General features: G+C 42.1%; 1 long non-coding RNA gene across 1 annotated transcript; it reads left to right on the top strand.

Annotated features, from left to right (window-relative positions):
* The first annotated feature begins 48,185 nt into the window (after positions 1-48,185).
* On the top strand, positions 48,186-50,075 carry LOC126295122 (uncharacterized). The gene is made up of 3 exons (XR_007552387.1): positions 48,186-48,657; positions 48,793-49,303; positions 49,434-50,075. It is a non-coding gene; the product is annotated as an uncharacterized LOC126295122 (long non-coding RNA).
* The last annotated feature ends 94,104 nt before the right edge of the window (positions 50,076-144,179 follow it).

Raw genomic sequence — 144,179 nt, 5'->3', positions numbered from 1 at the left:
GTGTCAGGAAGTCGTTTCTGAAAGTATTTGTATGGAGTGTAGCAATGTATGGAAGTAAAACATGGACGATAAATTGTTTGGACAGGAGGAGAATAGAAAATTTCGAAATGTGGTGCTACAGAAGAATGATGAAGATTAGATGAGTAGATCACATAACTAATGAGGAGGTATTGAATAGAATTGGGGAGAAGAGGAGTTTGTGGCACAACTTGACTAGAAGAAGGGATCGGTTGGTAGGACATGTCCTGAGGCATCAAGGGATCACCAATTTAGTATTGGAGGGCAGCGTGAAGGGTAAAAACCGTAGAGGGAGACCAAGAGATGAATACACTAAGCAGATTCAGAAGGATGTAGGTTGCAGTAGGTACTGGGAGATGAAGAAACTTGCACAGGATAGAGTAGCATGGAGAGCTGCATCAAACCAGTCTCAGAACTGAAGACCACAACAACAACAATAGATGGCTTCGTGAATGTGACTGGTCACTGACATTTCCAGATTCAAAAAGCCAACAAAAAGCCAAAACAAGGAGATTTGCCTAGTTCGCGGAGAGCTGTTATACAATTCTGAAGTTGGGGAGGCGAAGAGCATCCTGAGAAGTGGAATAAATTCTAGCTAAGGAAACGGCCCGACACCAATCGCAGCAGGTGTAGAACTTTCAGCAGCCAAACTCGGAGACGTCAAAAAGCTTTTAGAACTCCACGTTGCTGAAGTCTGGGTGACCAACGACAAACTCAGATTCTACACCGAGGTGTCAGACGACCAGGAAGGCATTTCTAGAGTCGTTCCCGCCACTGCCAACCCTCAGATCGAGGAATAAGCAGGAAGCGATTTTGAGTTGACGTCGATGCCACTTAAAAGCAGTTTTGTCGATGCCACTTAAAAGCAGTTTTAAACCAATTACATTTTCTAGATTTTTTGTCACTGTTTTAACTGAGATGCAACTTCCCGCCAATTTTATCATTTTCTAAACTTCTGTTGATGTTTTACTATGATGCAATTGGGAACTTATTTCGTTTTCTACGATATCTTGAGGTTTAGAAAGCACGGTGGCGTATGTTTTTTTATAACATTCGTTTCTATTCTCTTTTTTACAGTATGTAAGTCAGTTTTCTCTGATAATATAATGTCGCCTTCTTATTTTTATATGCCAATTTTGTAGAATTTTTCAGACTTCTCTTTGTAATAAAACGTATTTTGTTTATATTCACAATAATTAAATTCCATCCTTCTGTCATTCCCAGTATATCACCGAATAGTGTGTTTTGCACCGAATGTTTGTTTTGTAATTGGATCGATATGTTTGTAAAACCTGCTAACTGCATAAATGTGGAGCAAAAACCGCTAAGTCAATATTTCACTTAAGATTTTAATGCATTAAACTCAGTCGCAGATGGTCGAAAAAAGAAGTAATGAGGAGATTTACAAAAATATAGAGAAAATATCTGAAGTAGTGGCCAACCGAAGATTAACCTTTTTTGGACATCTCTACCGAAAGGATGCAAGTAGACTAACAAAACAAATACTCTTATATTTCTGGAAGAAGAAATCGACAATAGCATGGATTACAGAAGTAACAAAAGATCTTGAAAGAAACAACATCAACGCATCAGAAATAGCAGAAAGAAACCGTGTTAATAACAAAATACTAAATTTGGAAGGCTTTCAAAGCAAAAGAAATAAAAAAATCTGGAACAACATGGACAGAAGGAAGGAAGAGACTTCATGGGGAGAAAATGAGGGAATACAGGAAAAATAGGAAACAACAACAAAGGAAGAAGAGGAACTGAAGTTGTTAACGTGAACCTACTTGATCAATACGATTGTAAAAAAAATGAAGTCTATAACTTTAATAATTTGGATGGGACAGCTTTTTCGCGATTATTTCAGTTTCGCTTATCGTGCAGTTAGCGGCTTTTGAATCTGGGCTACCCGTATGTGGAAAATCTCGTATTCCTACAGCAGTGAGGGCCGGCAACAAAGGCGATGACAGCAGGGAGCACTGGCAGTAAAGAAGAGAACTTTCTCAGCGAGGACTGGCAGAAAAGGACGATTGGCAGCAACGATTGACAGTAAAACCGAGGACGGGCAGTCGAGATAAGGACTGGCGACGAAGATGATTGTCAGTGAAGGCTGGCAGCGTGGGTGTACGCAGCTTTTGGCAAATAAAAACTTCCTTAAGTTGGGTCCCAAGCGCTTGTTTCGCCCTACATTATATACGCAGACACACGAAACATTACGTATAAGTAGTGTGAGAGGATACAACTGCAGGAGACCCTACTTTATAGGTAGCCAATTAATTAAACATAAATATAAAGATGAATTGATTTTCGAGGATCTTAAACATTTAATGTCGTCCCCAGTGAAAGAATCGCCCATACTACACTACTGGCCATTAAAATTGCTACACCAAGAAGAAATGTGGATGATAAACGGGTATTCATTGAACAAATGTATTATGCTAGAATTGACATGTGATAACATTTTCACGCAATTCGGGTGCGCATAGGTCCTGAGAAATCAGTACCCAGAACAACCACCTCTGGCCGTAATAACGACCTTGATACGCCTGGGCATTGAGTCAAACAGAGCTCGGATGGCGTGTACATGTACAGCTGCCCATGCAGCTTCAATACGATACCAAAGTTCATCGAGAGTAGTGACTGGCGTATTGTGACGAGCCAATTGCTGGGTCACCATTGACCAGGCGTTTTCAGTTGGTGAGAGATCTGGAGAATGGGCTGGCCAGAGCAGCGGTCGAACGTTTTCTGTATCCAGAAATGCCCATACAGGACCTGCAACATGCGATCGTGCATTATCCTGCTGAAATGTAGGGTTTCGCAGGGATCGAACGAAGGGTGGAGCCACAGGTCGTAACACATCTGAAATGTAACGTCCACTGTTCAAAGTGCCGTCAATGCGAACAAGAGGTGACCGAGTCGTGAAACCAGTGGCACCCCGTACCATCACGCCGGGTGCTACGCCAGTAAGGCCGGCCGGAGTGGCCGAGCGGCTCTAGGCGCTGCAGTCTGGAGCCGCGCGACCGCTACGACCGCAGGTTCGAATCCTGCCTCGGGCGTGGATGTGTGTGATGTCCTTAGGTTAGTTAGTTTTAAGTAGTTCTAAGTTCTAGGGGACTGACGACCTCAGATATTAAGTCCCATAGTGCTCAGAGCCATTTGAACCACTCAAACGGCAGTATGGCGAAGACGAATACACGCTTCCAATGTGCGTTCACCGCGATGTCGGCAAACACGGATGCGACCATCATAATACTGTAAACAGAACCTGGATTCATAAAAAAAAATGACATTTTGCCATTCGTGCTCCCAGTTTCGTCGTTGAGTACACCATCGCAGGCGCTCCTGACTGCGATACAGCATCAAGGGTAACCGCAGCCACTGTCTGCGAGCTGATAGTCCGTGCTGCTGCAAACGTCGTCGAACTGTTCGTGCAGATGGTTGTTGCCTTGCAAACGTCCCCATCTGTTGACTGAGGGATCGAGACGTGGCTGCACGATCCGCTACAGCCGTGCGGATAAGATGCCTGTCATCTCGACTGCTAGTGATACGAGGCCGTTGGGATCCAGCACGGCGTTCCGTATTACCCTCCTGAACCCACCGACTCCATATTCTGCTAACAGTCATTGGATCTCGACCAACGCGAGCAGCAATGTCGCGATACGATAAACCGCAATCGCGATAGGCTACAATCCGACCTTTATCAAAGTCGGAAACAGGATGGTATGCATTTCTCCTCCTCACACGAGGCATCACAACAGCGTTTCACCAGGCAACGCCGGTCAACTGATGTTTGTGTATGAGAAATCGGTTGGAAACTTTGGTCATGTCAGCACGTTGTAGGTGTCGCCACTGGCTCCAATCTTGTGTGAATGCTCTGAAAAGCTAGTCATTTGCATATCGCAGCATCTTATTCCTGTCGGATAAATTTCGCGTCTGTAGCACGCCATCTTCGTGGTGTAGCATTTTTAATGGCCAGTTGTGTTTTACAAGTTTCCCTCTGTACTGAGGATACAAAGCTTATTTAACCTGTCACGGATGATTGTCGATTTCCATTATTTACTCATCAGAGTGTAGTGAATGATCTTTCAATCGTAATCGCGGTATAAGGCATTGCCAGTAAGATTTCTAGGGCTTCTTTCACCTTTGGATGAAAAGGTTCTGCTTGTTGGATTAATTCTATCTCTAGAGTTTCAGAGTTCTCCTGCTTGTTTGTCCGAAAAAAGCGCCACAGTTCGGTTTCTTGTGTGATCTTTTCTAACTCATAATATTTGGATACTTACTCCATACATTTTTTTAAAATTTTGGAGGTGTAATTTTTATTATCTGAACAACATATAACAATGAAATCGCAAACACTGGTGATTGCTTTAATGACGATGATAACGAACCTAAATATGGCACCCATAATGAGCGGCGAAAATACTCACTTAACGAACCAGCTGGAAGATTTGTTCTGTAGTGTTTGGCGGCTTGCTGCTTCTGGAAGACGCAGCTCCATGTACAAAGCCTTAGCAATTTCATTACTTAATTCTTCACTTCCTTCTTGGGAAGAACACCTGTGTTCTGTAATTGCAGTTGTTAAGATTTGGATGTGCTCTGCAGTCTTAATTATGTCCAGGGCTTTAGACTGCAACGTCTTTGAGACCAGTTGCAGCAGGGAACTTACCATGAAGTCAATATGAATGTCATTTGTAGTCGACCACTGTTAAATTATGATTATTACAGCGCCATCTATTGCTCCATTTTGTAACTATTTATTTTGCTTCTGCCATACCTTTTCTCCCTTCTCCGATAAATTTCCGTCGCAATTTGACGTCATTCTGACCAGTGGTGCTATTGAAACAGCGGTTTGAAAGTTAATTACAATCACCCTGTATTACTGATGAGGCAGCTTCTGAATTTCATGCATCTGAATCCACATCCATCATTTGCCCATCTGCGGATAACAAGTGGAAAGCTGCTTTTCTTGTCCCAGAATTCCCTTTTTGAGAAAACTTTTGCAGTTCTTTCACAAATTCGACAATATGCTTCTTAAACTTCGGAATACTTTTGTATTGATGAGACCACCTTGTTTCACTTTCAGTACATATTTTTGATGCAAAACTGATTCCTGAAACAATTTACCGTATATTTTACTGTTCCAATGCAATTGCAGATCACAGGAACATTATTTAAGTCGTTTGCTACAAGGTTTAATTTGTGCCAGGGTCAGTGAAAAATATAAACCCTTTTTATATGTGTCTCTTAATACATTTTGTTCACCACCATTTTACCCCGCCATCGTAGTATATCCGCCATAGGCCTATCCCAGGCATTTGTGAATGTCAATGTCTGATGCATTGATGAGTCCATAAGTTCAGCAGCTATGGTTTGGGCATCCTTTTTTTTCTAACTCTCAAAACCCATAAATTCTTCCGCAACATTATTTCCCTTTCATTGTAATATCTAGGACCTAGTGATAGTTGCTCCGCCGCGTGGGATTAGCCAGAAAAAAAAAGCGGTCTAAGGCGCTACAGTTGTGGACTGTGCGGCTGGTCCCGGCGGAGGTTCGAGTCCTCACTCGGGCATGGCTGTGTGTGTTTGTCCTTAGGATAATTTAGGTTCAAAATGGCTCTGAACACTATGGGACTTAACATCTGAGGATATCAGTCCCGTCGACCTTAGAACTACTTAAACCTTACTAACCTAAGGATTGCACACACATCCATGCCCGAGGCAGGATTCGAACCTGCGTCCGTAGCGGTCGCGCGGTTCCAAACTGAAGCGCCTAGAACCGCTCGGCCACTTCGGCCGGCGATAATTTAGGTTAAGTAGTGTGTAATCTTAGGGACTGATGACCTTAGCAGTTAAGTCCCATAAGATTTCACACACATTTTTTGATAGTTGCTCCTTTCCTGATATATCAGCTGATTCATCAGCCAAAAAGCTGTAGGCACTTGCGACTTCGACATTATCGACTATTTTTTCTCCGGTCACTACTCCACACGTGTTTTACATCTCATTTATATTTTTGGAGCCGTATATTGAGATATTTTATGCCCATTGTGTAAGTGTTGGCCCAGATTTTACTTTAAGCATGTCTTGAAATATGTCGTCATCTTCTTCTTTTCCTCTCAGTGGCAAATCACGAGTTCTGCAAAAAATAATTGCGTTGACTGCAGTTTGTAATGCATTTCTCTTATCTTCAATACCTTTTGGACGGTGTATTTGCATGGTAACCTGCACATTTGTTCTCGCGTTGCCGCATGACGCCTTGTGCCATTAACTACTTACATGTGCTTTACAGTATCTGTGTATATCTTTACGCTTAGTGAATGGTCGGAGACTGAGAGAACCTCGTGCACCACGTACAAGTTTCGCTGGAAATAAATCGCAGAACAAACAAAATGCACCTTCCAATCTCTTTGAGTAAGCAAGCCAAGCCTTGTGCATTAGTAATCAAGTGTGATTAAATTTGCGTTTCAGATGCGTACCATCAACAGCAAAACCACAATTTTCTGGAGGTACTCAGCATTCCTTTAACATTTCATTTGCTTTTCGGTAGTCATTACAAAAGATCATCCAACCCAGCGTCCGTTATCATTTTCATAGCAATTATCTCCATCTTCCAGAATGTATGTGGATTCAGATATATCCAGTTCTGAAGCTGCGCTATCATTAATACAGGGTGATTATAATTAACTTTCAAACCGCCGTAGCAATAACAGCACTGCTCAGAATGACGTCAAATACCAACGTAACATTATCGGAGAAGGGGGAAAACATGTGGCAGAAGAAAAACAAATAGCTACAAAATGTAGCAATAGATGCCGCTGTAAGCATCATAATTTAATAGTGGTCGACTGCAAATGACAAATGAATCATACAACAATGCCTAAGGTGTACGTTTGGCATCAAACAAACTATAATACTCAGCGTGCATAGGTGCACAGTTGAGATACTGTTAGTTACGTAAACCCATCCACCACGGCAGGGTCATATCACATCAGATGGGAAAAATCAGGTTTTAATTGTGTTGAGGCCAAAAACAGCATAAATCAAAATCAAATCGGATTACTAATTTCCGTGTGACTGGCGCAAAACATGTTCAGTATGCTGTCCACCGTTTTCTTCAACAACTTATTAAATCGGGATACAGCATGTTCCACAACTGATCGAAGTGTTTCCGTGGTCACGTTCAGAATGTGTTGCGCAACGCGTGCCTTCTATGCAGCTGATTTTGCGCTTGGAATACTGAACATGACATCTTTCAGACAGCCCCACAGCCAGAAATCACACGGATTAAGATCAGGTGATTGGGATGGCCACGCTGTAGGGAAATGGCGGATGATGGTTCCAGCAACTCGTGCACATGGGTAATTTTGAATGGACAGCAAAGAATGATGTTTCGCAGGATTTTACGCACCGTGCTCGCGGGTATGTCCGACGTTTGGGCTGTTCTCCGTGCACTACACTTTTGCACACAACCACTCGTCTCCTCCTGCACTGCTGTGGCCACTGCTCGCACTGACGTCAAATCAGTTAACGTGCGCGTCATTTAAGACGGCGGTCGAGTTTATGTTCGTTCTGCGCATCTGACGTCACAAAACACAGTCAACCAATCAACAGAGAACGACGCTGCCAGAGCTCGATTGCAGCGCGACGTGTCTTCAGTTTTACAAACGTTCAGTCATAAATAAAGTAACTGAACAAAATCAATGTCTCGATAGCAGACCTTCTTTTATAGAAAGTTTGGAAAAAGCATTATTTATAGCAATTGCTTCATATTCTATTAATTAATTAAACCAAACAAGCAATAGGCCTCCTAATTCAGGCGATAGCAAGGAAAGGTGTTTGTATCATTCTAACGAACCGCTTTTTCGCAATAAAGAACTTCGACCAAACCTGAGTAATTCATAATCATACCAACAGTGTTTGTCGGTATTTTGTGTGACATTTTACAGTCCTCTAGGTAGCCTTTTGAATGACAAGCTGTGTTAGGGAAATGGTTAAGGCGTGTGGCTTCTTAGCGAAAGGTCATAAGTTCAAAACCTTGATCGGCACTTAATATTTTCTTTATTTAAAAACAATATCAAACTGTCTTACTTCATTAATTTTATTCGTTTGAATGTAATTCTTTGAAATTTCTAGTGCTTCGTCTCTTATTATCATAAAAAGTTTTAGGTTTTTCTAATTTTGTCTTCCAATATTTTTTTCACAGCAATTAAAAACAATGAAAAGGCACACATACAATATTCATGTTATCTGTTTTGTTTGTATATCTTCTGTTCTGCAGTCGCTGTTTTACTATTCAAATTGTGATATATTCTTTTGCGACAATATTAAAAGTATTATTTAGAGCAGAATTTCGGCTCGTACGTTGCAGAGCTACTTCATTGTCTGACGCAATTCTTTGCTTCGCTGCTTTGGCAACATCATCATATTCAATGTTTTCGTCGACTGATCTATGTTTTGGCAAGTATTTGTTGTCCGTTGTAACAAACACAAATTGTTTGCGCATTGCGCCTCACTGACAATATATTTTGGTTGCTGTGTTTTATTACGTCCGCAGTTCAGTTTTGTGTACTTCGCCAACTTTGTTTTAATCAGAACTTTGTAGAAAAATGCGAAGTGACTCTGGTATAAATAAAACTTTTATTACAGTCGCGAAAGACGGTATATTTCTCAATATTACGACACCTATCTGGTACTTAAATTAAATGAGATATTGTTATACAGTAAATTTTATTTGAAATTTAGCTATCTTTTCCACATTTCATTCTCAACATTGTGGCAACTAAAATCGACCATACGGAAAGTATACGCTATGGACTTTTACCTCTGCAAACTCTTCAAAATTTCGTGCAACGGTTAACTACATTTAATGCTGCTCAATAACTGCGTTGAACATCGAAACAAAATTCATTTATGGGGGGGGGGGGGGAGGTATCAGTCAAGAAGATGTGTAAAAATCAGATTTTCGGGCCAAGTAGTTTTTGTGAAATTGAATGATAAGTGTGTCAAAGCAGTCGGAACAGCACGTGTCAGCACAGGCGAGCAGTGCAGTGATGACAAAATTGCGCACAGCACGGGATGCGGGGAGCACGTCTCTGTAGCAGCGAAATGGTTAATGCGGCCGTGGTGGCTTTACTTCATAAACTGCGCAAACGTAAGTTTGCGAACTATACTGTGGCGCTGCTTGACTTGGCGCGTGCGTCGTGTGCAACTGGCAACGCAGCAATCTCCTGCGTCTGGGCGGCCACGTGCGAGCCGCCAAGATAAAAGAATTGAAGTATAGTTTCCTTCCTCTACCAGGCTGCACACCAAAAGAATCCATCTTTTCGGATTTCCGAATCATTTCTCCAGACCCACGGCAGTCATCGCACCAACGTCTTTTTTCAAGCCTTTCAGTGCCCGAAACTTCTGCAGAGCGACGTGTGCAGTCATCATTCTTGTAATACAGCATTACTAGGAGAGCGCGGTCCTGCATCGAGAGAGTCATGGCGAACTTCGCAGACGCGAAAAAAGGAAAAGCCGAGTACCCGGCGTGTTTATACCAACTTCAGTGGGTCCTGCACATGACGTTTTCATTTACATATTCTGACGCATACAGCGCCATCTATTGATCAATTTTCTCACTAATTTTTTTCTTCTGCCATACGTTTTCCTCCTTCTCCGACAATATTCCATTGCAATTTGACGACATTCTGACCAGTAGTGTTACTTCTACTGTGGTTTGAAAGTTTAACTACAGGGTGTTACAGAAGAATATTGCCAAACTTTCAGGAAACATTCCTCACACACAAAGAAAGGAAATATTTTATGTGGACATGTGTCCGGAAACGCTTACTTTCCATGTTAGAGCTCATTTTATTACTTCTCTTCAAATCACATTAATCATGGAATGGAAACACACAGCAACAGAACGTACCAGCGTGACTTCAGACACTTTGTTACAGGAAACGTTAAAAATGCCCTCGGTTAGCGAGGATACGTGCATCCACCCTCCGTCACATGAAATCCCTGATGCAGCCCTGGAGAATGGCGTATTGTATCACAGCCGTCCACAATACGAGCATGAAGAGTCTCTACATTTGGTACCGGGGTTGCGTAGACAAGAGCTTTCAAATGCCCCCATAAATGAAAGTCAAGGGGGTTGAGATCAGGAGAGCGTGGAGACCACAGAATTGGTCTGCCTCTACCAATCCGTCGGTGACCAAATCTGTTGTTGAGAAGAAGCGTACGAACACTTCGACTGAAATGTGCAGGAGCTCCATCGTGCATGAACCACGTGTTGTGTCGTACTTGTAAAGGCACATGTTCTAGCAGCACAGGTAAAGTATCCCGTATGAAATCCTGATAACGTGCTCCACTGAGCGTAGGTGGAAGAACATGGTGCCCAATCGAGACATCACCCACAATGCCTGCGCAAACGTTCACAGAAAATCTGTAGAGAAAGGAGTCGCATGTCAACACAAGCACCGAAGTCAACATTGCCTTCCTGCAATTGGGCCCACTGGCGGTGAATCGAGGAAGTACAGTACATACTGACGAAACTAAAATGAGCTCCAACATGGAAATTAAGCGTTTCTGGACACATGTCCACATAACATCTTTTCTTCATTTGTGTGTGAGGAATGTGTCCTGAAAGTTTGGCTGTACCTTTTTGTAACACCCTTATAATTGTTACCAGAATGCACAGGTTCCGATTTGGACCCTTCCAGTGGATCCTGTAGTGAGTTACACAAGATTTTATTGCCATTATCTCTAGAATGATGAGAATAATAAACCGACGTCAAAAAAGGAGATTATATTTACTCAACATGTATGTAAATATATAATAACTGTTCCATGGTTTTCATAAAAACCAATAAATTGATTAGTTTTATGCACCATGCATATTTCTCAGTACCTTTTAATAGACCAAATAACAACTGAAATCACGTAACGTTTAAGATATATCAAAATCAATATAATCTTTATTCTAGTAATTATTCATAGGTAGAAAAAGACTATCATGAAAAAATACGGATGGCCAAGGACGAAATTTTATCAGATCAAGTATCAAGGCCATCACGTCTACAAACTTATACAGTTTGACTTTAAAAGTTGACATTTGATTTGTGTGGTGCCTACTTTCGTAAAAACGCGAGTTTCAGCTTTCTTAGCAAGACTATAAAGAAATTGCAAAGTTTTCACGAAGGTAAAATCAGTTCTATCTGCAAAAATCGGTATCGTGACCACAACTGTCGTAATATCAGGTACCTACGTAGCCCACACCTCGTTACGAACAATGTTGTTTATTTTTACAAATAAAATGTTAAAAAGAATAATACAAAATACCGGAGGAAGTATGTATCACAACACAACAATATCCAGATTTTTTAATTTAGTTTGATATGGACGTGAAATGGATATTTTTCAACGCCTGTGTTTGCCTCCTTCGAAACAATAACGTGTTGTTGTTGTGGTCTTCAGTCCTGAGACTGGTTTGATGCAGCTCTCCATGCTACTCTATCCTGCGCAAGCTTCTTCATCTCCCAGTACCCACTACAACATACATCCTTCTGTATCTATTTAGTGTATTCATATCTTGGTCTCTCTCTACGATTTTTACCCTCTGCGCTGCCCTCCAATACCAAACTGGTGATCTCTTGATGCCTCAGAACATGTCCTACCAACCGATCCCTTCTTCTAGTCAAGTTGTGCCACAAACTTCTCTTTTTCCTAATCCTATTCCATAACTCCTCAAGAGTTATATGATCTACCCATCTAATATTCAGCATTCTTCTGTAGCACCACATTTCGAAAGGTTCTATTCTTTTCTTGTCGAAACTAGTTATCGTCCATGTTTCACTTCCATACACCCCATACAAACACTTTCAGTAACGACTTCCTGACACTTAAATCTATACTCGATTTTAACAAATTTCTCTTCTTCAGAAACTCTTTCCTTCCCATTGCCAGTCTACATTTTAAATCCTCTCTACTTCGACCATCATCAGTTATTTTGCTCCCCATACAGCAAAAGTCCTTTACTACTGTAAGTGTCTCATTTCCTAATCTGATTCCTTCTGCATCACCCGACTTAATTTGACTACATTCCATTATCCTCGTTTTGCTTTTGTTGATGTTCATCTTATCTCCTCCTTTCAAGACACTATCCATTCCGTTCAACTGCTCTTCCAAGTCCTTTGCTGTCTCTGACAGCATTACAATGTCATCGGCGAACCTTAAAGTTTTTGTTTCTTTTCCATGGATTTTAATACCTACTCCGAACTTTTCTTTTGTTTCCTTCACTGCTTGCTCAATACACAAATTGAATAGCATCGGGGAGAGGCCACAACCTTGTCTCACTCCCTTCCCAACCACCGCTTCCCTTTCATGTCCCTCGACTCTTATAACTGCCATCTGCTTACTGTACATATTCGAAATAGTTTTTCGCTGCCTGTATTTTACACCTGCCACCTTCAGAATTTGAAAGAGAGTATTCCAGTCAATATTGTCAAAAGCTTTCTCTAAGTCTACAAATGGTAGAAAACTAGGTTTGCCTTTCCTTAATCTAGCTTCTAAGATAAGTCGTAGGGTCAGTATTGCCTCACGTGTTCCAATATTTCTACGGAATCCGAACTGATCCTCCTTGAGGTCGGCTTCTACCAGTTTTTACATTCGTCTGTACAGAATTAGCGTTAGTATTTTGCAGCCGTGACTCATTAAACTGATAGTTCGGTAATTTTCGCATCTGTCAGCACCTGCTTTGTTTGTGATTGGAATTATTATATTCTTCTTGAAGTTTGAGGCTATTTCGCCTGTCTCATACATTTTGCTCACCAGATGGTAGAGTTTTGTCAGGAATGGCTCTCTCAAGGCCGTCAGTAGTTCTAATGGAATGTTGTCTACTCCCAGAGCCTTGTTTCGAATCAGGTCTTTCAGTGCTCTATCAAACTCTACACGCAGTATCCTATCTCCCATTTCGCCTTCATCTACATCCTCTTCCATTTCCGTAGTATTGTCCTCAAGTACATCGCCTTTGTATAGACCTTCTATATTCTCCATATAACAATAACATGCAAATAATAATAATGAGCGTATGGCATTGGTGGCCCGGAGAACCCTCGCTGGGCGGTTCGGCCGCCGCTCCACAAGTTCTTTAACGCCAAAACGGCGACTTGCGCGTGAATGAGGATGAAAGATGCACAACACCCAGTCATCTCGAAGCAGAGAAAATCCCTGATCCCGCCGGGAATCGAACCCGAAACCACGTGAGCGGGAAGCGAGAACGCGACCGCAAGACCACGAGGCCGAGGACAACAAGTCAAATGACTAGAAGTCACTCGCAACTTCGAACGCTTTCACTCTCGCAGCCGTGTATACAAGCGGTCGGCCAGATTCGGTAATCTTCGTTAGTCGTCGGCTGGCGAAAGCGGCGCTCCCTTGCTGTGCTATCGTATTGCACGAATGCAAATTGACTGTCTGAGGTCAACAGGGTTGATCTGTTATTCCGCTCAACGGATTAATCTGAGATGTACCCTATACCCTGTGGCTCCTGCAAGATGCAATTTCCACCCCCCCCCCCCCCCCCCCACACTACTACAGAAGTCAGACAGACGCTCCTAACGTTCTAAAGAGAAATGCCTGAAAAACTTTCAACAATAAATATCTTCTGTAGTCATCCGCTGTAAGGAAATGACACAAAAATTCACAAAATTTCTTACGTAACTAGTGGGATACTTGGGTACTGGAGTAGTACTAGTTTGTGTAAGAAAAACATGAAACTAACGAAAATTATTATTTATTTTGCAAAAATTCTGAGAAATCACAATGGCACTTTTAGTTAGGAATTGAACAAGTTATATCCTGGTTCTTTTCGGAATGTGAAGTTACCTCTCAAGGATAGGATTCGCTAATGAAATTTCTATACAAAGTTTGAGATAGTTGTTGACTTGGCAGAATGGCTGAGAGGCGCACCTACGCAACTTGAATAATTATCCTTTAGAATGTCGCTAGGTACGCTCGAGATTGCCGCGTGTGAAATGTGGTGAAGTGTACTGTTGTGGAGGAAATAAGGGGCTCGCAATAGCTGTAGCGCACAATACCATAAGCTGCAATGACTGCTGTCTGCGTCACTCGCTGCCGACAGATACGATAACTCTCGTTCTATCTGGACTGATCTTCGCCAATCAAACTCTCCCTATGCCTTGATGAAGTCTAGGATTCCTATTCGCCCCTAGTCTAACTATTGGAGTGGTAAGCCGGTCAGATAACCAGTCCATTGCGATACCACTCAAATTTCGCTCGCAGGCGTTTTAACTATAACTCTGTCCGTACACACCGCACAATAAGTGTGTCGGCCAACACAGTGAACAACGTCTAATCGCAAGGACTCAATATAGAGTAGCACTTCGATTCACTCTCGATAGAGATGCTCTCCCAGTGAAGTACTGAGGAGAGACTTGTTCCACGCTCCAAGAGCGACAACGGAATGGCGCCTCTCCACCCCAGACGTCAAGGGGTATATCTTTCGGTCTCTTCCATTATTCCGTCAGCTCAAGGCGTCAGAAATATCATCTGCCAATCAGCATTGCTCTTCTAAAACGCGAGAATGACGTTTCGTTTAAGGCGACCAATCCGGAAACCTGTAGCATTGGCGTTTCGCGTTTGCCGTCTCCCTGTGAAAATCTCTGAAACTGCGTGCTATGTGTAAAGAATGTATAGGCTGGCTGCTCCCACACAATGTAGCGGAATTTGCTTTTAAGCCGAACACGGAGTTGTTCCCCCTTTACACTCGGGCCCACGCTGTCCGCCACACAGGCAGTCACCAGCAGACATAGCCTGGGCCGTCCTCTGAAGGGACCGGCATCCCGTTGTGCGGTTTCTCTCCCGAACTAAAAGCTTCTGTGACCGTCGTGTCTGGAATGTATGTGTGTATGCCAGCCTCGAGTATTGCAACCACGGTGAGCTTAGTTATTAATTGCATATCGTTTACATGAATTCATACAACATTGACTTTATCTTATCGAGTTTGGGTTAATGAAGAGTCTCGATGTGTGGAATATGATTGTGAGGGCGGAATATGTAAGCAATGAAGGTCAGGAGACCACGACGTCTTACAACTGTGCGCATAGAGCAGTTTTTAAACGGTTAACGCATAACATGTTGTAAAGTGGTGGTAATGTAACTTTGGCGCAATTTTTAGTGACAACAGTAGCGACAAACGTACAGAAAATCGAGGGCAGAGAGCCAGCTGCAACCCCCGACCCAGATGGGTATACCCACGATGCAGAAAAGGTGATGACTGACAGTGAGAACTAGCAGAAACAGCATTGACTGGTAGGAAAAGTTGCGAATGGCAGCAAGAACTGGCATAAAAGGTGATAACAGACAGTGAGAACTCGCAGAAATGGCGGCTATTGGCAGCACTTAGTGGCAGGAAAGGTGATTGCTGGCAGTGTGAACTGGCAGGAAGGTTGATCACGGGCAAGAAGGACTCGCTCAAATGGCGATGACTGGAAGTGTGGACTGGCGGCAAAGATGAGGACTGGCAGTGTTTACTGGCAGGAAAGACTACGGCAGGCTCCAGGGACTGGCAGAAATTGTGATGACCGGCACCAAAGTTGACGACTGACCACAAATGTGAGGACTGGCAGCAAAGCTGAGGACTGCTGATGAGGACCCACTGGAAAAGTGCTGATTGGCAGTGAAGCCTGCCAGAAATGATAAGGATGTTGGTGGCAATGGCTGGCTAATGAAATGCGAACCCTGTGTTCTGCTCACAGAGAATATATTTCCTGAGGGGAGCAGAGTTTCCAACCTGCAGATGTGTAGCAGCTTCGTGATTCCTTCTCTTTTTTTTCTTTATTGTATTTCAATTCCCCATCGGGGGCTGGCTGGCAGCAGTATAGGCACTGCTTTTCAGCACTGGGTGTATAACAGAAGACATTTAAAACAACATAAAGGAGAAATATGGTGGAACATAGATATAAAAAGGAGGAACATAATGGAAGAGAGCATAGAAAAGGGGGTGACTGTAAAAATGGAGGTAAAAATCTATAGAAGTATTGTGCACAAAAAGCCATTCACAAGGCGAAGTAAAGCCGGAGCATAAAAGTTGCGGTGTACAGCGTAGCACAGAACAATCACTGACAGTAACACTATGTACAAGTCAAGCACATGACCAAAACCACAGCACTTGATGTCACTGTAGAATGGCACCGAACACGACACTGACGTAACACACTGAAGATGAACAAACTGGGAGGATCTGCCAGGAGTAAGGATACAAGAGAGAAGGTATAAAAGGGGGAAGAGGAGGGGGGAGGGGGGATAGGGTAGGCCATGCTGAAGGGGGCTGGGGAAGGAAAGACAGGGGAGGAAAGCAGGCGAGGGGGGAGGGCGGAGACTCGGGGGGGAGGCGGAGGGAGAGAATCTGCTCTGGGGGAAGGAGGGTGGGGAAGGGGGCCCTCAGGGAGAACAAGGCCGGGCTACAGTTGGTAGAATTCATGGCGAAGTTCATCATCCAGGAGGGGTAGGTGCTGGAAATTGCCCAGATGAAGGATATGGAGGGTGAGGAGGTGGAGCAAGGGGGGATACAGCAACAGAGGTGTGGCAACAGGCGGGCAGTGGAGAGGACGGTGGACAACAGGGAATGGGGGGCCCGAGCCTGTGGACAGTGTAAAGGATGCGGATATGTTGGAGTAGAAGGAGAAGGTGGGGGAAGGGGATGAGGGCATACAGGAGCCGTGTGGGGGACGGAAGGCAGATGCGGAAGGCGAGGCGAAGCGCGTGGCATTTGATTCCTTCTCATCTTCTGTCGCTCTGTACTTCCCACATGGGAAAGCATCTCGCAACAGTGAGTTGTGACAATTGTTGCAAATCTGTCTTCTCTATCTCTGCCTGACGCCTGGCAAAGACTTTCTAGATAATACTTCACACATGCAAATCGCCTTTTCTTTGGAAGTTGCGTAAAGAGTCTATTGAGGACGAAACAATGCTGTTGTAATAGTAAGACTGGCTGCTGAGCTGCCGTATGTTGTCAGTGTCAAGCAACTGCTGTTTTTCTGGCCGTCGATAGCAGCCAAAGATGGTAGATGATTTTATTTCCTATTTTGAATTTTATGAAATTGTAGTATTAGTTAATTGACGAAAGGAGAAAATATAAAAATGCAGTAAATGAAGCAGGCAAAAAGGAATACAAACGTCTCAAAAATGAGATCGACAGGAAGTCCAAATGGCTAAGCAGGGATGGCTAGAGGACAAATGTAAGGATGTGGAGGCTTATCTCACTAGGGGTAACATAGATACAGCCTACAGGAAAATTAAAGAGACCTTTGGAGAAAAGAGAGCCACTTGTACGAATATCAAGAGCTCAGATGGAAACCGGGTTCTAAGCAAAGAGGGAAAAGCAGAACGGTGGAAGGAGTATATAGAGGGTCTATACAAGGGCTATGTACTTGAGGAAGAGGATGTAGATGAAGATGAAATGGGAAATATGACACTGTGTGAAGAGTTTGACATAGCACTTAAAGACCCAAGTCGAAACAAGGCCCCCGGAGTAGACAACATTCCATTAGAACTACTGACGGCCTTGGGAGAACCAGTCCTGACAAAACTCTACCAGCTAGTGAGCAAGATGTATGAGACAGGCGAAATTCCCTCGGACTTCAAGAAGAATATAATAATTCCAATCCCAAAGAAAGCTGGTGTTGACAGATGTGAAAATTACCGAACTATCACTTTAATAAGTTACAGCTGCAAAATACCATCACGAATTCTTTACAGACGAATGGAAAAACTTATAGAAGCCGACCTCGGGGCAGATCAGTTTGGATTCCGTAGAAATGTTGGAACACGTGAGGCAATACTGACCTTATGACTTATCTTAGAAGAAAGGTTAAGGAAAGGCAAACCTACGTTTCTAGCATTTGTAGACTTAGAGAAAGTTTTTGACAATATTGACTGGAATACTCTATTTCAAATTCTAAAGGTGGCAGGGGTAAAATACAGGCAGCAAAAGGCTATTTACAATTTGTACAGAAACAAGATGGCAGTTATAAGAGTCGAGGGGCATGAAAGGGAAGCAGTGGTTGGGAAGGGAGTGAGGCAGGGTTGTAGCCTCTCACCGATGTTATTCAATCTGTATATTGACCAAGCAGTGAAGGAAACAAAAGAAAAATTCGGAGTAGGTATTAAAATCCATGGAGAAGAAATAAAAACTTTGAGGTTCGCCGATGACATTGTAATTCTGTCAGAGACAGCAAAGGACTTGGAAGAGCACTTGAATGGAATGGACAGTGTCTTGAAAGGAGGATATAAGATGAACATCAACAAAATCAAAACAAGGATGATGGAATGTAGTCGAATTAAGTTGGGTGATGCAGAGGGAATTAGATTAGGAAATGAGTCACTGAAAGTAGTAAAGGATTTCTGCTATTTGGGGAGCAAAATAACTGATGATGGTCGAAGTAGAGAAGATTTAAAATGTAGACTGGCAATGGGAAAGAAAGCGTTTCTGAAGAAGAGAAATTTGTTAACATCGAGTATAGATTTAAGTGTCAGGAAGTCGTTTCTGAAAGTATTTGTATGGAGTGTAGCAATGTATGGAAGTGAAACATGGACGATAAATAGTTTGGGCAGGAGGAGAATAGAAGCTTTCGAAATGTGGTGCAACAGAACAATGCTGAAGATGAGATGGGTAGATCACATAACTAATGAGGAGGTACTGAATAGAATTGGCGAGAAGAGAAGTGGCACAACTTGACTAGAAGATGGAATCGGTTGTTAGGACAAGTTCTGAGGCATCAAGGGATCACCAATTTAGTATTGGAGGCCAGCGTGGAGGGTAAAAATCGTAGAGGGAGACCAAGAGATGAATACACTAAGCAGATTCAGAAGGATGTAGGTTGCAATAGGTACTGGGAGATGAAGAAGCTTGCACAGGATAGAGTAGCATGGAGAGCTGCATGAAACCAGTCTCAGGACTGAAGACCACAACAACATGTCCATTTTTACAGTCGCCCCCTTTTTAATGCTATTTTCCATTATGTTCTCCCTTTTTTATGTCTCTGTTTCGCCATATTTTCTCCTTTATATTTTTTAAAAGGTTTCCCAGTGATGTACTTATTGCCTCTAGGCTGAAGAGCGGCACCGGTGCTGTTGCCAGCCCGTCCTGACTGAGGAATTGAAATTCAATCAAGAAAATAAATTGTATCATGCAATGTTTATTCATACATGTTAAAATTTCAGAGAGTTTGGATTGTATTATTTCGATCTGAACCGTTTAGAGACGCGGAGAGAAATCGTGCAGATCTGTAATAATGATGGCAACAGATTTCGAGTTATGGTAGCTCATTCACAATAGAATTCGACCCTGGTAGAGGGCATGAGGTTTATTTATCCATTTAAATTATTGTATTCCTTTCCATGCTGAATACGTTTTAAAACTGGATGAATTGATTTGAATTTTCTGAATGTTATTCATTTTAGTGTTTATGCAAAACTGAGCAATAAGAATTCCAAGAGGCAGACAGGAATAAACCGTCTTTATCCCGTCCTCCAACTAGTATAAGATAGGTCAGTATCAAAGACTGCCCAATACACAAACAAACAAACGATGATGTGAAGCCGGCCGCTGTGGCCGAGCGGTTCTACGCGCTTCAGTCTGGAACCGCGCTGCTGCTACGGTCGCAGGTTCGAATCCTGCCTCAGGCATGGATGTGTGTGATGTCCTCAGGTTAGTGAGGTTTAAGTAGTTCTAAGTCTAGGCGACTGATGACCTCAGATGTTAAGTCCCATAGTGTTTAGAGCTATTTGAACCATTTTTGACGATGTAAACTACTTTCTTAAGAGTATTCCCAATACTGAAGTACACGCAGTGTAGTATGCATCCCATTGTATCAATGTAGCGAACAACTGTTTTATTGCATATCCTATCTACAAGAACGTTTAATGCGAAATTCTATAATGTAAAGAATGGAACATTGTTTAAAATATGTTTTAATGCGAGAAATCTTAGTTATGGAGATATTTATGTTTGCGCTATAACGGATATGGTTACCAAAATTCGTACCTTTTATATTGGCATTTGGCAGTATGACAAAAATCTTCATTTATATCTAAAAACTTGAGTTAATTTTTTTGCATATTTTGAATGTTTTACCCATAGCAATGGAAAAAATATACTGTTCAAACTTGGAAAAGCGTACTCTGTGGGGTTAATTTGCATTTTCGTCCACACTTTCCAAGTCACTGTGAAGTTCACGGCAAAGGGTGCTTGGCATGATGCCATGTGTTTAGGTTTTGTGCCAGTATAGAGAGCGAAAAGAATTTTTTAAACGCCTCTATGCACGCTGTAATTACTTTCAACTTCTTTCTGCAATACTTCTCAAAGTGACACTTAGGAAATTGTAGTATTCCTAGATTTACCATTTGAGGCAGGTTCTTGAAACCTTAAGTAGGCTTTCTCCAAAAAGATGCGAACCATACTTTTACAATTATTTATTGTATCATAAATTATTACTTTATAGTTTTGCCATTGACGACTGTTTGCTTCAGGTTACACCAGTCGATTGTTGTTAACTCGTCGGTTGCGTACTCTTCCCTTTATTGTTTCACTTCCTAAGACATTTTTTTCCAACAAAGTGCAGCTCCTTGTTGCCATTATTGTCATCTACAATAAAAGTTCCATACGAGTGTAGCCAACTGAAGCAGAAGTCCGCTACGCAAATGGCATTTTTTTCTACCTTCACGGCGTAGTTGCGAAATTCTAAGATTGTTAGAAATGTAGCGCAATTTAAATTCCTTCCATCAAAGAAGAACCCCCGTAAATTTCTGTTCCAAAGTACAAATCATATACAATAAACTGTCAGGTTAATTTTAAAACTTTAGTAAGTTACAGAATAATACAGATTTATTAATATATCGTGCATGTTGTGTTCGGAATGAAATTTTCACTCTACAGTGGAGTGTGCGCTGATATGATTATTTCTGTCAGATTAAAACTGTGTGCCACACCGAGACTCGAACTCGGGACCTGAAGTTTGGAAGGTAGGAGACGAGATACTGGCAGAATTAAAGACGAGGCATGAGTCGTGCTTGGATAGCTCAGATGGTTCCCTTGGCACGGTAGCTCAGCGTGTCCGGTCAGAGGGCAGTGTGCTCTCTGTAATAAAATAACTGAGTCAAGGAATCAACGATCTACTCGAACGGATGCCTTGTGACGTCCGACCAGACCAAACGCAACGAACTATTCGAAAAAATGGGGAAAAAAAGATGGTAGAGCCCTTTGCTCGTGAAAGGCAAAGGTCCCGAGTTCGAGTCTCAGTCTGGCAAAAAGTTTTGATCTGCCAGGAAGTTTCCTGCTGTGTTCACTTTGTTCTGCACAGTTCATATTCATTTTTTATGAACAGTATGTGTCATTTAATGCTGCCAAAGTAGCAAAAATAATCCTAGTCTTGCTGCACGGGAACGCAGATGTTGAAAGTGCATTCTCCATCACAGATAGACATTAATACTAAAAAACGTAGCCTAATATGCTAAACTGTGAAACACTAACTGACTCGACAATAGTACAACTACATATGCAGAACAAGCACAGTTGTTGCATTTCTTACCCAACTCTGGAGAAACGTATCCCTAAGTTTGGAGACTGTATTTATCAGCTCTGTAACAAAGATGAACAGATGATGGCATCGTCTCATAAAGAATTGTAATGATAAGATTGGCAAACAAATAAAAAAAACTTAAATTCTCTTAGTTGTGTACCTTACACATTCTTTACAATCTTAATATACAAAAAGTAAAAATAATAAACAATCACAGCTAAATGTAATAAAATATTGTGCTGAATACGATAGGTATATACAGTGTATATTTGTGTCCACAAATTGGACCATTCATCAGACTTCTGGTTCAAATTCAAATGGCTCTGAGCACTATGGGACTTAACATCTTAGGTCATCAGTCCCCTAGAACTCAGAACTACTTAAACCTAACTAACCTAAGGACATCACACACATCCATTGCCGAGGCAGGTTTCGAACCTGCGACCGTAGCGGTCGCGCGGTTCCAGACTGAAGCGCCTAGAACCGCTCGGCCACACTGGCCAGCCAGACTTCTGGCTGTCAGTTTTATCGAACATTCTTTCTTCACCAAGGACGAGAAGTCAGACAATTTCGAATGTATTAGTGCGTCAAGCAAGATAAAAATCTCTCCTTGTTATCCCATATATCTATAAATTTGAAAAGTGTATGTATCGGTTTTCTAACAAAGACGAACAGCTACCGCAAAGTGAACAAAACATTGCTATATTTACAGACTTATGTCACATTAAGAAACCTTAAAAAATTTCACACGTAAAACTAACAAATCCCCTTTGTGAATGAATACCTTACACCTTCGCAGGTTCAAATTCTACATAAAGAGGAAAGTACTTGTTGCATCAAACTACAAATATAGCGCGAGGGTGAGTCAAATGAAAACCTTAACTTTGTAATAACAAATCGCTCCGTTATCCTGTAAGTTGGTAAGCCTGCTACAAACAGCGTGCAGAATGGCCTGTAGGTGGCAGCATACTGCAGATGCACACGTATCGTCGCAGTATCACTATAAAGATGGCCGTCCGACTTGCGACTTGCACCAGGGAAGAACAGTACTGTTATTCCGTTTTGCGAAGTGAAGGTGTGAAGCCTATTGAAATTAATCGAAAAATGAAGGTTCAGTAGGGTAATGCATATTTGTCACAGCAGCAAATCTATGAATGGATGAGGAAGTTCGCAGGTGGTGTGACTTCAGTGGAAGATGCTCCTCGTCCAGGTCAGGCACGAGTTGTGACTCCGCAGAAGATTGCAGCAGTTGATGCCATAGTGAAGGAAAACCGCCGAGTGACACTGAATGACACTGCAGCTTGTTTACAGGTTAGTCATGGGTCAGCACACCACACTGTGCACGATGTGCTCCAGTTTCACAAAGTGTCTGCAAAATGGATTCCATGGCAGCTGACCCCTGGAAATGAGAGAACAACTTGTTGATGCTTATGAAGAACTTGTACGAGAAGGTGATGGCTTCCTTGCAAGAATCGTTACTGGGAACCAAAGCTGGGTTCACTTCCACCAACCAGAAACGAAGAGAGCGAGCGCCACTCCTCATCACCAAAACCAAAGACGTTTCAAACAGAATCATCAACAGGGAAGGTTATGCTGATTGTTTTGGGACGTAAAATGCGTCATTTTGGAGCATTACATGCCTAGAGGGACCACCGTCACCAGTCCATCATTCACAGATCTCCTAAAAAATCATCTGCGGCCTGCAGTCAAATCAAAGCAATGTGGATTGCTGTCAGCAGGTGTCCTTTTGCAACATGTCAATGCAAGGCCCCACGCTGCCCGTACAACTGTTACAACAATCACAGACCTGTATTTTGAGTGTCTTCCTCATCCACCATACTCACCAGACCTTGCCCCAAGTGATTTACATAGGTTTGGACCACTGAAAGACTCAATGGGAGAAAAGAAGTTCCGTTCTGATGAAGAGGTATGTCACGCAGTGCACGAGTGGTTGCGCACACTAAGAAAAGAATTTTGCACTTTGTAAGCGCTGGAAGCCTTGCATTGAGAGTGGGGGAGATTACGTTGAAAAGTGATACAGCTTTGTACCACTTCTGTACAATAAAAAATATTTTAAAAAATATTTATGGTTTTCATTTGACTCACCCTCGTATTAACAGCGATCTTGTGAATGATCGATGATTTCAAGTTCATCACAGTCATCCTTAGTGTCGATGATCATCAAATCAAGTACAGAATACACTTTTTTATACTTTTAGTTATTTTTTAACCTATATCTCATCATAAATTTGTGTGGGCTGTATAATAAATAGTATTTGATATTGTAGTGGAATTTGAGTATACTCGCAGCGCAAATAATTTATTGTTGACTGAAAACACTTGCTCATATTGTCATTTTGTGTTGACACACTGAAGTGAAAAGATGGGTAGGTCAGTGGAACGAATGCTAAAGAAGAATGATGCTATACTTCCTCAGTTAATCTCAGCACAAGACAGGTGTCCTCTTAACAGATACATTTTAATCGGTCTACAATTTCGCAGTTACCAAGAGAAATTCAGGAATAGAGGGATTGTTGATAGTGAGAAAAAAGAGGTATAAAAAGTGTGTCTACTGTGAAACAAGAGAGGACATTGAGCAGACTTTCTCTCGTGCATCTTCGCCTAACATCAACTGAACTGAAGTGAGACTAGGAAGAAATTTGTGACGTCTCAGTAAGCAGTAGAACTGCTGGAAGATGGGCGCACTGCCCTTCGACCTAGAAAGAAGCCTTTATCGACGAAAACAATGCGACAACAGCGGGTAAAATGGGCAAGAGCACATGTGACACAGACGCCAGAGAAATGACACAGAGTAATCTTTTCAGATGACTCTAAATTTAATCTGCACATTTCCGATGGCAAAGTTTTCGTGTGTCGCAGAGTAGGTGAAGAATTTTTGGTTTCGTGGATAACACAAACAAACATACAGCAGGGCAGATAGACTGCAGACGCAATTCTAGGAATAGAGTCGGTCGTCTGGACTTCATAAACGGCAGTGGCGTGCAGTGACCATTCAGACAGCCAAAGCAATGAACATTATACATTACCAGAAAAAAACCGCAACATCCAAAAAATAATTAATGTAGAGTACTGAAATACATTTGTCTAGGTAACATATACAATTGGTAACACCAGATACGATAACCAAGATGGATGACTGCAGAAAATGGAAAACTGTAAACACAGAAGAAGGGGAGTGCAGCTACAGGAGGTTAAATAATTAATTAAGAAGGGAGACAGAAAAAGCAAAGGAGAATGGCTGACAGAAAAGTGTCACAAGATAGAGAAATTAGAGAAAGAAGGAAAATATTATTTGAAGGACAAAGAATCAATGGATTTGATATTCAGGGAAAAGAGAAACAACAATGGACTAAAGAAAGTAGATACATGAGACAGTAAAATTGTGAGTGAACTTCAAGAAACAATTAGAATATGGGAAGAATATGTAGGATGGCTATACGTTGCAGACAGCCAGCTAAGTGAAGAAGGCCTTGGGATAGAAGAAGAAGATAAAGTTGTAGATGATAACAAAGGAAATGCAATACTAACTAGTGAGATTAAAGAATCTATGGAGATGAAAAATGGAAAGGCAATGGGAATTGATGAGATTCCTGCGAAACTATTAAATGCATTGGAGAAATGAGGGAAAAGGGAGTTGATTGAATTGTGTAATCAAACACACATGACAGGAAAATGGCAAAAGGACTTTACAGAAAGTATCTTAATACCTATAGAGAAGAAAAAGAACAGCAAAAAGTCTGAGGAACATAAAACAGTGAGCCTGATATCGCATGCAAGCAAGTCTTGCTTAGGACACTCAACAGCAAGCTATATGGGAAGCTGAATTGCGTAATAGGAGATGAACAATTTGGCTTCAGGCAAGGAATGGCAACCAGAGATGCCATTGGGCTAGTGAGAGTGATAGGGGAGAGGTACAGGGGGAAGAAAAGGAAGGTGAATGTTGTGTTCATTGATCTTCAGAAGGCTTTTGACTGTGTCAGATGGGACAAACTGATGGAAATCCTAAGGAAACATGGAGTTGACTGGAGGAATAGACGGCTAATAAGAAATTTATATTTGAACCAGAGAGCAAGAATAAGAATAGGAGTTGTGCTGAGTGAACAAATTGAACTGGAAAGAGGTGTAAGGCAAGGTTGTTGTTTATCACCAACACTGTTCGATATATATCTGGAGGTAATTATTAATGAAAGTTTTGATGGAAGGAGAGGAGTGTATATAGGGGGTCAGAGGGTGGAGTGTATAAGATCTGCAGACGACATGGTTGTGATGGCAGAGAGTGAAAGAGAGATGGAACAAATTTTAGATGATCTAAACACAAAATTAGAGGAATATGGAATGATGATTAACAAGAAGAAAACGAAAAGCATGGTAATTGGAGGAAAGTGGAGAAAAAGCTGCATGAAAATAGGGGGAGAGCTAGTGAACAACTTCAATTACTTGAGAAGTGTAATAATGGATGATACATATTACTCAATAGAAATTAGAAAAAGAAGTGCAATGGTAAAAGAAGGAGTCAAGAGGAAACAGAAGTTACATTGTGGAGCACTAAACAAAGATCTGAGGAAAAGACTTGCCGAATGTTACATCTGGAGCGTTGCACTATGTGGTGCGGAGACCTGGACAGTGAGGAAGGGCGATGAAAGAAGATTGGAGCCACTAGAGATGTGGATATGGAGAAGAATGGAAAAAGTGAAATGGGAAGACTGAGTGAGGAATGAAGAGGTATTAAGAAGAGTTGGAGAAGGAAGAAACATGCTGAAAGTCATCATAAAGAGAAAACGGAAATGGATTGGACATTGTCCTTCCTCAGGTACCATTTATTGAAGGAAGGAATCGAAGGAATGGTGGAGAGGAAAGGAGAAGAGGAAAAAGAAGATATCAAATGCTGGACAATATCAAAGGAGACAAATATTCAGAATTGAAAAGACTGGCTATAGACACACAAAAGTGGAAGAGGCTTAACCCATGACAAGACCTGCCATAAGCCAGAATACTGTACATACATACATACACTACTGGCCATTAAAATTGCTACATCAAGAAGAAACGCAGAAGATAAACGGGTATTCGTTGGACAAATACATTATACTAGAACTGATATGTGATTACATTTTCACACAATTTAGGTGCATAGATCCTGAGAAATCTGTACCCAGAACAACTACCTCTGGCTGTAATAACGGCCTTGATACGCCTGGGCATTGAATCAAACAGAGCTTAGATGGCGTGTACAGGTACAGCTGCACATTCAGCTTCAACACGATACCACAGTTCATTGAGAGTAGGGACTGGCGTATTGTGATGAGCCATATGCTCGGCCACCATTGACCAGACGGTTTCAGTTGGTGAGAGATCTGGAGAATGTGCTGGCCACTGCAGCAGTCGAACATGTGCTGTATCAAGAAAGGCCTGTGCAAGACCTGCAACATGCGGTCGTGCATTATCCTGCTGAAATGTAGGGTTTCACAGGGATAGAATGAAGGGTAGAACCATGGGTCGTAACCACATCTGAAATGTAACGTCCACTGTTCAAAGTGCCGTCAATGTGAGCACACCCGGTGATATGCCAGTATGATGATGACGAATACACCGCGATTTCGCCAAACATGGATGCGACCGTCACCGTACTGTATCTGCATCAACAGTATCAGCGGTAGAAGGCACCACAGTAACACAGTGGATGTAACAAATTGATTACCTTGAGGACAGCTGTAAGCCAGATGCCCTGTAGCGTGCCTTCCTCTGAACCCTAACCAGCACCGGCTGCCACTTCATTGGGTTTATGCAAGAGCTCATTAGAGAGCACGGTGGAGGGCTACTGTGTTTTCTAATGAAAACTAGTTCCACCTCAGTGTCAGTGATGGCTGCTTGTCGGTTAGAAGGAGGCCAATCAAAGGCCCGAAACCGACGACTCTGCGTGCCAAACACACTGGACGTACACGTGAAGTTATGGCCTGGGGTGCAAATTCATACGACAGCACGAGCACCCTCATGATTATCGGACACACGCTGATTAAAAATTTGTTCAGTGTGGGGTGGCAGAGGGGTGAAGTGGACTGCGGTAGTCGTCGTGGGGCTGTTTACTACCGTGGGTGCGGCAGGGACGGAGCCTCTCCGTCGTTTCTAGGTGTCCCGTTAACATACAACATCAGTTCACCAAGTACAATCCCCAAGCTAACAAAAGCTCGTGACCGTTACAGAGTGTATTAAAATCGCCCCCAATTTATTTCCTGATAGTGATGCTACTAGCGCCACCTTATGTGACTGGCTGGTAATGTGAGATGTAGAAACTCGCCTACCAACTTCAGTTTACCTGGCAGAAATCCTTCCTGATGTTGTGATTTTTTCCGTCAGTGTAATTATACAATTATGTTCAGAAACAACAGAACACCTCGAACGACTAGAGATGGGATGTTAACATTCACAGGATATACGCATTAGTATGTTCCTCAGAAATGATTAGCGTGTGAGCCGTGTCGGACCACAGGTTGGAGGTCGACATCGCTATCGCGGTGCGACATCATCTACCGGTAAAATCTGCCTGAGGCTGCCGTTGTCACTACAAACCGAAGGTAATGGTTCACCATGACTCGCGCTGACGTGCGGGATTCGTCGCAGACATTTGCGTGAACTGTACGTCAGATCTGCGCGTCTGAAAGAGGGCGAGTTATTGGCACGAGAGGATGTGATACAAGCGTCTGGTCGTGGGACACGGAGTGTTTCGGCAGTGCAACGGCTGTGTGCTGAGTGGTTCGTGTAAGGCCGCAGAACGCGACCAGATGGGTCGGGTCGCACCACCCAGCTTGCTGCCTGAGAAGATCTACACATCGTCCGAATGGCTTTGTAAGACATATCTGCGTCCTCCTTGTCTCTCGCCCAACAGTGGAAAACATTGCACACTATCAAGATTGACAGTTCGTCGCCTTTTATTACGGCATGGGTTACATGCGCATCATCCACTTCTCCGACTACCTTTGACGAATGTCCAATAATGTGCTAGACGGCAATGGTATATGGACGTGCATCACTGGGAACAGGAATGGCATCAGATAACGTTTTTGGACGAATCCAGGTTCCCTCCTTTTTGAAAATGATGGCGGCATTTCGGTTCGCTGCATACAGCAGGGGTGGCATCCAGCGACTGCATTCGCACGAGACGTACAGCGCCAACTTTAGGCCTCACAGTGTGAGCTGCTACTGTGCTACTGGGTACAGCCCCAAATCACAGTCGGTGTGCGTCCAGGGCACTGTGACCCGTGTGAGCGATGCAAACGACATCCTGCGACCCGAAGCCGCGCCCATTCTGCACGGCACACTAGACAGCATTTTCCAGCAAGACAATGCACGACCACATGTTGCTGCACGAACACACCCCTCTTGCTGTCACTGGAGCTGAGCCTCTTGCTCTGTCCCACCAGATCACCAGACTTGTTGCCGATCGAAAATGTGTGGTGTATGGAGAAACAATCGGTGCAACACTGTGACCCAGTGCCAGCCACCACACATGTACTTTGAAACCAGGTGAATGCAGCATGGATGGCTGTACCACAGGACGTTGTTCGCGCTTCAGAAGCGTCAGTGGCATCACGCGTGGAAAATTTAGCAGAGTCTGTGGCAGACCCTGTGGCTACTTGACAACAGGACACATGTTGCGCTAAGGTGACTGAAATGCGAATCATTCCTGCAGAGAATACTGTTGTACATGTCCTGTCAATATGAACGTCCTGTCTCTATTCGTTCAAGGTGCTCTATTTTTTCTGAACATAAGTGTATTATTAATTATATTGTTATTGTACATATGTTATTATTAGATATTAATTTATTATTAGTTAATTAAAATATGTATATTGTAATACTAACGAAACAATAGTTAATCATGGAACAAGCCAATCTCAGGAACACTCAAAATGATAATATTTTATCATCATCATCATCATCATCATCATCATCATCATCATCATCATCATCATTTAAGACTAGTTATGCCTTTAAGCGTTCAGTCTGGATCACAGTCCCCCTTATAAAATTCCTCCACAATCCCCTATTCAGTGCTAACATTGGTGCCTCTTCTGATGTTAAGCCTATTACTTCAAAATCATTCTTAACCGAATCCGGGTACCTTCTCCTTCGTCTACACTGACGCCCCCTACCCTCTACTGCTGAACCCATGAGTCTCTTGGGTAACCTGGCTTCTCCTATGCGTGTAACATGACCCCTGTTCGCCCTTACTGCTACATCTATAGAGTTCATTCCCAGTTTTTCTTTGATTTCCTCATTGTGGATACCCTCCTGCCATTGTTCCCATCTACTAGTACCTGCAATCATCCTAGCTACTTTCATATCCGTAACCTCAACCTTGTTGATAAGGTAACCTGAATCCACCCAGCCTTCGCTTCCATACAACAAAGTTGGTCGAAAGATTGAATGGTGCACAGATAACTTAGTCTCGGTACTGACTTCCTTCTTGCAGAAGAGAGTAGGTCGTAGCTGAGCGCTCACTGCATTATTTGCTACACCTCTCTTCCAGTTCTTTCACTATGTTGCCATCCTGTGAGGATATGCATCCTAAGTGCTTGAAACCGCCCACCTGTTCTAAATTTGTTCCTCCTATTTGGCACTCAATCCGTTTATATCTCTTTCCCACTGATATTTATTTCGTTTTAGAGATGCTGATCTACATACCACAGTCCTTACTTTTATGATCTAGCTCTGAAATATTACTTTGCAAACTTTCAATCAAATCTGCCATCACAACTAAGTCACCCGCATATGCGAGACTGCTTATTTTGTGTTCACATATCTTAATCTCACCCAGCCAATCTGTTGTTTTCAACATATGATCCATAAATAATATGAACAACAGTGGAGACAGGTTGCAGCCTTGTCTTACCCCTGAAACTGCTCTGAACCATGAACTCAATTTACTGTCAACTCTAACTGCTGCCTCACTATCTATATAAAGACCTTTACTTGCTGCAAAAGTTTGCCTCCTATTCCATAATCTCTTACAACAGACAATAACTTCCGCCTAGGAACTCGGTTATATGCCTTTTCTAGATCTATAAAGCATAGATACAATTCCCTGTTCCACTCGTACCAATTCTCCATTATTTGCCGTAAGCTAAAGATCTGCTCCTGACAACCTCTAAGAGGCCTAAACCCACACTGATATTCATCCAATTTGTCCTCAACTAACACTCGCACTTTCCTTTCAACAATACCTGAGAAGATTTTACCCACAACGCTGATTGAAGAGATGCCTCTGTACTTGTTACAATCTTTTCTGTTTCAATGATTAAAGATTGGTGTGATTTCCGCTTTCGTCCAGTCTGATGGAACCTGTCCCGACTCTGTCGCCATTTCAATTATCCCGTGCAGGCATTTAAGATCTGACATTCCACTGCTTTGATGAGTTCCGACTTCATTTCATCCACCCCAGCCGCTTCACTGCATTGCAATCTATTGACCATTTTCTCCACTTCCTCAAATGTGATCCTATTTCCATCATCATTCACATCCCATTGTACATCGAAATCTGAAACATTACTGATCGTATTTACACCTACACGGAGCAACTCTTCAAAATATTCCCTCCATCTACCCAAGGCATCAACAGGATTCACCAGCAGTTTTCCTGACCTGTCCAAAATACTTGTCATTTCCTTCTTACCTCCCTTTCGAAGACTGCTAATTACACTCCAGAATGGTTTTCCAGCAGCTTGACCCATGGTCTGCAACCTGTTTCCAAAGTCTTCCCAAGATTTCTTCTTGGATGCTGCAATTATCTGTTTGGCTTTGTTTCTTTCTTCAACATAACTTTCTCTGTCTACCTGAGTTCTAGTATGTAGCAATTTTTGATACGCCTTCTTTTTCCTTTTGCAGGCTGCCTTGACTGTGTCATTCCACCAAGCTGTTTGCTTCTTCCTACTTTTACACACTACTGTTCAAAGACACTCTTTAGTTTTTTCTAGTACTGTGTACCTGTACCTTGTGCATTCCTTTTCCAATGTCTGCAATTGACTACATTCAACTAACTAGTAACTTTCTGAGATCATTGTTATGTACTTGTGCCTCATTTCCTTATCCTGTAGTTTCTCCACTCTTATCCTCCTACATATGGACCTGACCTCTTGCACTTTCAGCCTCACAATCCCAATTTCACTGCTGATTAAATAATGATCAGTGTCATCAAAGAATCCCCTGAATACACGTGTGTCCCTCACAGCCTTCCTGAATTCCTGATCTGTTATTATATAGCCAATGACAGATTTGGTTCCCCTGCCTTCCCAAGTACACCGGTGAATGTTCTTATATTTAAAAAAGGAGTTTGTGATTACTAAAGCACATACTGGCACAGAAATCCAAGAGTTGTTTCCCGTTCCTGTTGGCCTCCATATCTTCTCCAAATTTACCAATAAACTTTTCATACCCTCCTGGCGTTAAGATCACCCATGAGCAGAACACTGTCCTTGTCCTTTAATCTAACAACTACATCATTGAGTGCCTCATAAAAACTATCCATCTTATCTTGATCTGTCCCTTCACAATGCGAATATACTGACACAATCCTAATTTTCTGCTAGACGCTATCAAATCTATCCACATCAGTCGTTCGTTTACATACCTTATTGTAACTACGCTGGGTTCTATTTCTTTCCTGATGTAAAGCCCTACACCCCATTGTGCTATTCCTGCTTTGACTCCTGACAGGTAAACCTTGTATTCTCCCACTTCCTCTTCTTTCTCACCCCTTACCTGAATGTCACTAACAGCTAAAACGTCCAACCCCATCTTACTTGCAGCCTCTTCCAGCTCTACGTTCTTCCCAGAGTAGCCCCCATTGATATTATTAGCTCCCCATCTCGTTACCATTCGTTTGCCGAGTCGTATCTTAGGAGTCCCTGGTTTGTCAGTTAGAGGTGGGACTCCGTCACCTCCAAAGGTCCGAGGCATTTTGCTGTGATTGTTGCCAGCATCATATTTAAAGTACCAGGGAAGCAGGCTGCTAGCCTTACTTTCCCCGAGTCCCATTGGGTTTTACCCCTAACGGTTGAGGGACTAACCGGTGGATTTGGTAGCCTTTGCCGTATGAGCACAAAGGTGACCACGACTCAGAATATGTCTGAGATGCCCAGCCTTATTCCAAAGTAACTGGTATCCCGACTGTCGGGACCACTTACTTGGCCAATCATACGTTGCCCGTGGTTCGCGAACTAGGAGATGACAACAGGAACCCACACCATGAACCACAAATATTTTAAATTAAAAAAAATGATACTGAAGATTGGAATCACAACTGGCAATAGTGTAAACTGAAAGAATACATATTGAAACAGTCAGTTTATACCATTTTAAGCAAACTTCTATAGAAAAAAACTAATTTCTCGTTTTAAACTCACACTTCACATTTGGCACTTTGCTAGATCACGTCTGCAAGATCAACCGAATTGGAATTCCATTTTTCTCTTCTCTAAATTTGGTACTTCAAAGCATGTTCTTTCTTTCTGAGTTCTTTTAGCAGTCGAGCTTCGGTTGAAATAATTCCAAGATGAGGCAGTCTATTTTTCTGCAGTAGAATTTCAAGAAAAGCTTTTGATTCTCTTTAGCACTCTTCACTGAAGATGTACTCACGGGAGTTGTATACAGTAATGACACTAACATAGTAAACTTCTGAAAACTCCTGCTTAACACTGAATTAATGCTCAGTAGGTTCTCACGTTTCCTCATGGTTCTATCTCTAAACTCTTCAGTACTGTTCAAAACAGTCAACTCTTTTTTTTTTCAATCGAATGGCGTCGAAGAAGTTTCCATAGGCAGGTAAGAGACGTCGGAAGCTGCGTTCGGCGAACTGGTTAGAATATTGTCCATAGTTTTTATGTGATAATAAGTTTAAAAATTTCAGTTTAGAATAATTTTGTAATCTCAAATCCAAATCAATGTTATCAAACACTGCGCAACAAATGCATTTATAATTGATGTTTTTCCTCTTTGAAATTCCCCTACTGGAGACACCGTTCCTTAGAAAACTTATTCACAGTTGTCACGTACTTCTGTTCACAGCACAAATTAACACTTACTTGGTTCTGCCAGATGTTGTACAACACGTCAGTGACATTTGTCAAATGTGTTCGAGGGAAAAACAAATTTGAAATCTTGTAAAAACGCGAAAAAGCCATTAATTTGTGTTAAAATATCTGAATAAATTTCTCGAGGATGTTATAGCATAGTACGTAAGACATTACAGAGTGTAGTTCTGTTCCTGACCGCAGTATTTGCCAACGTTGACGGATAATTCCAGCACAGGGGACAGACATGTAGATGACGATGTTGCAAAAATGTATACAAAAATTCAACATCTTAAAAAAAAAGAGATACTGTTAAATACTCCGGTATTTGGCTGGTGCTTTCAGGCAAAACAAGGTTTAATACACTACTGGCCATTAAAATTGGTACGCCAAGAAGAAATGCAGATGATAAACAGGTATTCATGGGACAAATATGTTACACTACAACTGACATGTGATTACATTTTCATGCAATTTGGGTGAATAGGTCCTGAGAAATCAGTACCCAGAACAACCATCTCTGGCCGTAATAATGTCCTCGATACGCCTGGTCATTGAGTCAAACAGATCTTGGATGGCGTGTACACGTTCAGCTGCCCATGCAGCTTCAACACGATACCGCAGTTCATCAAGAGTAGTGACTGCCGTACTGTGACGAGCCACTTGCTCGGCCACCATTGACCAGACGCTTTCAATTGGTGAGAGATCTGGAGAATGTGCTGGCCAGGGCAGCAGTCGAACATTTTCTGTATCCAGAAAGGCCCTTGCAGGACCTGCGACATGCGGTCGTGCATTATCCTGCTGAAATGTATGGTTTTGCAGGGATCAAATGAAGAGTAGAGCCGTGGGTCGTAAGACGTCTGAAAAGTAACGTCCACTGTTTAAAGTGCCATCAGTGCGAAGAAGAGGTGACCGAGACGTGCAACCAAAGGCACCCCATACCATCACGCCGGGTGATACGCCAGTATGGCGATGACGAATACACGGTTCGAACGTTCGTTCACCGTGATGTCGCCAAACACGGATGCGACCATCATGATGCTGTAAACAGAACCTGGATTCATCCGAAAAAATGACGTTTTGCCATTCGTGCACCCAGCTTCGTCGTCGAGTACACCATCGCAGGCGTTCCTGTCTATGATGCAGCGTCAAGGGTAACCGCAGCCATGGTCTCAGAAATGATAGTCTGTGCTGCTGCAAACGTTGTCGAACTGTCCGTGCAGATGGTTGTTGTCCTACAAATGTCCCCATCTGTCTACTCAGGGATCGAGGCGTGGCTGCACGATCCGTTACAGCCGCTGTGTGGATAAGATGCCTGTCATCTCGACTGCTAGTGATACGAGGCCGTCGGGATCCAGCACGGCGTTCTGTATTACCCTCCTGAACCCACCAACTCCATGTTCTGCTGACAGTCATTGGATCTCGACCAACGCGAGCAGCAATCTCGAGATACGATAAACCGCAATCGCGATAGGCTGCAAGCCGACCTTTATCAAAGTCGGAAACGTGATGGTACGCATTTCTCCTCCTTACACGAGGCATCACAAGAACGTGTCACCAGGCAACGTCGGTCAACTGCTGTTTGTGTATCGTGAGAAATCGGTTGGAAACTTTCCCCATGTCAGCACGTTGTAGGTGTCGCCACCGGCGCCAACCTTGTGTGAATGCTCTGGAAAGCTAATCATTTGCATATCACAGCAACTTCTTCCTATCGGTTAAATTTCGCGTCTGTAGCACGTCATCCTCGTGGTGTAGCAATTTTAGAGGCCAGTAGTGTACATGGGCACTATAGCGGAAAAATGTGGCTTCAGAATGCGTGACTTTGATTAATACTCCATTTCATTTCAGATTAGTTGAAAGTGTCTCATGTACACAGCTGGATTGATCGATCATATTAAAACTAGTTTTCGACAGCGTACCGTGCCGTCATCATCAGATTACTCACCCAGACTGACAGCGTGGAGTCACAGTTGCAAACGTGGGTGGACCCGACTGTGTCGGGTAGTTGATGCGCTATTCCTGCAGTACTTCCCGTTGATGTCGATGTGCGAATCTTCAAAGAAATGTTCAAATGTGTGTGCAATCTTATGGGACTTAACTGCTAAGGGCGTCAGTCCCTAAGCTTACACACTACTTAACCTAAATCATCCTAAGGACCAACACACACACCCATGCCCGAGGGAGGACTCGAACCTCCGCCGGGACCAGCCGTACAGACCGTGACTGCAGCGCCTGAGACCGGTCGGCTAATCCCTCGCGGCTATGGAGTTTCCTCTGGCGTGTCAGCCTCAGTCTGCTGCCATAGCTCAGCGCAACGTGGGGTTGGCCTGTGGTGTGTTTGGTGGCCCGAGTCACAACGAGCCTGTTGTGAGACAGTTCTCCTCGTACATCTGATGCGCCATCTGCTCCAATCTCTCCCACCTCGGTGGCTGTGCAGCAGTGCAGTCAGGCGCAGGACTGGCTTCTGCACCTTCCAATGCGACTGGCGGCCACATTACCTCACGCCAGTGCTGCATTCTCGTAACACTGCTCTGCTCTGTGTTAGGTACCGAATGATGCCGTAGCGAGGAGGCAGCGAGGGCGACGGTTTGAGTAGAGGGTACAGGCCGCGAAGAATTTGAAACACGAGCAGCTGCTGGCATCAGTTTCTTAGAAGTATACACCTTATGGGTTGCGAAGCAACTCAAATCGCTTGATACGGGCAAGTCTTCAGGTCCAGATTGTATACTGATTAGGTTCCATTCAGATTACACTCATACAATAGCTCCCTACTTAGCAATCGTATACAACCGCTCGCTCACCGATAGATCTGTACCTACAGGTTGCAAAACTGCGCAAGTCTCACCAGTGTTTTAGGAGGGTAGTAGGAGTAATCCATCTAACTACTGACCTATATCATTGACGTCGGTTTGCAGTAGGGTTTTGGAGCATATACTGTATTCAAACATTATGAATCACCTCGAAGGGAACGATCTATTGACACGTAATCAGCACGGTAGTCGGGAGTTCCAGTGCGGCGTCAGTCCCCACACCACCGGGGTCCAGCGTGTCCTCTTTCGGATCCAGGACTTCGTTTTGGAAGCAGTCCCTCTTTTTTTTCTGTAGCTGGGGTGGCAGGCATGGGGTACTGTGCCTTCGATCTCGATCTCCTATACAAACAGAAGATGGTCGGATGACAGGGTGGAGTATGTTTTAGCAAGCGTGTGTTGCTGGAAACCTCTGAGAATGGCGATGTTAAGCACATCTGACTTTCCTCGGGAAGGACAGATCGTCGTCGAATTGTGCGGCCCCACAATGGAGGTGCCATTTTGCTAGGCAGTGTACAGGACGCAACTACTGCTGGCATTTGTGAGACAGAAGTTCCACTTTGTGTGCTTCGCATAGAAATCTCACACGTGAACAGCAGATCATCACTGCCAGCTGTGTGTCGATTTGGGCTACATCGAGCAGGCCGCAGTGGAAGTCACCAGCCAGACTGCACCGCCCCAGGCTCGAGGTGAGTGTCGCGTACGAGTGCTGTCGATTCCCTCGTCCTCGAGCAATTCACGAAACTCCTCTTGTTGGGGGCAGAGACTGTTTTCATTAAAACCGCAGACTGTCAGTCCGTGGATGATCCGTCACGATTTTTGGGCAACGGTGGTAGTCTGTGGAGGTAGTGTGACTGCTGTCACCAGGACACGGGGTTCTACATCTACATGACTACTCTGCAATTCACATTTAAGTGCTTGGCAGAGGGTTCATCGAACCACAATCATACTATCTCTCTACCATTCCACTCCCGAACAGCGCGCGCGAAAAACGAACATCTAAACCTTTCTGTTCGAGCTCTGATTTCTCTTATTTTATTTTGACGATCATTCCTACCTATGTAGGTTGGGCTCAACAAAATATTTTCGCTTTCGGAAGAGAAAGTTGGTGACTGAAATTTCGTAAATAGATCTCGCCGCGACGAAGAACGTCCTTGCTTTAATGACTTCCATCCCAACTCGCGTATCATATCTGCCACACTCTCTCCCCTATTACGTGATAATACAAAACGAGCTGCCCTTTTTTGCACCCTTTCGACGTCCTCCGTCAATCCCACCTGGTAACGATACTACACCGCGCAGCAATATTCTAACAGAGGACGAACGAGTGTAGTGTAAGCTGTCTCTTTAGTGGACTTGTTTCATCTTCTAAGTGTCCTACCAATGAACCTTTGCCTCGCCTTCCCCACAGTATTATCTATGTGGTCTTTCCAACTGAAGTTGTCCGTAATTTTTACACCCAGGTACTTAGTTGAATTGACAGCCTCGAGAATTATACTATTTATCAAGTAATCAAATTCCAACTGATTTCTTTTGGAACTCGTGTGGATCCCCTCACACTTTTCGTTATTTAGCGTCAACTGCCACCTGCCACACCGTACAGCAATCTTTTCTAAATCGCTTTGCAACTGATACTGGTCTTCGGATGACCTTACTAGACGGTAAACTACAGCATCATCTGCGAACAACCTAAGAGAACTGCTCAGATTGTCACCCAGGTCATTTATACAGATCTCGGAACAGCAGAGTTGCTGTAGGACTCCGTTTAGTGATTGCAAAAGTGACTGGAGTTGTGCAGTGACTTCTCTCGGTGCAGGGGCGGTGAACGAGGCGACCTCTTAGGCTGGTACAGCATGCTACACGTTCAGTAGGATGCACGGCGGTAGGGGAGAAAGACGCCCCGTGCACCGTCTGCAAGCTTCCGGTCCCGTTTGTGGAGCGGGTGGTACTCCGGCTCCATCAGCTGAGTGATTGTAGGCCGTCGCTTCCTTCTGCTGATCCCGTCCTGTCGCTGTCGGGGACGGAGGCCGCCACGCCTTCAGTGGCGGCCACGAAACTGGCGCCTCGCTGCATCCTCCTTCACGGTACTGTCCCTCCTCTCAGTTTACTGCTGCACTTCTCGTTCACCTCGCAGCCGCTGCAGCTCGCCACGCGCAGCTCGCTACATTTACACCACAGTGACTCGCCTTCTCTCTCCGGGGTGCATTCCTTGCTCCGACGTGGGAGTGTGCACTTTACAAAGCGTGATCCACTACTGTGCGACGCGGTCTAGGCTCTTGCGCGAGTACAGCATGCTCAGAGTGGCTCACTGGTCGCCTGTGGCTACATGCTGCAACTGCAAGATCTTTCGGTTTTCGATGAATTCGACCAGCGAGACACAGAATAGGGTACACTCCTCTGCGTTCTGGGCGGCTTCAACAAGCTTGTCTATCTGACGCCATACACTAGTGCCTCCAATGCCGAAGACTGGCTAAAATTTACAAAAATCGTTCAAATGGCTCTGACCACTATGGGACCTAACATCTGTGGTCATCAGTCCCCTGGAACTACTTAAACCTAACTAACCTAAGGACATCACACACATCCATGCCCGAGGCAGGATTCGAACTTGCGGCCGTAGCGGTCGCGCGGTTCCAGACTGAAGCGCCTAGAACCGCTTGGCCACACCGGCCGGCGCTAAAATTTACAGACGCGCGAAATTTGGCACAGACTTCAATGCGAGATGCCTTTAATAGGTTCCACAACGCAACATTGTCTCGAAATTTGGTAGAAAATCCGAAGAAATTCTGGTCGTATGTAAAGTACACAAGCGGCAAGACACAGTCAAGACCTTCACTGCGCAGTGCCGATGGTACTGTAACCGACGACTGTGCCGCTAAAGCGGAGCTATTGAACGCAGTTTTCCGAAATTACTTCACCAGGGAAGACGAATGGAATATTCCAGAATTTGAAACACGAACAGCTGCTAGCATGAGTTTTTTTAGAAGTAGATACCTTAGGGGATGCGAAGCAACTCAAATTGCTTGACACGGACAAGTCTTCAGGTCCAGATTGTATACCAATTAGGTTTCTTTTAGATTATGCTGATGCAATAGCTCCCTACTTAGCACTCATATACACCCGCTCGCTCAACGATAGATCTGTACCTACAGATTGGAAAATTGCGCAGGTCGCACCAGTGTTTAAGAAGGGTAGTAGGAGTAATCCATCGAACTACAGACCTATATCATTGACGTCGGTTTGCAGTAGGGTTTTGGAGCATATACCGTATTCAAACATTATGAATCACCACGAAGGGAACGATCTATTGACACGTAATCAGCATGGCTTCAGAAAACATCGCTCTTGTGCAACGCAGTTAGCTCTTTATATCGCACGAAGTAATGGCCGCTATCGACAGGGGATCTCAAGTTGATTCCGTATTTCTAGATTTCCGGAAAACTTTTGACACCGTTCCTCACAAGCGACTTCTAATCAAGCTGCGGGCCTATAGGGTATCGTCTCAGTTGCGTGACTGGATTCGTGATTTCCTGTCAGGAAGGTCGCAGTTCGTAGTAATAGACGGCAAATCGTCGAGTAAAACTGAAGTGATATCGGGTGTTCACTAGGGAAGCGTCCTAGGACCTCTGCTGTTCCTGATCTATATAAATGACCTGGGTGACAATCTGATCAGTTCTCTTAGGCTGTTCGCGGATGATGCTGTAATTTACCGTCTAGTAAGGTCATCCGAAGACCAGTATCAGTTGCAAAGCGATTTAGAAAAGATTGCTGTACGGTGTGGCAGGTGGCAGTTGATGATAAATAACGAAAAGTGTGAGGTGATCCACACGAGTTCCAAAAGAAATCCGTTGGAATTCGATTAAATAGTACAATTCTCAAGGCTGTCAATTCAACTAAGTACCTGGGTGTAAAAATTACGAACAACTTCAGTTGGAATGACCACATAGATAATATTTTGGGGAAGGCGAGCCAAAGGTTGCGTTTCATTGGCAGGACACTTAAAACATGAAACAAGTCCACTAAAGAGACAGCTTACACTATACTCGTTCGTCGTCTGTTAGAATATTGCTGCGCAGTGTAGACACGAAAGGGTGCAGAAAAGGGCAGCTCGTATTATATTATCACGTAATAGGGGAGAGAGTGTGGCAGATACGATACGCGAGTTGGGATGGAAGTCATTAAAGCAAAGACGTTTTTCGTCGCGGCAAGATCTATTTACGAAATTTCAGTCACCAACTTTCTCTTCCGAAAGCGAAAATATTTTGCTGAGCCCAACCTACATAGGTAGGAATGATCGTCAAAATAAAATAAGAGAAATCAGATCTCAAACAGAAAGGTTTAGGTGTTCGTTTTTCCCGCGCGCTGTTCGGGGGTGGAATGGTAGAGAGATAGTATGAATGTGGTTTGATGAACCCTCTGCCAAGCACTTATATGTGAATTGCAGAGTAATCATGTAGATGTCGATGTAGATTTAGATGCATGTAAATGTATTTGATGTGTTTGGGTTCCATTTTCATTAGACGGCGGCAAGTCACCATCCTGAGGAATTTGAGTGGATCTGCATCATTGGTGCAGCAGTGAAGCCCCTTCTTTCCCATCAGATCCATCATGTTGCTCACTCGATCTCTTCAGTCTTCTGCACATTCCCTTCGCCGCATAGAGACTGACGGCCGGGAGGGGTCTTCCACCCCTGTGACGGCTCAGCGTCACTCACACCCGCGTCAGCCAGTTCCAGGATTCTGTCGAATCGGTTTGACATCTGCAGTGGTTGCACCAGCTCGAGCACTTCGGGACAGCCGTGGTGGCCGAGCGGTTCTAGGCACTTCCGTCTAGAAGCGCGCGACCGCTACGGTCCGAGGTTCGAATCCTGCCTCGGCATGGATGTGTGTGATGTCCTTATGTTAGTTAGGTTTAAGTAGTTCTAAGTTCTAGGGGACTGATGACCTCAGCTTTTAAGTCCCATAGTGCTCAGAGCCATTTAAACCATTTTTCAGCACTTCGGCCGTGGCAGTGTTCATACAGCTGGGGACAACAAATCCCTCTAGGTTCTTGTCCAGGTTTGGAGTGGGGGCAGCAACTTTTTTTTTTTTTTGGCCGCAACTGGGTACGAGCAGCGCGAAGTGAAAGGTCAGACTTATCAGAAACAGCTTCGCATTTCTGTGGGGGCTGCAAGGTTACCATCCGTTCTTCGTGTAGGGTGCTCTTATGAGAAATCCGTTGCACAGCCGCAGCTACCTGCGTCGCTATTTCTAGTCTTGTGGCACTCCATGAGCCACAAGTGTTCTGTGCAGCTGCCTGCAGCACAGGCGTTTCTATTTGTATGGCGGCCACCAGCCGCAAGCTCCAGACGGTTAGGGTGATTTTTGTGTCTCCCTGTCGGTGGTACAGAAGCCGTATGGTACACGGCAGCATTGTACATGTCAACAGATTGTGTACGATTTCTCAGGTCGTGTACATGGACAGGTAGTTCTTTCCATGTATGCAATCTTTCTGCAATATAGTGTAAGCGCCCGAAAGCCGTAGGTGGCAGGCAGGTTGTGATCGCCAGCAGATCCCGATATGTCTACATCTACATCTACATCTACATTTATACTCCGCAAGGCACCCAGCGGTGTGTGGCGGAGCGCACTTAACGCGCCACTGACATTACCTCCCTTTCCTGTTCCACTCGCGTATGGTACGCGGGATGAACGACTGCCGGAAAGCCTCCGTGCGCGCTCTAATCTCTCTAATTATACATTCGTGATCTCCTCGGGAGGTGTAAGTAGGGGGAAGCAATATATTCGATACATCCAGAAACGCACCCTCTCGAAACCTGGCGAGCAAGCTACGCCGCGATGCAGAGCGCCTGTCTTGCAGAGTCTGCCACTTGAGTTTGCTAAACATCTCCGTAACGCTATCACGCTTACCAACCCTGTGACGAAACGAACCCCTCTTCTTTGGATCTTCTCTATCTCCTCCGTCAACCTGATCTGGTACGGACCCCACACTGATGAGCAATACTCAATTACAGGTCGAACGAGTGTTTCGTGAGCCACCTCCTTTGTTGATGGACTACATTTTCTAAGGACTCTCTCAATAAATCTCAACCTGGCACCCGCCTTGCCAGCAACTAATTTTATATGATCATTCCACTTCAAATCGTTCCGCACACATAGTCCGAGATATTTTACAGAAGTAACTGCTACCAGTGTTTGTTCCACTGTCATATAACCATATATTAAAGGACAAAGATCTGTCAAACCACTCGCTTCTACAGCTGAGGCTGTGTCCACATAACGACCTTTCATTCCTCCGGTAGCATATCTGGGTCTCCAATAGAAGGTCGGTCCGTCGTATGTGACGGGTAGCATGGCAGCTGAGAGAGTTAGCTCAGTCCCTCACAGCGTGTCTGTCCACTTGCCATATCGCTAGTGACTTGTGGTTATCATATCCTGGACCACTGGCTACGGAATATATACTGGTCGTCTGCTCCCTCAACTCATATCGTGTATCCTCCGACAGTCTCATTGTATACACATTTGCAATGGTGGGGTGGGTAGTGAAAAATTTTTGTATCTCCTTATTTATTTTCCATATTTCAAAACACTAACACGAATTCCTTACAGACAAATGGAAAAATTGGTAGAAGCCGACCTCGTGGAAGATCAGTTTGGGTTCCGTAGAAATGTTGGAACACATGAGGCAATACTGACCCTACGACTTACCTTAGAAAATAGATTAAGGAAAGGCAGACCTAGATTTCTAGCATTTGTAGACTTAGAGAAAGCTTTGGACACTGCTGACTGGAAGACTCTCTTTCAAATTATAAAGGTGGCAGGTGTAAAATACAGGCAGCGAAAGGCTATTTACAATTTGTACAGAAACCAGATGGCAGTTATAAGAGTCAAGGGGTATGAAAGGGAAGCAGTGGTTGGGAAGGGAGTGAGACAGGGTTGTAGCCTCTCCCCAATGTTATTCAATCTGTATATTGAGCAAGCAATAAAGGAAAGAAAAGAAAATTTCAGAGTAGGTAGTAAAATCCGTGGAGAAGAAATATAAACTTTGAGGTTCGCCGATGACATTGTAATTCTGTCAGAGACAGCAAAGGACTTGGAAGAGCAGTTGAATGGAATGGACAGTGTCTTGAAAGGAGGGTATAAGATGAACATCAACGAAAGCAAAACGAGGATAATGGATTGTAGTCGAATTAAGTCGGGTGATGCTGAGGGAATTAGATTAGGAAATGAGACACTTAAAGTAGTAAAGGAGTTTTCCTACTTGGGGAGCAAAATAACTGATGATGGTCGAAGTAGAGAGGATATAAAATGTAGACGGGCAATGTCAAGGAAAGCGTTTGTGAAGAAGAAAAATTTCTTAACATCGAGTATAGATTTAAATGTCAGTAAGTCGTTTCTGAAAGTATTTGTATGGAGTGTAGCCATGTGTGGAAGTGAAACGTGGACGATAAATAGTTTAGAAAAGAACAGAATAGAGGCTTTCGAGACGTGGTGCTACAGAAAATGCTGAAGATTAGATGGGTAGATCACATAACTAATAAGGAGGTAATGAATAGAATTGGGGAGAAGAGGAGCTTGTGGCACAACTTGACTAGAAGAAGGCATCGGTTGGTAGGACACGTTCTGAGACATCGAGGGATCACCAATTTGGTATTGGAGGATAGCATGCAGGGTAAAAATCGTAGAGGGAGACCAAAAGATTAATACACTAAACCGATTCAGAAGGGTGTAAGCTGCAGTAGGTACTGGGAGATGAAGAAACTTGCACAGGATACAGTAGCATGGAGAGCTGCATGAAACCAGTCTCAGGACTGAAGACCACAACAACAACATATTTATTTTGTGAATGGTTTCGAGGCAGTTCATTCATTCATTCCCGGGTACACCTGTCACTTCAATTAAATCACATGTATACCCATCATCAACCACTGTATTTACTTTTTACCTGCATTTTTTACATGTACGGCTAGATTAACTTTGAATCTCTGTATCTGGGAGAGCAAATTTTTCAAGATTTTTCGATTCGGGATTTTAGGAAACGACCATATCGTTAAATATTTAGCTATTTTTTGTGCACAGCCATCTTCAACTGATTTCCTCCATTTGTCTGAGTAGAAGGAATTGTGTAATAGTCATACTTTGATGCTATAGGCTACTGTAGGATAATGACACTAAGTTGATACAAGCGGTCCCTAGCCTACGGGCTATCCGAAACATGTGGCCCTATTTTTTTTATCACCAATATAATCCGAGGTATGAGCAGAATGAAATCCTGTTTTTATGCGTGGCATTTTGGACCATGTTGGTAAGCATACCGATTATAACAAAAGCATTGAATTATGCAAGATGATGCAATAAATAATTCCACTACCGTACCTTCAGGGGTCCGCCAGTTCAGTTTCTTCGCCATCTCTGTAAGATGCATCCATTGGTCAGCAGATATATGACCATTAGTGTTGTCCTTCTCTAGCTGCATTCAACATCCCCTTTTAGTTACATTTGGTACGGGCCGCACACACTTATCAATATGGCAGTATCAGAATTAAAACAAAGTGTATAAAATGCAACCAGTACCCCGTCTTGCAAAAGAACTATATTGTTTCAAACTCTTTCACAAAAAGTGAAGTAGTCTGCACAAAGTCTTTGTGTTACAAAAGTTATTAATTTGATAGGATTATTAAATTTTCATGCCACTACTATACAGTGTGGTCCATTGCACGTAAAGAAATATGAATATATTTGGTTTGTGATAGATGGTGCCGTAATAGTCACAAACATATGGCTCACAATTTTTAACGAGCATTCGGTAACAGGTAGGTTTTTTAAATTAAAATACAGAACGTAGGTACGTTCGAACATTTTATTTCGGTTGTTCCAGATTCATACGTATATCTTCATGAACTTATCATTTCTGAGAATGCATGCTGTTACAACGGGATTACCTGTAAATACCACATTAATGCAATAAATGCTCAAAATGACGTCCGTCAACCTCAAAGAATTTGGCAGTAGGTTTAACGACATTTCTCTCAACAGCAAGTAGTTCATCTTCCGTAATGTTTGCACACGTACTACACGAATATGTAATAAAAAAATGGGGGTTCCTATTTTAAAAAACGCAGTAGATATCCGTTTGCCCTATGGCAGCGCCATCTAGCGGGCCAACCATAGCGCCATCTGATTTCCCCCTTCAAGCTAGACAAGTTTCTTTGTTAGTAGTTTTTTCGATTGGCGCTTATTTCGTGAGATATTTGGCGCGGTCATGATCAATGTACCAGCCTGTATACTGATGAGCTAAACTGCGATTATCCGATACCAGTGATTTCTGTGCATACTAATTTTCAGTATCTGTTATTCTTAAGTCTTATTTGTAGCGGTTAAGAATCGCAGTTAACGAATCCATGTCTTGTATCCCACCGCACTCTACTCTGCGACTCCTGCGATTTATAACCGTATGAAAAAGTTACACTTGTCCACACAGAAAATTGTATCTCAACAAAAGTATCATTCGGAAGTAAAAAGTGAACAACTTTGCTTCCCACTTTTACCGATAGGTAGCGATAACGGAAGTAACGGGCGAAAGAAACAGATTGTAGACGTTAGGCAGTTAGCTCGAGCCTCGGTCAACATACCTCATTCAAAGTCAAACATTAGTCGATTTGTGTCTGCATTATGAAGTTGTTCTTGATTGAAAATGTCAGTTTACAAGCCTAGTTCTCGTCATTTGCGGGAGATGTTACTGTTTTGATTCAATATGAAGAAAACAGCGGTTGAGTGTCGTCGAATGCTCTCCAGTACGTATGGCAAGGACGCTATTAAGGAAAGAACGTGTCGTGAGTGCTTTCAACGCTTCAAGAACGGTGATTTTAACATCGTAGACGGCCGTAGTGGTGGAAGAGAGAATATTTTTGGAGATGCAGACTAGGGGACATAGCTGAATGAAGACTCCCGTCAAACTTGAGAAGAATTGGCGCGATCAGTGGGAGTGACACAGCAAGCCATTTCAAAACGGCTCAAGGCTATGGGCAAGATTCAGAAGGAAGGAACTTGGGTCCCGTGTGAGCTGAAAGCAAGAGACATTGATCGGCGTTTGCGTGTTTGTGAACAGTTGCTCCAGAGGCAAAAACGGAAGGGATTTCTGCATCGCATTGTGACCGGATATGAAAAATAAGTACATTACGATTTCAAGGCTCTTGAGAGAGAATCGTGAAGATTCAAGACAACTCTTAGAGGATTTACAGTTTAATAGGGCCATAATTATGAAAAAAGTGTGCAGGATGAGTGAGTGACATGTGTTTAATTTAGTATTCGATTTTAAAGGAATGATAAATAAATGTTAAATACAGTGAGTAAATAATGAAAATCTCATTTTCCCCATGTTAAGCCGTACTATATCCGTAAATTTTCAGCCAATAAATTCCCCCCCCCCCCCCCCCCCCCTCCGTTTTGAGGCTGTTGATGTGAAAGTGGGAACTATGGATCTTCCAGTTAAATTCGGAATAGTGTAAGCGCACTACTTGAAGGTAACACAGGAAAAGCTTACTTGTGGAGCTGGTTATAGTTGTAGTGTCGGCAAAAAGTTCTTGTGTGTGCAGTTGGCATGTAGAACACCATGTGTAAAATTTTTCGCCAGAGTTTTGAACTGTGTCGGAACAATAGAGAGGGGTTCATATGACTCAATAATATTGTTTTCATTTCATTAAACTAATGCAGATGTCTGGGCTGTGCTGTGTTGATATTCCTAAGTCCTGTAGGCAAGTGGAGTATTAACCACAACTGTCATATTGGAAGCAGAATCAAACAGACCTATAGGTTAATTGTCTCTAAATGAAATTTTCGGAAGAAAAAGGCAATGTTGTTTCTTATTGACTCAATGCATTCAGAGGCACGGCGGCTGTGTTTGACCAACCGTAACTGGTGCCGAATGTGTACGTCGTCATGTAGTATGCACACACGCTATATCGGTCTCGTGAGGCACAAGGTCCTTGTCCCTATAACGAAGTACAAACGTCGGTCCACAGATGGCACTAGGCAAAGAATGTTAAATGCGCAATTCGACTCGATAGCAAATCGTAGCTAATTCCATAGCATGACACCACGTTTACAAATAGCAGTACGAAATTCGGCCAACAGATGGCACACGGTGTTGAATGTGAAATGCTACTTGCGACTGCTAATTATTACTGAAATCGCAGATAAATTCTGTAAAGTTGTTATTATGATATCTGTCTCTTCTCACTCATTGTGATTTCTAACAGACACGCGATCTCCTACCCACTACTGCTACAATAATACCAAGTGAATATGCCAATGGAGTGCGATAATCCAATTGTTGCATTCAATCGGTTGAATATACCGGCTTAGACCTTCAAGCGATCCAAGCCCTCCAAAAATTGACAAGTGTTTACCGCACGCGCCATAGAAGCTTTGTTCAATGTACTATCCGGGAACTATACCACCTTTGGTATCATATTTGCCAACGAGTATGAAACAATCTTATTGCAAATGTTTGAAATTAAAGTTTCGCTTAAACCAACTTCAGTAATGAGCTATAAATTATAAGGTGCTAAATTATGTTTCAAAACAAATTATTTTACAGAAAATTCAAAATTCGACGTAAAATCAACTGCCGCTTTAAGCTCGTCTCCACACATCTGTTGTTTGTGTTTACCAACAGATGGCAGGACAAGTCTTGTCTTCCTATCCTTGCAATGGCATGCCTGTTAGGGAGACACTGAAGCAGAGTAGCGGACAGTTCTCGTGTGTCGCTCGTGAGCAGAAAGTAAAATTTTGGTTAGAAAATTTGGAAGTAGGTTGCTGTGCTGCCCCGGGTTGTAGCAGCACTTCGTCTAAATGGTTCACGTTATTCGGATTTCATGCAGGTAAACATCAAAGAGCAAAATGATTACAGACCTGTAGGTGAGGTGGAGAAAGTATGTGCATTAACTGGTGAGAATAATTACAGCTGAAATACTGTGTGTTTTTTGCACAATATGTATGTTTACGATTTGTTTAAGCTTCGCTTCTAGGATTCACAGTTCCAGTTGAAGAGAGGGCTGCTGGAAGAGCACTGTTAAAACGCAAAGCAATTCCTACGAAATTCAAAGTCCGAAATCGTTCGAAACCAGTCTTTCAAACGTAAATAACCGAAAATAAATTAATGAAAGTAAGATATCAATCAACAACTCTCACTTTTCACGTATCCATGTTTTTGACAGACCACAATTGTTAACTTTTCTTTTTTATTTTAAGTTGTAGAATGTAAGTTAGTAATGATAAACTATTCCCGTCCCTTGTTCAGCCGGGAATGATTTCAGTTTCTGGATGCAAAATTAGTGGCGAGTAGCTTATGCTCTGAATTACCGGTACGCCGAGAAGCCCTGGCTTGCATTTTTACGGCGAGGTGGATTTGTACAGTTTCATATAAAGACCAATTTCGAAGATAGCAAGCGACACACCAGTTCGTTGTGTTATGCAGGCGCTGTTTGTGCAAGTGCAGTTTTGAACTTGAGAATATTGTAAAGAAAGGAGCCTTGGCTTCACAGCAAAGTGAATATAGTGGCTAAAATGCCATTGATAAAATGAAATGTTTGTAACTGTGACAGTTAAGATCAATTGACATGCAGATCTGTTTAAGGCAACATATGCTTGATACTCACAAAATAATTACTGAAAAGGCTGCTTCAACTTTGATCCTTATTGAAACATTAGTGGTTGTGAAATATTTTCAGCCACTGAACTGTTAGAGGAAGAAACGTGAATGCAACAAGATATTATAAATTTGGAGTTGCTGAAAAAGATACTGACAGCAGGTGAGTTGTTATAGTGATGTCACTTTCATCATTAATGAAATAAACCTGTGATAGATTTTACAGTAATGATCATTTCCATGTTACTAAACTGTGCAGTAGGCCTATGTAAAATATTTTTCTCTCTTCTCAGATGATGATGAAAGAGAATGTAACTGCAAAGAACAGCAAGCTTAACACACTTTTACATTCAGACCGGATGAAATACTAAGTGTTTCTGAATCAAGTGAAAGTGTGGTTTTCTCTGCAAGTGAAATATTCTGGTGGTACAAACGGTTATGAATTACTGAGGAGCACCAGTTGCCCACTGCTGGTAGAAAGAACACTGGTGAAGACGACTGAAACAAGATACAGAGTAAAGCTGGGGTTTGAAGATGTGCAGAAAATAGTGTGTATTTTCATTAAGTGAAATCGCAGTTAGGCATTTTGTTGAGGATGACAAAGGTTTAAAAACATATATAGGATTTGTGAGTGAAGAGTTAAGCAGAGATGCAGCTTGCCAGCCATGCTTTGGTTTTTGTGGTGCAAAGTTTAAGGTAACTAGCCCGTGAATCTGCCTCAAAAAATTTATTCATTCTTTTTCATCTTAATTCAATGTTTAGAGCTTTGTTGAAAGATTGTGTAAAGATCTCTGTCCAAGAAACATATATTATGCAAATGTTTCTTCAATTCAAAGCATTGTTAGAAGGTACACTTTGTGAAACTCCTATGATTCCCTGTAATTTGCTGATCTTCACAAAAAACTGTAATAAAGAAAATGTGTGAACTAATGTGATTAGTTGCGTATCATTCTTCAGCAAGGCTCTCGCCTACATACTACAATTTTCATACCATTAAGAACTCACTTTTTTTAGTAAGAGCCACGTAAACTTTATGAAAGTGATTAGTATTTTTCCAGGCATTCACAAGCAAGTTACCTTATGCAGGTTGTGATTTCAGTTTTAACTGGAAACTCTGCAGACCCAAACTATCATCAGAGCATCTTATGGAAGACAGCTGAACATTTGTATAATCAAAATATAACAGTGAAGTGTATTTAAAGCAATATCAGTGTTGTCGTATGTGGAATTCTGGGAATTCTTTGTATTCAGAGTCAGGCGAAGTGTAAAGTTAAGCATTCCTGCTTGTCTACCGAGAACTGTATTATGCTGCAGAACTGCATGGCATGTTAAAGGCCATTAAGAATTGTTTGTTGTTACAAAACATATTATCTGAGACCACCATGAAACAAAATAGGACGAGCCACAACATAGTTCCACTGAATCGTGTAGAATCATAGTGGATCTGTACTGACTCCAAATTTGTCAGCTGCATATATCTGGGCAAAGGAGGAGGCAAAATAATAATAATAATAATAATAATAATGATAATAATAAATAGAAGGCAGTGCCCATGGCTAGAAAATTGTTGACTCATAATGTGGCTTCAGCTTTACAACTTGCTGCATTAACAGAACTTATTTCAAAAGAGGCTGTAACCAGAAATTTTGGGTCGACAGAAGCATCCTATCCCACGCGTCGGCTTTGACCTGTGACGTAAGAGTGTTGTGTGTGAAGTCATGACAAAGCGGAGTTTGGGGGATGTTTAAGGGGGACTTAACAGCTAAGGTCATCAGTCGAAGCGGAGTTTGGTTTGTGAGTGTGGCATGTTGTAGATGTCATCGTGTTGTGGTTTGTTGTGCTCTGCTGGTGTGTTCAGGGTTTTCGTTTGTGGTGTAATGGGCTCAGCTTCCTTTTGCTCATCGTCCAGAATTGTTCAAGTGTCGGCTGTGTTTGTAGTGGAATTCGTTTCAGTGAGTTAATGATTTTGTGTGAAGGTTAATTTAGTGTTGTTCCCTGTACATCGTGTGGTAATTTTAGTAAAATTAATCGGTTGTTGTTTTTGTTCAGAATGGATATGACGGATAAAATTAACAGTGCGCAGGTCAAGGGAAGTGTTCAATCCCTATGTGTGGCTGTGTGTGTTTGTATTGGTATCGGGAGATGTTCCTGAGCTATATAGGCCAAGGGAAGTGTTTGATCCCTATGTGTGGCAGTCTATGTTGAAACTGGTATTGGGAGATTTTTTTTGAGCCATATAGGCCAAGGGAAGTGTTTGATCCTAAGCTGCTGTTGAGCTATATAGGTCAAGGGAAGTGTTAGATTCCAGATGATATTGTGTTTAGTGGTATTCGGGGAGTTTCATGATGTCAGTTTTTTTGTGTGGTTTTGTATGAGGGTGGATGTCTAAATTTGTTTATATTTAGTTTGCCCCCCACCCATAAACACCCCATTCCCCGCACTTGTCCCGTTAGTGTCATTAAGCTTTTTGTGGAAAGTGTGTGTGTTTTTTGATGTATTTTCGTCCTCATAATGTGTATGTGCCAATGACCTATATAAACAACATAGACTGGCTATGGCACCGCCATCTTTGAAGCAACTTGAAAACTGAGCCGCCATGCCTTGAGGCGTCGAGGTGCAGCCTACACGTCGCCTGCTGATACTGAGTGTTGTTACTGTTTACTACGCGTGGTGTAAAAAAAAAAAGCCAATCTGCGCTGACAATCTGATTTCTCCACTGTAAAACATATAGTGATGAAGGCTAAAAGGAATGAAACACACTTCTGACATCGATTAATTGAGAAGTTTATTTCGAAATGTTGCAGTTCATTTCGCTGCAATGCCATATAGATTAGGTCAAAAACAATTTTAAATAGTTCAGTAGGTCCAAAAACGATCAATTGACAGCGCAGGACCTTTCATTGCCCCTTAAACAATATACATTTGTATATATTTGCCGAATATGTTTCCCTCTTTCTTCCATTGGCCTGTTTTTTGCACAAATAGTGTAACCTACAATTAAAATACTATTTTAACAGCATCCTGAGTAGAAAAGAGTAATGTGACTCTTCTCCAAATTCAGCTGGCACCATTAGATGGTCAAAATCGAGTAAATAAATTCGGCCTGTCACTTAACATTCTGAACAATTCCACACACAACTACAGAAGGAAGTTTTTTCCATATTAAGGTTTGACAGTCCCTGAGAACCCTTTCTGCCACTGTTAACAATTTCAATACACCCTTTGGAGCAGTATAAAAACTATTGTCGATGCATTTTATTGCAATGAAACCTGTTTTCCATCAGTTTCCTCCAATTTACGGAGGTACTGCTGCAGTAAATTAAGTTTCACACTTGCTGTTAAACCACTAAGAAAACAATAGCCAACAGGAATTTTCCAACTCCTACTAATCCCAGTGACCGTAAACACTTGTGCCTCTATTGCTATATGGCTGTCGTCACTTTCCTCACATCCTTCCCCTAAGTCAACATAACCCCAGACCTTATTACCATCCCATATTAAGTCTTTTTTAAGAGCCACCTCATCGAACATAAGTGCAGCTGAAATAGGTCCTGAACTACGTTGAACTTCATCTGCTAGTTTTTTTAGCTTTCTTCTGTAGCTCCAGGACTGCCATTTACTGTGGTTGCCCACCTGCAGAGTGTGGAGGATGGGTAAGTTAACAAACTTCCTCAAATAATTATAAGCTTTGGGTGAGTAAAAATTGAGTCTAAGGGCAAACTGTCTTATTTCTTTAGGATATTCAGAAATTGAACATTTCTTTTGCATTGCAAAAAGTGCTTCAGAATATCACTATTTTTGTCACATCCTATAACTTCAGAAGCACAGTCTTGAAGTCTCTTATTTAGGCCTACAGCCACTGTTTTATATGTCACAATTTGTTTCTTCTTACTTGAAACACTTTGCCTTGCATGTTTCGCTTGCTTCCTCAGATTCTTGGTCCTTTTCTGTAGTGCCTCATAATTCTGTTTCAATTTTTTGGGGCTAGGCAAACAATAAGAATTATCTGTATGATCATTCTGATTCACTCTTTCACCTACAAAATTGAAGTATTATCATTAAGCTTTATTTTTCTTTAAACATACATTGATTAATAGCAAAATTCACACACAACCCACATAGAAAATAAATAACAGGAAAACCTTTTTTCACCTGGTTCATTTGACAAGGGAGCTGATTCTTCACTGACAAGCCGTTTCCTAGGTTGTCTCTATACTATAGTTGTTTTCCGCAGATGGTTAGGAAACGTTAAATATTGTCGGTGCTGCGTTTGTCAGAAGTTGACTTTTCTCGTTTGTACTATGTGTATCTATCGTCAAAGTGAAACAAGCATATGTAGCTTTATTGAATTGGCTGCCACTTATCTCGCCTCATATTGGCTACCCACCGACTTAACATATCTTTCTTTTTCAGAGGAAATCTAAAAATAAAGAGACGTGTATACAGTAGCTTATTTGCATTTTGTGGACAGCTTAAAAACAAAAATGATGCACAAGACGCAAAGTACAACACGCATTTAGATACTTGCCTGAAATATGATATTCCACTTATTTTATCACTTCTATTAGCGCAATTGAACGCTGCACATACACTGGGCATGATTTGCGATCGGTTAATAAGACTTTTAAAACAAATTACAACCGGAAAACAGTGATTTTCTAATGCCAGTACTATACACCAAATGTAAATATACTGACATGTAGACGTTTCAGAAAATGGTGCCCGGTGTTGCTTTTGGCTGCTGCTGTGAGCACTGTTACCTCACAGATAGCCACTCTATGTAGTTTATATACCTCCTTGGTATGTACCGACTTAATATGCGCCATATTGGGATCATGGTTTATGGTCTTTTGCGCCATATTTGTGATGTCATGGGACAAAGCAGACGGGCGGGATCGGACGCTTCCGTATTTCCAAATTGTTTTATTAATAATGTCAATAATGTGTTGCAGTAATGGTAAGCAGAAATAGAGTAGAATCTCTTTGGAGAAGCAACAGAGGCAAAACGATGCATCTGAGACTGATGGTGAAATGGCTTAACAGCAGTGTGTTTTCTGCGGTATGAAGGGCCAAAGGCTGCTGTAGATCATCCAAACCCATCTGTTGTTTGTGGTATAGCACATATGATGGCAAAACATGTGATTATGTGGTTGGAGACAGACAATTTAGGTATAGTACATGGAGCCACTGACAAGCTGATACTTGGGAAATGTCAATTAATCCTGTTATTTCTTCACATACACATTTGGCCATATATTAACATTTATGGTATATACAGGGTGTTACAAAAAGGCACTGCCAAACTTTTAGGAAGCATTCCTCACACACTAATAAAGAAAAGATGTTATGTGGACATGTGTTCGGAAACGCTTAATTTCCATGTTAGAGCTCATTTTAGTTTCATCAGTATGTACTGTACTTGCTAGATTCACCGCCAGTTGGCCCAATTGAAGGAAGGTAATGTTGACTTCGGTGCTTGTGTTGACATGCGACTCATTGCTCTACAGTACTAGCATCAAGCACATCAGTACGTAGCATCAACAGGTTAGTGTTCATCACGAACGTGGTTTTGCAGTCAGTGCAATGTTTACAAATGCTGAGTTGACAGATGCCCATTTGATGTACAGATTAGCACGGGGCAATAGCCGTGGCGCGGTACGTTTGTATCGGGACAGATTTCCAGAACGAAGGTGTCCCGACATTGACATTCAAAGCAATTGATCGTTGTCTTAGGGAGCACGGAACATTCCAGCCTATGACTCGCGACTGGGGAAGACGTAGAAAGACGAGGACACCTGCAACGGACGAGGCAATTCTTCGTGCATTTGACGATAACCCTAATGTCAGCGTCAGAGAAGTTGCTGCTGTACAAGGTAACGTTGACCACGTCACTGTATGGAGAGTGCTACGGGAGAACCAGTTGTTTCCGTACCGTGTACAGCGTGTGCAGGCACTATCAGCAGCTGATTGGCCTCCACGGATACACTTCTGCCTATGGTTCATCTGACAATGTGTCAATCCTCATTTCAGTGCAAATATTCTCTTTACGGATCAGGCTTCATTCCAGTGTGATCAAATTGTAAATTTTCACAATCGACATGTGTGGGCTGACGAGAATTCACACACAATTATGCAATCACTTCATCAACATAGATTTTCTGTGAACGTTTGGGCAGGCATTGTTGGTGATGTCTCGATTGGGCCCCACGTTCTTCCACCTATGCTCAATGGAGCACGTTATCATGATTTCATATGGGATACTCTACCTGTGGTACTAGAACATGTGCCTTTACAAGTACAACACAACATGTGGTTCATGCACGATGGAGCTCCTGCACATTTCAGTCAGAGTGTTCGTACGCTTCTCAACAACTAATTCGGTGACCGGCGGATTGGTAGAGGTGGACCAATTCCGTGGCCTCTGCACTCTCCTGACCTCAACCCTCTTGACTTTCATTTATGGGGGCATTTGAAAGCTCTTGTCTACGCAAACCCAGTACCAAATGTCTAGGCTCTTCGTGCTCATATTGTGGACAGCTGTGATACAATACGCCATTCTCCAGGGCTGCATCAGCGCATCAGGGATTCCATGCGACGGAGGGTGGATGCATGTATCCTCGCTAACGGAGGACATTTTGAACATTTCCTGTAACGAAGTGTTTGAAGTCACGCTGGTACGTTCTATTGCTGTGTGTTTCCATTCCATGATTAATGCAATTTGAAGAGAAGTAATAAAATGAGCTCTAACATGGAAAGTAAGTATTTTCGGACACATGTCCACATAACATATTTTCTTTCTTTGTGTGTGAGGAATGTTTCCTGAATGTTTGGCCGTACCTTTTCGTAACACCCTGTATAGAGGTTCCTATGTGGTAGTCAATGTGTACAGGACTTAAATGATTTTGTATTGAAATAAATATTAATTAATATATGGAAACTACTGAAAATTTGTACTGGTGACAGGATGTCACTAATACAGACAAAATGTGGAATTTTGATTGTGGTGACAGATGCTCATGAATGTGGTGGACTGCCCTTCATTTTTGCTATACCAGTATAGTGTTATTTCTTCACCTATTTGTGTGTACTGATAGCAATATATATGGTGAAATATTATTGATTTGAAATATTATTCTGAAAGGTGGAATGCAGTGTTGGTAAGAGATTGCTATGAAGTATGTGCATTGTGTGGGCAGTCCTTTATTCATTTTGTAGTTTGCTGCATCTTGGAATTTCTGTTGTTGATGTATGGAACAGTTTGCCACTTTCATGTTGAAACAGTTATTGTGGGAACTTCCTAAACTGTAGGAAATTCATAAATTATGGAAATTTTTGTTTTGTCACAAAAGTAATTTGTATGAAATACATAACTTTTGTATTGATTACAAACTATTGTGAATTGTTACCATTAGTGCTGTTTTTCTGGGGGATGCGTACCCTGAAACTTTTTCGTTAACAAAGTAATTTTTTTACGATGTTGAGAACTTGGATGAGTGCCAAAGATTTATTTAACGGCTGTAAATTTTTTATTTCATTTTTCGTGTTGGTAATTGCAATACGAACAATACTAGTGCAGATTTTGGTGGGAAAAGTGATGTCACTGACATGCTATTAATGTAAGTCACACTGTAGTTTAATAGTTAAATAAATTTTCAGTTGTATTAGAAATTGGGTCAGTTGAAGCACGGGATATCTCCCACCGTCTGTGCCATTTCAGGAGCCAAACAAGGTTACAAAAGATTTTTGTAATGTAGTTTCTATTGTAACTGATGATAGGTGTGAATGGTTTTTGTTGTATTGTGTCTTTTAGTGGTGTTTTATAGGTTAAAATATGTGTTCGATAATATTTCCTTGTATTGTTTTGTATGTCGGAGGGTTGATTGGAGTCACCTGTTTCATTTGAGGTGTATTATAGGTCAATTGAAGTGTACGATAACTTTTATTGTTAAACGGTTGGTGGGAAGCGCATGCTTCATTTGAGATGATATAAACTGAAGTGTTCGCTACCACATTCTCTTGTATGATTTGGTGTTTCTCGGTATTGCCTGTTTCCTTTGAGCTGAAAGTCAACTGAAGACTGTGATACCACTCTTTTTTCTTTTTTTTTCCAGTTCAAGATGCTGATTATGGGTAAAAACAGTCAGGTGGTAACCCATGCTTCAGTAACTTTCACTGCATTATATCCTCAAACTTTTTTTAATAGGAAAAAAGCACTGGTTATCATTATAAGGATGGCTGATTCATTATTTTCTGTTATTGCAGGATATTGGCGTTTCTGTTAATATCTGTACTGTAACTTGAGATGTAGATTAGAATGGAAGTAACTGCATGGCTGTGAGCTGGCAAAGCCAACAAATTTAAAAGCAAATATTTTGGTTGTGGTGTGGACTGATCTGTAGTGTAGCCCAAGGTCTATGTTAGGTTAGAAGGTTTGGTTGTTAGTTGTTTAAGCCAATAAATGGGAATATAAAATGCATGTTGAAGTGACAGTTGAGTGTGTAATGTAACTTGAGGTCTACATAACTGTACTGTGTGTCTACCTGTATAGTATAGTATTGGCTGTGATAAATAGACAGCAATGGCAGCTTTGATAATACCTGCATAGATTCTTTTGGAACTGAGCCTAAAGGGGTGGTGCGGTTTCATGGGGGACATGCCCTGTCAACCCAAAGAAAAACTTGAATTGAAGACACTACAGTAAATGATCCTATGAAACATAAGCATCGCAAAAATTTTACTGGAAGCATATATATCTTTTACAAAAACTCTGTTTTTGTGCTACTTTACTCAGAGGTATACTTTTGTATGACAACCATCTGTATGAACTGTAATTGCACTGTGCCGCAATGCGTTGTGACATCATAGATCTGTGTGTGTGTGTGTGTGTGTGTGTGTGTGTGTGTGTGTGTTTTACAGAGGGCATGATATATGAATAGGTAGCAAGCTCTAGTGTGGTAATTTAATGGTCATGATGTATTTGTGAGGTATGTTATTCTGTCATTTAGTGTGCACTGGCAGGTGATGTGATTTTGTTGGTGTTTGGACAGTGCCTCATCTAATTCTCTTACCATTTTTCCTGTTTTCTTGGGTGGAAATATGTGATTTTGGTGCATCATTCGAGTGTTTTCTTTGCTGAGGTGTTTTATTGTTTTGTTTTGGTTTATGACATTAACAGATATGGGCACGAACATGAAAAGTAACTGTTTTGATCTGGGTGTGGAAGTTAGTGCTGACCCATTGGTTGTAGTTAGATTTTTGCAGCTTACGCGCTCGTTAACTGTGCATGTGTAGTTTCATGGTGTGGGTCGCCTATGAAGTTGACGAGAGTGGCTCCTGCTCCGACCGGGGACCTCTGTATTAGATGTTGTTATCGTGATAATTTGTGGACATGTATCTGAAGAGGTTCCCAGTTCCAGGGTTCTAGATTGGGTTTGCTTGACATTGTGCTCTTGATGTATGATTGATTGGTGGTATTGATATCCTGTGTGTACATGAGATTGGATTGAGTGAGTCAACTTTGGTTGATTGGTATTTGTTTTGTTGGGAAGCTTATGGGGAGTACATTACATTAAGTACAGAAGTTTTGGGGGTGGTAGGGTATGAGGGTGGAAACAGATGAATTGCAGTTCACGAAAACTAAATATGATAAAGGGTTTCATGCTGTGGGTACATGGGTTTGTGTGTGTGTGGGGAGGGGGGAGGGGGGTTCTTGGGGGTCATCAGACTGTGTTTTTCGGGCGGTGGAGAGGCATATAAATGGGTTTCGGTTGGGTCAACAGAGCAATATATTGAAGAGGATTCTACCATTATTCCTGATTCTTTTTCTTCGCCGGCTAGTGTGGCCGAACAGTTCTAGGTGCTTCAGTCTGGAACCGCGCGACCGCTACGGCCTCAGGTTCGAATCCTGCCTCGGGCACAGATGTGTGTAATGTGGTTAGGTTAGTTAGGTTGAAGTAGTTCTAAGTTCTAGGGGACTGATGACCTCAGATGTTAAGTCCCATAGTGGTCGGAGCCATTTGAACCATTTGAATCTTTTTCTTTATGCAACGGGTTGGGGTCCACTGAGATTGTATCATTTGACAGTTAACCATAGCACTGAGTAAAAGATTTATTCACCAGGTGCATGTACAGATATGATTCGGGATCCATTAATCCTGCCATAGAGATGGGGAAGAGGCACACTTTGACTCTGCAGTCTCATATTGATGAGTACTGTTGGAGGAGAAGTGTGCCAGATGAGTATTGTCCATTTAAGTCTTCCATAAGGGAGGTGGGGAATACTTACAGCCCAAATGTGGGGTAGGAGGCATTTTTATTTTATTTTTGGGGTGTAACTTTTTGTAATGTTTGTGATTTCTCTTGAGTGGGTGTTGTGTGTTTCCATAGGTGGGAATGTGGTGTGTGGTGTCATTTTTTTATGTAGGAAATGAAGTGTGGCTGGGACACGGGAGATTTGAGGTGAGGTTTTTTTTGTATATATTTGTGTGTGTGTGTGTGTGTGTGTGTGTGTGTGTGTGTGTGTGTGTGTGTGTGTGTGTGTGTGTGTGTGTGTGTTTGCTGGAATGCGAGAGTGAGTGTGTTACATTGGGCCAGTCTAGGTGTAGGTGAAAGTTCATTCTTATGGTGAGTATGCTTTTCTAACGTTTTTTAATGTAATAAGTCACTTGTTTTTGTACATTGTTGCTTTCAGGTGTGGGGAATTTGGTTTTACGTTTGGTATCTTAAGTCTGTCAGTGTGTGAGGGGGAGGGCGTGTGTTTGTGGTATCCAGGTCTACAGTAGAGCTGTATAGGTCAGCTGCAGATTGGGATACCAATTGTTGCAGTTTGGTGTGGCGTGGGGGGAGGGGGAGCGGGGATTTATTGGTATCCTGGGCTAGGGACTGAAGATGCTATTCTAATAATAATAAACATTGATCCACCTACCTCCACCCCCCCAGCGCCACCCCCCCCCCCCCCCTCCGCCAGCGCCACGCCCCCCCTCCCCCGCCTGCGGGTCCGGGGTAAGAATAGGCCCGATGTATTCCTGCCTGTCGTAAGAGGTGACTAAAAGGAGTTTCAACCGTTTCGGCCTTCCATGTGATGGTTCCCCTTGGGGTTTGACCTCCCTTTTGGGGAAGGACGCCTTACATGGTGTCTCACTGGCCCTCAGTGCACTAAGGCCTTGGCACTCAGCATTGTAACGGCGTTGTAACCGCACCCACTGTTCCTCAAATTGGGCCTAAACCCCTGATGGGTTGCACAAGTTACGCCCATAGTGCGTCCCCATCTGCACCTACGATCGTGTTGGACTTTCCATGGCACCCAAAATCCAGCACTGTAGCCAGCCCGTTGTGGTGGGGTCGTCATGTACCCTCTAGGTTGTAGCCCCCTGACAACACAGGGATCGTACTGCCGATACCTGAGCTGCATCCTCCCCACGTCGGCCAAGGAGTAGATGCCTGTCTCCTTGGGGCATCAGGACTCCCGGCAACGGTCATCCTGCCAGGTGGCCCTTGCTGAGGCTGGGTGGCACCCGTGGGGAGAGCCCCTGGTCCGAGTGGGTGGTGTCGGGGCGGACGTTGCGCAGATAAAACGTCAACGTGTATCAGGTCGATCTGCGGCCAAGTCTTTTAAAAAGAAAGGTACTGTCTCTGGTTCTGGTTCTCCTGCCCTTTGCCCCTTGGCCACTACCTGGGAGGAAGTACAGGCCCGCCGGCTTGGGGCGAAGTACTTCCCCCGCTATTTAGTCTGTTCTCGGACCGATGGGGGGACGTTCACCACCTCCAAGCCCATGTTCTTTGTCCAGTACATCGAGGACATCTTCGGGGAAATTGAGGCTCTCAGTAAAATGAGTTTGGGGTCCGTTCTTATCAAGACCACCTCCGCCACACAGTCGGCGGCACTCCAGGCGTGAAACTGACTAGGGGACATCCCAGCGTCCATTGTCCCGTATCCGGCACTGAATAGGATGCAGGGGGTTATTTTTCATCGGGACCTCCTGCTGCAATCTGATGAGGAGCTCAGGGCCAACCTGGAGGGCCGAGGCGTGCATTTCGACCGGCGAGTCCAGTGCGGCCCCAAACACCGTCGCATCGTCACCGGGCCCTTTATCCTCGCCTTCGAGGGGGACGTTCTCCCGGAGAAGGTAAAGGTGATGTGCTACCGGTGCGACATGCGATCTTACGTCCCGCCTCCTATGCGCTGCTTTCGGTGTTTGCGCTTCGGGCACATGTCGTCACGGTGTGAGGCTGAGCCCCTTTGTGGTGATTGTGGAGGTCCTCTTCGTGAGGAACATACATGCACCCCACCACCTTGGTGCGTCAATTGTCCTGGCCTCCACTCGCCTAGATCTTTAGACTGCCCCGCGTATCAGAAGGAGAAGAAGATTCAAGAATTAAAGACTTTGGACCGTCTCTCTTATTCTGAGATCAGGAAGAAGTATGACCGCCTCCATCCTGTGACACTGACAACTTTGTTTGCCTCAGTCATGTCCACTCCTTCCACAGTATCCTCACCCCTATCCTGTCCCCTCTCCACCTCCTCAGCCCATCCGAGATCTATGCCTCCCCTTCCCAAATCCCTCCCTTCCAAATCCTCCTCCCTCGCGGCCCCTGCCCCCTCTGCCCCAAGGGCCACCCTTCCCCCTCCTCCCCCCCTCCTCCCCCTCCTCCTCCTCCTCCCCTCCTCCCCCTCCTCCTCCTCCTCCCCTCCTCCCCCTCCTCCTCCCTCTCCTCCTCCCCTCCGCCTCCCCCTCCCCCTCCTCCTCCCTCTCCTCCTCCCCTCCGCCTCCCCCTCCCCCTCCCCCTCCCCCTCCCCCTCCCCCTCCGCCTCTGCCTCCTCCTCCCCCTCCCCCTCCCCCTCTGCCTCTGCCTCCCCCTCCGCCTCCCCCTCCGCCTCCCCCTCCGCCTCCCCCTCCACCTCCCCCTCCACCTCCCCCTCACCCTCCCCCCCCACCCTCCCCCTCACCCTCCCCCTCACCCTCCCCCTCACCCTCCCCCTCACCCTCCTCCTCACCCTCCTCCTCACCCTCCTCCTCACCCTCCTCCTCACCCTCCTCCTCACCCTCCTCCTCACCCTCCTCCTCACCCTCCCCCTCACCCTCCCCCTCCCCCTCCCCCTCACCCTCCCCCTCACGCTCCCCCTCACGCTCCCCCTCACGCTCCCCCTCACGCTCCCCCTCACGCTCCCCCTCACGCTCCCCCTCACGCTCCCCCTCACGCTCCCCCTCACGCTCCCCCTCACCCTCCTCCTCCTCCCCCTCCCCCCCTCCGCCGCCTGAGAAGTGATCCTCTTCTCAGGTGTCCATCGGGGAAACGTTCCGGACCCGGCGCGTGAGGACCTTCTTTGGGTCCAGCCCACCATCCCCGTGCCTCATCGGACTTCCAAGAAGGCCTCCAAGAAGAAGTCTTTATCCCCCTCTCCACCTCGGCACGTATCGTCTGATGCTCCATCCGTGAGTTGCTGCTCCCAGGCGTCCTCAGTTTCGCCGGGACGCTCTGCTGCCAGGCGCTCAGCTGGCCTGTCGTTGGCGAATGATGCTGCCCCTCCTACGCAACCCAGGAATGCGGCCGCAGCTGGCGACGACTCAATGGAACAGGATCCGCGTCGCGCCGTTTGTAGCGTTGGTCCCTCGAAACCTGGCCCTCCACTGCCGTCGAGGTGACCAGCTCTTCACCCATTTCGTTCCCCCTTTTTTCTGACTAGCAATGGCTTTGTTACATTGGAACATAAGAGGTATTCGATCTAATCGGGAGGAATTACAACTGCTCCTCCGCCTGCACTGTCCGCTCGTCCTTGGTCTCCAGGAAACCAAGTTGCGCCCAACTGACCGTATTGCTTTTACCCACTATACCTCGGATCGTCATCTGCAGTGACTCCCTGAGCAGCCTCCAGGCTATCGACCGCTGCTATACCTCTTGTCCTCTGGTATCCTTTATTCAGGAGTCTGTTTTTGCCATTACCCGCTCTGGTCGTTCGGTGGTCTTTGTTTGGACGCCAGGTCACGTTGGCATCCCGGGGAATGAACGTGTCGACAGGCTGGCCAAAGGGGCGGTCGACGCCCCCACTTTGGCGATCGGCCTCCCGGCTCGTGATTTGCAGCTGGCGTTGCGCCGTAAGGTGCTTCAGATGTGGTGTGACGAGTGGCGTAGCCTGACTTCTCCGAATAAACTGCGGGCTGTCAAGGAGACGACCGATGTGTGGCAGTCCTCCCTGCGGGCTTCTCGCAGGGACTCTGTCATTCTGTGTCGGCTCCGCATCGGCCATACCTACCTGACGCACGGACATCTTTTGCGTCAGGAGGATCCCCCCCTGTGTCAGTGTGGGTCCCGGTTGACGGTCGCCCACATTTTGTTGGAGTGTCCCTGCCTGCGCATCCTCCGGCAGACTTTTAATCTCCCGGGCACGTTGCCTTTGGTTTTATGCGACGATGCCTCAATGGCTGACGACGTTTTAAATTTTATCCGTGGTAGTCCTTTTTATGGTTCCATTTAGGGGGGACCTGTCCCTTTCCCTTTCTGTGTATCTTGTCCTCGAGTGTCTCATTGGTTACAGATTTTAATGTGTGTATTCGGATGGTTGACTCTTTCCCAGTTTTTGTACCCATGGTCAGTCAACCAGTCTCCGACCCTCTTATTTTCTTCCGTTTCTTTCTGTCCAGTGTTCGTCTGTACTCTTCTTGTCTCTAGTGTTCGCTGACACATTGGTGTTCTTTCAGTGACTGGGGGGAGGGGCGTCTCCTCCCCCCTTGGGGTTTTACCTGTTCCGTAAATTTTGTTTCGCCGGTTTTTTGGAATGGGGGACTGATGACCTTAGCTGTTTAGTCCCCCTTAAACATCCCAACAACAACAACAACAACAACACTATACCTCGGAGCGGTCTGATCTGACCCCTGTCGACGGTATTCCAGCTCCTGGTGGGGTCATGTTGCTCATTCAGGACGATGTCTGTTACCATCCCATCCCATTGACCACCCCACTCCAAGCAATAGCTGTCCGTATTACTTATTCTGCCTTTACTTTTTCTGTTTGTATTGTCTACACTCCATCGTCATCCGCAGTTAGTCGGGCTGACATGCTGCACCTGATTATTGAGCTTCCTCCGCCGTTATTATTGTTTGGCGACTTCAATGCCCATCATCCCCTTTGGGGCTCTCCTGCATCCTGTCAGAGAGGCTCCCTCTTGGCAGATGTCCTCAACCATCTCAATCTTGTCTGCCTCAATACTGGCGCCCCGACTTTCCTCTCTGACTCTACTCATACCTACTCCCACTTGGACCTCTCGATCTGTTCTACCACTCTTGCCTGTCGGTTCGAGTGGTATGTTCTTTGACACCTATTCGAGTGACCATTTTCCCTGTGTCGTTAGTCTCCTACACCACACCCCATCCCCACTTCCTTCGAGCTGGAACATACCGAAAGCTGACTGAGGACTTTACTCCTCCCTGGCGACCTCTCCGGACCACGATTTTCTCAGTTGCGACAGTCAGATTGAATACCTCACGGCTGTTATCATCAATGCTGCCGAACGTTCCATTCCTCGTACTACCTCTTCTTCATGTCACGTTTCCGTCCCCTGGTGGAATGAGGCTTGTAGAGACGCTATCCGTCCTCGACGACGTGCTTTACGCACCTTTCGCCGTCATCCTACATTGGCGAATTGTATTGGATAGAAACGACTCCGAGCGCAATGCCGTAGAGTCATCAAAGACAGCAAAAAAGCTTGTTGGGCCCCTTTCACCAGCTCCTTTAACAGTTTTACTCCCTCTTCTGTCGTCTGGGGTGGCCTGCGCCGGCTGTCGGGCCTTAAGGCCCACTCCTCGGTACCTGGCCTGACTTCAGGTAATGAGGTGCTTGTTGATCCTGTGGATGTCTCCAACGCCTTCGGCCGCTTTTTCGCGGAGGTTTCAAGCTCCGCCCATTACCACCCTGCCTTCCTTCCCAGGAAAGAGGCAGAAGAGGCTCGGCGCCCTTCCTTCCCCTCGCTGAATCTGGAAAATTATAATGCCCCCTTTACTATGCGGGAACTCGAACGTGCACTTGCACTGTACCGGTCCTCTGGTCTGGGGCCAAATGCCATTCACGTTCAGATGCTGACACACATTTCGCCGGCAGGTAAAAGCTTTCTTCTTCATACCTACAATCGCGTCTGGACTGAAGGTCAAGTCCCCATGCATTGGCGTGACGCCGTCGTTGTTCCTATACCCAAACCTGGGAAGGATAGACACCTTCCTGCTAGTTACTGCCCCATTTCTCTTACAAGCTGTGTCTGTAAGGTAATGGAGTGCATGGTTAACGATCGGTTAGTTTGGATTCTTGAATCTCGACAGCTACTTACCAATGTTCAATGCGGCTTTCGTCGCCGCCGCTTCGCTGTTCACCACCTTGTGACCTTGTCGACATTCATCATGACCAACTTTTTGTGAAAACGACCATCGGTAGCCGTGTTCTTCGATTTGGAGAATGCTTATGATACCTGTTGGAGAGGAGGTATCCTCCGCACTATGCACTGGTGGGTCTACGCGGTCGCCTGCCCCTTTTTATCGATTCCTTTTTAACAGATCGAAAGTTTAGGGTACGTGTGGGTTCCGTATTGTCCGACGTCTTCCTCCAGGAGAACGGAGTGCCTCAGGGCTCCGTCTTGAGTGTAGCCCTTTTTGCCATAGCGATCAATCTAATAATGGATTGCATTCCACCTAATGTCTCAGGCTCTCTTTTTGTCGATGACTTCGCGATCTACTGCAGTGCCCAGAGAACATGCCTCATGGAGCGCTGCCTTCAGCATTGTCTTGACAGCCTATACTCATGGAGTGTGGCTAATGGCTTCTGGTTCTCTGAAGAGAAGACGGTTTGCATCAACTTTTGGTGATATAAAGCGTTCCTTCTGCCATCCTTACATCTCGGTCCTGTTGTTCTCCCATTCATGGAAACAACTACGTTTCTAGGGCTCACACTGGACAGGAAACTTTGTTGGTCTCCGCACGTCTCTTATTTGGCTGCTCGTTGTACACGTTCCCTTAATGTCCTCAGAGTTCTTAGTGGTTCATCTTGGGGAGCGGATCACACTGTCCTGCTTCGCTTGTATCGGTCCATAGTCCGATCAAAGCTGGATTATGGGAGCCTCGTCTACTTGTCTGCTCGGCCATCCCTCTTATGCTGTCTCAACTCCATCCACCATCGGGGGTTACGTCTTGCGACTGGAGCAGTCTACACTAGTCCCGTCGAGAGTCTTTATGATGAAGCTGCCAAATTACCATTGACCTACCGGCGCGGCGTACTGCTTTGTCGGTATGCCTGCCGGCTATCGTCAATGCCCGACCACCCCTCTTATCAGTCCTTCTTCGCCGATTCTCTCGACCGTCAGTATGGCTTGTACGTGTCTGCCCTACTGCCCCCTGGAGTCCGCTTTCGTCGCCTGCTTCGACAATTGGATTTTGCCCTCCCTACCACCTTCAGAGAGGGTGAGAGCCTGACACCACCTTGGCTCCAGGCTACGGTTCATATTCATCTTGACCTCAGCTCGCTCCCGAAGGAGGTTACTCCGCCTGCAGTGTATTGCTCACGGTTTGTCGAACCTCGTGCGCGACTTGCTAGTCACACCTTTATTTACACTGATGGCTCCAAAACTGATGATGGTGTCGGCTCTGCCTTTGTCGTCGGGGCCGTCACATTTAAATACCGGCTCCTCGACCAGTGTTCCAGCTTTACGGCCGAGCTTTTTGCTCTCCATCAGGCCGTTCAGTACGCCCGCCGCCACCGCCATTCATCGTATGTACTCTGCTCTGATTCACTCAGTGCTCTTCAGAGCCTTGGAGCTCCATATCCGGTCCATCCCTTGGTGCAACGGATCCAGCAGTCCCTCCATTCTTTTGCTGATGATGGCCCTCCTGTCAGCTTTCTGTGGGTTCCCGGCCATGTAGGAGTGCCTGGGAATGAGGCTGCTGATGCTGCAGCCAAGGCTGCAGTCCTCCTGCCTCGGCCAGCCTCCCATTGTGTCCCGTCATCTGACATTGGTGGGGTTGTTTGTAAGAGGCTTGTGCCATTGTGGTGGGATGCTTGGTCATCACTTCAAGGAAACAAGCTCCGGGCCGTAAAACCGTTCCCAACTGCTTGGACAACCTCCTCCCGACCATCTCGGCGAGAAGAGGTTCTTCTGACCAGGTTGCGGATTGGGCATTGCCGGTTTAGCCACCGCTACCTCCTCTCTGGTGACCCAGCCCCGCAGTGCCCTTCAGGTCATGCATTGAACAGTGCGCCATGTTTTATTGTCGTGTCCCTGTTTTAGTCAATCTCCTATTGTCCTGTCTCTGCCATCTACTTTACAGGATATTTTAGCTGATAACGCTCGAGCAGCTGCTCGTGTTCTTCGTTTTATTCCTTTGACTGGCTTGTCCAAAGACATCTGACTCTTTTACTTATTTTATCTGCATCTTTGTAAGAACTTTCTGGTGTCCCCCCCCCCCCTTGAGTTTTACTAGATTCTATGTACTATTACAATTGTGACTGGGCGCTAATGACCTCAGTAGTTGAGCGCACTTAAAAAAAATAAAAAAACCTCCTCCCATAATTTAATTAATTCCATTCATCCGTGTACTCAGTGTTCTTGTGTTGATCAGTGTGTGTTTGTATGGTTCTGTTGGGTTTTAATTTTTCACAATTTCAAGTTTTTTCTTCCAGGTGTTGCATATTAACCAGTGTTGTTTTTATTACTCTATTTTTAGTTTGTCGCCACCCATCATCTGTTTCCTGTGGTTGTCCTACTAGTTTCATTGGGTTTGCTGGCTGTAGTGGATCAGGCAATATTCATAATTTCATGCATGTTGTGATCGATGTTACAGTTGTAATCGTGGAGATGCTCAAAATAGGTGTTTTCGGCTCGGTGATGACATCGTTAGTTGAAGCAGGCAGGTGGTATCCCAGTCTCTAGTACTGCTGCATTTGGTGTTCTTGTAAGCAGCTAATTATAAGTATTGAAATAGATGACTTCAGCCTGAGGAAGCAAGCACCCTTAGAGTGGACAACTGGATTTCACTCCATTGCGTTTTGAGCCACAGCCTCCAAAATGAGTTCATTCAGGGACCTTGTCTTTATGGAGCACAAAGGCAGTGTTGTTACCTGGTATATGTCTTGTAGATTTATATCCAGTGGCGGAAAATGTCTGAAGTGTGGTTCGATATGAGACTTGTTTCTGGTACGAAAGATATATATTGGGTGCAGTGAAGCTGCAAAAAAACTTGTCATAGGAGATAGGTTCAGCATTCACAAAATTCTTGGTTTGAGGGAAGTACAAAAATTGTTGGTTTGGGGGAAGTAAATTAAGATGTGCAAGAAATTCGGCAAACTTTCCTCTGGTTGAAAAGGTGCACAAACTTTTTAAACTGGTGAACTGCAATAATCCGAGAAGTCATTTGTAGATTGGAAAAGCTTTCACAGAGAAGTGTATATCGAAATATTTTAAATAAAATGAGAAACTTGGTGGCGGATGGACTTAGCGTGGAAATCGATAAGGACGCGTTTGGAAAGAGGAGACTTGGCAGTAACAACAACAACAACAACAACAACAAAATTAGGAAAATGGTCATTTCGAGAAATCGGAAGATGGACCCACAAAAGTTTTTTCCAAAGTTGTTTGTAACTGTACAAAGAAGGTGCTGCTTGGTAATGTCGAAGAATACACCCATCTGGGAATAACACTAATTTCCAAGTTTTTTAGGGAATACAAATGTTTGAATGATATAGAATTCAAACATTTTACTGTTAATCAGAAAGTTACATTTAGGAATGATGATACAGGTGCGCACACTAACAGAACTGAAAGTTCCTTGTCAGCCATATGTAGATCCCTTCATGGAACTAGACACTGCAGAAGACTTTACAATAACTATTTGTCCCCATATGTGTGGGGCAGAAGACATAGTTCAGAGGAGGATTTATTTATGCATTTTATGAAATGTGTAACAACACTGTACAAGCCCTAGTGTGATGTGTTCTGTTGAATAAAACCGTAATGTTAGTGGTGGTTTTATATTTTCTGGCATTCCTTAGTCGCTTCTGCTGTATCCTTAGTGGATAAGCAGAGCAAAAGTGTGAGTTCAATTTGAGGAAGTTTTCCAGGATGTGAGGATATGCAACACAAAGCAAACAGTTAGTAATAACTTGTTTTAAGAGAAATAAACAGATTATATAACTTCTGATATGTTGAGCGAAGCAAAGTACGGGATACATTGTTCATAGATAATTTGTTCTTCTCCGCTGGCTAGCTGGTGTACGTCTGCTGTATGGCTCGTCTTCTCAGCAGGAAGACTCGGTGGTCTTCTTCTATTGGCTGCCACGTGATGGCCCGTAGCATCTTTGCTGCCAACCTGCGTTTCGTCTCGTGGCCTGTGCAGTATCGCAGCTACCCATACTGCATCCCTCCCCCCCCCCTTCGCGGCCTACTGTCGACGCGTCATGGCTACTGGATGCGAACGGCCGTGTGGGAGAGGGACCAGTGGGAAGATCATGATGAAGCCTGGCATCGAACTTCAGGCAGGGATGCTAGGCTCACAAGTCTGGAATTCTCCGCGCGGGCCCGGTGGAAAACTGCCAAAATCGTGGGTGACGTGAATCTCCACAGCTGGTATGGCACGTTACTGTCGTCCCACGATGACATCAACTTCCATTTGATGGACGTCTGGAGACGGAGACTGTGACGGTAAGGATGGCGACGGCGGCGGCATTGGCGGTTGCGGCGACGCTGGTGAGTCAACTGCGATGGTGCCCCCAGGCGAAGGTGTCGAGTCGGCTGTGTGGGACGGTGTCGGCTGCGCCGTTGGCCGCAGCCAGCTGCTTCCGTGTCTGTGAACATATGGCCGGTGGCAGGAACACAAAGGTGAAGCTGATTGCAGTGCCGCTTCTGCAAGCTGCGCTGATTCTGAACTAAATACAGCGCACAGACAATACGGTGAGCTATGGTACCCTGCTGCCAATGCTGGCACCTGCCATAAGATCTAAACCACACCGAGACACCAGCACGGAAGTGCGAAGAAGCAGCAGGCGGCGCCTACTTTGTGCTGCGCAGCAGTGGTCAAAGCAAGTGTAGTAATGTGCGATGTGGCCGTCCGTGCAATAAGTCTGCCGGTGAGGAACTGTTGTGTGGCTGTGAGCGATAGGTAGCCAGAAAAATAAGCAAGGCGTCCTCGTGGGACTGGTCGTGTCGGACGCGGGTCGTATGCTCTTTAAATGTCCTAACTAGACATTCAGTGGCACCGTTTGACTGAGGATGAAACGGTGCGCTTGTGACGTGATCAATTCCCATGCTCTTGCAGAAAGAAGCAAACTCCGATGAAGCAAACTGTGGTCCATTATCTGTGACAATTGTTTGCGGCAACCCCTCGATGCAAAAGATGGACCGAAGCACCTTGATTGTCGCTGCTGTTGTGGTAGAAGACATTGGTACCACAAACGGAAAATGACTGTATGAATCAATCAACAATAACCATCACGAATTCCAAAATGGCCCAACAAAATCTAAGTGAAGGTGTTGCCAAGGCAAGGTGGCAGTAGGCCAAGCATAGAAGCATTGTGGCGGAGCTGACTGATGTTCAGAACAGACGGTACAACGAGACGTCATACACTCGATGTTTGAATCGATACCAGGGCAAGTACAATGGCGGCGAGCTAACTGTTTCATTTGGATGACATCCCAATGTCCTTCATGCAAAAGACGCAACACGTGTGCGGGTGATGACGTTGGTACCACTACACGCAACTGATTGGCTCCGCTGCAAAGCAAAATGACACCGTTTTGCAAGGACAACTCATTACAGCATGCAAAAAATCTGCAAACTACTGTGTCTGCAAGTTGTTTTGAAGATTGTGGCCAACAGAAATGAAGAAAGTTCACAAGAGGTTTCAAATGTGGATTCGGTACTGTGAGCTATCTTCCGAAAATGAAGCGGAAAAGATGCAAGCCAATCTGAAATCTGAGTGTCGACTGCAAAACAAGATGCTGGTGACAAATCAAAATCAGAGTCGTGACCAATCGGCAAATGGGACATAACGTCTGCATTGGCGTGTTTGGACGTAGGGCGATACAGAATTTCATAATTGTAGGAAGACAAAAATCAGAGACCAACGCTGCAATTTATGCGCTGTCGTTTACGGGAGAGGTTTGTTAGGATGGAGCAAAGATTGCAATGGTTTATGGTCCGTGACAAGCAAAAATTTACGGCCATATAAATAATGGTGGAATTTTGTCACACCATACACAAGAGCAAGTGCCTCTTTCTCAATCTGAGAATATTTGCGTTGTGCATCATTTAGCAATTTTGAGGCGAAAGCAATCGGACGATCCTGGTGTCCAAGGCGACGAGACAAAACAACACCGATCCCAGAGGCCGATGCGTCAGCCGCTAATACTACAGGGAGCGATGGATCAAAATGAACTAAACATCTGTCACTCAAAAGTTCATTTTTCAATATCTGAAAAGCTTCGGCGCAGCGGGAATCCAGTGGAAAGGTACAATCTTCTTTTGAAGACAGTGCAATGGTGCAGCAATTTGTGCTTCATTAGGAATAAATTTGCAACAATAGTACAATTGCCCTAATACAGATTGCAACTAGCAAAGATTTTTGGGAGGCAGCAAACCTTTCATGGCAAGCAAATGTGACTGTAATGGATGTACACTTTGGCCATTCAGTCAATGATCCAAATAATCAATTTCAGTTTGAAAGAAAACACATTTAGATTTGTTACACTTTGTTCCAGCTGTGGACAAAATTTCAAACAAAGGACAAACATTTTGCAAATGTTTATCAGGTGTACAGCCAGCAACTACAATGTCATCTAAATAAGTGGAACAACATGGAAGCTTCGCTGTCAATTGTGGCAAAAATCTCTGAAAAATAGCAGGCGAAGATGCGCAACCAAAAGACAGACGCAAGAATTTAAACAAGCCAACGTGAGTGTTCATGACAAGGACACGTTGTGAAGCTACATCTAATGGCAATTGGAAGTAGGCTCTCTCAGATCTATTTTAGAAAAATACTTCCCCCTGTTTAGTCTGCCCACAAGTTCTTCTGGGTGAGGTAGTGGGAACGTGTCCACAACAAGCTATGGGTTTACTGTTCTTTTGAAGTCCGCGCAAATGTGTAAGCGGCCGGATGGCTTTTGAATTGGCACAATGAGAAAGGACCACCGACTAGCCAAGATTGGTTCAATCGCACCTTGTCGCTGACATTCAGAAAGTTCAAAAGCTACTTGGTCTCGAATGGCGAGCGGCACACGGCGAGCACGACAAAACTTAGGTTGCGCTGAGGCTTTCAAGGTCACTTGAGCAGTAAATTGATGTGCTTTGCCTATGCCATCAGAAAACAAGTCAGCGAATTCATGACACAATTTCGGTATACTGTCTGTGGGTACACATGATTTCACTAAAAGTACATTGTCCTGTATTGTCAGTTGATACAAATAGAAAAGATCCAGGCCAAAAATGTTCATGGAATCTACCGAGCAAAGTACATGGAAGGTCACTGTTTTTGTACAATTACGGTACGCGGCGGGTAAGCAACAGGTGCCAAGTACCTCCATTATAAACTGATAAGTTCACATGTGCTGGATTCAATGGAGGTCATCCTAGCAAATTGTAAGTTTTCTTGTTAAGTAAGGAAAGTGAAGATCCGGTATGTAATTGTAACTGCACTGGCAAATTTTGGATTGTCAAGTTCACTAGCAATTTATTGTTTGGTCTGACTAATGGGAGACACACTCTTTTGTGAGACTCTGTGACACTGGAATTGTCTGTAATGACATTAACATAATGGTTACTAACTGGATCTGATGTGATTAAATTTGGTGAAGGCTGACTTTATGCCTGTCTTTGTCTTTGCAAGCAAACTGATTGTACGTGGCCTATCTTATTACAAGCAAAAGATTTCACATTTCTGGATGTGCAGTTGCTGCTGTTTATGTTTAGTGAAACAGCGCAGAGAGAACTTCCTGCTTTGAATACCGCCAGTGTGGGCTGCATAGCTGTGACGGTTGCTGCCTGAGCTGCGTGCCACGTTTCCACGAGTAGTAGTAGGTAGAAGGTAGGGGTACGTGGCTCAGGTGGAGTGAATAAGTCTATGGAAGCTGTTGTGAGGCCTTGTGAGGAACCTTGGATTTTTAGGATTTTCTGCAGCTCAGTCTGGATGTAGGGAGTGGGATCCTGGGTAACAGCTTTGTAGGTTGAGGTGTCGGAGAGTTGACGCAGTCCTTCTGCCACATACTCCACACGATCAAGTACCACAGTTGTGGAGCCTTTATCCGCTGGGAGGATAACAATAAAGCAGTCTGTTTTCAGCTCCTTAATGGCACGGGATTCAGGTGGGGTGATGTTGGGGGTTGTCGGGATGTTCTTCAAGAACGACTGGGAGGCAACAATGGATGTGAGGAATTCCTGAAATGTCTGCAAGGGATGGATTTGGGGGAGGGGAGGAGAATCCCTTTGAGAAGGCGGTCGGAACTGTTTTAGACAAGGTTCAACACTGGGTCTAGTATTTGAGGGCTGTGTTTGGGTAGTGAAGTGATATTTCCAGTTGAGGTTCCGGGTGAATGAGAGGAGATCTTTAACCAGGGTAGTGTGGTTGAATTTAGGTGTGGCGCTAAAGGTAAAGCCTTTTGATAGAACAGAGGTCTCTGGAGGAGAGAGGGATCTGGATGAGAGGCTTAGAACTGAATTGGGGTTAGTGATATGTGGCATTTGACTGTGGTTATAGTTGAGATTTGGTCTGTGTGGGGTATGTGCTGGGATGGGGAGATTGAGTAGGGTGGCTAGGCTAGGTTTGTTGGCTATGAGGGGGGTTTGTTGACGGTTCTGTTGTGGTTGGTGTTTGTGAGGGATAGGGAGAGGGACCCCACTTCTTAGGTGTTGCACTAGCACTGTGGATAGTTTTTTCAGGTGGTGTGTGGCATGGGACTCAAGTTTGCAGCTGGCTTCTAGGATGATGTTCCTGAGTGTGTTCTCCAAGCAAGGGTTTGAGAGGTGGAGGACTTTGAAGAGAGATAGGAGCTGTTAGGAGTGGTGGTTACATGAAGTAGTGTAGAGATTCAGGAGAAGTTGGGTAAGGGATAAGGATTGAAGGTTCTGGAAGTCCACGAGAGATTGGTGGAAGGAGGAATTGCACCCAGAGATGGAAACTTCTAAGGTAAGTCCTTTAAGGGTAATTCCAAAGGTTAAGCAGGAACGGAGGAAAAGTATGTGGAATTGCAGTTTGGCTACTGTAAATGCATGTTTCCGGAATGAATGTAAATAATGTGGTATAGGATTAGGGTACATAGTGGGTAACTGGTGGGTAGGGAAATTAAATAACTAAAGTTAAAATAGTAATCATAAGAAGGAATAAAACACGGAAGGAAGAACGAGAAAGAAAGAAATTGTGTTGGTAATGTTCAATACCAAAGGAAGACCACTAAATAAGAAAAATACGGAAAAAGTTGACCAGACCAAGCAAGTATGGCCAGATCAGGGGAAAAGAACACACGTTACTCAAGAACAGAGATAGCAAGTAGCGAAAAAAAGTTCGCACGTGCCACAAAAAAGTATGCGGGTGGCGCAGAAATGTCCCAAAAAATGTTGCCTGTGGCAGAGAAAGATAGCCAATGGCACAAAAATATCACCAGCAACACGAAATCGACGGAAATGGATGATACTGGTAGGTGTGGAGCAGATTGTTGGCAGTGATTGCTGGCTGGAAAACAGCGAATAACGAACGTTAAAACTATGGAATGTTAAATAAATAAATCAATAAATAGAAAAAGTGGAGTATAAATGGAACAGGATAATAGGAGGCAGATGAAACTAGCACAGTTAGTGACGAAAATATTTATTTATGTATATATAAAACACTGAAGAAGAGAAAGTGTTTAGATGACAGATGTAAGTGTCAGCTAACAAAAGGGACAAAACAATGAAGAATGTGGACCATATAGGTGATCTAAATAATTAATGGAAAATTTCATATAAAGAAGTGAAACAAATACTAACAAAGAGATAGAGGGGCTGGCCAGTACTTACCTCAGCTCAGTACAGCCGATAGATAAACAAAAAACAACCGAAAATTTACGTTCCTAGCTTTCGGAATAAATGTTCCTTCATCAGGGAGGAGACAGGGGAAAGAAAGGGAATAAGGGAAAGTGGATTTAGTTACTCACAACCCAGGTTATGAAGCAACAGGGAAAGGAAAACAGGGAGGGTAGCAAGGATGGAGGCATGGTTGTCAGAGGGAAGCCAAAGATATTCTACTGTAAGTACTGCGCCAGCTGCAAACCAAAGAGGATGCATACAGAATTAAATAGGTATATAGTATAAAGATGTAGGATGAAAAAATGCATGAATGGCTAAAGAGGAGAAGACTGAAGAGTAAATGGGAGTGAGGTTGTTACAGGGGTAGGGGTCGGTTACAGGGGTAGGAACTGCTGGGTAGAGAAAGTAGTCTGGGAATATTGTAGGGTTTAACAAGGATGTTACGGAGGTTAGGGGGGCGACGAAAGGCAATTCTGGGTGGTGTGGGGAGAATTTTGTCAAGGGATGATCTCATTTCAGGGGTTGACTTGAGAAAGTCATATCCCTGGTGGAGTAATTTATTGATGTATTCAAGGCCAGGATAATATTGGGTGACAAAGGGGATGCTTCTGTGTGGTCTGAGGGTAGGAACATTGTTGTTGGACGGGGAGGAATGAATTAACTGAAATGTCGCATAAAATTTATCAGTACTGAGGGACCAGATAAGTTACAGCTTGTAGTACAGCCACTGCTGCTACATGACAAATTGGGAGTTCCAATTTCTTAGAGGTGCAAATGAGCACCATTCTTACCTTAATAATCTTGTAAGGTTATAATATATAGTTTCTCACTTAGAAATACACTTTGAAATGAAAATGTACTGTTATTGGAATTTCCTTCACTGTGAACAATTATGTAATTGTTGTCCCTCCATCATTTCTAATATTGGTTTTGTTTGAAGCAGTGAAAGCAAAATTACTAAAGACTGTATTGGGTATAGAGAACTGTCATCATATTCATTATCACTGCAATATGTGAGATTTTTTGCTAAAATTTTGTCCTGCATTGAAAGGAAAGGGAGACCTTTTCATTAAAAAAATATTGTTTTCCTTAAATGTAAGTGGGAACACAAAGTTGTATGTTATGCTTAAAAGAGAAGGTAATACTTCCCTGACCCTCCATTATTTAAGCACAATACTGTCAGTAAAAAAGTGAGTGAGGTGTGTAATAGTATGCCTAGTGAACTTTTCTGGTCAGTTTTCTTGCCAGCAAGCATTACAAGTACAAACATGAAAAGGGACAATTTTGCAGGTCGCTCAGGATACATTTGAGATTAAAATGTCATAAACACAAAGTGAAACAGTAATTTGTTGAATATCATCGAAACTAATCATTTGCAGATGGTGACTTCAAATACATACACAAACTTCTCTACATACAGATAGCACCAGCAATATGCATAACATGTGTAACTAGCAGATGTGATAAAACACAGTTTGTTCATGATCTAGCTGAATCAGGGTTTCCTGTTAAGTATTTGCGTTGATCTGATACCGTAACATTTGTGAAGGCATACTGCTTTACTCAAAATAAATTAACAATACCAACCTTACGCATAAACATCTTATCTTTAAACTTAAAAAGATCATTCGGAACTCAAAACCAGCTTCAGAACTATGATAATTTACGAAAGCAACTGCTGACATCCCTAGCAACATTGCACTATGTCATTTGATCTAGCCTCAATATGGTGGCCCCATGAGGAACAATGGTCTTCAGAGACCCTCTATGTAGATCCTGGTCTTGTGTTTTTTATTTATTTATGTATTTTTTTTAAGAAGTTCAATTGATCCTTTGCACAAGTCTTATGACTAGATGCAGAACATGTCAGATTATTACAATGTTAACCATATGTAAAGCTCACAGTCTAAATTATGTGTAAACAAGTACACGAAAAGTGGTGTCCAGATAATAACTCAGGCAATAGTAGAAATTATAGTCACACAAATAAATTGTGAGGCTTCCATTCTAATACACAGGAAAAGCATTCTGTCGGTAAGTGACTTCAAAGTGCTACATAGTAAGATCACATACTAATGCTTAAAATTAATCGTGGTTCATGAAGTATTACATGTTCTCAAAAAATGTCAGTAGAGAATAGAAGAGCTATACAAAAAGAGTTTTAGCTGCTTTTTTTACAATTTAGTTACATCCCCCAAAGAATGATTTGTTATTAACTGCACATTTATCTTATTCTTTCATATTTGAATACTGCACTTCCTTCTGTACTATGCTGAGATTTTGTTAGCGAAATCCATGTTTATATCAAGTAGCTTGTGCAATTCATGTTGACAAAGTGAAAAGTGAAAAATTGCACTGACACTGGGGAAGATCACCAGCTATTTCAATAATTTTCTGCAAGAGCATCTGTGGTGAACTATTCTCATAGTTCTGATGATCCTCTTCTGTGCTGTAAAGACTTTGTTTGGTTGTGTACGGTTTCCCCAGAATACAATGTCATAAGTGAATGGAAATAATGAAGGTATAGAGATTTAACTGTTAAGTCACAAACAGATGTGTTGGAGTGAATGGCAAATGCTGCTGAATTCAGTATTTTACATAGAGGGAGGATGTGAACTGGCCTGGTTGGCTGGTATTAATAGGCAATTGCAGGAGTCTGAAATGTTCAGTTCTCAATATTTCTTTATCACATAATTTTATTCAACATGTTCCTGTTTATTGTCTGCTGTAGAAAATTAATGAACTGAAACTTGTTAATTGACATACAAACCATTTGAAGTGAAACAATCTCAAGCTTATTTGAATATCACGGTCACGGTGTTCTTTAGATAGTTGGATACTTTTTGAGTCATTATGGTTTTGCCATCTGCAAATAGTGTGATTTTTGGTTAATACGCCATGTCAGGTCATTTATGAAGACTAAGAAACAGAGCAAACTCCGACCTATGCAGTACACCCCATTTCACTCTGCCCCAGTCAGAGCAGGCAATGCCATTGGAGAATTGTTTGACACTATCTTCTGCCTTCTGTCTCCTAGATGTGACCTGTACCACATCCCTACTTTGACATTTATGCCACAGTGCTCCAACTTCCAAAGTAGAATTTTGTGTTCTACACATAGTATACATTCTTTGACAATGCTCTTTTTAATGCAGTTTTAGAAGAAAAGATGACTTGCATGTGTGAATTAAGGACATCAAAGTTTTCACCATATCTTAGAGACAGAGCTGTGTGTATTGCATACGAGCTGGGCACTCACTGTTGCTCAGGTATGTATGTATCCTATTAGCCCTTCTCCACTTCCTCCGTCTCTCTGTCCATCTCCGCCATCCCCACCCCAGTAGGAGACAGGTGGTTTGCAACCTATAGTATTTCTTTCTAGATAGTAAGCAACATGTGTACCAAGTTGGCACAAATCAATGCAAGGTGTAGGAGGAGCTTTTTGTCCATGGCTCCACCCATGTTACTGTTGTGGTCTTCAGCCCTAAGACTGGTTTGATGCAGCTCTCCATGCTACTCTATCCTATACAAGCTTCATCATCTCCCAGTACTTACTGCAACCTACATCCATCTGAATCTGCTTAGTGTATTCATCTCTTGGTCTCCCTCTACAGTTTTTACCTTCCATGCTGCCCTCCAATGCTAAATTTGTGATCCCTTGATGCCTCAGAACATGTCCTACCAACCGATCCCTTCTTCTAGTCAAGCTGTGCCACAAACTTCTCTTTTCCCTAATCCTATCCCGTACGTCCTCATTAGTTATATGATCTACCCATCTAATCTTCAGCATTCTTCTCTAGAACCCCATTTCGAAAGCTTCTATTCTCTTCTCGTCCAAACAATTTATCGTCCACGTTTCACTTCCATACATGGCTACACTCCATACAAATACTTCCAGAAACGACTTCCTGACAATTAAATCTATACTCGATGTTAACAAATTTCTATTCTTCAGAAACTCTTTCCTTGCCATTGCCAGTCTACATTTTATATCCTCTCTACTTCGTCCATCGTCAGTTATTTTGCTCCCCAAATAGCAAAACTCCTTTACTACTTTAAGCATCTCATTTCCTAATCTAATTCCCTCAGCATCACCCAACTTAATTAGACTACATTCCATTATCCTCATTTTGCTTTTGTTGGTGTTCATCCCATATCCTCCTTTCAAGACACTGTCCATTCTGTTCAACTGGTCTTCCAAGTCCTTTGCTGTCTCAGACAGGATTATAATGTCATTGGCGAACCTCAACGTTTTTATTTCTTCTCCATGGACTTTAATACCTAATCCGAATTTTTATTTTGTTACCTTTACTGCTTGCTCAATATACAGATTGAATAACATCGGGGAGAGGCTACAACCCTGTCTCACTCCCTTCCCAACCACTGCTTCCCTTTCGTGCCCCTCGACTTTTATAACTGCCATCTGGTTTCTGTTCAAATTGTAAATAGCTTATCGCTCCCTGCATTTTACCCCTGCCACCTTCAGAATTTGAAAGAGAGTATTCCAGTCAACATTGTCAAAAGCTTTCTCTAAGTCTACAAATGCTAGAAATGTAGGTTTGCCTTTCCTTAATCTGTTTTCTAAGGTAAGTTGTAGGGTCCACCCACGTACCTGTAGCAAATTTCACCCAGCAGTTTTATTTCCACACATGTCAATGTTTATGGCACCTTATATCATGAAGTTAATGTCATACAGTTGTACACTTTTGGAGGTACTTTCAGTGGCAAGTGTGGATACTGTGTGCAAAGTGTATTGGGAATAGAGTAAGTAGAGGTCACAAATTAAAAAGGTATGTGTGATGCTGCAGTTTTCCATGCATCTCAGTGTTTATGCTGCCTAATCTCTTGAGCTGTGTCTCATACAATGGTATAATTTTCCAGGTATGTTCTGTGGACACACACACACACACACACACACACACACACACACACACACACACACACACACACATACACACAGTCTGCTTCATCAGTACAAGTTTGACATTTATATAAGTACATTTCCAGACACATACACATCTTTCACAAGCAATCCTTATTACATGTTTCCTATGTAGATGAACAACTACACTTTGCGGTTTCACCTTATACAGTATATCCCAGGAAGACTGCACAATATTCAGGGATATGGCAGGAGAAACCATTCGAAGAAAAAAAATCTAGTAAACATAAGTACATTAACAGATATGAGGACTTGTTAATCTTCATTACTGTGAAACACAGCTGTTCTTTTGAAGAGGCCCAAGTTTGCTTGACAATATTTTTTCATGTTTTGGTACACACTACTTCCTCATAGATTCATTTCACAATATTGAAGATGGAGAAGTGCTCATAACTCTTAAAACACCCATGTTTATTAGATTTTTTTTGCTTCAAATGATCATTTCTGTCAGAGCCCCTGGGACACCCTGTACGTTTGCTTATTATTTTAGTAAGTTTAATCAGTACACAATGCTATAATACACAGTATTTTTATTGCCTCATTGGACAACTTCAGTCAATTGTTTGCTGATTTCTTTCATACATGTTAATTTTCTCTCTTCCCCACATCCTTTCGTCTTTCCCTCTCCTTCCCTCCTTCCTGAAGAAGCAACCGTCGGTTACAAAAGCTAGAAATTCTGTGTGTGTGTTTGTGTGTTTTATTTATTGTGCCTATCTACCGGTGCTTTCCCGCTTGGTGAGTCTTGGAATCTTTGTTATATATATATAAAGAAACTTCCTGCTGGTCATTCAAAATTGCTGCCTCAATGTCTCCAATATTCTATGGAGTTGCAGCTTTCACGGCCACATGGAGTTTGGCGAATCGCTGATGTTCACACGGCCCTCTTGGAAAAATGCATACCACCAGGAGACTTTGCTATGCTCCATTCAGTTGTCCACATACATGCCATACATATCCCTGTGAATTTCAATCAGTGTATACCCTTCGGTCCACAAATATGGAATTATTCTTTGCTGCATTTCACAAGTTGATGACAGTAACACGTGCCATGTCTGTTTCATAGTTCAGGCTTCTTTCACTGGAGATACACATGAATACAATTTATCCTCTGTAGTGCAAACTTCTAACTATATTGCTGTGAAATTTCAACAGTTCAGCTACAATACAAGGGGAGAAAAAAATTATTGTGTGTTACTTTTCGATCCTCCCTCATAATTTGGGACAAAACTCCTTAAAATGCTCAACACTGAAGACCTGTAGATACAAGCACAGGCTTTTTGAAGACTACAAAGGATGGAACTTGTTTGTGTCTTGTTTTGCAGACAGCCATTAGTAATTTTAAGATGATTATTGGTTCCAAGCAGCTTCTCCAGAGTCTAAATCCTCCTCGGCAGTCTCCTTCCTGCTGCCCAAGTCAATTTTTACAGCAGTTGTACAAAATTCTTGATAAGGATTTATTTTTGCAAGGCTTGTGCAGTTTTTGGGTTTTGTTTTTATTCCTTTTTGTGTAATGGGTATATTATTGATGTAGTCCAATGTTTTGGTTGCTTTTCTTTTACAGCATGCATTGCAACATACTTCCAGAGTTCCGCAAATGTTTGTTCTGGGTAGTTCTGGAGTTCCCTCAAACCTTTCTAACCTTGTCGATTATTGGCAGGTCAGTAATTGTTTTTATTTTTTATTTTTTTATTATGCTTTCGGTGTTTATTTAAGACAAAAGCTCATGCTCTTGTCATCTGCTTCTAGACTGTGGGTCTCCAGGATCAATTACCACCTTGATCGGAGCTTTTCTTCTCTCAGCACCAATGTTTTGTTAAGTGTTTTTGCTAATTTTTTTTTGTTTTTCTCTGTTATTAAATCTTTGGAGCAATCAACTAATCATTTTGTAGGAATCCCATGAACTTCTTTTCTCACTGTTTGTTCCTGTCATTAAAACTATATCTTTTTTTGTATGGTATTAATGCTCAGTATTTTTGGGTTATCTTTCCTTGGGTTTATTTGGAATACTTGTTTGAACTGGAAATTGTTTCCTCTAGATCCTCTGTTATGTTAGTTTTATATTTCTAGTTTGTTCTTCACATTCTGTTTTATTTATCTGTTTATTATCACCATAGTTTCACCTCTTTTTGGGGTGGGATTTTCTCCTTCATCAGTGTGGTGAATTTAGTGGGTATTTTAATCAAAGAAGTACCTTAACCAGTGTGTGTTCCTCTCAGGATATTCAGGTTGTAACTTTCCCTGGGTACTGCTTATCTATGCATGTATGATCCAGCTGCCATTCTCGTTTTTCCAGTTGAGGTGTTTCCAGGTTTTGAGGTTATTTGGTCTTCTCGGGAAATATGTAGACTTTGAGCTCATGTCATGGTTTCTGTAGGAATCCATAAGCTTATGCCATTTTAGTTTATTCTTCTTTGTGCTGACCATTTTCCTATAACACCTTTGTAACACTCTTTCCTTTCTAGCTGCCTATCAGTGTCACCAGTAAAAATTTTGGTATGATTTTTGTTCCTTCCTGATCCAAAAGCTCCCAAAACCCATCTACGTGTTCTCTGTGATTTTTTCCTATTATTTTTGTCATTATTTGCAGTTTTTATAGTTAGTTTGAAAGTGTAGATGATTCCACTTTGAATTCTGTTATGGAACGTATTATTTTGATGTTGAGCAATACGACGTACCACACGAGTGTTTTGTAAGCAATCTCCTTTGTAGGCTGATTGCATTTCCCTAGGACTCTACCTGTAGATGAGACTATGTGATGATTCTGTTTGATATTCCTACCAATTGATTCCAATTCTGACTAATTGATATTTTAGTCATAGGATAGTGCTTTGTTTGTTTTGTTTTTAAATGTGGATAATATTACATTTCTGAACATTTACAGCAAGTTGCTAATCTTTGCACCATTTGGAAATCTTACCAGGGCCCCAACTTTTTTCAGACAGTATTTCATTACAGGTGACGGCATCGTCTGTGAAAGGTATGAGGTCACTATTAATACTGTCTGCAAGGTCACCAATATGCAGAATAATCAATAAGTGCTCCAACACATTTCCATGGAGGCCATTTTCCCTATCAATGAATGTGCATACGAGATAACTTGTTGCGTACTCCTTACCAAGAAATCCTCAGTCCAGTTACAAATCTCACTCAATGCACCATACAGTCATTCTTTTGATAATAAGTATAGACGTTGTAATGTGATGCCTTCCTCTTGCATTACCATTTTTTTTATAGAAGTAGTTGATAACAATTAACTTGTGTTGGTGAACATTACCTCAGCTGCTTCACTAAAGGAATTTCATATTATTTTCAATATGATGTAGTATATTTCAGGCTAAAATGTATAAAAAGAAATTAATTTGTTAGTACAATGTACGCACAGTTAAAATTATTTGAAATCACAAAATATCTGGAATACTTAAAATTTCAATAATTAATTGCACAATCTGATTATAATTATTAAATTTATTTCTGGACTCATTTATAAAATAATGATATAAGTTGGTGCAAATTCTTCTTTTGTCAAGAAAGTTGTTAAACTCTTTTTCTTTGTAAACTCTTTGGAATATTTTGAGTACCACAGAATACTGGTAGTAGTGGGCATGCCTCTGATGGGAAGACATAATTCTAACCTTGTCAGCCACAATGTGAATTTATGTTCTGCAGTGGAGATTCTATAGCTAGTGTGATATTGAAGAATGTGCCAAAAAATAAAATGGCACAGAAAAACAGACACAAATCTTCAAACATTAGTCTGATCAACAGGAACCTACAAAATCAAAATTTCAGCCTCAAGAATGTACCCCTAGATGCAAGAACTGCAGCCAACAAATCAGTTCCTATTTCAGCTTTTCTAGGTGAAGTCAGACTTGTGTGATTCCAGGTCTTGTTCACTTGAGCCCTTGTATGCATCTCTGAATTCTGTTGGTGGTAGCCTGCTGATGTGCCAGTAGACCTTTAACGTGCTATTTTTAGATCGACCGCTAGGTTTGACATCTGCTCTGTGATTTTCCTAGTGCATAATCTCAATCTCTCTTCTGGCAGCTTTTGGCTTAGTATTTTTCTTACGATTTTGCATTCTTCCTTCAGTATGCTTTCCACATCAATTTTCGGCGCTACGGTCGAGTCGTAAGGCTGCAAGCTACTCGCGGGAGACTGCAGCACGGTCGTGTGTCGGAGCGGAAAGATGCTCACTCGTCAAAGCAGAGAAGGCAGATGTGTGGGTCGTACATTGCAGAGGAAGTGAAGAGGGCGGCAAAGCAAGCGCCACTGGAATGCGGCTGGTTATGCCGTGGTGTAGAAACGAAGTGCCTGGAACTACCGAGGAGGCAGCAGCGTAAATAAGTTGCTTGTATCATATCAGTAATGTAGAATTTGCACTTGAGGCGGCTTGATGATGACAATTGTCACATATTGGACATATATCCATGTAGCGTGATCGTCAGGGTATTAGTTGTAGCTGGCAGTAACGGCAAAGGATCGTCAGCAGTCGGAGGCAGAACAATAACAGGAGCATCTCGTTGCATGTTGTGCTCGGTCGGTGTCGGCTGCAGCGTGTGTAACTGCTCTTGTGCCAACAAGTTCTATGTCGCAATTTGCTCACACAGCTGTCGCAGTTGTTCAGGCGAAAATGTATGTCGTGAAGCAGTCTGCTGTGTATCACTGAATAACATGAGGTCGAAATCAGAATCTGCCTCTATCAAAGGGTAACCTGGCATATGAGACGAGGTCGGCAGCACAGTATTGACATAACAGTTCGAGTAGAAGTGATCGTGTGTGCGGTCGCGAATGTGAAACTGAGTACTCGGCGGCGGCAGAGTGAGAAGACGTTCACCACTGAATGAAGCATTGATAGGGCTGAAATCGTCTTCTGGGGTGGGTGAACGGCGGGTGGTAAGCGCGCGTGGTGTCGGCGAGTTGTCGACAAGATGCGGGTGTGGTAGCCGTGGTGGGATCGCATGTCGCGCAGCTGTTCGTTTTGACTGTGTCGAGGTCAGTGAGCCAGCAGGCGGCAGTCGGTAGCGGTCGAGCAGAGTCGGTGCGACTCGGGTGCTGCGTAGAGAGACGCGTGGCACGTCCAGTGTTGCACTGAGAAACAGCCGGCATTGTCGTCGGTGTAATTGGTGCATTGTCATTGATTGGTAGGATGCCCCTGATGAAATGTTGGTGACAGGCGCTGAATTAAAGTGGCTTTCGCTCTGGTGTATTTGTAACTCAAATTGTCACAGATAATGTCCGTAATTATATAATGATAGTCCTTTAGGTGCCTGAAGAGTACGAGGTATTTTTCACTTTCGTCGGTGTTGCCACACGAGGAGAATACATACTCAGCGGCCATGAACCACATTGGATGTTGGTCCGAGAGAAATGTTGGTAGTTGAGTGCTGCAAATGAGGGACAAGCGCGGAGAAGTGGTGGAAAAGTTGGCGCGAACATTTGAACTCTGGAAGATGGGCTGAATGGAAACCGGGTCGAACGAATTTGCACGCGGCATGGAAGATGCAGTAGCCGTGACGGGCGTTAGTGAATTCGACCGTGCATGCGATTTAGCTGTAGTTCGAAGTTTGTGCAAACTTGGATTTGCAACATAGTCCCCATTTTTGCAGTCCATTGTTTGGCATGATTGACAGATGTCAAAGCGTTGCACTGAGGAATGTCACTGTAATAATTATCAGACAAAAGCAAGTCAAAATTGTCCAAATTAATCGGCGAAGGAACAATGCACTGTCCAGAGGTGAAATTACTGTGTTGAGCGGGTTTCGATGGACAACATGTGCGTCTCAGTCGCATTGTCGATGTGTGAGAAGTTGACGAAAGTTAGCCAAAAGCACGATTCACACAAGAGTCGGGAATTTACACACTAATTACACTTCCTGTACACTGCATCCAGATGCAGCGCAATGCGAAGTCGATGGACGTAGAAATCCGACAAAGGGTTACTGCATTGTTTGTCCATGGCGATGTTCCAGTACACATTTCTGGTGTCGTAAGTGGTGTTCATGAGCGTCGGGGTCACCAGTATGGAGATCGAGATGTTACGTACGGTAATATCGAACCCAACATTAAGTATTCACTCATTTATAATGAATTAAGTTAATTTTGATCATGTTGGTACAAACACATCCGCTCGAATCTAGAGTCTGGAACACACAGAGATCAACAGTTTTCAAAGAAGAGGGTGGTTGACTCTTGCAGTCGATAACCGCCACAAACCAAAATGACACTTGAGATGAATATGCAGAAGAGTAAATTAATAATAATGTCACTGTACATATCACAGCTCAGTGATCCTGAAATTTTTAGAAATAAGTTAGAGGCATTGCTCAATATATTACATGATAATAAGTCAACAGTAATTATAAGTGGAGATTTTAATGCCAACCTATTGACTGAAGGTGCTTTGAAAGATCAGTTCCTGAATGTTTTGCAGATCTTCAACTTGTATCCGTATACAAGAGTAACAAACGATACAGATGTAATAAATGTTGACCAAGGAATATATGATCACAATGCCCTCATCCTTAGACTTCCCATAATGCCTGCGACAAAAAACAGTTCATATAAAATGTACACAAATAGTGGCAGTCACTTCATAAAAACACTGATTAACCAATCAAGGGCAGAAGTGGTGTTACAAACTAGCACAAATGCTGCATATAATTTTTTTTCTTGACTGTTGACGTTGAAATCTGAAATGTGTTTTCCTAAAAAACTTGTCAAAACAAGTTCATATGGGCATTTACATGCTAACTCCTGGATCACGACAGGTATTAGAAATTCCTCTGGGACCATGAAATGCTTAACCATAAACTAAAAAGTTGTACTGACCCCAAGTTTAAAGAACATGTAACAAACTACAAAAAATATATAGAAAAGTAATTACAAAAGCAAAATTACTAAGAGAATAATGAATAAATAAAGAACTGCTTGAGAAATTGTAAAAAGGGAAATAGGTAAGGGCCTCAAGGATAAGGAAATAGTACTGAAAAATAGTGAGAATGTGGAATTAAAAGATGAAACTCTGGCAAATTTCATAAATAATTACTTTTAAAGTGTACCTGTGTCATTGAGTAAAAACTTCACTAAACATGAGAAATTAACAGCTCCAAAAGTAGAATGTAGTACGCTGTTAACTCCTACAAATGATAATGAAATATTAAAGGTGATAAAGAGTTCAAAATCAACAATGTCTGCAGGTGTTGATGAAGTGCCTGTGTCAATAATAAAAAACATTGCATAGCAAATTATAAAGCCCTTGGTACATATTGCCAATTTGTCTTTCAGTGAGGGTGTGTTTCCTGAGAGGTTGAAAATTTTTAAGGTGACATGTCTGTTTAAAAAAGGAGATCCACACAAGGTATAAAATTATAGACCAAAATCCCTTCTCCAATCATTTTCCAAAATTCTAGAGAAATCAAGTAGAACCAGCTTAGATTAGATTAGATTAGATTAGATTAGATTAGATTAGATTAATACTTGTTCCATAGATCATGAATACGACACTTCTTAATGATGTGGAACGTGTCAGGTTAATGAAAGATGTCTGTACAAGATATTACATTACACAAAATATTGCATGACACTAATGCTTAAGTTAGTTTTTTCCCCCTCCCTTAATTTATATCTAAAAATTCAGCCAATGAGTAGAAGGAGTTGTCATCTAGAAATTCTTTTACATTATTTTTAAATGTTGGTTGACTACCTGTCAGGCTTTTGATGATGTTTGGTAGGTGACCAAAGACTGTTGTGGCAGCATAATTTACCCCCCCCCCCCCCCCCCTCCCTGTGCCAAAGTCAGATTTAACCCTGCATAGTGAAGATCATCCTTTCTCCTGGTGTTATAGCTATGCACACTGCTATTACTTTTGAACTGGGCTGGATCATTATCAACAAATTTCATAAGTGAATATATATACTGTGAGGATCCCTAGATCCGTAAATAGATGTCTGCAAGATGACCGTGGGTGGGCTCCAGCAATTATTCTGATTACACGTTTTTGAGCAATGAATACTTTTCTACTCAACGATGAATTACCCCAGAATATCATACCATATGAAAGCAGTGAATGAAAGTAGGCATAGTAAGCTAATTTACTGAGATTCTTATCACAAAAATTTCCAATAACCCTAATAGCATACGTAGCCGAACTCAGACGTTTCAGCAGACCATCAATGTGTTGCTTCCAGTTTAACCTCTCATCAATGGACACACCTAAAATCACTTAATACTATGGTTATATTTATACTTACAAAATACACTATATTCTCTAGCTGTTGCTTCTTATGTCTATTTCTTACATTTATCACATTACAACTGATATGCTAATGCCTCATGTTATAATCACGATCTTAAAATTAGTTGAAAGAATATAAACATTTTTCTATTAGAAAAGATTTTAATTTTGTTTTAAAAACATTTCCCGTGTGCATTTTTCGAGTTTGGTAGCTTGTTGTACCAAAATCAAACCACTGATATGTGGACTTCTATCAGTCATTTTTAACGTTGTTCTGTTACGGAAATAGTTACACGTTGTTGGTGTTGTGATCGTGTACATGACGGCCCTTGATAGCTTTTTCTGCATACGAAATTAATGTGGTATGTCCACCGCAAATTTTCATCAACGTACACACCCAGGAATTTACAGTTACCATTTTCTGTTACAGAGATATTACACACATTATTCGTATTGTTGTGGTGAGAACTGCCTGTTTTAAATATCAGTAGTTGAGATTTGCTGACATTCACCTTGAGTCCCTGATCATAGAAGTATTTTTTTTACTTCTGTTACACCACTAGTAGCAAGAGATTCTAGCTCTTTAGATTCGCTCCCATAGAATGAGACTGACATGTCATCTGTATAGCTTACAATATGGGAGCTAATGGGTTGTGCAATGTCATTAATATATATAAGGAAGACAAAGAGTCCAAGGATTGAGCCCTGTGGTACACTTTGTAATACAGGTTCACTGGTGGACTGGGAGCTCATGATTTTATTATCTAGTTTTTATGACAATTTAGTGTTTTGCTTATGATTCAGCAGGTATGTGTTTAGAAGATTCATGGTTTGGTTCCCAATATTATAAGCTTACTAGGCCTACTTTCATTCACTGCTTTCATATGGTATCATATTCTGGGGTAATTCATCGTTGAGTAGAAAAGTATTCATTGCTCAAAAACGTGTAATCAGAATAATTGCTGGAGCCCACCCACGGTCATCTTGCAGACATCTATTTAAGGATCTAGGGATCCTCAAAGTATATATATTCACTTATGAAATTTGTTGTTAATAATCCAGCTCAGTTCAAAAGTAATAGCAGTGTGCATAGCTATAACACCAGGAGAAAGGATGATCTTCACTATGGAGGGTTAAATCTGACTTTGGCACAGAAGGGGGTAAATTATGCTGCCACAAAAGTCTTTGGTCACCTACCAAACAGCAGCAAAAGCCTGACAGATAGTCAACCAACATTTAAAAATAAATTAAAAGAATTTCTAGATGACAACTCCTTCTACTCATTGGCTGAATTTTTAGATATAAATTAAGGAAGGGAAAAAAACTAACTTAAGCATTAGTGTCATGCAATATTTTGTGTAATGTAATATCTTGTACAGACATCTTTCATTAACCTGACACGTTCCACATCATTACGAAGTGTCGTATTCATGATCTATGGAACAAGTATTAATCTAATCTAATCTAATCTAGCTTTTTAAGAAGTACCCTGTGGTTTACTGTATCACATGCTCTTGTCAGGTCCAAAAATGCACCTGCAATCTGCAGCTTCTGGTCCAACAGACAGTAAACTTCATGGATGAATTGTGGTTGTACTTAGCTCTTTTCTGAAGCCTGCAAATCTAGAAGCAGTTTATATTTTGGGAAAGAGGCACTTAACTGAGAAAGGATAATGCTTTTGAATGTCTTACTAAAGTGGGGATTAGTGATATTGGTCTATAGTTGGAGACATCTTCCTTACTTCCCTTTTTATACACTGGTTTCACTACTCATTTTTAGAACCATTGGTTTCATGTTAGAGGTTTAGAGATTTCTCTTAAGCAAGCTTTAGTAATAGCACTGGATATGCCATCCCATCCAGATGAGAATTTTTTTTCTTTAACATGTATATTGCCATGCGAACCTCCTTCTCATCCACTTCCACAAATTCAAATTGGTACACTGGGTGAGATGGCATTGGGTCTCTATCTGTGAATCTATAATATGGGTTGATTGTTCACCAGGAATGTAGTAGTTACTAAAAATATTACATATAGTATCTGGGTTTTTTATAATGTTACCATCACGTCTTATGCTGAGTGATTCCATGTTCATCTTCTTGGGAACTTCTCGGCATTTTTCAATCAGCTTCCAAGGTGCTTTGCTAATGTTGTCAGACTCTTCTATTGTTTTGCTGTTTATCTGCTTCCTTAGGCTAACAATTTCAGTTTTAAAAGTTTGCTTGGCCCTATTGTATTTTTCCTTGAAAACCTGCATAGTAGTAGCTTTATAAAGCTTGTTTATTTCATGTACTTGCTGCCTGAGCCTAATCAGATTTGTAGGGAGTTTCAGTCTAGGATTACTTCCATTTTGACAGTGTTTAACTATCTTCTGGATTTCTCTGACTGGACAACTATATTCATAATGATGCAGTAGGGTTGAGTAGAATTCATTCCATTTCTCATCTGACCCTTTTACCCGGTACACAAAATCCCATTTCTCATTTGCTAGTTTGTCTTTAAGGGCATTAATATTTGAGGTATTCAGCATTCGTTTCTGTGGCACAATTTTTGTTATTTTAGGCAAAACTGAATTTTTGTATTCTATCACCTGACAGAAGTGGTCAGAATAAAGAAAATCTAACAAGGGAACCGTCCCATCGCAACCCCCCTCAGATTTAGTTATAAGTTGGCACAGTGGATAGGCCTTGAAAAACTGAACACAGATCAATCGAGAAAACAGGAAAAAGTTGTGTGGAACTATGAAAAAAAAAAAATAAGCAAAATATACAAACTGAGTAGTCCATGCTCAAGATAGGCAACGTCAAGGTTGTCTCATCTTAGGAGCGCTGTGGTCCCGTGGTTAGCGCAAGCAGCTGCGGAATGAGAGGTCCTTGGTTCAAGTCTTCCCTCGAGTGAAATTTTACTTTTTTTATTTTTGCAAAGTTATGATCTGTCGGTTCGTTCATTGACGTCTCTGTTCACTGTAATAAGTTTAGTGTCTGTATTTTGCGACCACACCGCAAAAGCGTGCGAAGAGTAGACAAAAGGACGTGCTTCTCCAATGGCAACCGAAAACATTTCATCGCAAGGTCATAGGTCAACTGATTCCTCCGCAGGAAAACACGTCTGATATAATACTTCCTGGCAGATTAAAACTGTGTGCCTGACCGAGACTCGAACTCGGGACCTTTGCCTTTCGCGGGCAAGTGCTGTACCATCTGAGATACCGAAGCATGACTCAAGCCCGGTACTCACAGCTTTAATTCTGCTAGTATCTTGTATCCTACCTTCAGAGTTCGAGTCTCACAGTTTTAATCTGCCAGGAAGTTTCATATCAGCGCACACTCCGCTGCAGAGTGAAAATCTCATTCCACGTCTGATATATTCTATATGACAATGGTAATGGCATGTGCGTCACATGACAGGAATATGTTGTCGACCCACGTAACTTATACACTTAGCGAATGGATAAAAAGGTTCTTCTACCTTGCCCGATTTAGTTTTTCTTGAGGATGTGATAATCACTCCCAAAAAAGTGATTGCATCGGATGGACGGACAGATAATAATTTTCTGAAAATAAAAAATCATACTTTTCACTCGAGGGAAGATTTGAACCAAGGACTTCTCGTTCTGCAGCTGCTCACCCTAACCATGGGACCACGGCGTACCTAGACTCGCACTATCCTTGATGTTGCTTATCTTGCACATGGACTACTCAGTTTGTATATTTTGCTAATTTTTTTCATAGTTCCACACAACTTCTTCCTGTTTTCTCAATTGATCTGTGTTCAGTTTTTCAAGGCCTGTTCACTGTGCCAACTTATAACTAAATCTGAGGGGAATGCGATCGGGAGGTTCCCTTGTAAGTTACTGTAATTGAAATTATCTATAATATCTTTGTTGATTATATAACATAATCTATTCTAATGGAACATGTGTCTGTCACTCTGGTGTCTGAGAACACTATATTTACAAGATTGTATGAGGTCAGTACATCACTAAGTTGCAAGTTTGCTATACTATTTGAGTTTGCATCTATGTTCAAGTCACCTAATACAGTAAGGTCATTAGAACTGCCCTGACCAATAACGCTACTAAGTTTATTCATAAACAGCATTACATCAGCATTTGGTGGCCTATAAACTCCAATCAGTTTATGCTTTGGTAACTTAAGATCATTATTGTGGAGTACAATACTTGTCATTTCAATTGATCCTTCTTTGGTGTGGTGTTCAAGAAAGGAAATTTTTTTAGCTTCTACATCCTTATTAACATGAATTGCCACACCACCACCTTTATGGTTTTGCCTACAATAACTACTTGCTAGTAAGTAACCTTCTAATCTATAGTATATTATTTCACTGCATTATAGCCCATGTTCCATTATTACTAGTACATGTTGCAAGTGTTCCTCTACGAATGTTTGTAGAATTTCTAGTTTGTTTCTGAGATATTGCACATTTAAGTGCATTAACTTTAAGGGTGTTATCCCTTCTTGTTTATTTACCACCTTGCGTGAATCAAAATTGTCAGAGTTCACTTTTTCCGACATTTTGCATACATTGGTTTTTTAGAACTGACCTGCAATGACTGATCACTTACTTCACAGCCTGGCTTTTCTTTCCATGAATGGGACTTAAGTCATATTCGAAATACATCCCCGAAAACTATTATTATGCTCCATTATTCCTTAAAGTCCCATGGTTGTAGCCCAGAGCAATTGGAGCTTTCTCCACAATGTCTTTCTCACACAGTTTGCTTATGTGGGAAACTAGCTTCGCCTTCACTTTGCTGTTTATGTAGAATTTGTGTTATGTGTGTTCATCACGATTCATCTTACATAAGTCTATTAAACGTACATGGCTAAATTTATCTCACAGTTTCTTTAGTTCGGAATTGTAATGTAAGCTTATTTTATCATTGTTTAAAACGAAGAGTAAACTGTGATATTGCTCTGTGCAACTGTGATATTTCAAGGAAATTTAAATAATGGGCAAAAAAACAGTGAAAATAGGCAATAAAAATGGTAAATCTTAAAATCAGACTGGTTTGTGTGGTGAATAGTAATCCTTACCAACACATACTGCCATGCTGTTGGTGTATCTGTCTTCATTCAAAAGATGTGCTGATTTTAATTAATTTTGAAATTAAAATGTCTTCATAACTTAGTTAACTGAACACTAAGTACTTCTGATGATACATGTTATCGACATCTAAAAACTGAGTACCTGTTGTGTTTGGTGGGGTGAATGCTTAAAAAGTTATAAATTATTTATAAAATCACTTGTATTGAAATATATTTGTCTCTGTATCTCCTGTTGTATTACATTTCAAGATCTTATACACTCCTGGAAATGGAAAAAAGAACACATTGACACCAGTGTGTCAGACCCACCATACTTGCTCCGGACACTGCGAGAGGGGTGCACAAGCAATGATCACACGCACGGCACGGCACAGCGGACACACCAGGAACCGCGGTGTTGGCCATCGAATGGCGCTAGGTGCGTAGCATTTGTGCACCATCGCCGTCAGTGTCAGCCAGTTTGCCGTGGCATACGGAGGTCCATCGCAGTCTTTAACACTGGTAGCATGCCGCGATAGCGTGGACGTGAACCGTATGTGCAGTTGACGGACTTTGAGCGAGGGCGTATAGTGGGCATGCGGGAGGCCGGGTGGACGTACCGCCGAATTGCTCAACACGTGTGGCGTGAGGTCTCCACAGTACATCGATGTTGTCGCCAGTGGTCAGCGGAAGATGCACGTGCCCGTCGACCTGGGACCGGACCGCAGCGATGCACGGATGCACGCCAAGACCGTAGGATCCTATGCAGTGCCGTAGGGGACCGCACCACCACTTCCCAGCAAATTAGGGACAATGTTGCTCCTGGGGTATCGGCGAGGACCATTCGCAACCGTCTCCATGAAGCTGGGCTACGGTCCGGCACACCGTTAGGCCGTCTTCCGCTCACGCCCCAACATCGTGCAGCCCGCCTCCAGTGGTGTCGCGACAGGCGTGAATGGAGGGACGAATGGAGACGTGTCGTCTTCAGCGATGAGAGTCGCTTCTGCCTTGGTGCCAATGATGGTCGTATGCGTGTTTGGCGCCGTGCAGGTGAGTGCCACAGGACTGCATACGACCGAGGCACACAGGGCCAACACCCGGCATCATGGTGTGGGGAGCGATCTCCTACACTGGCCGTACACCTCTGGTGATCGTCGAGGGGACACTGAATAGTGCACGGTACATCCAAACCGTCATCAAACCCATGGTTCTACCATTCCTAGACCGGCCAGGGAACTTGCTGTTCCAACAGGACAATGCACGTCCGCATGTATCCCGTGCCAGCCAACGTGCTCTAGAAGGTGTAAGTCAACTACCCTGGCCAGCAAGATCTCCGGATCTGTCCCCCATTGAGCATGTTTGGGACTGGATGATGCGTCGTCTCATGCGGTCTGCACGTCCGGCACGAACGCTGGTCCAACTGAGGCGCCAGGTGGAAATGGCATGGCAAGCCGTTCCACAGGACTACATCCAGCATCTCTAGGATCGTCTCCATGGGAGAATAGCAGCCTGCATTGCTGCGAAAGGTGGATATACACTGTACTAGTGCCGACATTGTGCATGCTCTGTTGCCTGTCTCTATGTGCCTGTGGTTCTGTCAGTGTGATCATGTGATGTATCTGACCCCAGGAATGTGTCAATAAAGTTTCCCCTTCCTGGGACAATGAATTCACGGTGTTTTTATTTCAATTTCCAGGAGTGTACATAACAAAGATTCCAAGACTTACCAAGTGGGAAAGCGCCGGTAGACAGGCACAATAAAATCTCTCTCTCTCTCTCTCTCTCTCTCTCTCTCTCACACACACACACACACACACACACACACACACACACACACACACACACACACACACACACAAAATTTCGAGCTTTCGCAACCGGCAGCTGCTTCGTCAGGAAAGAGGGAAGGAAAAGGAAAGATATATGAAATACTACCACCATCTGTATATGTATATATCACTGTCCCATGACTTATGTCACTTCAGTGTAATGAAACTGCTAGAGCTTAATTCAATTACTGTGTGCATGATTAACCTCATGAAGTTAACAATAGACTCCAACATTTCCATATTTCACATAAAATATTAGTGAGAGGTTCGCCATAGAAGTAGTAATAACACAAGCAGTTCAGTTCTGAAGTGAAAGTAGATAGAGCAAAAGTGTTTTATCAATTTGTACAGAAACAAGACAGCAATTATAACAGCTGAATGTTGTGAAAGGGAATCAGTAGCTGAGGAGGGAGGAACATAATGTTGCAGTCTCTCCCTGACGTTATTCTGTCTGCATATCGAGCAAGCAGTAAAAGAAACTGAGCAGAAATTTGCAGAGGGAATTAAGGTTTAGAGAGAAGAAATAACAACTCTGGATGGAATGGGCAGTGTCTTTAAAAGTCATTTCAGATTAATACAACAAAAGAAGGAAAAGGCTAATGAAATGAATTCGAAGTAAATCAGGCAATGTTGAGATAAATAGATTAGGAAATGATACACTAAAACAGCAGGCAAGTTATGCTGTCAGCAGCAAAATAACTGATGTTAATCGCAGTAGAGAGGAGGTTTTTTTTTTTACCCCCCCACCAACTTCGTTACCATTGAAAATCTTTTTCACTCGACTTTGTCATAATCAAGTATGAATAGTATTAAGAAAGCATTTTGGTACTAGAAAATTTCCATTTTTATGTACAACAAGCTCAAACATGTTGTGGGGAGATGCCTGGCAAAAGGGTATATAGAATGGAGACTGGCAATAGTGAGAAAAGTATTTCTGAAAAGAAGTGGAATTCATTAACATGTATGCTACTATATAAGGACAAGTTGTTTAACACTGTTACCAAAAATCTCTAAGAGCACTTGAATAACACATTTTAGATTTTTAAACAATACTCTGATGAACATTCAACCTCTAATGGGACATCTTTCCCTAGCATTAATTTTCTTCTACAGCAGTTGTCGATAATACTATTAGTTTTCGAATTTTGGACAGGTTAATATAACCTCAGTTGCTTTTCTGAAAAATTTCATCTAATTTTATTTGCAGTATGTTATATTTCTAGATAAAAGTTATGAAATGGAATTACTTTATAAAATATTTTAGTATCAATATCAGAATTGATAAGTATTAGTCCTGAATGTACACCTGAAATTATACTTTTAGGGAGTTTTGAAATTATGATATGCATGCAGACTTAAAATGTCTATTCTTAATTATGCAATAATGTATTGTTTACTGTCTTTATTTCTTGATTCATTTATGAAATAACAATTGAAATTAAAATGTAACAAAAACTAGAAGGAATTCATTTGTTAAAACAAGAAAGAACTCCAAGAATTCCACATATGATAACACTGCTATCACCCACATCACTTTACATACACATCACTAATATTCCTTGATCATGTAAACAATCAACTGCCTTTGACAGGCTATTCCAAAGACTGTTTGGGTCTGCAAAGCTCCCAGTTAAAAATGATGCCACAACCTGCATAAATTAACTTCTTGTGAATGGCTGAAAAAATAATAACCATTTTGACAAAGTTTACATGGCTCACAAAAAAAGCAAACTCTTAATACGATGAAAATTTTAGAACAACAGGAGTGATAGTTGCTGAAAACTGATCTGCAATTAATAACATTAGTTCACTCAATTTCTTTATTACAACTTTTTGTGAAGATCATCAAATTACATTCATATATGCCAGTCCCTACTTGGAATCTATGCACTGACTGACTAGTTTACTTCGATGCTTGAAACTTTAAGGACATCTTAATGACATATCTATCAAGAGAGCAGCCCACACTCATGTCATTTCAGGAACAAGTTTTTATTCTACAGTTATTTACACCTGATAATCAAAATTAAGGCCACTGTTTTATAATTAATCAGTACATATCTTCCTTCCTGTAGATAGTACATTAGTGTCCAGTTTTCTCTCCAGTGAATAGTATCTTACCTTCGAAACTGAAATTTGGAAAGGAATACTTCACTGGGACCATAAACATAAATTCACTCCTCCGAGTTGGAAAACAATAAGAATTGGAAAAACTCCTGTATGGCCACGAAATTCACATCTTGGCCGTATGAGAGACCAGATTCCTAGATGAGCTCATTGTGGACTCGCAACACCATTCACAGGAAAGGCAGCAATAAAGATACTGATTAACACCCCTCTCCTGGGGAGTGCCTTTTACCTAAACAAAACCATAGTTAACAATGTCATGAGCTTCTCATAAAAATCTGAAAGGTTTTCCATACTGACAATCAAGTGCATAAACAAGAAATATACTTCCATAAACTGCCACAATCCAATTAACAAAGACAACAAGGACAATCTCCAAAAAGTAGACGACTTCTGGGATCTACTGGAAACAGAAATCTCCAGGGTACCTGTGAACCGTAGAAAATCCTTCTAGGTGACTTAAACATAGAGATCGGGAGAGAGAGAAAATATAAAGACATAGCAAGAGGCTGCTCAGCAGATGGGACAACAAGTCAGACTGTAGAAATGCTCACTGGACTGTGCAAAACTTTCCATTTGAAGGTAATGTCAACTCGTTTTTGGAAACTCACAAGAAAAGCAAAGACTTCGGTATCTACAAATCCAAACTAGAATTCCAATTAGGCCACGTAGCAATAACCAGGAAAAACACTAGAGAAGTGATGAATGTTAAAGTAATCAGACAGTAAATTCGACTCTGATCACTACCTCTACAAAGTTAAAATGCATTTTCTCACACCAAAAAGAAACAAAGCCACCCATAGTGATCAAGTATAACACCAACCCAATGAACATCAACCAAGACAACTACATGAAAAGTTTGTAAGGAAAGCAACAATCTAAGACCAAAGACAGACACAGCAATCATGTGACCATCACAAATGGTATCTTCTAACAGGGATTTAAACTGGAGAAACAGTTGCATAGTATGTGTTTTTTGAACAGGAGTCTGACAACACTGACGTGTGCAGGCAGCGAGGATGTTAAGGATGGACAGACACTAAATCTCTAGACTGATTTTTTAAATACCTTCCTGATGTCCAGTACACTTCTCTTAACCACAGTTTTGTTAAAAAAAACTGTAAATATAATTGTAAGATGAAAAAGAATTGATGTTTTTAAGCGGATTCACAGGCTAGTTACCATGAAGCTCACATCACAAAAAACCAAAGCTGCAGCTCTGCTCAACTCTTCACATACAAATAATACACACATCTTTTTAAACCTTTATCACCTTCAACAAATTGCCTAATTAGATATCATTTCATTTTATGAAAGTACATAGTTTTTCCTGCCCAGCTTCAAATTCTAGCTTCAGTCTGTATCTGCCTTCAGTCCTCTTCTGCAGTGTTCTTGCCAACTGCAGTGGGTAACTGGTGCTCCTCTGTAATTCATAATCATTTGTACCACCAAATAATTTCACTTACAGAGCAAATAATATCTCCATTTGGTTGCTTATAAGGATATGGTCTAAATGTAAAAATGTGTTCAGCTTGCTGTTGATTGGAGCTACCTTCTCTATCATCATCATCATCATCATCATCAACAACAACAACACCTGTGAACAAAGAAAAATGTTTTATATAGACCTTCCATTAAATTGAATAATACGCAAATAACATTTACCGTCAGATATCTTGCAGGTTTTTATTTCACAACTAAAAATGTTCAAATAATGATCAAAGTTTAAGCAGCATTTTCAGTAGTCATTTTATCAGAACCTGGCCTATGTAGCCTTTAATAGATCTGCATGTCAACTGATCTTAATCATTCTAGTCACAAGAGTTTCGTTCTGTCAATGCCTACTAAATGAAACCATGGTTTGTTTCTTTACAACATTCCCAACCACCATATTGCACCTACAGTACATGCATAACATAATGACTTGGCATGTCTGGTGTGAACCTTGCTATCTTTCACTGACTACAAAACCAAGACACAAAATGCACAAATCCATGTTGTCGAAAAACTGGAAGACAGGATAGAACTATGATCAACATAAACTAAAATTACATTCCAGTTGTGTTTTAAACAGGGGCACCACCATTTAATTCAGAGCACTTAATAGGCCTACACAACATTCCACAGTATAGAATAAAAGATAGCAGTTGTGTTCTATCGAAAACGTGGATACTTGAAAACTGTGAGACGAGATACTGATGAAAGTATTACTTACATTAGGCATAATATTTTTTTTATTACTATCCTTGCTTCTGGTTATTTCCATTTCGAAGGATTTAGAACTTCGAATTTCATAGGAATTGCTTTCTGTTTTAACAGTTCTCTTCCAGCAGGCCGCTCTTCCACTCCAACTGCGCATCCTTAAAGTGAAACTTGAACAAATCGTAACCATACACATTATGCAAAAAACACACAATATTTCAACTGTGATTACTTTCAATGGTTAACTACCTCCTCTACAGGTCTATAATCATTTTGCTCTCTGATGTTTAGTTGCTCGATAACTAAATGACGTCAACTATTAAACAAACTGTTAGAACGACTCGGTACAGCTCAGCGATCCATTTCAGAATTGCAAGGAAAGGAATCGCCCATATGCATTTAGCATATGGCTTGTCCTGCCATCTATTGGTAACACCGAACAACAGATAAGTGGATACAAATGTACAACCGGAAGTTGATTTTATGTTGGATTTTGAATTTTCTGTAGTATTAGATGTTGTGAGACACACTTTGTGATCTCAGCACTTATCTGTTATTATTTAAGTTGCTATAAAGGTACATTAATTCCAACTATTTATGATGAGACTGCTATGTGCTCGTTTCTGTTATTACAGCAAAGGCTATATATTCCCAATGCGGGATTGAAGTAAATGCGTTTTTTTATAATGTTGTTATTGTTTGATTAACTCAAAAGATTCAAGTGTTATTTTTTCACTTGACACATATTCTATTCCGAACTTAACATTTTCTGTTAAAAGAAAATGGTGAATTTAGTTATTTTCTGATTATTTGGGTTATTCATCATCATCAGTTATCTGCTATATTAGCAGGTCCTTTGCCTCTCCATTTTCTGTGATCCATTGCTTCCTTCTTAAGGCTGCTGTATGTTGTACTGTCCGTCATGTCATCCAGTATCTGGAATCTCTTCCTTCCTTGCTTCCTTTTCCCTTCTACATAACTTTCTAAAACTTTTTTATCAGTCTGTCATTCTTTCTTAATATATGCCCAATCCAATTTCTTTTTCTTCTCTTTATTACATCTAGAAACTGTCTTTTCTCTCCCACTCTTCTCAGTACCTCTTCATTTTTTACTCTGTCCATCCAACTTATTTTTTCCATCCTCTGCCATGTCTAGATCTCAAAAGCCTCCAGCCTTTCTCTGTCTTTTTTCCCCATAGTCCATGTTTCAGAACACTCCATACAAGACATTTTGTGAGTCTTCCTGAGTTCTCCTTTTCTTATAAAACGCCTCTTTTACCATTGCTTATCCTCGTTTTAATTTCTGTGGTGCACTTCCAGTCGGTGTCTATCCTGCTTCCAAGATACTTAAAATTTTGCACCTGTTCTAGTATTTCTCCTTTCAGCATAATTTTTATTTCTTCCTAGTGCCAATACTTTTGTTTTATTTGTGTTAATTTCCAGTTCATATTTTTTCCGTTAGTTGCAATGGTGTCCACTAAATCCTGTAATTCTTTTTCCCCTGTGCCTAGAAGGACCATGTCATCAGCAAACCTCAAACACCCTACTCTTCTTCCTCCAATTTATACTCCTTTGTCATCTAATGAGCATTGGTCAGTCATATTTTCCAAGTAGAGGTTGAAAAGAGTACGTGATAGACAGCATTCTTGTCTGACTCCTTTTCCTAATCTGATCCAGTTTGTACTTGCTCCTCTCACTTTAACTGAAACTTTTTGATTAAGATATAATGAGTTTATACGTCTTGTAGCTTTCCAGTCCACTCTCTTTTCCCTCATTATAGTCGCCAGCTTGTCCCAAACCACATTGCCAAATGCCTTTTCTAGATCGATGAAGCACATATATAGGTCTCTTCCTTTTTCAATAAACCTTTCTCCCAAGATTCGTAGGAGCCCTATTGCATCTCTGGTGCCCGTATTTTGTCTAAAGCCAAACTGCTCCTCAACAAGATTCTCCTCCCATTACTTTTTCAAGTCTTTTATTAATTATTCTTAACATCACTTTGGCTGGATGTGAAATGAGGCTGATTGTGCTGTGTTCGCTGCATTTCTTGGTTCCTTGTTTTTTCAGTAATGGAATCATTACTGTTGTCAGAAAGTCCTCAGGTCATTCGCTACTGTCATATATTTTATTACATAACCTCAATATTTCTCTTATTCCATTTTGGTTCAAGCATTTTAGTATTTCTCCCGGTATTGTATCTGTACCTACTGCTTTGCCATTTTTCATTGCAGCTATGGCAGACTTGACTTCTTCCAGTATGATGGTTGGTCCTTTCTTGTCATCACTTATACTGTTGTGTAATTCAAGTTCCAGAGTCTCTGCTTTCCTATTTGTGTCATATAGCTCTTTTAGATATTCTTCCCATCTCTGGAGGATATAGTCACGATCTTTGTACACTACCTCTTCGTCTTTACTCAAAATTTTCATAGGAGCACTTTCTGCTCTGTTTTGTTCCGATGTCATAGTCTTCACTCTGTTGTATAGTAAGTTGTATCTTCCCTTCAATTTCATCACATTCCTCTGTTTCTCTTCGCAGTTTACTATTTAACCTTCGATATATCTTTCTTGCATTTTCAGTGTTCTTGTTTTTCAATTTTCTTCTCTCCTTCATCTTGGAAATCATTTCTTGTGTGACCCATGGTTTTTTTTACCTTTTCCCTTTTACATATCCTATATTTTGATGTCTTGCTTTAATGATTCCTTCTTTCAGCATATTCCAGTACTCGTTGGCATTATCAGGTGGTTCTTTGTCTCATGATGTGTTTAGAAACTCCCGAGACAGCATTTCTGTAATTTGTTCTTTGTTGGATCTTATCATCTCTAAATCTCACTTCTTCACCTCGGTCGCCTTCTTCAGTTTTTTCATTCTTATTTCTATTTCTGCCATCAGTAAGTTGTGATCACTATTAATATCTGCACCTGGTAATGTGTGCAGCTTCTTGATTCCATTCTTGTATCTTTCTTCCACCAGTATAAAATTGATTTGGTTTCTGTATTTATCCCCTGGTGATTTCCAAGTGTAGAGCCTCCTCTTGTGGTTCTTGAACCATGTGTTTGCCACTATCAGCTGCCTTTCCCTGCATTTTGCGACGTTTTTTATTTTCGTCCATTATTATCTCTATTACATTGTACATTTCCTCTACAATTTGGTCATAATGTTCTGAAGTTAGCATATACACCTGGACAATCAGTAAACCTTTTTGTGCTCCTTTTACCTTACACCAATAACCCGGTCATTTGCATAGTCTACATATTCCACACATTTAGCCAATTCCTTTGTTTGATTTTTTGCCTCCTTTCAAGCTGTGTCGTCCCCCCCCCCCCCCCCCCCCCTCCCTCTGGAGATACAAATGGCGGACTATTTTACCTACGGACACTGATTTAACATGAAAGGAAGCATAAAATGGAGACTGCATTATGCAGGAAACATAATCTCCTGGTATTCTGTTGCCTTCCGCAGTTCTGGAGGCCGCCCCTAACGTGGGATACAGGCGCCTTTTGCAGCCGCCCACTCCAGGTCAGGTGCTGCAGGAGAAGTGTAGGTTGGAGAGTGAAAGACCCCTAGCCCTCAAAACCTAATAGCAAGAATAAGAGCTGGCCGAGGGTGGCCAGATAGGAAAGATAAAAGTGAGGAGCCTGGCACAAGTAAGTGGAAGCAATGCCAAGACTCAGCTCGGGGCCCCATGGTCGCCAGCCACGTATCACTAGGTGTGACTCCTTGAGGTCATTTGGGTTATTAGCCAATGAAAAAAGGTACGAAGCTTCTTTCATTAAAAATTTAGTGGGAAAAGAACTTACTCAGTCGTATGTGTCAGGTTCTATTTCTTCCTAGTTTTCCTTTGACTGCAATATTTTATGGCATAAAAATGTAACAGCCCTATGACATTAATAGCTTTACTAACACACAGACATTGTGCAGACTGCTTCACTATTTGTTAGAGTTTGAAAAAATACTATCCTGTTACAAAACGGGTCTATTGGTTGCATTTTATACACTTTGATTTGTTTCTGTTAGTGCCATGCTAATTAGTGCATGGGGCCCGTACCAAATGTAACTAGAAGGGGATGTTGATCGCCTCTAGAGAAGGATAACACGAATGGTCACATGTTTGTTTGAACCATAGAGGCTCCTCACAGAGCAGGTAACGCTTGAAGGTACAATAGTGAAATTATTTATTGCAACATCTTTTATAATTCAGTGCTTTTGTTATAATCGGCATGCTTACCAATATAATCCAAAATGCTGCGCATAAAAACAGGATTTTCTTCTGCTCATACCTCAGATTCTATTGGTGATAAAAAAAAAGTAAGGCCACATGATTTGGATAGCCCTTTGACTAGGGATAAGTTGAGTTGTCTTAGCGTCATTATCCTACAATAGCCTTTAGGATTAAAGTATGAATATTACGCTCTTCTTCCTGCTCAGACAAATGCAGCAAATCAGATGGTTCTTCTTGCATTTGATGTGGCCTTCAGTGGGCCTGATTGGACTTTTTTAAACTATACTTTTGCCGTCATTAGCGGAAGAAACCTACGGAGGATTACAAGAGGGCTCTGCACAACAAACGACTGACCTTTTTACAATATGGCCTGTTCCTAAGATCCTGGGTCGAACAATATTGAAAAATTTGTTTGATGTCATTATCCACTCAATGATACAAAGATTACAAGTTAATCTAGTTGTACAATTAAAAAATGCACTTAAAATTAAATAGGTTGATTGATAATTGGTATACCTCCGATTTAATTGAACTGCCAGGTATACCCATGAATGAATGAATTAATTAATTAATTGCCTTGAAACCAATCAGAAAAAAATTCAGAGACAGAAAAATTTTGCACAACACACCCCACCATTGAGAGTGTGTATACAATGAGACCATCAAATGATACATGGGATCAGTTGAGGGAGCAGTCCTACTCATCACCTACGGCAGACCAGCCTCCTATTGCAGACCGAGAGATGCTACCAGAGCCCTGTCCACTCCTCCCACCCTCTCCCCCCAGACCACCCCTCGTCTACAAACCCGACAAGAGACCGGCACGCGCACACGGCTGCTGAGACTGTTGCCGAAACGAGGTTCAGAATGTGTTACGCAGATGGCGCTTCATCCATGGCAAAGAGTGATGTGGCGGATCACCGCCTGACAGAGGTTGCTCTCTCAGCTGCCATCCTACCCGTCACCTACGACGGACCAGTTTTCTATTGTAGACGGTAGCAGAGGAATGGAAATTTGTTATGTAGACACAGCTTCTGCTGTAGAAATGAGTGGTTTCTGCTGATTGTCGTCTGACAGATTGGGCTCTGCCGGCAGCCCCACCCTGCCTGCCGCCTACGACTGATCTGCACTCACACTATGTTGCAGGAAGATCACAGACACAAAAAGAGGACACAGAACCACCTGTCCGTTACACGACCTGAGAAATCGTACACACTCAGTTGACATTTACAATACTGCCATGTGCCACACAGCTTCTGGTGGCCACCTCTATCACCAACAGTGAGATGCAATAATCATCGTAACTGTCTGGAACTCTCAGCTGTGGCCGGCATGCACTGCACGGAGCTGGCCAGAACACGTTTGCCAAACAGATTGCCACAAAACCAGAAATAGTGACTCAGTGAGCTGCAACCACACTGACATACCTAATGGGATTTTGGCTAAGAGTGCCCTACAAGAAGAACAGATGGTGACCACGCAGGTCTCACGGGAATGCCGAGCTGTCTACGATATGGGTGACCCCTCGCCTCGGGCAGACTGTACTAAGTTGCAGCCACAAAAAAGGTGCAGTAAGGAGCTGCTGTGCCCGCTCCAGACCTGGACGAGAGCTGACAGGGACTCGGTGTCCCTAGTTGGAGGCACACTGTGAGGGCCAAAGTGCTCGAGCTGGTGCAGCCGATGCAGATGTCACATAGACTCGACGGTACCTCGGGAGCGGCTGACAACGGTGTAAGTGTCGCTGAGCTGTCACGGGAGGGGAAGCCTCGGCCTCCTCCGTCAGTCTTCGTCCAGGGGGGGGACTGTACGAGAATTTCGTCCTGAAGATTGAAGGGATCGAGTCTGCGACAGCTGCCACTGCTAGAAATGACCTTCTCGAGGTGAATTTCAGCAACATCTACGACTACCAGAAACTGATGGACCTGATCAGGCAGGAGGGGCTTTACTCATACAGCAATAAAACAGATCCCCTCAAACTCCTCAAGACGAAACTGGAACTATCATTCTTCTTCCAGCTCTCCACATTAAAAAATGCCCAGTCCAAGTAATTAATAAGTAAAATTGTTATGAAGATTTTGAGAGGAGCAAAAGTTACAATAAACTTTAAAGTTTACTTAACTTGTCATGTTGAGATCACTCCAGTTCTTCTTGTCTAGGGCTCTGATCTTTGGTGGTAAAAATCTCATGTCAGGTCCTCATGGTTGGTGTGAATTAAGTAAATTTGAAGATTGTTTTTCCAGAATATTTTTCCTACATAAATATATTTTGCTACGTTTTAGTATACAGTACACTGAAAGATGTGAGGACGGAGCATGAGCCATGATTGGGTACCTCAGTTGGTAGAGCACTTGCCCACGAAAGGCAAAGGTCCCGAGTTCGAGTCTCGGTCCGGCACACAGTTTTAATCTGCCAGGAAGATTCATATCAGCGCACACTCCGCTGCAGAGTGAAATTCTCATTCTGGATACAGTACATTCTTTTGTTTTTTTGCATTAGCAAAGACGAAATTACATTCTTTGTATGTATTGTAGAAAAGATCATATAAGAGGCAAGCTTACAACTCTCACACTCTGCAGAAAATACAATATTCCAAAGGGTTTACCATTTGTCTTTACAAATGAATTCCTGCTAGTTTTTGTTACATTATTAATTTTGATTATTATCTCATAAATGAACCAAGAAATAAAGATAGTAAACAGTACATTATTGCATAATTAAGAATAGACATTTTAAGTCTGCAAGTATTTCATAATATCAAATCTCCCTAAAAAATATAATTTCAACTCTACATTCACAACTAATACTTATCAATGCTGTTACTGAAACTAAAATATTTTATAAAGTAATTCCATTTCATAACTTTTATCTAGAAATGCACCATACTGCAAATAAAAGTAGACGAAAGATTTTAGAAAAGCAACTGGGATAATCTTCACCTGTAAAAAATTCGAAAACTAATAGTGGTATCGACAACTGCTGTTGAGGAAAATTAATACTAGAGAAGGATGTCCCATTAGCGGTTGAGTGTTCATCAGAGTACTGTTTAAAAATCTAAAATGTATTATTCAAGTGCTCTTAGAGATTTTGGTAACAATATTAAACAACAACTTGTCTTTATATAGTAGCATACATGTTAACGAATTCCACTTCTTTTCAGAAATACTTTTCTCACTATTGCTAGTCTCCATTTTATACACCCTCTTGCTAGGCATCTCCCCACAAAATGTTTGAGCTTGCTCTACATACAGTGGAAATTTTAAGGTAGCAAAATTCTGTCTTAATATTATTCATTCTTGATTATGACCGAAAGTCAAGACTTCCATGTGTTTGAAGATATATCACCTGGCGACAGGTTTGAGCTTATTAGCTTCCATTGTAGCCCTCCTCAGTTCCATATTTAGCCATACAACGAAAAACTTAAGTGCCAAATAGCTGTGTCTGGATTATTTCAGAAGAGAATGGAATAGAGTCGAGGATAGTATCTCTGTTTGAAAACTTGTATGAAGTAAATACATGCCTTTCACATAGGAAAAAAAAAAAAAAGAAAATAGCGCATTTTAGCAGGAGGAGTCAGTTGGAGTGGAATAGACCTATCAAAGTGAGAGTGATCACTAAGTCCCTGTACAACCATATCAAACTAAATATCTCCAACCACATAAAAAAAGTGCAGGCACCAGTTCAGAATCACTTAACTAGGGATTTTTCACCAATGACCTTGATGACTTAACTTTACTTAATAACCTTGTCCTTGTTTCTATGAATTATATGAGGTATTTGCTTTTCTGCTGTGTGCTATATCAGATTGAGAGTTCAGTAACACTACTGTAAATTAAATAAATATTTATCTAGGAATTGTGCAGAAATTTGAGCTGTTAATGTGTTTATGGATCATTTATTTATTTATGCATTTATTTTACCTGGCAAGATTAGGGCCTTCAGGCCCTCTCTTACACCTAACCAGGCATACTCAGATTGAACGAGTTACAGTTTCTACATAACATTAAGGACATATAACGTATTATGCAGTATTGATGTTAAAGAAAAAAAGAGAGATTATAACAGTAGTACAATGATAATTATAACAATAAAAAATAATTATAACAATCAAGAATAATAATGATGATGATAATAATAATAATAATAATAATAATAATAATAATAATAATAATAATAATGACTATGTATATGAAAGTAAACATACTTTTCTTTAGTGAATGTCAGTCCCATTGTTAGTTGGGAATTTTCTCGTTATGTTCTTGCAGCATGTGAGTTATTCTCATACAGCAGAGACATAAGACGATAGAATGGGGTGAAAGAGATATATAAGAGGTAGATAGGTTACAGGAAGAGAAATAGAATGGTAAAATTCGAAGCTGTGATGGAGAGGAGAAAGAGATGAGAGGGGCACAACAATGGTGGCTATACCATCCCTAATATCTAAGTTTTGAGTTCCCTCTTGAATGTTGAGTAGTTCTGGATAAGACGCAGATCACAGGGGAGCGCGTTCCATAGTCGTATGGCTGAGATGGAGAATGACACGGAGAAAGATTTTGTGTTATGTAAAGGTACAGCCAAGATGCTAGACGTATCCGATCTGGTATTGCGATTGTGGAATGATGATAGGTGTTTAATGTGAGAAGATAAGTATTGGGGGCACCAGTGGCTAAGAAATCGATGAGGTAAGCACATCGTGTGGAGATCGCGTGCCTTATGTGGGCGTATCCAACCTAGCTGGGAGTATGAAGGACTGATATGATCATACAACCGAATATTGCACACGTATCTAACGCAAGCATTCATCACTAGCTCGAGGCATCTAGAATTTTCACTATTTGTGCCGTGTTGAACTACATCGCAGTAGGAAAGATTAGGCAAGACTAGTGTTTGGACTAATTTTTGTTTAACATGGGTTGGAAATATTTTTCTAAATTTTTGAATTGCATGTAGGGAGGAGAGCGATTTCCAGCAAGCTGTGACTGTTTGTTTTTCCCAGTTTAGGTGTTCATCCAAGATTATTCCAAGGTCTTTTACTGCTTTTTGGTATGGTAGTTGGGTACCATTGAGGAGTATTTTAGGGACTGTTTTGCGAAAGTACCGGCTGATTAACTTTGGATGAGATATAAGTATGACCTGGGATTTCTTGGGGTTTAGTTTCAGACCTAGGTTCTGTGCCCATCGAGAAACAGAGCAAAGATCTGCGTTCATACTCGCTACTGCGCCAGCAATGTTTTTGGGGCTGGCACTTATGTACAGTTGGATGTCGTTGGCATAAAGATGGTAGTTGCAGGAGTGAATCACTGAAGAAATATCATTAATGTACAGTGAGAAGAATAGTGGACCAAGGACGGAGCCTTGGGGAACTCCACAGCGCGCACGCTTTTCCATGATGACTTTTCCGAGCCACAAATGACTTGTTGACTTCTGTTTTTGAGGTAGCTGTCGAACCAGTGTATTGCGCTGTTTGAGAAATTCAGCTGTTTCATTTTAATTAGTAATATATCGAAGTCAACTGTGTCAAAAGCAGTGTTAGGATAGTAGCTTCACGTCTGTCCATAGCATGTTTAATATCATCAGTTACTTTGATTAATGCAGTTGCTGTACTATGGTGCTTTCGAAAGCCTGACTGATATTCGTCACGGATGTTATGAGTTTTGAGGTAATCCGTCAGCTGTTCATGGACGATGTATTCTAGGGCTTTAGATATTTCAAGTAGTATGCTGATCGGCGTGTAGTCACCTGGCGACTTAGGGTTGTCAGTCTTGGGTATAGGCTGAATTAAACTTTACTTCCACTCAGTAGCATATGTACTACTGACAAGAGACAGGTTGAAGATGTCTGTGATAACTGGAATAATAGTGTCTACGGCGTTCTTAATCATGCCAATGCTCACTCCATCATTTCCTACTGCTTCGGAAGAGATTCTCATAATTGCCTTGTGTACTGTGCCGGTAGTGACATGTTTTAGGAAAAACTTGTCTCTCGAGAGATTCATATCTTGGGGCTGGTAATTTGTCGCTGCGTGGCAGTTTACAGCTGTTGAGAAGAAATCGTTTAATTCTTCTGCAGACAGTTGATAAACAACGTCAGATCTTCGCTTCCCTATACCGAAACTGAGCAGCTTTTTCCACAGAGCAGCAGGTTTTGATATGCCGCATACGACAGAGCGGGCATGTCTGATTTTGGCATTCCTCACGCTTTGCTTGGTTCTGTTTCGGAGTTTCCTATAAGCTTCGTACGCCTCGGGAGTTGGGTTACGCTTGAAGGCCCTATGTGTAGCATCACGTTTATTCATTAACTGGCGTAATGCAGTGGTGAGCCACGGAGTGGGAGCTCTCTTTACGTTGACAGTGCATTGAGGAGCATGTTTATCATACAGTGCAATAATTTTGCGACATAATTGCCGAATTTTTTCCGTCTAAAGTCGGTTCATTGCTTATATCATGCCAAGGGATGTCTGAACAATCCTTTTGAAGAGCGTCATGGTTAACATTTTTTAAGTTTCTATAGGTTATCAGGTGAGATTTTTCTTTGGTAGTATGCATTGAGTAATTTAAGAATATCACGTCATGAGCAGAGAGTCCCGGAGTGGATGTCTGATTGGCGCAGATTATTTTATTTGGTCGCTTTGTTGCTACTATATCTATGAGTGTGTGGCTGTGTGGTGTGTGATGAGTTGGTCCAGCAGTGTTAAACTCATATCATTGGAGTGGAACAGTCGCCTTAGTTTTTCGGCAGAGGGAGATTTTAACTGTAAGTCGATGTTTGTGTCGCCCATAATGATTATGTGTTCATACTGTGTCACGAGTGAGGACAGGGCAGACTGAAAGGAGGACATGGCACCGACGTTTGGAGGTTTATAGATTACTCCAATTAGCAGTTTCTGATTTGATGTATTTATTTCGAAAAACAAGAACTCTGCTTCTCCTTCGCCCTTTGCATCCGATGTGCATAGTACAGTAGGTGTCAGATCAGAGCGAACATAGGCACCCACACCACCCCCGCGTCGTGTTTCACGATCTGCCCTTAGGAGAGAGTAACCAGCGATTCGTATAGCGTCGGAACAAATGTTTGGTTTCAACCAAGTTTCAGAGACGAGGATAATGTGGAACAGCGATTGGCAGAACATGTCACAGAACTCGTCGAAGTGAGCCGTTAGCGACTGCGCGTTCGCGTGGGCCACAAAGAGCCCGCCGCCGGAACCGGTCCGTCCCATTGTGGCCGCCTGTAGGACCGAGCGCGCGCCGTTTACCTGCTGGCCGGAAGAGGGACAAAAGCTGGATTTCGCGGGGGAAGACATATTTACAGGTGTGTCCAAGGTCGTGACTGACTCAAGCGTCTGCGGACTCAAGGTGAAAAACACGCTGGAAGTATCGGAGAACGGAGCGAAAAGAAAGATGGAAAGTGGCTGTAGTGGTTACGAAAAAGATAATAGTAGTAGTAGTGGTAGTGGCGAAGATGAAAATAACAGATATAGAAAGGCGGTCATAAGGAGATACCTGTTAATGGAGAATGTTAATTCCCATTTGACTAACAATATGAATATATATGAGCACTTATGATAGACAAATAAAGAAACAATATTTTTGTGAAACAGTTGACTGATTTTAAATAGAGTACTTATGGTAAATAACAGAGCAGTATTTAAGCTAAAAAAATGAAAAGAAAGAATAAAAATTAACTTATATTAGACAGATTACAATATGAGACTTTGTGTCTCGCGAGATTTCGCTCAGTCTTTCAGTTCGAACATGTTTGTCACCGTTTTCCTCCCTCCTTCTGTCTTGATTACGATCCTGCCATCCTGGGTCCATACATTTTGAAGGCCGAACTGTGTGATCGCAGCGTTCAAAACTTTTAAACCCCCGCCGGCGAAACATTGCACTTGACAGTTCGCTTTTTGTCTAGTTAGGTTGGCTACACTGTAATAGCGATGTTGCAACAGCAGCCTCTATATACACAGCAGACGATATAGTTTTCCGTCCCGTCTCGTAAATGCAAGCGATTGAGCAATTACAATATATATAAAAACTCGTTTTTAGTTGTACTACAATGACGGGAAGTAAACAACCGTATAATAATGCATGTTAAAGCATAACAATGCGCATCCTTTCGATAACGGAGCAAAGAAATACAAAAAACAAGCATCTGACGACTGGTACTTTAAAATCAATAATGTATGTAGTTTACAAAATAAATAATAACCGAGATTGCAATAAATAACCAATATCAGAATTTTTTCACTCACCAATTTACAGCGATAATGGCGCAATTCCATCCAGCTCGCCATCGTCACTGTTGTCCGATTCATCGTTAAAACCGTCTTCGTCGTCTTCATCGGCAAGGCAAATCATTAATTGTTCATGGCCACTGATAATGCCTTCTATTGTCTGTGCTGTTCGTATAAGCTTCTCGACGTGCTCTACTTTTTTTCTCCATGAGGCTGCATCCACAGTCACAAGAGCTTCACGCAACAGCTTTTCCACCTCTGTTATTGTAAAGGACTTGTTGTTGTTCCTTACATACATTTTTACGTCACTCCATACTAACTCAATAGGGTTGAAATGGCAGTGATATGGTGGCAGCCTTATTACAGTATGATCCTGCTCCTTGGCAATTTCGTCTACTATGTATGTAGGTGTCGCAGGCTTATTTTCTTTAACAAGAGAATATAACAGAACCTTTGTCATACCCATATCGGCTGCAATATTTCGAGCCTGTAACCACTGCACCATAAGTTCTTTCCGATCATTTGTGGTTGGGGCTTTGTTCTGTATCACCGAATGATATGGAGCATTGTCCATTACAATTGTTGTAGGGACAGGGAATTGTTTTAAAAGGTTCCTGAACCACTCAACAAATCGTGTGTGATCCATATCTTGATGGTAATCACCAGTCTTTTTTGATCTAAAAACTAAAAGTGTGTCAGGGACAAAACAACTGTAGGAGCCTGCATGGACCACAATTAATCTAGCTCCTCTTCCCGTCGGCTGATGGCCGCTACTGCTGGGTGTGTTATCCGTCCAACATTTACTGACAGCTTCCCCAGCATTAACCCACGTTTCGTCTAGCCAAATTATGGAATGAATGTCTCTGCCCACAATTTTGTGCAAGAAAATGCTATGAGCGGTAACAATATGTGCCCTCTGTAACAGTACTTTGCGTCCATATTTTTAGCACAATTTTTAGTGATGTTTTACCACCCCTGAAGAGTTCACTTTCTTTTAAAGAGATTAATAACTTAGCTACAGTCAGATACTCTTTTCTGCTGTAGTAAGCATAAACATGCCTACAAACTGCATCAGTCTGGAAAGAATCTAAATCTGTGATAGGACTACGCCGCTTTTTCTTCTTTCCCGGGGTTGATAAAAATGTATTATTTGATCCAGACAGCTTGGAATGATTACGGCTCACTTCAGTATCTTCCTACTCGTAAAACTCACGAGTTCTGCGTAGCAACTCCAGTGCCTGGCTGTTTAGCGGCACCCCTCGACGCAAAGGATTGTCCTAGGTGAACAAAGTCTTTTCGGTGGCATTTTCCAAGTAAATAAACTCAGAACGTAACAAAAGTCACAACGATATAGCACACAGTACAACGAAAACACGCGGTAAACAACACACAACTCACGTTGTATACACATTCACTAAACAAAGCCGGCAACGCGGGAACTTTGACGTCACAGCACGTGAGTAGCAGCAGTGCTCACTGCGCTGTGGTTTGCCGGCGCCCCATGCTGAACGCCTAGCGCCTATCGTTCTTCACTTGTTACTCTGTTACGCTGCCAACTTCATACGCAAACGTCAAGAGCAATGTTTCAGCGGCCCGGGTATAGACTTCGCGCGTCAGATCTTCCCTCAGGGTAACCCCACTCTTGGCGAGTTTTCTTTGCTGAGCAAACACTTCAGCTCTTTTCTGGTAAGACACATATTTAATTATTATGGGCTTGGGTTTCATGGCACCTGGTATCCTGCACCCAACATGGCGACTTCTGTCAATATCGGCCACATCGATCTGCACGCCAAGTTTCTCACGCATGAGGCTAATGGCCAGGTCGTCGGTGTTTTCGCGATCGTTTTCAGCTACCCCGAACAAGCGCAAGCTGTTCCTTCGCTGATACTGCTCAATTTCATCGGTGGCAGCAGACAGTTTAGCTTCTAGGTCGGCGGCTTTTTTCTCTTGTGCGGCCAGGGACTTTCTAGGAGACTGGATTTCGGTGCTGTTGCACCCCACAGACTCTTGCAGTTTGTCCATGACCGCGGCCGTCACAGAGTCCATGATGGATTGCACGATTACGTCTAGCGTGTCTTTGCTGTGCAGCGCCGCACTCACCTGGGACCGGACGAGCTCCCCAATGTCGGGAGGCGGGGCGCCCGCGCTGCCTGCGCCCCTGTAGCCTCGCCTGCTGCCGCTTACTCGTGCTCTTCCCATTTTTCACTCACTTATTACTTATTACTTGTGGTAATCAACGGAGAACAATAGACAACGACAAGTAACACTTGTTTGGTCGGATGCAAATGAAAAAAACAAATCAATTGTTGTGTACATGTCTGATCTATTAAAATTTTTAATTGAATGACCCTCCACCCTCCAAAAATACTCATCTTTACTGTGAGTAGCATAATTTATTTATTTACATTTTCTTCGCGTAGAGCCATCGTAATGATGGCTTTTGCAAACGTCAGACTTAATACTGTGGTTATATTTATACTTATAAAATACACTATATTCTCAAGCTGTTGCTTCTTATGTCTATTTTTTACATTAATCACATTACAACTGATATGCTAATGCCTCATGTTACGATCACTATCTTAAAATTCATTGAAAGAATATAAACATTTTTCTATTAGAAAAGATTTTAATTTTGTTTTAAAAACATTTCCCATGTGCGTTCTTAGAGTCTTTGGTAGCTTGTTACACCAAATCAAACCACTGATATGTGGACTTCTATCAGTCATTTTTAACGTTGTTCTGTTATGGAAATAGTTGCACTCTGTTCTAGTGTTGTGATTGTGTACATCATTGGCCTTGATAGCTTGTGTTGGTTGAGTTATAAAAAATACAACTGTCTTGAACTTGTACAGAAAATATATTGTCATATATTTGTGCTGCACAAACACTTCACAAAATCAATCTCTATGTCCCATCCCACATATATGTCTTATTGCTGTTATCTGTAGTAGTAGTATTCTTTTTAAAAGTACATCAGCTGCACAGCCCCGTAGTTCAATTCTGTAATTGAGAAAGGGGTTAAGTGTTCCATAATATACTAATTTCAGTGCTCGGCTAGAACTATCTTTGCGAGCTGGCTGAGGAGAAATACAACACTACTGACTTTTCTGCTTACGAAATTAATGTAGTATGTCCACTGCAAATTTTCATCAACATATTCACCCAGGAATTTACAGTTACCATTTTCTGTTACAGAGATATTACACACACTATTCATATTGCTGAGAGCTATCTGTTTTAAATATCAGTAGTTGAGATTTGCTGACATTCACCTTGAGTCCCTGATCATAGAAGTATTTTTTTACTTCTGTTACACCACTAGTAGCAAGAGATTCTAGCTCTTTAGATTCGCTCCCATAGAATGAGACTGACGTGTCATCTGTGTAGCTTACAATGTGGGAGTTAATGGGTTGTGCAATGTCGTTAATATATATAAGGAAGACTAAGGGTCCAAGGATTGAGCCCTGTGGTACACTTTGTAATACAGGTTCACTGGTGGACTGGGAGCTCATGATTTTATTATCTAGTTTGTATGACAATTTAGTGTTTGCTTACGATTCAGCAGGTATGTGGTTAGAAGATTCATGGTTTGGTCCCCAATACTGTAAGATTTTAGCTTTTTAAGAAGTGCCCTATGGTTTACCGTATCAAATGCTCTTTTCAGGTCCAAAAATATACCTGCAGTCTGCATCTACTGGTCCAACAGACAGTTAACTTCATGGATGAACTGTGTAACTGCTGTGGTTGTACTTACGCCTTTTCTGTAGCCATGCTGAATCTACAAGCAGTTTATGTTTTGTGACAAAGGCACTTAGCTGAGAAAGGATAATGCTTTCGAATATCTTACTAAAAGTGCTTTATAAAGCTCTTTCAGATCATGTACTTGCTGCCTGAGCCTAATCAGATTTATTTGGAGTTTTAGTCTAGTATTACTTTCACTTTGACAGTGTTAACTACCTTCTGGATTTCTCTGGCTGGACAACTATATTCATAATGATGCAATAGGGATGAGTGGAATTCATTCCATGTCTCATTTGACCCTTTTGCCTGGCACACAGAATCACATTTCTCATTCACTAGTTTGTCTTTAAGAGCTTTAATATTTGAGGTATTCAGCATTCGTTTCTGTAGCACAATTTTTGTTATTTTAGGCACAAGTTAATTTTTGTATTCTATCACCTGACAGAAATGGTCAGAATAAAGAAAATCTAAGTTAATGTAATTTATCTTATCTATAACATCTTTGTTAATTATAGAATAATCTATTCTAGTGGAACATATGTCTGTCACTCTGGTGTCTGAGTTCACTATATTTACAAGGTTGTATGAGGTCAGTACATCACTGAGTTTCAAGTTCATTATACTATTTGAGTTTGCATTTATATTAAAGTCATGTAATATAGTAAGGTCATTAGAACCAGCCTGACCAGCAACACTACTAAGTTTATCCATAAACAGCGTTACATCAGCATTTGGTGGCCTATAAACTCCAATCACTTTATGCTTTGGTAACTTACGATCATTATTGTGGAGTACAATACCTGTCATTTCAATTGATCCTTCTTTGGTGTGGTGTTCAAGAAAGGAAAGTTTTTTAGCTTCTACGTCCTTATTAACATGAATTGCCACACCACCACCTGTATAGTTTTGCCTACAATAACTACTTGCTAGTAAGTAACTTTCTAATCTATTGTATATTATTTCACTGCATTTTAGCCCATGTTCCATTATTACTAGTACATGTGGCAAGTGTTCCTCTATGGATATTTGTAGAATTTCTAGTTTGTTTCTGAGATATTGCACATTTAAGTGCATTACCTTTAAGGGTGTTATCCCTTCTTGTTTATTTACCGTTTTGCACGAATCAAAATTGTTTGAATTACACTTTTTACGACATTTTGGATACACTGGTTTTTTTGGACCTGATCTTCATTACTGAATTGAACTACGGGGCTGTGCAGCTGATGTACTTTTAAAAAGAATACTACTACTACTACTACTACTACTACTACTATTACAGAAAACAGCAATAAGACTTATACGTGGGATGGGACATAGACATTCATGTCATGAAGTGTGTGTGCAGCACAAATATCTGACAATATATTCTCTGTACATGTTCAAGATAGTTGTATTTTTTATAACTCAACCAACAGAACCTATCACGGACAGTGATGCACACAATCACAACACTACAACAAAGTGTAACTATTTCCGTAACAGAACAACATTAAAAATGACTGATAGAAGTCCACATATCAGTGGTTTGATTTGGTATAACAAGCTACCAAACTCTCTAAGAATGCACATGGGAAATGTTTTAAAAACAAAATTAAAATCTTTTCTAATAGAAAAATGTTTACATTCATTCAACGAATTTTAAGATAGTGATTGTGACGTGAGGCATTAGCATATCAGTTGTAATGTGATAAATGTAAGAAATAGACATAAGAAGCAACAGCTACAGAATATTTTAAAAGTGTAAATATAACCATAGTATTATGTATGACGTTACGATGGCTTTTGGTCTATAATTTTATACCTTGTGTGGATCTCCTTTTTTAAACAGACATCTCACCTTAAAAATTTTCAACCTCTCAGGAAACACACCTTCACTGAAAGACAAATTGGCAATATGTACCGAGGGCTTTATAATTTGGTGTGCAATGTTTTTTATTATTGACACAGGCACTTCATACGCACCTGCAGACATTGTTGATTTTAAAATCATCACCTTTAATACTTCATTATCATTTGTGTGAGTTAACAATGTACTACATTCTACTTTTGGGGCTGTTAATTTCTCATGTTTAGTGAAGTTTCTACTTAATGTCACAGGTACATGAAATTTGCCAGAGTTTCATCTTTTAATTCCATATTCTCACTATTTTTCAGTACTATTTCCTGAGCCTTGAGGCCCTTACCTATTTCCCTTTTTACAATTTCTCAAGTAGTTCTTGATTTATTTATGATTCTCTTATTAATTTGTCATTACTTAATAATTTTTCTTTTGTAATTACTTTTCTATATATTTTTTGTAGTTTGTTACATGTTCTTTAGATTTAGGGTCAGTACATCTCAGTTTACACTTAAGCATTTTCATGGTCCTGAAGGAATTTCTAATACATGTTTTGATCCAGGAGTTAGCATGCCCATATGAATTTGTTTTGACAAGTTTTTTATGAAAACACATTTCAGATTTCAACATAAACAGTCAAGAAGAAACATTATATGCAACATTTGTGCTAGTTTGTAACAAACTTCCGCCCTTGATTGGTTAATCAGTGTTTTTATGAAGTGACTGCCACTATTTGTGTACATTTTATATAAACTATTTTTGGTCACAGGGGTTATGGGAAATCTAAAGATGAGTGCATTGAGATCAGATATTCCTAGGTCAACATTTATTACATCTCTATAGTTTGTTATTCTTGTATGTGGATACAAGGTGAAGCTCTGCAAACCATTCAGGAACTGATCTTTCAATGCTCCTTCAGTCAATACGTTTGCATTAAAATCTCTACTTATGATTATTGTCGACTGATTATCATGTAATATATTGAGCAATGCTTATTTCTAAAAATTTCATGATATGTACACTGACATCATTATTAATTTACTCTTATGCATATTCATCTCAAGAGTCATTTTGGTTCAGTGTGACAACTATTTGTAAAGTGGTAAATATTCCACTGGTATCAATTTCCTCCCACGCTCAGTGCACCAAACTGTGAATAACCTGTGCAGTGGCAGGAAAGATTTGATTTTTCAGGTCAGTTAAATTGTTTGGTAGGAGAGGATCATACACAGCATCTGTAATGAAACCCCAGAGGAAGAAATCCAGTGGTGTCAAGTCTGGGATCGAGGTAGCCATGCATTTAGCCCTTCATGGCCAATCCATCAACCTCAGAAGGGATTATCAAGGAAACCTCACACTTCTGTGAGAAAGTAAAGTGTTGCACCATGCAGCTGACAGTAAACCACCTCATTTTGGTCATATTCAATTATCTGTGAAGTTAAAAAAATTCCAAGAATATCCAGATACATAAACATGTACTACGGTTGCATATGGATTTTCTCTGCCCTTATAGTCTGCAGTTTTGGGTGTTCACTATTCCACTGATATGAAATGTTGATTCACTACTGAAGATTATTGTGTTCAGGAATGTCTCATAATCCTCTAGCTGATAACTTTTCTGCACAGGATTCCCCATGAGCAATCTTATCAAAATCACTTATGTGCTGTGCCACTGTCACAGTCTGTATAGTTTCAAGTGTAGACATCTATGCAGTACTCGAGAAACAGCCATTTGTGGAATGCCAGTCTCACAAGACACATTCGCATTGATTTTTTTGGACTGTGGACAAAGCTCTCTCTAATCTCTTTGACACATGTGGGTGACATTGTGATTTATCATGTTGCAGCAACACATCTCAACTAAGTTCTTGTGCCAACAATAAATTATAGGCTTAGTTAGGGTTCTTAAGCATATTCGGTGCAAAATTTATGCCAACAGTTGTTGCAGAGTTTATTTCATGAAACCAAAACAAACAGCGAGCACGCTCATCACCAAAAAATGTAGCCATTTTCACTGTGCACTATGCTGGCACTACTAGTGGTGAAATAGGATACTAATGCACTTTGTGAATCAAACTTGAGGTCATCTGCTAAAAAAAGACGCATCTACTGGTTCTGTCAGTTATCTCAATAACTTTCTATATCATTCCAAGGTTGAAAAGTACTTTTTGAGGCACCCTTTATAATAATGCATTATATTATAATACAGTAACCAAGCTCAAAAAGCCATATTTATGTTAGACATGAACACTCCATATGAATACTGATGTGGAAAACATACTGAAGGAAGAAAAATACTAAGCCAAAAGATGACAGAAGAGGGATTGAGATTATGCACTAGGAAAATCACAGAGCAGATGTCAAACCTAGCAGCCAATCTAAAAAAAAAAAAGCATGTTAAAGGTCTACCAGCACATCAGCAGGTTGCCACAAATGGAATTCAGAGATGCATACAAGGGCTCAAGTGAACAAGACCTGGAATCACACAAGTCTGACTTCACCTAGAAAAGCTGAAATAGGAACTGATTTGTTGGCTGCAGTTCTTGCATCTAGGGGTACATTCTAGAGGCTGAAATTTTGATTTTGTAGGTTCCTGTTGATCAGACTAATGTTTGAAGATTTGTGTCTGTTTTACTGTGCCATTTTATTTTTTGTCACATTTTTCTATATCACAAAGACTATAGAATCTCCACTTCAGAACATAAATTCACATTGTGGCTGACAAGGTTAGAATTATGTCTTCCCATCAGAGGCATGCCCACTACTACCAGTATTCTGTGGTACTCAGAATATTCCAAAGAGTTTACAAAGAAAAAGAGTTTACAAACTTTCATGACAAAAGAAGAATTTGCGCCAACTTATATCATTATTTTATAAATGAGTCCAGAAATAAATTCAATAATTCTCATTAGATTGTGCAATTAATAATTGGAATTTTGAATATGGCAGGTATTTTCTAATTTCAAATATTTCTAAAAGAATAATAATTTTAGCCATGCATACGTACATTGTACTAAGAAATTAATTTCTTTTTCTACATTTTAGTCTGAAATATAATACATCATATTCAAAACAATATAAAATTCCTTTAGTGAAACCACTGAGGTAATGTTCACCAATACAAGTTACTTGATATCGACTATAAAGCAAAAAGGGTAATGCAAGAGGAAGGCATCACATTACAACGTCTATACTTATTATCAAAAGAATGACTGTATGGCGCATCAAGTGAGAATTGTGACTGGACTGAGGATTTCTTGGTAAGGAGTACGCAACAAGTTATCTCGTATGGACATTCATTGATAGGGCTAACAGTAAATTTGAATGCGCTCCAGGGAAATGTGTTGGAGCACTCACTGATTATCCTGTGTATTGATGACCTTGCAGACAGTATTAATAGTGACCTCATACCTTTCACAGACGATGCCGTTACTTGTAATGAAATACTGTCTGAAAAAAGTTGGGGCCCTGGTAAGATTTCCAAATGGTACAAAGATTAGCAACTTGCTGTAAATGTTCAGAAATGTAATATTATCCACATTTCAAAACAAAACAAACAAAGCACTATCCTATGACTAAAATATCAATTAGTCAGAATTGGAATCAATTGGTAGGAATATCAAACAGAATGATCACCTAGTCTCATCTGCAGGTAGAGTCCTAGGGAAATGCAATCAGCCTACAAAGGAGATTGCTTACAAAACACTCGTGTGGTACGTCGTATTGCTCAGCATCAAAATAATACTTTCCATAACAGAATTCAAAGTGGAATCATCTACACTTTCAAACTAACTATAAAAACTGCAAACAGAATGCATACAGTAGTAAATTCCCAATCCCCAAATAATGATAAAAATAATAGGAAAAATCGCAGAGAACACGTAGATGGATTTTGATTTGGATCAGGAAGGAACAAAAGTCATACCAAAATTTTAAGTGCGGATACTGACTGGTAGGTAGCAAGGCAAAAGTGTTACAAAGGTCTTACAGGAAAATGGTCAGCACAAAGAAGAACAAACTAGAATGGCATAAGCTTATGGATTCCTACAGAAACCATGACATGAGCTCAAAGTCAACATATTTCCTGAGAAGACCAAATAACCTCAAAACCTGGAAACACCTCAACTGGAAAAACGAGAATGGCAGCTGGATCATACTTGCATAGATAAGAAGTACCCAGGGAAAGTTACAACCTGAATATCCTGAGAGGAACACATGCTGGTTAAGGTACTTCTTTGATTAAAATACCCACTAAATTCACCACACTGATGAAGGAGAAAATCCCACCCCACAAAGAGGTGAAACCATGGCGATCATAAACAGATAAATAACATGGAATGTGAGGAACAAACTAGGAATATAAAACTAACGTAACAGAGGATCTAGAGCAAACAACTTCCAGTTCAAAAAAGTATTCCAAAATAACCCAAGGAAAGATAACCCAAAAATACTGAGCATTAATACCAAACAAAAAAGATATATTTTTAATGACAGGAACAAACAGTGAGAAAAGAAGTTCATGGAATTCCTACAAAATGATTAGTTGATAGCTCCAAAGATTTAATCCTGTAGCAATACTCATTAAAGATGCCACACAAAATCAGAGAGAACAAAAAATTTAGCAGAAACATTTAACGAAGTACTAAATTGCAAAGTACCCAGAACTTATTAAAATAAATACAAAAAATGGAAATGCAGTATGGCATTATTAGACATGAGACCCTGTCTGTGGTAGTTTGGCTGCCTAATGCAAGTCTTTCTATTGGTTTCAACTTTGACAAATTGTGTGTCCAGTGGTAGCGAGGTGTATGATTAGGTCTACACAATCACCTGGTGCTGAAAGTAGAAAAGGTCCAATTCAGGTAGTAATTGATCCTGGAGACCCACCAGATGACAAGAGCATGAGCTTCTGCCTCAAATAAACACAGAAAGCGCAATAAAAGAAAAACAAACAAAGAAATACTGACCCGCCAATAATTCAAAAGGGTAGAAAGGTTCGAGAGAACTACCCAGAACATACATTTGCAGAACTCTGGAAGTATGTACCAATGCATGCTGTAATAGAAGAGCAACCAAAAGATTAGACTACAGCAATAATATACCCATTACACAAAAAAAGGAGTAAAAACAAAACCCGAAAACTGCACAAATAAATCCTTGTCAAGTATTTTGTACAACTGCTGTAAAAATCGACTTGGGCAGCAGGAAGGAGATTACTGAGGAGAATTTAGACCCTGGAGAAGCTGCTTGGAACCAATAATCACCTTAAAATTAGTAATGGCTGTCCGCAAAACAAGACACAAACAAGTCACATCCCTTGTAGTCTTCAAAAACTCTGTGCTTGTATCCACAGGTCTTCAATGTTGACATTGGATAGTAAAAGATACAGAATCTTTGGGACAACTAGACCTGAAGAAATTCCATCTAACAAAAACTGGTAGAGGGACTCCTTGCACTATTTAAGGGCACTGGTTGGCTTAACTAGTTGTACAGGGAGCTATACCTAGTCTCGGTGCAGGCAGTGGTGTTAGACCTAATCTGTTCTAGCTCTCCTGTTAAAATAAATCAGTCAACACACAATAAGTTTTTTCTCCCCTTGTATTGCAGCTGAAATGTTGGAATTTCACAGAAATATAGTTTGAAGTTTGCTCTACAGAGGATAAACTGTATTCATGTGTATCTCTAGTGAGAGAAGCCTGAACTACGAAACACATGTGGCACGTGTTACTGTCAGCAACTTTTGAAAATCAGCAAAGTGTAATTCGATATTTGTGGACCAAAGGGTATAAACTGAGTGCAGTTCACAGGTATATGCATGGCATGTATGTGGACAACTGAATGGAGCATAGCAATGTTTCCTGGTGGTGTGAATTTTTCCAAGAGGGCCGTGTGAACATCAGCAATTCACCAAGCTCCGAAGGGCCAGTAACAGCTGCAACTCCGCAGAATGTTGGAGACATTGAGGCAGCAATTTTGAATGACCAGCATGTGTTTGCCGGGTGCCTAAGAACCTGACAGACATCCACAAGGGCCATCAATTGATGACAAGCTTAAATCACTTAACATATTATGCCACAGAAGGGCACGAGTTTCTGAAGATGAATTTTCACTGGTGATGAGTTGTGGGCCTACCACTGCACCACCAAAACCAAGCAGGCCTCAATGGAGTGGAAACATGCTGGTTTCTCATCTGGGAAAAACTCAAAATGACTCAGTCTACCAGGAAGGTGCTTGTGACAGCATTGTGGCATATGCACGGTGTGTCTTTTTGTGGAGTTTGCTGAACAGGGGACCACTGTGAATCCTGCAGCCAATGTTAAAACTGTGGTTAAGGTGCATTGTGTCCTTCATGACGAATGCCACAACATCAATACTGATGGTGACAAACTTCTTGTGACAATGCTCGCCCCTGTGCTCTGTTACTGTTCATGGGAAAACTGCCAAAATATGGTGAGGAATTCCCCAGCATATACTGTACAGTCCAAAACTTGAACCTTCGGACTTTCATCTCTTTGGTCTCATGATGAAATTTCTGACTAGCTAACACTTAACGACAGACGCATAAGTGAAATCAGCAGACCACAGATAGCTATACTCCAATATAATGGACTTCTATAAATAGGTCATATTGAAACTGTTACCACAATGGGAACAAATGTTTTAACAACTTTGGTGACTATGTAGAAAAGTAGGTAAAAGGTATACAGTAAGTTCATTTGTGATTCTGTTTGGTTACTTACATATCACACTTTTGGTAATTACATTATTTTGCATTACTTTCCGATTTTCCCAACTAATAAAATGATAAATGATACTCTTCAAATGTGCTTTGAAATACCTGACAAGAAACTGCTGCAACGAAACTCATAAAATCATATAAATAGGAACCATGGAAAATCAAACACACTGTAATTGTTTTCAATTTGCAGATGACATAGGATTATTAGCTAATAAGATACCAGAAGCCACACATCAAATAATAAGTCTACCCAATACAGCACAAAATATAGGAATGCACATACTATTCAAAAAGTTTGAAGTGACTGTAAGACATCCATTACTAGTAAAGCATATGACAGTAAACAACTGAGGATGAAACATACTGGTGCAATTTAAATACATTTGGGGAAATTGTAACATACAACATAAATGAAACCCCACTTGACTGGATAGAACTAATAAATTGACAAAGGCTCAAAAACTAATACAGTCTACACACAATAAAATATGTCATTCAGTCAAAACCATATTAATACAAGGGAAGACAATACTTCAGAGAGGTGGCATATGCAAGTGAAATTCTTTTAAAGTTGCTAAGGAAAATAGAATGGACAAAATCCTAAGAGTATAGAAGAGAATAGCTAGAATACGTATTAATTTAAAAAATTTAAAAAAAAGATGACAATGGACGAAAGTGCCAAATAGAGTCGTATCCAGGGAACTAGAGCTTATTACAGATATGTTATGTATGTAAAAAGAGGATTTCGTTCTTTGACCACTTCATGAAGACACTATAAACCAGTTTACAAGAAAAATTATAAATAAACTCTGGAATCTGAAGTAACAAGATGGATCAAGGAAAAGAGAGAGGTCATGGAAGATACAAAATAACAATGGATGATCTGAAAAACAAAACTGCAAAAAACAAAAAAAATTAAAAACAATGTCAATTACAACAAAAATAGACAAATGATAAGACAGGTGACAAAAGATGGAAAAGATCACAATGAACAAAAATATGTTGGGCAATTTGGAAGAGACAAAATGTGCATGTACAAAAGAAGGTATCGGCAAATGATTGACTGAAATTGCCCAATGAGACCGTAAAAATACAATGAAATAAACATATATATTTGCCAATGAGAATGGCTCACATCAGATATACTTTTGGATAGATAAAGACACAAAACTGTGACTTGTCATACTATTCTGAGTAGTAAACAAGAGAGAGAAACCAAAACTCAGCCCACAGGTGTCAGTGGGTGCAGATATGGAGGGGCACACGGTCAGCAGGCTGCTCTCCCGGCTGTCTGTCAGTTTACGAGACTCGAGCTGCTGCTTCTCAATCAAGTAGGTCCTCAGGTTGCCTCACAAGGGTTGAGTGCAACCCGTTTTGCCAACAGCATCCAGCTGACTGGATGGTTGTGCAGTCCGACAACTCTTTAACTTTGGTGATCTGATGGGGATCTGTGTTACCACTGCTTCGAGGCCATTGGCACTGTGTAGTGATTAAACTTACTAAAATCGTAAGTAAACGTACTGTGTGTGTACCAGGGCAAATGGTCGATATTCGGGGCTAAGTTGGGAATGATCATTTGAAACAAAACATATCTATTAAATATGGGTGGTCTTAAGAGCTCTGAGCATTTATCCATCTTTGATACTGCGCAATACATCTATCTACTGCAATCTCTTTGCTTTCCATTCATTGGAGAAAGTAGTACTCACCAAAACATGTAAAAACTGTGTATCAAACATGGGTTTCTCCAATAGAACAGCTGTGTTTCACAGTAGCGAACATCAACAGGTCCTCACATCTGTTAAGGTATGTATGTTTACTTGTCTTTTTTTTCTTTCAGTGGCCATTCCTGTCATATCCCAGAATACTGAGCATTCCTCCTGGGATATCCTGTATAAAGTGAAACTGCAAAGTGTAGTTGTTCATATAGATAGCTAAACATGTAATATGAATTGCTTGTGAAAGATGTGTGCGTGTCTGTAAAAGTACTTATATAAATGTCAAACTTGTACTGACGAAGCAGACTGTGCAGTAAATGTGCTGAAAGGATAATAAAGATTCTCTTCAGTTCTAAAGCTTGTTTTGCTTTGGGCAATGATGCAATATTCTGAGAAACGCAATCCTCACTTCAGAATTTCTCCATGTTTGCCACAAGAAACTACTCTTGCAAGCAGGGAGTTGTGGCAGTTGTCCATCCATATATATTATGAAAATGTATGCATGTTACATCTCTCCTCCTCCACCTGGACTGATCTGATTTGAACTAATCTTGGTATGTATATCACTTGTCAGAGAGAGAGAGAGAGAGAGAGAGAGAGAGAGAGAGAGAGAGAGAGAGAGAGAGAGCAGATCTACATGACAGGCACTCCAAAATCTACCAGCAGACATCAGTTTTGTCAACTCAGGTGTGGAGTATCCATTTTGATGTAGATGTAGTAGACCGCTGAAGGCCAGTTTATCACAGATGAACGTGGAAAGCTAAGAGGGTGGGAACAGCTAATTTGTATACCCAATGACAATGTTGTTTTAATTTCAATCATGGGAGAAATTTTAACACAACATCCTTTAGTGTAGAATGTTTCACAGTGCAATGAAACAGAATTTTTGTAGAAAGACACAGATTCACACAACCACATAATAAGTGATGTAACACACGTGATATTTTCTCTTGGATGTGGTCTCAATCCAATTACAAACGTTTTACTCTTTTTTACTGACTGATTACTATATTAATCGATGTAACAATTTCCATCGCATGAATTTTGCCCTCTAAAACATTGAAATGTTTATGGCTAAAAATTAATTTCTTACACAGTAATTGGTAATGAATTTTTAAAAACCAATTACATTTTTTATAGTCTTACCTAATTATGATGGCTATATTCACATTATAAAAAGTACTCCTTACAAAAGGTTACCTAATTTAATGTAGGTACTGCACTATGACATAAAAGCTTATTTTGTAAATAGTCTTTCAGTTTGTTTTGAAAGACTAGATAGTAACTGTGTCTTTTATATGTCATGGTAATTTTGTTATATAATATAATGACACTGTACAATAAATTCTGCTGAGTTTTAACTTTGTTTTTCCTGTCCAGATGCAAATTGTGGCAGTTTATACTTTTATAATTGTGTACTAAGCAATTTTTAGTGTTGTGGTTAATTTTTTTTAATATATAAATTATATTTACATGATACAGTTTATGTTACCAGCATTTTAAAAAGCATGAGGCAGTGAGCCATAATTCCACTCTTGGTCATTATACATATTGCTCTTTTTTGCAGTCTGAATACAGCTTGAATATCTTTCTTATTCACTGTCCAAAAATTTATGCCACAGCTAACAAAAGAATGAATATAAGCAAAATAAACTGATCTGATACACGAGAAGTCACAGATTGTATTGCTAAGTATTTTTACATGTTCTTCCCACATTAATTGACAGTCACATTATGATTCAACAAGTTTCTAGCCATCAGCACTGTCTCTTGTTTTACTAAAACATGTGCACTGGTCAAATTTGGAGTCAATACGGTCCACTAAGGTTCTACAGGATTCAGTGGAACTGTGTTGCGACTCTTTATTACTTTTTTTTCAGACAATATGTTTTGTAACAATAAACAATTCCTAATTTTATTTAAAGATGTGATGCACTTCTGTAGGATAATGGAAACTCTCAACAGGCAAAATAGAATGCCTCATTTTGCAATTCATCTGGCTCTGAATAGAAAGATCTCTCAGAATTCCACATATGATAACACTGTTATCACCCATATCGCTTTCCATACACTTCACTGTTATTCCTCGATCATGCAAACAATCAACTGGCTTCGACAAGTTATTCTAAAGATGGTTTGGGTCTCCAGAGTTCCCAGTTAAACATGATGCCACAACCTGCATTAGGCAACTTCTTGAGAATGGCTGGAAAAATACAAACTATTTTCACAAAGTTTACATGGCTCACAATGTCGCGTCCCAAGCGTGGGTATTGCGAGGGATCGAGCGACACGGTTTGGGGATGGGATTTAGCCGGTTGACCTTAATGAGAGGGAGACATTTTGATCTGGCTAAGATGTAGAAATCCCTGCCGTGAAGGTACAATACTAGGAAGCGGGTAGAATTAAAGTCTCGATAACTTTAACATATTGCAGTTTATTCTGAATGAATACCGCTCACCCTAACTGCGCGGTGATTGCATTCACAGGAAGGCCAAGTCTAATACAGAGACGGTGACTGACTCCACCGTTCCGACGGCCTAGCAGAAGCTCTGCAATGTTTCCCAGCACCCTACGTTAGAGTCCCGCGGCTACGCAATAACGCTCTCCAGCGACTATCTCTGGCTGCCTGCCTACAGCCCGTCCCTCAGCCCAAGTCGGCTGCTGCTGTCACTCTCTAACTACTCGACAAGCAGCACACTCAGAGCGGCGTGCTCTCGGGTTTTGTTAGAGTTTCCCCTTCGACCCCGCCAGCGCCCGGCATGACGTAGCGTCGAGGGCAACTTGTCCTTATTTGGTACCGTTAAAGCATTGTTGTTGCTATATTGTTCTTCAGAGGCTGAGTGGAGGGATAGAAGCGCCTCTCCCTATGTGGTCACAAACTCCGTCCTGTGCCCTTCATCGGCTCCTCATGACGTAGCGCTGTCTCCACCGAGGGCCCTCTTTCTTTCTCTCTCTTTCCACTCCCAGACCTCTCTCTCTCTAGCCAGGAATGCTTTCTGTTTATACTCCTTAATTGATTGCTTATCGTGAGTCCCTACACAGACCTTCGTTTGTATACGCTGGCTGTTTACTTTCTTATCAAGCGCCGCTGCCCAGCAGTTTGAGTGCCGCCTCGGCTGGCCCGTCGGCCACGCCTGGCGTCCAGCGCTACAACTTTAACTTCTTCCTACGTACTATTCTCAAGGTACTGCAATTAGACTTGGCTTGTTCCTGCGGTTACAACAACAACAAAAAAGCAAACTCTTAATACAATGAAAATTTTAGGAGTACAGGACTGATTGTTGCTGAAAACTGATCTGCAATTAATAACATTAGTTCAATCAATTTCTTTATTACAATTTTTTGTAAAGATGAGCAAATTACATTCCTATATGCCAATCGTTACTTGGAATCTATGCACTACTGACTAATTTACTTAGATGGTTGAAACTTAAAGGACACCTTAATGCCATATCTATCAAGAGAGCAGCCCACAATCATGTCATTTCAGGAACAAGTTTTTATTCTACAAATATTTACACCTGATAATCAAAATTAAGGCCACTGTTTAGTAATCAGTCAGTACATACCGTCCTTCCTGTAGAAGGTACATTAGTGTCCAGTCTCCTCAGAATAGTACCTGAAAACTTCCCAGAAGTTTTAGACTTCTCGCTGAAATAAAGTTATTGTGGGATAAATAATTGTCAGAAGTCTCCTGTGCCAGTCCTGTGCACAGAGCCTCATTTACAAGAGATGAGGAAAGAGGAGGGAAGGACTAACAACCTCGTACAAAAACCTGGGTCCCTCGGGCTTCGGATGGTAGAACACAGTAACAGCCCCTGCCTAGGGTTACTAGGCGAAATCCTGTCAACTGCGTAAGAGGAATCTCAGTTACCAACAGCTGAGAGAGCAGAAGAATGTAGGGAAGTAAACAATGAAAAACAATCATTTCAGACTAACAATCTGATCTTACTTTGAAATTTATTTCCTCCACCTACACAAAACAATTTATATCCAGAATGGAAATGTCGCTAAATGAGTGGACTACCTCAGGTGGAAACTTGAAAAAGGAATCCACCATTGCTACGTGCAATGCATCAGGAACCTATATACGAAGTGTGTTGGAGGGTGTCAAAATACTTGACTGGGACCTTAAAAGTTAATTCACTCCTACGAGTTGGAAAACGAGAAGAATTGGAGAAGCTTTTGTATGACCACAAAATTCAGATCTTGTCTGTACGAGAGCACATTGTCAACACTCGACACCACTGGGTATTCAAAGGAAAGCCAGCAATAAAGATAGTCATTAACACCCCTCTCTTGGGGAGTGCCTTTTGCCTAAACAAAAACATAGTTAAAATTGTCATGAGCTTCTCATCAAATTTTGAAAGGTTATCCATACTGACAATCAAGTGCATAAACAAGAAATATACTCCCATAAACAGCCACAATCCAATTAGAAAAGACAACAAGAACAACCTCCAAAAAGTAGGTGATTTCTGGGATCTACTGGAAACTGAAATCTCCAGGATACCTGTGAACCATAGAAAATCCTTCTAGGTCACTTCAACATACAGATTGGGAGAGAAAGAAAAAATAGTCATATACCCGGGCCGCTGAAACATTGCACTTGACGTTTGCGTATGAAGTTGGCAGCGTAACAGAGTAACAAGTGAAGAACGGTAGGCACTAGGCGTTCAGCGTGGGGCACCAGCCAATCACAGCGCAGTGAGCACTGCTGCTACTCACGTGCTGTGATGTCAAAGTCCCCGCGTAATTGGCTTTGTATAGTGAATGTGTATACAAGGTGAATTGTATGTTGTTTACCGCGTGTTTTCATTGTACTGTGTGCTATATCGTTGTGAGTTTACGTAAAAGACTTCGTTCACCTAGTGACAATCCTTTGCGTCGAGGGGTGCCGCTAAACAGCCAGGCACTGGAGTTGGTACGCAGACCTCTCGAGTTTTATGAGCAGGGGAAAAACTACGTAAGCATTCATGGACAGCCATCAATTCCTGCCGACAAAGTGGTGGAACGTACATCGAAAACTCTTGGTATTAGTGCAAGAACCGTAGTAAGTAACGGAGTATTACTACAAAACTTAGAAGATACTGAAGTGAGCCGTAATGATTCCGAGCTCTCTGGATCAAATTTATCAACCCAGGGAAAGAAGGAAAAGTGGCCTAGTCCTATCACAGATTCAGATTCTTTCCAGACTGATGCCGTTCGTAGGCATGTTTATGCTTACTACAGCAGAAAAGAGTATCTGACTGTAGCCAAGTTATTAGTCTCTTTAAAAGAAAGTGAACTCTTCAGGGGTGGTAAAACATAACTAAAAATTGTGCTAAAATATATGGGTTTCCGTTACAAAATGCTAGACGGACGCAAAGTACTGTTAGAGAGGGCACATATTGTTAAAGCCCATAACATTTGCTTGCACAAAATTGTGGGCAGAGACTTTCATTTGATAATTTGGCTACACAAAACGTGGGTTAATGTCGGGGAAGCCATCAGTAAATGTTGGACGGATAACACTCCCAGCAGTAGTGGCCATCAGCCGACGGGAAGAGGAGCTAGATTAATTGTGGTCCGTGCAGGCTCCTCCAGTGGTTTTGTCCCTGACACACTTTTAGTTTTTAGTAAATTATTGATTTTAAAGTACCAGTCATCAGATGCTTTTTTTTTATTTCTTTGCTCCGTTATCGAAAGGGTGTGCATTGTTATGCTTTTACATGCATTATTGTACGGTTGTTTACTTCCTGTCATTGTAGTACCACTAAAAATGAGTTTTTATATACACTGTAATTGCTCAATCCCTTGCATTCACGAGACGGGATGGAAAACTGTTGCAACATCGCTATTACAGTATAGCCAACCTAACTAGACAAAAAGCGAACTGTCAAGTGCAATAGGACGCCACCAATACACAGGAGAACAAATCAGAATGCAGAAATGCTCACTGGACTCTGCAGAACTTTCCACTTGAAGCTAATGTCAACTCATTTTTAGAAACTCTCAAGAAAAGCAAAGACTTGGGTACCTCCAAATCCCAACCTAGGAGAATTCCAATTAGATTATGTAGCAATAACCAGCACAAACATTAGAGAAGTGATGAATGTTAAAGTAATCAGACAGTAAAATTGGCTGTGATCACTACCTCTACAAAGTTAAAATGCGTTTTCTCGCACCAAAATAAAACAGAGCCACCCATAGTGACCAAGTATAACACCAAACCAATGAACATAAACCAAGACTTTCCAAATGACTACAGAGAAGAAACCCACTCCTTTAGAATAGAGACCTGGCAACAACTCCGTACAGAGATCAATGAAGCCACAAAGAAAACACTTTGTCTGGCAAAGACAAACCAGACAATCAGGTGGAATAAAGAAAGTGAGAAAGCACTTGAGAAGAGAGTTGACATGTGGAAAAGATGGGAAAGTTCAGGGAATACAGAACACTGGGAACAATTCAGAAAACAAACAAAAGAAACAACTCCGTACAGAGATCAATGAAGCCACAAAGAAAACACTTCGTATGGCAAAGACAAACCAGACAATCAGGTGGAATAAAGAAAGTGAGAAAGCACTTGAGAAGAGAGTTGACATGTGGAAAAGATGGGAAAGTTCAGGGAATACAGAACACTGGGAACAATTCAGAAAACAAACAAAAGAAACATCAAGGATATTCTGCAGAGTCAGACGATCATTTGGGAATGCAAAATTAGAAAATCTCCAGGACAGCTACACAAAAAGTAGCTACAGACACTTCTTTCAAACTTTCAAAGACAAGCTCAAAGGAAACCAGCTCCGAAGTGTAAGCTTAAAAAATGAACAGGGCAAAATTGGATTGAATAATGAAGAAAATTCAACTCTACTAACTAGACACTTTTACAAGCTGCTCAACTGCCCACCTCCAACCACCAAACTGGAACTCCTGACTCCCCCTCAATACCTAGAGGATGATATGCCACCAACAGTAGAAGAAACAAAGGAAGACCTAAAAAGTCTCTAGAAACAACAAGGCCAGTAGAGAAGACCCGATATCAGCAGAAATGCTGAAATGGGAAGAATTAAAATCCTAGACTACCTACACCAAATTTTTCCAAGAAATATAGAAGACAGTAAAACTGCCAGATGAATGGAGAACAGCATTGATCTACCTACCCACTCCATAAAGAAGGTACAAACAACTTGTAAACAACTACAGAGGCGTGTCACTACACCTTGACATCTACAAGGATACTGCTGAATAAAACGGACGCGGTGAATAAAGAGACTCTAGATAGGATCAGCACATAGTTTGGGGTCAGAAACAAGCTGGCAAACATTATCACATACATCTTAACCGGCACAACTTCCAAAGTGAAGTTTAAGGGAGAATTGTCCTAACCATTTGAAATCAATATAGGTGTGTGATAGGGCGATGGATTATCACCAATACTGTTTAACAGTGTCCTGGAGAAGAATGCGAGAATTTGGAATTCTGTACTTTAAAATCTAGGAATTGGCCCAACCTGTCTAGGAAGAAAATCAGGAGGAACCAAAGTCAACTGCTTGTGTTTCACTGATGATTTTGTGATAGTTTCAGACAACTTAGGAGAAGCAGCCATATACACTAACCTACTAGGGAAGATGGCTGGCAAGACAGGAAGTGCGTGTGATTTCCAAAGAAAGCAAACTGATCAGCTCATCAGTCCGGGCATGACATGACTTAAGATCTCTAAAGAGAAGACCAAATTCACGGCAAGTGAGAAACATGTACCACAGTTCCTTGAAATGGAGATTGGGTGGATAGAGGGGTTAAAGAAATTCAAATACCTCGGTGAAGCCATACAAGACAAAGGACTGGAGAAAGCTTCTGTGGGGGAACAGATCTCACAAATAGAGAGAGCTTACAGATTTACTACAAACTTTTGAAACAAAAAGGGCATCTCTTGGAATGTCACAATACAGCACTACGATGCTGTGGTAAACACAGCACGCCTGTATGCCAGTGAATGCCTCAATGAATTACAAATTGGGAAAGCTGGACTTACTAGAAATATGAGTATTATGGGAAAAATCATGTGTCAAACCTGGGTTGAAACTGGCTGGAAATTTCGGAGCAACAATGACATCTACAAAAAGGTGGAGATAATTCCAGCGTGCACAAACTAGAGAAGGTAATCATTTCTAGGACATTTGTACTGGATTGACAAAACCAGACTGAAGGATATTCGACTACCTGTGGAACAAGAAGGCAACAACGATAAGGATTGAGGAAGCTCAAAAATATCTAGAAATGATAACATTCAGAAAGTTCAGATGTAAAATAAGAATACTTTGTGGACCATGACTACACATGAAAAGAACCAAGACTGGAAAAGCCTAGACGGATGAACAGAAGCAACAGCACAGCATTCATATAAAGGAGTACTGGAGAAAGAAGAAACATCACACAGAGAGGAAACAAAATTGTAGTATGATCCTAACTGGTCAATTTGCACATAATTAAATGAATAAAAATGTCACAAAATTTAATTCTTCGGAAATTCAACATACAGTTACATATTCGGCTCCATTGTTCCAAATATTATTCCACAGTTCAATAATTTTCTTGGTTTACATGTTCCTCATCGTCCCACTTGTTCTTCCTATTTCTCCTTGTTATTCTGGTATCTTTAGTTGCCTCAAGATCCCACTTTTCAGCTTCAGCCTCTCTCTTGGAATCAGTTGCAACCAACAGTGCCCATCTCATATTAAACCCGAATTATATTCCTATCAACGGTTGAACGTCACACCTGTTACATGCCTCACATTGAAACAAATTAGAGGCATAATAATTGTTGAGAATGACTAAATAGCAGCAATGCAAACTGCATGAAAAGTTTGTAAGGAAAACAAAAATCTAAGACCAAAGACAGACAGACAGACAGCAATCTCGTGAGCATCACAAACAGTACCTTCTAACAGGGATTTAAACTGGAGAAACAGTTGCATAGTACGTGTTTTTTGAACAGGAGTCTGACAACACTGACATGTGCAGGCAGTGAGAATGTTGGGATGGACGGACACTAGAAATCTCTAGATTGATTTTTAAACAACTTTCTGATGTCCAGTTCACTCCTCTTAACCACAGTTTCGTTCAAAAACCCCTAAACATGGTTTTAAGATGAAAAAGAATTGATTTTTTTATGCAGATTCATAGGCTAGTTACCGTGAAGTTCACAAAACAAAAACCAAAACATGCCCCTTAAGCTGCAGCTCTATGCAACTCTTCACATACAAATAATACATATATCTTTTTAAAGCTTTATCGCCTTCAACAAAATGCCTAACTGAATTTCATTTAATGAAAGTACACAGTTTTTCCTGCCCATCTTCAAACTCTAGCTTCATTCTGTATCTGACTTCAGTCCTCTTCTGCTATGTTCTTGCCAAGAGGCATTGAATAGAATTGGGGTGAAGAGGAGTTTGTGGCACAACTTGACAAGAAGAAGGGACTGGTTGGTAGGACATGTTCTGAGGCATCAAGGGATCACAAATTCAGCATTGGAGGGCAGCGTGGAGGGAGACCAAGAGATGAATACACCAAGCTATTGATTGCATTTTATACACTTTGATTTGTTTCTGTTAGTGCCGTGCTAATTGGTGCATGGGGCCCGTACCGAATGTAACTAGAAGGGGATGTTGAACACCTCTAGAGGAGGATAACACGAATGGTCACATGTTTGTTTGGCCCATAGAGGCTCCTCACAGAACAGGTAACTCTTGAAGGTACAATAGTGGAATTATTTATTGCAACATCTTTTATAATTCAGTGCTATTGTTATAATCGGCATGCTTACCAATATAATCCTAAATGCTGCGCATAAAAACAGGATTTTCTTCTGCTCATACCTCAGATTATATTGGTGATAAAAAAAAAAGGTAAGGCCACATGATTTGGATAGCCCTTTGACTAGGGATAAGTTGAGTTGTCTTAGCGTCATTATCCTACAGTAGCCTTTAGGATTAAAGTATGAATATTACGCACTTCCTCCTGCTCACACAAATGCAGCGAATCAGTTGGTTCTTCTTGCATTTGATATGGCCTGGAGTGGGCCTGATTGGAGTTTTTTGAAACTATACTTTCGCCGTCATTAGCGGAAAAAACCTACGGAGGATTCCAAGAGGGCTCTGCACAACAAATGGCTGAACTTTTCACAATATGGCCTGTTCCTAAGATCCTGCTTCGAACAATATTGAAAAATTTGTCTGATGTCATTATCCGCTCAATGATACAGAGATTCCAAGTTTATTTGTACAAGTAAAAATGCACTTAAAATGAAGTAGGTTCGTTGGTAATGGGTATGCTTCCAATTTAATTGAAATGCCAGGTATACCCATGAATGGCCTTGAGACCAGATATAAAATAAAACTCAGGGATAGAAAAATTATGCACAACACACACCACCATTGAGACTGTGTATACAATGAGACCATCAAATGATACATGGGATCAGTGGTCCAGGATATCGCAACCACAGGTCATTAGCGATATGGCAAGTGGAGAGATACTGTGTGAGGGAGTCAAGCGTGTGGCGGATCTTTGCCCGGGACAGCTTACTGTCCCAGCTGCAGTCCTACCCGTCACCTACGACGGATCAGCTTTCTTTTGTAGACGGTACCAGAAGAATGGAAGGTCGTTATGAGGACATAGCTTTTGCCGTAGAAACTAGTGGTTTCTTTGGATCGTCACCCGACAGATCGGGCTCTGCCGGCAGCCTCACCTACGACTGATCCGCACTCACACTATGTTCCAGGAAGATCACAGACACAAGAAGAGGACACAGAACCACCTGTCCATTACACAACATGAGAAATTGTAAACACTCAGTTGACATGTACAATACTGCCACGCGCCACACGGCTTCTGGTGGCCACCTCTACCACCAACAGTGAGATGCAAGAATCATTGTAACTGTCTGGAACTCTCAGCTGTGGCCGGCATGCACTGCACGAAGCTGGCCAGAACACGTTTGCCAAACAGATTGCCACAAAACCAGAAATAGTGACGCAGTGAGCTGCAACTGCACTGACATACCTAATGGGATTTTGCCTAAGAGTGCCCTACGAGAAGAACAGATGGTGACAACGTAGCTCTCACGGGAACGACGAGCTGTTTATGATAAGGGTGACCCCTCACCTAGATGCGTGGGACAGTCAGCCAGCGTTGCAGCCAGCCAGCCAGCAACTCAGCCCAGCAGCCTCTGCGGTGCCTCCCATCAGCTTTGGCCCCAGTCAGCATTTTGTCTGTCTTCATCCGTCTTTGTGAGTTCCCCGTTTTCTTCTTTAGTTTTGTCCAGTCCTGTCCTGTTCTTTTCCTTCTTTTCTCTCTACCACTACCACCACCACCGCCTCTGCCTCCGCCGCCACCTCCACAATTACGCGGTGTGCCCACTCGCCCCCCCCCCCCCCATCGTTCCATCCCCCTTCTTCCCATCCTCTCTTCTCCTTCACTCTTCGTAGCCCCGTCCCCTACTCCTTCCTCCCTCGCCTCCTCCTCTCATCCCTTCCCTCCACTCCTTTACCCTGTTCCCTCCGTCTCTGCAGCCCCAGCCGGGGTGGTGGCCCGGTGTGCCACGACCCACACCCTGCTCTCGCCATCGCCATCGTCGTCGTCTACGCCATTGCCATCACCTTCACCGTCACCGTCCCCATCTTCGGTACTGACACCAGCTTCCGTGCCGGGACCTGTCACATCCCGCCATCTCCCAGTTGCTCCTGTCCCACACGTCTCCTCTCACTCTTCTGTCACTTTTAAGTGCCCCAGCCGCACCCCTGCCTCCTACGCTCCTAGAAAATCTCAGCCCCATCCTCCTCCCCCCCCCCAGGATGCCGTGGATGTCTCTCCGCCTGTCCCTTCTGCCACCTCAGCTACCTCCTCCTCCTCCACCTCCTCCTCCTCCCCATCCTCCTACAAATACCTCCTAACCCGTCCCGATCCCTCACTCCTCGAGGCCCAGAACCTCACACTGCTTCTCTGCTGACACCATCCCGGAGCTCCCATCTCCCCCCTCACTCCCCTTCAGGACTCTGTTCTCATTACCTCCCCTAGCCCCGCCCTTCACTCAGACATTCTCTCCCGAATCCCCATCACCCGCTTTGGCCCCAACGCCTCCCCCTCCCCTGCTCCTTCCCTTCCCCCTCCCGCCAACCCCGAGCCTCACGTCGCCCGCCGACCCTCGCCACCGTCATCACCAGGTCTAGTCTGACGATCTCGGAGGAGGAGGTGCTGGAGAGCTTGAGGCGCATCGCTACCGAGATGTCCGTGCAGTGCATCGGATTTTCAGTGGCTACCACACTGGACTCACATTCCCGAGTCCAGCCATCCTGATTTAAGTTCTCCGTGATTTCCCTAAATCTCTCCAGGCAAATGCCGGGAGGGTTCCTTTGAAAGGGCACGGCCAACTTCCTTCCCCGTCCTTCCCTAATCCGACGAGACCGATGACCTCACTGATTGGTCTCCTTCCCGAAACAAACCAAACCTCCCGTTCCCCTCCTCAATCCATCCGCTGCCGGATGTGCCTGCGCTACAGTGCATACCCAACATCAGAGTGCCAAGTGGCCCATTTCTGCCCACTCTGCAAACAGGCGCACTTCCTCAGGCAGTGTCCCAACCTCCAGTCCCCTCCCTCCTGCAACACCTGCAACCTCCCGCATCCCACCTCCTCCGAGAAATTCGAGGCCCAACCCCCCTGCCCCCCGACCCACCGCAACTCCTGAACTCACCTTCCCCGTCCGACCTCTGGATGCCCCCACCCCTCCTGGCAACTCCCTCCGTCTCCCCCCCCCCCCCCCCAGCGGAGGACATCATCAGCTTTGTCACCATCGTCCTCCAGATCGTCCACCCATTCCAGTGCGCCCACACCCTCTGGCAGGTATCCCTTGCCACCCGATCCATCTTCAACCTTAACACTTATGCCACCTTTTCCCACAACCCAGCCCACTTCACCTTCTCCCGTCTAGACACCCTTGTCTAAATTCCTGTCATGGCATGACAGCACCGTATCTTGGTTAACAACATCTGCTCACTACCCACCAACAAGAACTTTCTATTGCACAGCCTCACGACCCACCACGTGGATTCCTTCCTCTTAAACAAAACATTTCTACAGCCCCAGCATACTATCCACACTTCGCCCTACCTCCTCAACCGCTCCGATAATCCCCTCCCGATAGTGCGTGGGGGAGCGGCCATCGGCCACCACTGCCAGATCCCTGTTCAGCTCCAACCGCTCTGTCCCGACCCCACAGAACACCTCATCCTTAGTCTCTTCTTCCCCGGCCTCATTGTTACCTGCGCCACCCTAACGCCCCTATTCCTTTCCTATATCGACCGCACCTTCTCCTCCTACATGATTGCCGCTGACCTCAACATCCATAGTTGGTCTGCTGCCCAGTTACGGCGGTGGCATCGGTTCCTCTCCTCCCTCTGAGACGACCTCGTTCCCATTCCCCAGCACACCCGGCCTGAATCCCATACCTCTCCGGATGTCGTCAAATCGTCACCCAACCTCCTTGGCCGCAATGTGGGGGACATCCTTGACCATATTGGTAGCAACCATTTCCCTGTCCTCCTCACCGTTTCAGACGGTCGTCGCCCCCGTCCCGATCCTCGCATTGACCCGTCCTCGAAATACGTCTGCGATTATTCCCGTGTTGACTGGGATGCCTACCTGGATACCCTCTCTACCCAGGTTGATAGCAACCCCCACACCTATCACCATCCTAATGATGTTACCCATGCCACCTTCTTTCTCCAGCAGATGTCGTCTGTGGCCACGGAGGCCCACGTCCTTACCGTCACTATCCAACTGCACCGTCCCACTTTACCCTCAGAGGCCGTCCTCCTCCTCCATGAATCCTACAATCTCTACCGTGCCTTCCTTCACACGTGTGACCCAGACACACTACGATGCCACTGGCAGCTACAAAGACACGTCCGAAACTTGCTCGTGGCTAAGAAACGCCGGGACTGGCGACAGATGTGCACCTGTCGGAATATTACACTTCCAATCAACTCATCCAAGTACTGGTCTGCCTTCTGCCACCTTACTGGATCTAAACCTAATCTCCCCCTACTACCCTCACCCTCATGATGGCCAACCCTTCCCTCACAACCTTAATAAGGCCAATAACTTTGCCTCCTACCTGTCCGATATCTTTACCCTCCCTGACGATCCCCAGTTCGATTACTCCCTCTTCTGGATGTCTGCGATCGAACTCACATCTCTGTCCCCTCGCGTCTGGCTTCCAGTACTTGGACAACATCACACCCAACGAACTCATTGCCCCCATGCACTACTCAGGATATCATCACTACACTCCGCACGAAGCACAACACCGCTCCCGGTCACAATGATGTTTCTTATTGCCACCTTCGTGAAGCTCCCGCCTCCTTCCTCTCCACCCTGGCTGGACTCTATAATGTGGTCTTGTCCACCAGCTGCCACCCCGGCTGTGAAAAACCTCCTGTATCCTTATGTTCCTCAAACCGCCATCCATTGTCTCCTCCTACCGTCCCATCGTTCTCACCTCAGTCTTCAGCAAGGTCCTGGAGTCCATCCTCACCTGACGCATCCACCAGCATCTCCGCCAGCACCGCCTCCTTCCCACTACCCAATGTGGCTTTCGACCATCCTTCACTACCGATGACCTCCTGCTCCTCACTCATCTCCTCTCCGAAGAGTTCAATTCCTGTCGCTCTGCCATCTTCCTATCCCTCGACCTAAAATGCACCTACGACTGTGTGTGACATTCCGGTCTCATCTTCAAGCTCCAAAGCTTCACCTTTCATATCAACTATGTCTGTCTGACCAGGTCCTTTCTTTCCCAACGTCATTCCTATGTCACCATCCACAACACGGATTCCTACACCTTCTACCCTTTTGCCGGTGTGCCCCAAGGTTCCGTCCTCTCCCCTCTTCTATACCCCATCCACCTTCTCCAGGACGCCGATGACACTGCCTTCCTTGCCCCCGCCCCCACCCTGCAACGCCCCCACCACCTTCTCCAATCCCATCTTGACTGGTTCACTGCTTGGTGTAACCATTGGTTACTGAACGTTGCTCCTTCCAAAACCCAGACGATCATTGTAGGCAAAACCACCTCTTCCTTCCCTCACCCCCATCCTTAAGTACCTTGGCGTCACCCTTGACTGTCGCCTCTCCTGGACCTCCACATCTCCAGACAATCCAAGCCAAATAAAGAAAAAAAAGAACTGTTACAATGACTCAGTACAGCACAGCAACCAATTTCGGAATTTTGTAACCAAAATTTTATTTTCTTCCCACAAAAAAATACACAAAAACAGCCCTCTACTCTCCCCTTACACTGCGCATATCGATGTAGTGGCAAATCGCTCCACGAATATTAGTAAATTACCATCAGTGAATTGTATGCTGTGTGCAAAAAAAAGTGATAAAACGTGTTAGAATATGTATAGTGACACATAAATGGTATCATTCTTGTTGTTTTATGGTAGCAAAACTCGGTCAACATACGCCTACATGTGACTGTGGAACTGAGTGCAACAGTCTTGAAACTGCATTTGAAATGTGCAATGCTGGACTCGAAATAAGTGAGAGGGTAGAAGTGCGAAGTGGCTTAAGTAAAGCTATACAATATCCACAAATGCTGAAAAGTTTTATCGACTATATGGATCTTCCCAAAGATACACAAACAGGCAAATGAGAGTGCGTATATATCAGGCCCAAGAAAATCTCTCGACCTGTCTTACATACTAGTGTTCCACTAATGAATAAATACGATGTTCTAAATGCAGACAGTTCAGAATCACAGACAAAAAATCTCAGTGTAACAGGTAACTGCTGAGAAAGATCTGTTGAACAAAAAAGTGCCAGCAGAAACACGTTGCCATCAAATACTATTAAACGAAAAAATTGTGTGAGAGCAAATTGTGATAAAACTGAATACGAGACAAAAAAGGAAACAGTGAAGGAGAAGGAAGAAATATACAGATAATGAACGAGTCATGGTAAGGGATTGGCTACAATCATGTCTGATATGCAGTCCAAATATAAAGTGACTGGAATTTCGAAACCTGGTGGTCCTCTCAGTTCCTTTGGTCTTGGTATGTTAATCTTATTCTGACATATCTCTGATACTTGACAAAGTGTCTATACATTTCTCTTCATGGCTATGTATAGGAATATGGTAATCTTATTAGGCGCAGACTGAAACTTGACTACGGACAAATGCTGACTAATGCAGAGTGACTAATAGGAGGTCTGTACGCTCATTATAATACCTCGCGAGTTCACGTATCACAGCGCGAGTGTGATCCATGAGCAGAAAAGGTTCTACGTTAGCAGCAATCTCACTGCCTGCCTTACATATTAATACACGGATTGGCGGAAGCAGAATTTGGTCCGTCTTTATGGCAGCGCCATCTCTTAGAGCAGAGACGGACGAGCGCTGTGCCTGCACTGTTGTGCTTAGAGGGGCGCGCTCTAGTGGGAGAGTTGTGTACGCGCTGACTACGTGGAACTATGTACACAACAACTTTGAAAATGCCATGACAAGCGACTTCGCTTGTCATAACCGGAGGAGGAAACGATGTCTTACAGCGTTGCTCTAAGAACACTGAAAGAATTGCTAGGAAAAATTTCACAGGTGAAGGTATTTGTTGTAAACATTTCCTACAGACATGACTTAACAGAAGCCTCGTGTGTAAACTGAGAAATCATCATAACAAATAGGAAATTCAGGAAGATTTGTAGCGGTTTTGTGCACACAACTTTCCTTCAAGCAACGAGTTCAGTAAGAGAGCATTTTACTAAACATGGACTGCTCAAAAACAACCTAGGCAAGAAAGTGCTGGACAAAGAAATTCTCCAGATGATAAAGACAGCAGGAATGGATGCCTATGTAAAAATAGCACTACCTGCAACAGGTTTTCTGCCAATGACATCAGAAAAGAAAAGTGCACCAACAGCATATGAGGAAGAAACATCTGCATATACACTCTATGATGAAAACATTACATCTGTGCAAACATGTAAAGCATCATAGTCACCAGTGGCATTATCAGTAGCAGCAGTGGAAAAGGTAGTAACAATAGCAGTAACACAACAAGTTTCACCAGCAACAATAACTACAGCACCTCTAAAAGGAGAAAAGAGAATTGCAGCAGGAGAAGCAGCATCAAGTGTTATGGGTAGACAGAAAACAGCACCTCCTCTCCCTCTAAATTATTTTTTAGTGGAAGTCTGCAAGAAGAAGAAGCCCACGAGATAAGTAGTGTAACAAACTTCATAACACCTCACCACAATGTTCAATCGAAGTAAACAACAATTATGATCTTAAAACTTGCTATCTGAATGTTCAAGGGCTAATAGATTAAGAATTTATTGTAAACAGTTTTCGACTAGAAAATAAATTTGATATTGATTGATTTACTGATCCATCTTTAAGCATTTTTCATGCAGTTGATGTCGTCATTTTACATACATTATATAATTACAAAATAAGCATACATTTTTAACATTCTGAATGAGTAAATATGTTTTATACTGCACATGTTTAGTAGTCATTAAACATAAATGTGTCATGCAGAATGACAAAAGGATATATTGTATGTGTCACACAATACACATGCTAAGACAAACATTTTAACAAATATAAATGGGACAGGCTTCATACATGTTAACCTTTGGGGAAAATACATTGTGTAAATAAAGCACAACAGCATGGTACAATAACATTTTCAGAAGAACTTATGTAATAGGGTGGTCATATTATACATCAGTTAACTATTGAGTAAAAATACATTACGTAAATAAAGCACAACTGCATGATACAATAACATTTTCAGAAGTGCTCATGTAATATGGTGGTCATGTCATACAGCAGTTTTAATAAATTAGATCATTTTTAATACACACTTTAAATTCTTCTATTGTATAGAACACTTTTTGTAATATTTTTGAAGACATTCAGTGATACACTGTGTGCCGTAGGTGGTGGCATGTTAAATAATTGTATCCCTGTGTATGTGTAACTGTTTTCGGGTTTTTTAAGCCTAGTAACTGGGATGTCCATCACCTGCCTTTGGCGTGTGTCATGGCTATGTACAGACTCGCGTAGTTTATAGCATTCTTGGTTTTCCTTTATGAGCACTAAG

Source organism: Schistocerca gregaria, chromosome 11, assembly GCF_023897955.1.
Source record: "Schistocerca gregaria isolate iqSchGreg1 chromosome 11, iqSchGreg1.2, whole genome shotgun sequence".
In the NCBI taxonomy this organism is placed as follows: Eukaryota; Metazoa; Arthropoda; class Insecta; order Orthoptera; family Acrididae; genus Schistocerca; species Schistocerca gregaria.
This window is presented reverse-complemented; position numbering and strand designations above follow the sequence as displayed.